This window comes from Dicentrarchus labrax, unplaced genomic scaffold, assembly GCF_905237075.1.
Source record: "Dicentrarchus labrax unplaced genomic scaffold, dlabrax2021, whole genome shotgun sequence".
Classification (NCBI taxonomy): Eukaryota; Metazoa; Chordata; class Actinopteri; family Moronidae; genus Dicentrarchus; species Dicentrarchus labrax.
Window position 1 is genome coordinate 22,336,352 of NW_026136714.1, and position 144,179 is coordinate 22,480,530.

The 144,179-nt window shown below is 39.9% G+C and overlaps 5 protein-coding genes across 10 annotated transcripts; 2 read left to right on the plus strand and 3 right to left on the minus strand.

The window, feature by feature from the left end:
* Positions 1-6,638: 6,638 nt before the first annotated feature.
* Positions 6,639-13,384, minus strand: LOC127376587 (uncharacterized). 6 transcript variants are annotated; one of them, XM_051423609.1, is made up of 4 exons: positions 13,218-13,384; positions 11,623-11,777; positions 10,490-11,428; positions 6,639-9,279 (listed from the first exon to the last, which is right to left on the minus strand). In XM_051423609.1, exons 3-4 carry the CDS (start codon positions 11,239-11,241, stop codon positions 9,033-9,035), a joined length of 999 nt encoding a protein of 332 aa, XP_051279569.1. In that variant the 5' UTR covers positions 11,242-11,428; positions 11,623-11,777; positions 13,218-13,384; the 3' UTR covers positions 6,639-9,032. The 6 variants fall into 6 exon arrangements, with proteins under 6 accessions (XP_051279569.1, XP_051279567.1, XP_051279570.1 ...); XM_051423607.1 differs by lacking the exon at positions 13,218-13,384 and adding an exon at positions 12,147-12,878 and having other exon boundaries at positions 11,623-11,760; XM_051423610.1 differs by lacking the exon at positions 13,218-13,384 and adding an exon at positions 12,147-12,878 and having other exon boundaries at positions 11,667-11,777.
* An 833-nt stretch (positions 13,385-14,217) lies between these two features.
* Positions 14,218-27,264, plus strand: LOC127376157 (GTPase IMAP family member 8-like). The gene is made up of 7 exons (XM_051422800.1): positions 14,218-14,296; positions 14,498-14,546; positions 15,087-15,140; positions 15,385-16,893; positions 23,992-24,024; positions 24,625-24,678; positions 24,938-27,264. The coding sequence occupies exons 2-7, from the start codon at positions 14,504-14,506 to the stop codon at positions 26,461-26,463; spliced, it is 3,219 nt and encodes a 1,072-aa protein (XP_051278760.1). The 5' UTR covers positions 14,218-14,296; positions 14,498-14,503; the 3' UTR covers positions 26,464-27,264.
* Positions 27,265-29,176: 1,912 nt separating this feature from the next.
* piwil2 (piwi-like RNA-mediated gene silencing 2) lies at positions 29,177-45,548 on the minus strand. The gene is made up of 24 exons (XM_051423601.1): positions 45,464-45,548; positions 43,278-43,741; positions 43,066-43,171; positions 42,141-42,255; positions 41,164-41,333; positions 40,878-40,953; positions 40,429-40,539; positions 38,298-38,415; positions 37,902-38,026; positions 37,326-37,406; positions 37,125-37,238; positions 36,153-36,341; positions 35,911-35,995; positions 34,888-34,980; positions 33,956-34,096; positions 33,239-33,352; positions 32,786-32,974; positions 31,926-32,027; positions 31,724-31,840; positions 31,346-31,434; positions 31,078-31,183; positions 30,697-30,950; positions 30,139-30,246; positions 29,177-29,806 (listed from the first exon to the last, which is right to left on the minus strand). Exons 2-24 carry the CDS (start codon positions 43,695-43,697, stop codon positions 29,650-29,652), a joined length of 3,180 nt encoding a protein of 1,059 aa, XP_051279561.1. The 5' UTR covers positions 43,698-43,741; positions 45,464-45,548; the 3' UTR covers positions 29,177-29,649.
* Positions 45,549-51,486: 5,938 nt separating this feature from the next.
* Positions 51,487-76,338, plus strand: htr7c (5-hydroxytryptamine (serotonin) receptor 7c). Its single transcript, XM_051423603.1, has 2 exons — positions 51,487-52,324; positions 74,186-76,338. Exons 1-2 carry the CDS (start codon positions 51,864-51,866, stop codon positions 74,922-74,924), a joined length of 1,200 nt encoding a protein of 399 aa, XP_051279563.1. The 5' UTR covers positions 51,487-51,863; the 3' UTR covers positions 74,925-76,338.
* Positions 76,339-117,414: 41,076 nt separating this feature from the next.
* On the minus strand, positions 117,415-126,300 carry atad1a (ATPase family AAA domain containing 1a). The gene is made up of 10 exons (XM_051423605.1): positions 126,222-126,300; positions 125,169-125,352; positions 124,873-124,971; positions 124,620-124,740; positions 124,039-124,239; positions 123,019-123,125; positions 122,371-122,460; positions 121,696-121,746; positions 121,345-121,517; positions 117,415-120,062 (listed from the first exon to the last, which is right to left on the minus strand). The coding sequence occupies exons 2-10, from the start codon at positions 125,340-125,342 to the stop codon at positions 119,933-119,935; spliced, it is 1,146 nt and encodes a 381-aa protein (XP_051279565.1). The 5' UTR covers positions 125,343-125,352; positions 126,222-126,300; the 3' UTR covers positions 117,415-119,932.
* Between the last annotated feature and the right edge of the window lie 17,879 nt (positions 126,301-144,179).

Below are 144,179 nucleotides of genomic sequence, written 5' to 3' on the forward strand. Positions count from 1 at the left end.
TTGAAAAACAAACAAGTTTGCCATATCAACTTTATCCAGTGATTATATGTTAGTGTTCACAGAATGTTTCTGTTGCCACCAAGTGGCCAAAAAACTTTTCTATGTATGATCTGTTCTTTGTATAAATGCTGCTATTTCTGTCCCTTTAGGACCCTCTGCAGTAAGGAGACATCCAGCTCTGTTCCTCCAGCTCCTCAGTAGATTGATTCAGAGGCAGGAACCTCCACCTCAGCAGACTGCTGGACCAAACCCAGACTACAAAAATGTGTGTTTTTCATCAGAATGCCCAATTTCAAAATAAAGGTTTTAGTCACTTTATTTCTGCTTCTGGTCTGTAGATTTGAAGATAATTACTGCTACAAATACCCCTGGGTGAGCAGTTCCCCACCTCTGTTATGCCTTCAAGAATGGGAGTCGTCACATCAAGAATAGGTGTCATCACACCAGGACTGGCCAGGAGGGGAACCACCAAGCTGCTCTCCATCATTGTTGAGGAGTCATTCCCCACCCCCTATGCAACAGGTGATCTGAATGATCCTCTGATCAACCCAGAGGAACGTTTCCAATTGATTCAAAATGAAATGAGGAAAAGGAAAACCAAATAGCAGCACACAGGAATGAATAAATGAATGAGGGACTGCTACAAATTAGTATAAATCATGTAAGTTATGCGGGTCTTCACAAGAGGAAAAAAGCAAAATATGATTTAAAGTATCTTTATCTGTGTGATTATTGACTGTATGTCAAACGTTACCCTCCTTTCAGTAATGTCTGATTGCTACTGTAAACTCATTATAAAGAGGACACTCAGTGACAGATTAGAGGCACACCAAGCAGTTAAAAATGTGATCATCTGAGCAGTGTGTACAAAATGTTGGGTCAAGCTGAGGCTGAAAGTCAGACTATGGGGCCATTATTGCAGCAAAACTATTTACAAATGCGAGTGGAGAGTTGTGTAACTCAATCCATTTGTATGTACAGTTTGCTGCAGGAAATCCCAGACCGGCAGACAGACACAGGGACAGGATGGGGAAATTCTAAACTCATGAATTCACATGAATTAGTAGCAGATTTGTGCATGTTTAATTTGAGTTATAAGCTTTTAGCTCACATTCTGAATTAAAATTGTTGTTTTTTGAGCAGTTTACGACGCGCAAAGCTCCAGCCCTATCTTTTTCTCTTCATGTTTGAGTTTGTAGCTAAAAACACATTGTGCAGGAGCTGCTAGCTGAATGTGCTGCAAAAAAAAATCCCCCTGTGGCATATCAGTTTACATTATCACATGTCACTCAGAAAGCTGAAAGTCTCGTCCGGTAAGGCGAGGAGTAGAGTTACGGTAACTCTTAGATAATAACAGTGGGTGGGATATCATGGGTTGGAGGTCAAAGCACTCAGACAAAACATTCCTGTGTCCCTGAGGCGATCAGGAGTATAAAAGACGAGCTGGAGAAAGAAAATAAATGTAAAAAAAAAAAAAAAAAAAAGAAGCATTTCAGAGCAGATAAGGTAAATGTGTTGGCGAGACACAACACTCTGTGAGGCTGTATTTTACTCGAATATAAAGCAAAGTATTAACATTAAATGTTGATCCAATGATGACACTATAAGAAAAATTAACGGATCACCAAAGTTATTATCATCCTAGGACTCATTATCTGGGTACCATGTCTGTTGCAAATTTAATGCCAATCAATCCAGTAGTTGAGATATTTCAGTCAGGACGTGAGTGGTGGGCAGACTGACCGTCAGCTGAGTAAGAGCATGGCTAAAAAACAGACTTGTGTGTGTACCTAAATTGCTCCAACTGGTTCTTTGGAATGCACAAGCCTGAGGATCTGCTGCTGGGAATCAAAGACTGTGTTTATAGGGAGGTGAATGGGAACTTTCCCATGTGTTACTTATGTACACAATCAGCACTGACTGTAAAACACACACTGAGTTTACTGAGCAGATGGACTGCTCATTGCATTGTCACTGGACTATACTGGAAAACACAGAAGCTGGTCAGCAGGTGTGTGTGTGTGTGTGTGTGTGTGTGTGTGTGTGTGTGTGTGTGTGTGTTTGATTTTGGGTTTTTCAACAGGAAGTGTGAGAGCCAGCCTGAGAAAGTCCATCTGACACACACACACTTGCACACACACCCGCCTGCACACTCTAACACGCACACACCACGCACACACAAACAAGAATGTGTAAGAGTAAGTAAATAAGAGTGTTATGAGGGTCTGATACATGCATGAATTTCACTTACAAAATCAGCTCTATTTATACATGTGGTTTCAATAAGCTGTGGATCATCTGTTTTTCCTAAGAAAAGTGGTTAACAGTGGGTTAGGGTTCTCAGTCTAACTTACTTACTAAGTTAATGGGGTTGAAGTCGTACGGAGAGCAGCTATCTCCTCTGTGGATCGCCGATCAGCCGCATCAGACCTTTTCTGTCCGAGGAGAATCAGACTAACTGAGCGTCCAATAACAGCATTTATTAAGTTTCAGACTCTCACAGCCCAGTACGTGCCCACGCAGAGGATGGAATCCTGGGAAACTGGCAAAGCATCATGAGACAATGTGGATGTTCTCTGCTGCTTCAACAACAAGCCTTCTATCACACAAACAAAAGGGGTGTGTTTGTGTTGTGTGTGTTTGTGTGTGTGTGTGTGTGTGTGTGTGTGTGTGTGTGTGTGTGTGTGTGTGTGTGTGTGTGTGTGTGTATCCTAGACAGATACATGAAATTGTTCTGAATGAGGTCATAGAACTAAAGGAACCCTCCTCTGTCCTCACTTTCCCTCACTGACTGAAAAAACTTCACTCAGTAAAGTGTTCAGCAGGGTGCAAAAAACTGCTATCTTTTTATTATTTAGATGTTTTTATATTGAACAGGAACAACTTAATACATTTTACACAAAAAATATAGCTTAAAAGAATTTGAGCACAGAAACAGGGGAAGTTCTTCACAGTGTACTGAATCTCTATCAATCCTTTATTTAAAAAAAGATCATTCAAAAGATTTGTTCATTGAATCATTTAGGGCTTGACTTGAGCTCTGCTACTATGAAATTAACGGTTTGCAGGTCTCTTACTTACTCTTACTTATGGATGTCCCATAGCCCATCGCTAACATTTTAGTCCTGTCTCGCCTATGAAACAAAACGTATATTTCTTCATAGTTTTCATTACCATGGATCTATTTTGAGCTCGTCAGTGTAGTAGAGTAGAGAGACATGGCAGACTACAGGCTGGAAACCTGCTGATCTAAATTTGACCCCAAATGACATTGTCCATCCCCTCGACAGCAACACCCAAAAGTTTCCTGCGCGCCTCTATCAGCAGCACAACATCATTTTTCTGTGCCTTTTAAAACAGTTACAAATAACTTGAATTTGTTTGTGAACAGCGGTCTCTGGTGTCTGATATTTTGTTGATCAAACCCTCCCCCTCCCACTGTGGACTTTTGTCCTATAATAACGTCACCTGACTTCCCCCTTCTGCTCTTGTCACAATCCCTAAAGCTGATAGAGAGCTCTGTCACTTGAACATCAACAGATAACATGGGGCGCCGGGAAAGCTCACCTGGCAGAGCGGCCATGGGTTTGACTCTGACCTACGAGTCATCCCCTCTCTTTCCCTCCTTTGCTTTCACTATCAATTAAAGGTCATGTTGGGGCACTTTCTGGAATGACTGATGCTGTTATCCCTTTTGAGAGGACAGTTACAATTCCTCCTTCCTGTGGAGGAAAAGTGATGATGCACTGACTGGTTCAAAGGTTTGAGAGCACACCTCCGTCCACACCTCTCTGTGATGTTTTGTAAATGTTTGTTGAGGCAGCTGTAGTGTTTTTTACTTGGGACCGCACCCGGCTACAATGTAGTGTTGCACTGCTCAGGGTGGGGACAGGGCATGTAGCAGCTGACAGGACAGCAGGATTGTTAGCCTGGGTGTAGTTTACTAAATTGTAGAACTCAACTCACATGTCAGACAGAGCTTCTATCTGAGAATTCAGCAGTGGCTCACATGGCTGGTCTCCATGGGAAAAGGCTTGTTTAATTGTTCTGTGTGTTGTTAAGGTGTGTCCACTGCTATCATACACAAAGGCATCCATTGACATGCCCACGGATACACACACACACACACACACACACACACACACACACACACACACACACACACACGGTGTCATAAAGGATGTACATGAGATATCAGTGTGTGTTTCAGAGTGGGAACTGTGTTAAAACAACCAGCTCTGATAAGACTTCCTCACAAGGATTATTTCTGCTTTCCACGGTTAACAGTTTTCATTGGATCTGCTTTTAATCAGAGAAAAAGGAAAACAGGAGGTTGTTTCCGGAAAAACGCATATTCAAATGTTATTTATTGACGCTTTAAGCAGCAAAGACGCATTTCCGTTCATCTCTGACGTACTGAGATAGCAGCAAATGATTCCGAGATGAATATCTCAAAACCAGAGCAGAGCCACAACTGTAGCCTCTATTATCCAGAGGCAGCATTGGTCAATGCACGTTATGTGTCATATTCTCTTATTTCTTTTTATTCTTGCAATTCTGATCCTTTCAGGCACCTATTCCTACTACTGCTCCAGCATGAACACACGCTTAATGGAAAATCATCCACAGCCTCACACATGCAAGCAAACTTTTAGTTTAGTCATAATGGCCATTCCAGGAAGCTTCTTTCGGCGTTTCTGTCGGACTCCGAGACTGATTCATCAGACTGACTTATACTCACACAGCTTGTCCCGATATATGTGGTTTTAAGTCTTTGTTTGTCCAAATCTTTACAACAGCAGTAGAGAGGACAAAGTTAGCCTGACTCATGGAGCCACAGTAGCCACATTCATGGGAAATACACCAGGTTGAAATAAACCAGAATGATCAGTTAAGTATATTTTACACTTTAGCTTAATGACTTTTGTGATTTTTGTTTTTTTCTACACAGAAGTTTCGCAATATTTTATCTTATCTTAATTCAATTTTATGACGAGCTTCAATCTCAACCGACAACAAAAAAAATACTACTTACAAATTAACAAACCAATAATATAAAACATAATAACACCCACAACTATCTATAAAATAGATAGTTTTTCTTTTTTTAATATTAGTCATTTAACCCTCAGGTGCCGATCTAGAGGGGTGGCACCCTTACAAAATGCCTGGCAACCCCAGTCTGGTGTCAAATGCTTTGAACATTGAACACAACAATTTAAATTCATTTTAAATATTCTGAAATGAATTAAATTATTTATTATAGCCTGATGTGATTAGTTTAAATTCAATTAAATAAAAAATAAATTTGATTTCTAATGCTACCTGTAGATATTTCTATTCAATGCTTACCATTGTGCAACATTATTGTTAATATCTTCATTTGGGGGCTTTTCCAAGCATGTGATTATTTGCGATTAAATCAGCATATTTGTGCAAAATGAATGGCATTCCCATGAGCCTTAGCTGTACTTTGTGTTTAGTGTTAATTAGCAAATTTTGCTAAACCAAGATAGTGACCGTGGTAAACATTTGTGCCTGCTTAACATGAGCATTTTAGCATTAAGTTAGCACCTAGCTAAAAACATGGCTGTGTCCAACTTCACAGAGCTGATAGCATGGCTGTAGACTGTTAGTGTCTTTATAAATCTTCTTTCACTGCTTTTAAAGCATTTTGATTGCTATTTGGAAAAAAATGCTGTGAAATAAACAGTACGAAATCAGTTAATTATTGTGAGTTTCCAGCCTTTATTATGTAGTTCTCTGTAAAAAAAAAAAAAAAAAAAAAGGTAAAAAAGACAGCTATCATACATAGGCCTACATCACATTCCACACACACACACACAATGTTGATGCTACAGCTCCATCTGCTGGCTACCTACAGGTGCAACACAAAGAGGATTATAGATTTTTTTTTTATTGAACACTCAGACAAAAACTACTTTTAAAAAAAAGTTTATATATTAATAAGAATGTTCACATACATAAACAGGTATGATCACCCATGTTAGAACATGTGTGCTTGCTTCAGTCACTGATCCACGTCCTTGTCCTCCAGGCGACTCTCTTTTTGCTCCGTCTTCATTTCTAACCACTCACGTCAGCTACATTCTGCTTCATCCTCTCTAAACATCTCCTTTCTCTTATGTGCACAGAGGAAGTCCAGCATTTAGAAGTAGCTTGACATCGCTTTCTCACTCTCTCCTCCCCCCCCCTTACCATTATTTCTGTTGAGCACTTTTCCCCATAGCTGAATAGACAGTCTACAGCTAGATGGTGTTATATGCTGGGCAGATGTGAAGCTCTTTGATGCAAAGTTCACAACCAGCAGAGGGATACTTTAGTACACCGAACACTTTGGTACACTAACTATAAGTGTAGACTGACTTAAACACGTTTTGGCATTCAGACAGTTGTGAAGCCTGTCAGCACCAGCAGTGGGTTGCAAAAAGTTAGCCTCAATATTTTTTGATTTGGCTCGTGACTGTATTTTAAACAAACTCATGCTTGATCAAGTGTTCAAACAGAACTTCATTTTAAATTATATAATAGACAGCCTGCGATACTCCAACAGTATCGATATATTTGACTGTCTAAATTGAAAATTTAAACATTTCCCCTTTCAAAAAGACACTGAATAATTCATAAAGAAATTTATTCAAGTTTAACATGAGGCAAACATGGTGGTAGTGCAAGCTTTGCTAAAACAGTTCTATAAATATATAAAATTATTTATTTTACATTGCACAGTAAAACAGGTCAGAGCCTTAAAACACAGTACACAGATTCAAAAACAGGAAGACAAACATCAGATTAAAATGTACTTTTCCCTTTAAGTTGCAGATTTGAACCATCACATTTGTAACTTGAGAAAAATAATCCTTTAAAATACACTGTATATATTTGAATGGATGGCTTCTTTCAGTTTGATTTGCAAGTCAAAGTATTTTCGGAAAATAAATTGCTTGTGTGCAGTTCTCGCTTTTCCATCTGAGCACAAGAAAACATTCATGATTGTTTTTAAAGCTAAAAAGTGTCACTGATCTTTTGACTGGTCAGTTACAACATGATTAAGTTTCTAACTGAACAGGATTCAGCGGGATTAAACACAGTCTCTCTGTAGCCAATTCCAGTGCAGCACTCAGGGACTGTCCCACAACTCACAGCCTGCTGCGGTGTGTAACAGACAAGCTGGTAGGCTGAATGCTGTTTAAACCACATACTGAGCCCGAGTTTATTACAGAAACTTGACTGTTCAACCACAGACACGTTTTTGCTTCTTTCAGAATAAAGGGCCACTTCACCAGAACTACAAAAGAATTGTCTCAGAGATTTCTGACTCCACATCACCACAATGGAGGATAATGTGAGCGTGTTCATAAAGGATTTTCTATTGAATAAATAGTCCCTAAAATTATCTGGAGTAATGGGGCGCCATATCTGGTCAGACATTTTGATGCTCTAAACGGCTCAAATGAAATTCCATTCACTTCCATTGTATTGGGGTGGAGGTGGAACGTTCAGAGACATGCATGAAAACAAAACCAAAGCTATGTGCATGGAGAGGAACCTCTAGAGGTTAAGTAGAAAAATATATATATATAATATATATATATTTATCATTTGGGCCAACTAATCTGCAGCTGTAATACATTTGTTGTTATGCTGTCTCGGTAACAAAGCCACTGTCGGTATCTCCCACAATCCACTGACCTTTGCTCTCTGAGCTCACTGCGTCTTTCTGTAACTGTGGTCTCAGGTCATTTGCATGCCTTCTGTTTACAGCATTTGGTTAAGGCTGGAAACAGAACTGCGGCTCCAACAAGAGGAAACAGACTATAATGTAAACAGGCAGTTTTAAAAAAGGCAGGAAAGAAATCCACACAGAAACATGTAACAGTCGGTGGTTTAAAGTGCTGAAAGCTGGCAGTTGAAACAGGAGAATGTGAAGAAGTTGACGCCACCTGGTGAATAGTTTATAATCTCAAGTTTAAAGTGAGGTGAGGAGACCAAAACTACAAGCCTCATTTCAGTAACATGTTTTAATGAAGGCCTAAAAGTGATAAAGTGAAAGATGAATGTTTGTCTCTGGAATCATGTTCAATGTTAAAATTTGGACTTTGATCTGCAGACGCCAGAAGCCAGAAACACCCTGTTAATAAACCTGCTGTCTTGTCTATTGTTTTATAGCTTTATGTTGTTCATTTTATATCATCTCTTACAAAGCATAATTTTCTTATCTTTACTGCTGTCAAAAGACCTTCAGATCAGTCATCTTGTATTCCCTGACTGCCATTTTGTAACCTGAAATTTACGACGTGTTTTTCCCAAGCAATAACTGAATTGTCGAAGTGAGGCCGATTAAATGCTCTGCTGCTTATTTTCCAGTGCTTTCCCACCTCTGCTGTTACCTGGCCACCATTTTGTGACTTGAACCAATAAAACTGAGCAGGAGGTTCTGATGTATTTTTAACAGCTAGTGTATCATTTAAAAATTTTGGCGCAGGTTCAATGCAGTGAAGCTCCACTGATTCTCAATTTTCTAGAGACTGCTGCCAACTACTGCGGCTGGTACACAATTGTCATTTTGTAACTTAATTTTGAGGAATGTACTTTTTTTTTTTAAATGAGTGCGAAGTCTGTATTTTCAGACAGTTGAATGTTTTGAAGCAGATTAAAGTCCACTGCTTCTCAGTTTCTGAGCCACTCTCTCAGCTCAGGTGTGACTTTCCATGACCTCTGAGTCCCAGAGTGTTGATTTAAAAACAACCCCTCCTCTCTGTGTCTTGGCTTTGGATGTCATCAGCAAGTTAAAAGCTGCTTGTTGCACAACAGCCAGGAAAGATGGGTTTCATTGCACATCTGGATCAGTTTTTTGTCCCCCCACCCCACCACAGCAGTGAAACAGATGTTGCTCATTACCTACATTCAGACGTTAAATTCCCTCGAGATGGGGGAATTTTACTGTTCGATTGGTTTCGTGTTTTTACATCACAGAAATGAAAGCAGAAGGAAGACGTACGTGATGTCACTCAGTGTTTGTAGGTGAGGAGGAAGATGATGATGCCCGTCAGCAGCACCATCATCATCACCACTGACGTAAGGAGGAAGGCTCGACACGCCGGCCGCCCTGTCAGTCTGAACAGAGCTCCTCCCATGCCGCCCGCCTCGCTTGGACCCCCAGTAGGAGGGCTGGGAAGCCCCACGTCCAGAGAGCGGTTCACTGATCTCAGAGACGTCAGCGACCTCTGACCCCACCGCTGACGACCTTCAGCTGGCCTTAATGAGAAACAGAACGTCACTGATCAAGGAAAGCAGTGCTGTTCTATTAAAATCATTTGTCACTGTATTTACAAGATTTTTTTCTTCCAATGACTCAAGTAAAACAAAACAATTATGTCCAACAATTGTGATTCTTTTCAGCATATGGATCTTGATCTGTGAATCTATTGTTCCAGCCAAATGTGGCTGTAAAACAAATAAACCAGACTTCTGACATAACAATATGGTGCTACGGCAACATGTCAGCTCAGTACAGAAAACATTTGGACACAGGTCAAGATCATAATGTAGGCCATGAGCTACTATCCCTTGCTGAAATTTCCACCACTGGAAAAAAAATAATAATAAACAGGACCCCTGTCATTCAGCTAATCATTTTATTTAGTTTTAATTTCAGCCCTTTTCTTAAAAGGCTAGATTCCGGATCTCCTTCACATCAGGTCATTCTTGTCCTCAAGCACTAAATAATCAACTAAAATTTTCATAATGCTGACGTCATGAGCATTATAAAAACAGTAGCAAATTTTAATTTAAAATTTTAATTTCTTGAATTTGGTTTGAACAGGAAAGACCTGACAGAGGGGGAAACTGAAGAGGTCGACTCAGGTTGAATTAATCAGATTCATTTGGGATCAAGAAAAAAATGAGTTCTCTGAAGCTAGCCTGTTTTGAAAGTTTAAGGAGAAAAAAGTACAGATATTTGTAAAAATTCAGGGAGTAAAAGTAACGAAAAATAAGTGCTCAAGTTAAGTACAGATACCTATAAAAAAATATTATTTAGTACAGTAAAAAAGTATTTGTACTTTGTTATTCCCCACCTCTGCTTATTTTGGTTTTTTGCATCTAAAAACTTGGTCAAATGTTGTCTTTCACATTTATTTGGGTGAAAGTTATTCTTTCGAGACATCTATCTATAAATATATTTTCGAAGGTTGATCAATTAAAATTAAAAATAAAAATAAAAAAATGTATGGAGGGGGTCACGACAGAAGACATTCAGGAGCCGTAAAATGCCATGACAAACGTTGGTTGCATTTTAAATTTCATTTCACAATGATGTAGAACAGTGTAACTCTAAGGCTTAGAGGATTTAACTCATTAATATGAAGCTTTTGAAAGGCGTGCATAAAAACTGTTAAATCATAATTTCTTTTATAAGCTAAGCAGAAAACTCAGTTCTGATTGCTGATTATTTCAACAGCCTGACCTTTTAACCTGCAGCTTCCCTTTGTTGCGGATGAAGCGGATGCTGTAGACTCTCTGCATGGCGGCCGGCAGGTAAGACAGCACGTCTGAGTCTGTGGCAAGTCTGGGTAGCCCGAGGTTGGGCAGTGGCGTGAAACTGCGGCACAGCGGGCACTGGATAGCGTTGGGCTGAGCTGACTTGACGTTGATGCGTGCCAGGCACTCCAGGCAGAACGTGTGCTTGCACTGAAGCATCTTGGGACAGCGGAAGATGTTGTTGAACTGGCTGAAGCAGATGGAGCACTCCAGGTCCGGGCATGTCTCCTCAGAGCACTGAGACTGGAGAGGAGACGGGCGGAGGTCTGGAGACGGGATGATGATGGACACCTGGCAGGAGGGCGGTGTTGCGGGGGCAGGGTAAGGGTTCAGTCCAGGAGATTGAGCTGGAGACGACGCTGGAGTTGGGCTCGATCTCAGGCTGAAGGCTGGATCTGACGCTGGGAGTGGAGAGGCAGAGTGGTCTGGAGATGGGACCAAGTGCTGACCTCCATCTTGGCCTGATGAGGCCTGATGGGAAGGGGAGTTGTGGTTCAAAACTGTCAGGTAGCTATGTCGTGTCTGAATGACTGGAGGAGCCAGTACGGTGGCTGACAGAGATGGATTATGGGAATTATCATGAGGGTCAGGAGGTAAATATGGAGGCGGTAAAGAGCCAGGAGCATTGACATCCTCATGTGGAAGAGACTTAAAGTGTGTGTCTGCGTAGGGATTCATGACTGCCGGACAGACGGATGGAGGGGTGGTGTTGTGAAAGAAAGGGAGAGTGAAGCTCCGAGGAGATGAACAGATGGAGGTTGTTGAGCCTTCAATAGTCAGCAGGGACAGGAGGCATCAGACACACGGAGTATGGAGGGATCATGAAGAACTGATGACACTCTTTATACAGCCTCAAAACTCAGATCTATGGATGAAAAGACATTATCACACACACACAGCGAACCGTCAGTATTAAATATTCATACAGACCTGGAAACCAAATAGTGGCATTTTATCAGAAAATATGCCCAAAAGTATGTGGACACCCGTGTCTGTTTTTTTTTTTTCCTGAATTGGTCTAGGTCACTTAAATCTAAATGCTACAGATATTGTACACACTTTTTTAGGTGGAAGAATTTGACTGGCCTGCACAGAGCCCTGACCTCAACACCATCCAATGCCTTTGGAACTGGACTGAGTCGGACCTCATCACCCAACGTCAGAGTGGGAGCAAATCCCTGCAGCCAGGTTCCAAATCTGGTGGAAAGACCAGACTGCCGACAAATAAATAACAGGTTTTGGGAAGAGTATATGAAAATCACATTTTCCCCCTTTTCTAGTAATACTCAAACTAAGTAAAGCCTTTCAAAAAAATCTAAGTATTTAAAATGCTCCAAAAAAGCTCCACATAAACCTCTAATCCTGCAAGACCCACTACAGGCTCTGAACTTCACAACCTCATGCAGCTTGTCCATTAATTCATTTTAAATTCTAGAGATCCCAAGGTTCCCAAAGACACTAAAAGTCTGTCTGAAATTTATAAAATGACACAAGACATGGAATATGTTTTCCCCAAAGCCGTAAAAGAAACCTAACAGCAAATCTATAAAAAAAAAAAAATTTAAAAAAGAGACACTACGTACCTCCAGTTACTGAGAACTGCAGTCGTTACAAACACATTGCTCTTGGTTCTGTTTGTGTTAGTGTAGGTAAAAACTGGATGCTGGTCTAAGTCTCTATGAGAAACACTGCACAACACAACTGGATTCATGTTCCTGGCTCGCAGGCGTCAACAGAAATGAGATTTGCATTGTCCGTTTTATTTTAAAAAAAGCAAATAACATGCAAAACAGACTGGCCTTCTGTTGTGACGCTCACAACAGGGATCACCACAACTCTTAACCCAAGTAGACATTTAGAAAGACCATCTGTACTGCAATATTTACCACCTCTCACTCTGTCCTCTTAACAGACACACTGACATTTGCTGTTCAGAGTTTTGCTGAGGTCATGGAGGCAGACGCCATGTTCCCAACTTCACTACAATTAAAGTGAATCAGCCTGTCTGTATTACAGGGACACATACAGTTGAGGATTTCATTTACCATGCATTCAAGTAAAAACCTGAAGCTTAAATCAGAAAATACCAGAGCTGAATCAGGTTACAGATATACAGGATACTGAACATCTCTTTGGCTTTTGTAATGGATCATACACTGTGGGGATTTCTGAATCCACATGGATTAACACAATCCAGTTTGCACAACCAGGCTGACATATCTGTAGTGGGATTTGAATCTGGTAGATTAGATTAGGTTTGATAACACTTTCGTTCCTGAAACAGGTTTTTAGGAGACTTAGGACACTCCCAAACTTCCACAGCTTGTAAATACAGTCACAGAATAGAATCAATCATCAGACTAAACATTGCAATATAGGTGCATCCTCAACTGGAACTACTACAGTCATCATTAGTCTCCCATAGGTAGGCCTAAGGGAGGAGCAGTTGCAGTGTGTACCTTTATCATGGCTTGCCTTTTTGTTAACGTTAAGCGTTGCTTTGTTGGTAACTAATTAAGCCGAATTTACCTTAAGACCCTTTTGATTTGTAATTTGTATTTTACAACTCAGTTGCCTTTGCACATAAACAGGAAACAAAACCATGACATTCATGAATGAAGTTTGGCGCACGACCAGAGAACGACTGCTCTTACTGTTTAATCCACCGCTGACTGGTGTCCTCTCTCTTCCCACACTGCACCACCAGCAGCTGGGCTCCTCACACAGATCCTCCTGGAGCTCAGGTTTATCTGCCCGGGCCGTGTGCTTGTCTTCTGGGCTCGGCTTCTCCCTTTCTCTCTGCCTTGCGGTCCATCGTGACTCGTCAATTTTGAACAGCTGAATGAAAATGAGGAAACGGATTAGTCAAATCAGCTGCAGGCCTCACACTTTCCTGGCTGTGTTTGAAGGTTAACACCTGAAGGAAGTGATGCTGATTGGCTCTCCATTGCTCTGAGACACTGGATGTTGAAGCTGGTGTTAGCCAGATGGGAGAAATGAACTGGGGCACCAGGGCAAGTGACTGAGGTCTGATAGGGGTTCACAAAATACCTGTGTTCTTTAAACAAGCAAATTTATGCTATTGAATCTGTTTATCCCAATTGTCCATTCATGACATTTAACAGAATATTGGTTGCAGTGTTTATTGTTAATCTTTGGAGCATGTTTAGGTCAGTGCTTTGAGCAATTTGTTGTTTTGTGCCATCATTTTGGTAAAAGTAAAATTCAGAGTTATTCCCCATCACTCAGTAGATAAGTGTAGCAGAGCCTTTCCAGTGAACTAATATGCACCGCAGTAACCTGACTCTGTTTGACCTGAATGGAACAGTACATTTTGTTATCATTGGTAAAACGTGATTTTAGCCTACTAGGCCTGTTTCATGTGGAAATGTTCTATTGGACACAATGGATATGGATTAATGGATTTTGGTTCTTGTCGATAAAGGATTTAACACCTCCAGCACATAGGCCTGTGTTCTATGATATATGTTTGTATGATGGAGTTACAGGATTACTGTACCTATGTTAAGTAAGAATGTAAAGTAATCAGCAGTATATGTGTCAGGCTAGGGAGCCTGACACATATTCCTGGTTAATAAGCCTTAGTTAATGTTAAACATTAATTTGTTAACTGTGCAGTGTCCTGCCCACTAGGAAAGGTTGTCCCAGGTGAGTTTGGCATCAGTGCAGTTTGTGATTTCACTGTCTGTGGCAGCAAATAGGATCTTACCGGGTGAGTAGACAGGACTGAAATATATGTTCGAATTCAGAAATTCAAATGTGTTTAATTTTTAGAAAGACAACATTGTCAAACGGAGCAGTAAAAGCTGCTTGTTTCTAATTCTCAGGTGTATGCTGACTATTCAGACCTGGTGAATATAGCTGGATAAGAACTATTTCTAGTTACTGAAAAGGATATCTTTTGTGTTTTCAGAAATCCATGATGGAAGACCTACAACCCTTGACAGCAGCAGCCACCCCAGGTAAGTAATGACATGAAAGTGAATTGTTTGAATAATATGTTTTAACTTTTGGTGAATTATAAAAAAGAAATGAATACCCAATGCAGTACAGTTTGTCACAAAGGTCGTGTCCACTGTTGATACTGAGGAACTTATTAGTTACTGATTGGTCTGATGTTCAGACTAAAGGTGAACAAGGAAGTTATCTTGTGATACAACTATAAAACAAGATTAAAATTGCAAGTTTATAACCATTGATACCACATTAACTTTTCACTATACCATAAGATTAAGATTGCGCGCTTCTGAAAGGAAACCCAAATATCTGTTTTTAGTTCAACTGAATAGTTTTTTGTCTGAGATCAATGCAATGTTCTAATCTAATATCTAAATCCTTCTGCTACAACAGATCTGGGAAATACACACAACGAACCCTCTCGGACTGATTTAGTTTAAAGACAGTACTTTCTAGTTCTTTTTTTTTTATTATTATTATTTATCTGCATCTGCAATTGATTTTGGGTGTGGTGTACCTAAAATGTGGTTTCTGTGCTCTTACAGCTCAAGATGTAGAGCACCTTAAGTCCCGCGACAGCATGAGACTACCACCTGCGAGTGAGTAAAATTAACTGAGACAGAACTGTTCTAATGATTTGTAGGTAGACACAAAGACTAAGATCTGATGAATTTACCCAATTTTGCAAGATCAAAGAGTAGTTTGTGTCTTTCATGGCTACAAGATTTTGACCAATTCTGGTCTTAGACAGCGGACAACAGACTGACCTCAGTCAAGTTTCATACATAGTGTACACAGCCCACAGTGGGCTTTTCTAATTCAGTTTTTTTTTTTTAATTTCAGTGTCTGAGGTAGTTGTTTCATCCATAAGGTCTGGGTCTGACCACGTCAAACCAGCCTTAAACCTGGTTCTGTGTGGAAGGAGAGGAGCAGGGAAGACTTCAGCAGCCAAGGCCATTTTGGGTCTGACAGAGCTTCATTCAGCTGCCAACTCATGTGTTAAAAATCAGGGAGAGGTGTGTGGACGTCGGGTTTCTGTGGTGGAGCTGCCTGCCTTGTATGGAAAACCTCAGGACACAGTGATGAAGGAATCATTAAAGTCTATGACCCTCTGTAAGGGCGTCCATGCCTTCATCCTCGTCCTACCAGTAGGTTCCCTCACTGATGAAGACAAGGGAGAGTTAGAGACCATCAAGAGCACATTCACCACTAAAGTGAATGACTTCACCATGATTCTGTTCACTGTGGAGTCAGATCATACAGATCCAGCTGTTGATACATTTCTGAAGGAAAACAAGGGCATCCAGGAGCTCTGCAAGAGCTGTGGAGGAAGATATGGTGTTCTCAACATCAAGGACAAGCAGCAGATCCCTCAACTGTTGGATTATGTGGAAAAGATGGGCGTTGCCAATTCCAGATGCTTCACAAAGGACTTGTTCACCAGGGCTCAGATGGAGAAACGTGTAGAGCAGGAATACGTTAATGCAAGACTTAAAGCTGAACTGCAGGAAGTTAAACAGAGGAATGAGATTGGAATTGACAAAAATCCAAGCAGAGAGTGTCTCAGGATGGTGCTGATTGGGAAGACTGGCAGCGGGAAGAATTCAACAGCAAACACCATTTTGGGCAAAAAACATTTTAAACCCAGAATTGTCCCAAAGCCAGCAAACACGTCTTGTGAGAAAGCAAAAGGAGAGATTGATGGCCGACCCGTTCTTGTAGTAAACACCCCCGGCTTGTTGGACACACCTCTGACCAATGAAGAAATTCAACAGGAGCTTCTCAAATGCATCAGCATGTTGGCTCCTGGACCTCATGCGTTCATATTAGTGCTGCAAATGGGAAACATAAAAAAAGAAGAAATAGACTCTGTGGAACTGATCAAAAAGGTTTTTGGCAAGAAGTCAGGAGACTTCATCATCGTCATATTCACCAGAGGAGATGCTCTGGACGATCGGTCAGTTGATAGTTACATCGAAGATTGTGACGACTTTGTCAAACAACTCATCAAGGACTGTGGAAACCGATTCCATGTCTTTAATAACAAAGATCACACAGACCGCACACAAGTCAGAGAGCTGGTGAACAAGATCGAGGACATGGTGAAGGAAAATGGTGGCAGCTGCTACGACACTGAGCTGTTGGAAAGGGAAGTTGTGGAAAAGGAACAGATGGAGTCACTGAGTGTCAACACAAGACAACATGAAGAAATGAAACAGGTGATCGGTGAACTAAAGGCAACAATATCTAAATTGGAACAAGGGGAACATAATCGCCTAAAACTGGAGGAATTAAAAAAACGGATAGAAGAAATGGAAGAAAAGAAACAGAAACATGGAGAAAAATCCCAATGCTTCATCCTTTGAGTCCACCTCTTTGAGAAACAAATTTTAATGTTTCTGATTTATTTTACTACTCACATTGTCAGTGTTTTTTTGCCGACTCTGCAAGTTTTACTGCCAGATCACTACCAAAGACATTTAACATTTTAAAAAAAAAGGCCTTTTATATTCTCTGCCAGTTGAACTGGACTCTGGATAAGAGCTGTCTCCAAAGGGGGTAATAATTGATATTTAGCCCTGGTAAAAGACTGCTTTTAGTAGCGCCGTGAATCAAAACATGATGTGATCTTACCTCATGCCACAGAACGTTCCTCAATGAATTTAACTGGGTGGAACCCGGACAATTATTTTATACATTTTCAGATTAAAAGTGTAAAAGTTTTAAATGAATCAAAGTTTTGAGATTTTACTGCTTAATGACTTTTTACACCTGTTATTTAGTCACTGCTTTTTGTTTTTTATTATTTCAGCACACACTTGTAAACTAACACACTGGTAAAATCTATAATCTAATGTTAAAATACAAAATGTCAAAGTGGACTCACAGTACATCAGAGAGACTTGGGCAGATAGAGGTACATTTATTTTACACAAATATTTTCTCCAACTAGGTTTGGCCAGTGTTTAAACGCGGAGGTTATACATGCTGAATTCACCTACCAGAAATTTTGACATTGCTGTTCATGTATCATGTTGAAATTTTCCACCAGGAAATTAACAGAATAAATTTAATGGATCCAATTTAGGCAGGGTGGTTTGATTTCATAGGCTAATCATTTTGCACTGATGTTCTTTAAAGACCATTAAAAACCATAAACTTTGTTGGACTCCTGTCTTTAGTTATTGTGTGTTGCCTTGCCAGCTTATTTTACCCCATCCTACTAGTATTAGTTACCTTTAGTTTATTTACACTTTCTCATTATGTCCTGTCTGCAATTTGGTCCACCTTTTGAACCGTAACATTTTCCTGTAAGAGTGAAGGGTGTTAATCTCAATGGTTTTGAAGTGAGATGTTCAGTCACACATGGGTGTAAGGTTATGGTGTCCAATTAAATTTATAAATATATCAAAAAAAAAAGCACAAATCTATCCATCTATCTATAAAGCAAGGAATCTGTGTGTGTGTGTGGCTCAAATATCTCTGCAGATCAGGATCAGACTGACCTGAGAGTTTCAACATGGCAGCTGTGTGGTTTAAGGGTGTGAAACGTCGGCTTTGTTTGGACTATAAAGATACAGTTAATAAATTATTTCATAAATTATTTGGAATTTCGCTAGCATTACCATAGCGACCATAGCCACGTGCACACCAGAGCCAATCACTGAGAGCCTAATGTGTAGTGATTAAAACCTCCCCCCCCAAAAAAAATTAAAAAAAAAAAAAAAAAAATTTAAACAAAAAAATAAAAATAAACACCAACAATAAACTCAACCCCTCTCTCCCCCCCCCAAAAAAAAAAAAAAAAAAATTTTTAAAAAAAAAAATCGCGGTGATTTTTGGTCACAAACACTCCGTGAGTTTTTCGCCAGTGACAGACGCTGTTTTTCGGGCAGAAATGTGACGAAGAGTCGGTAGGACAGGCAGGAGGACAGGCAGGAGGACAGACGCTTCTCCACATACAGCTGTGGTATTTTTTTTCTCATGTAAGTTTCCAAAGACAGTTAGTTACTGTTGTTTGGTCCTGTAACGTTGCTTTGTGGGACATTTCTCTTTATTAAGTTGAGTGAGAGACCTGTGCAGTTATCAGACTGACAGAGCAGAAAGGTAAAGTATATATTATTTCTAAAAATAAATGTCAAGATTCTGGCCCATGTGTCCTGCAAATGCTATGTCCTCAACTCACCTGAACCATCATAATCGCTCCATAATGTGTTTGAGGAGGAAAAAAAGACTCATGTTTCATAAACCGATTTATAAAGTACAAAATTGTAAATAAAAATCTGTCACAGTGAAAGGGTGTGAACATTAACAGAACTGTAATAAGTATGCCACAGGAACAGCACCCCCAAAACACTGAAAAACATAGTCAAAACTTTACAAACCTTGGGACAGTACTCATCTTAAACTTAACTTTCCACTAGACTTGAAACTAAAATGTGCTTATACTAATATGCCACACGTAATTACTGCAGTAATGCAATACAGTGTTACATTCACAAAAAGCATCAGCCCTTGTGAAGGTGTGACTAGTAGTGATCTATGTGGGAGTCCTGGGTGAAATCTACAGAATATGTTAAAGTTAAAGTGCCACATGTCAATAATCAATCACTCATTAATTCAAATGAGTTGCCTTTCATTCAGCATCGTCTTTCATCACAGCTGCTTGTGCTGTGACCTGAGCAGTTTGCTTGTGGCAGTAACTGGTGCAGCTCAAAGGAAAAAGAGCTTGTCCGACAGCTGGATGGCCGGCTCCGAGTGCAGGTACTGGCCAGACAGGTAAGCCAGTTTGTGGGCATACTTGCACGGTGCTGGAACACGAATGGTGCCTGGCCAGTTCCAGTACAAATGGCACATCTTGAAAGTCAGCCTGTTGTGGGAGCAGAGCAACAATGTTAAATGTGACTCAATAAACATCAACGTTAAAGTATTTTACCATTCTCATTATCCCGAATGCAGGTGGATACAGCGAGGTCCATGTCTGATACCAGATGCTGAATAAATGAATATGGTCTTTTTATGTGTTGTTTTTCACCACTTCAATGAACTTCAATAAAAAAAACTTTAATAAAGTACTGTTCTGCTGAAGAAACGTTTATTAGCTGGTTAAAAAAAACATCACCAATTACTGATAGCATAGAATTAACAACGGTTTTAAATGTGCACCAGTAACCAGAACGATGCTAAGTGGTTATTAATACCTTTGCAAATGGTCTGGTGTGAGGTTTGCTGTGTTGTACAACGAGACGTAGTGGGTAGGGAGTCCACAACCCTGGCGGATGTGATGTGCCATCAGGTAGAAGTCCACCCTGAATAAAAAAAACACCCTTTGGCATTAGAAACTAAGAACCAGTAGCAGTTACACTGAGTCTCTGCTGGTCTACTCATCATCATGTACATATTTACTACTGTTGCCAGGAGATGGTGCTGCAGCCTTTTTGATGTACGCAAGTAAACAAGATAAAAACCAGTGGCCCTCTTCCAGTATCCCTCTGGCCTGCTCATACAGCACTGGAACTATCTACTTCCTTTATTTAAGAATGATATTTTTGTTTTTTTATTTTTTTTTCCCTCTTCCTATATTACACTCAGACTGCACATTAATTGTATCACAAACTGGAAACACCATTGAGACAAAGAGGAAAAATTACTGGTCATTTTCCAGGGTTTTACATTTCTGCCTTTGAAACATTGTGTAACAGACAACAAGCTCAAAAGGAGGTTCTATTGACAACTCATTCACTTGTAGGTAGACTGACCAGTCTCTCTGGGTGAGGGTGTGATCCAGAACAGTTCCAGGTGGAGGTGTGCCAAAGTTGTTTGCATTACAGGAGTAGAGGGTGGTGCTTATGCGCTTCTGGACTACAATGAAGACCAGCTTGGGCTCATAGCTGGGGAAAGTCTCAAAGCATTTGATCAACTGTGGGATCTCATACGCACTTTTTTTGGGGGGTATTGGCTTACAGCACATTTTATGTATTGTATGTTACCTCGTAGTATTTCAGCCAGAAAGCAAACTCTGAAGCCATTGATCAGCTCCTCAGTGGGTGTCTGGAAAGTAACTCTTGTAGGGGATACACTACTTTTTCATTATAAAGGTAATTAATCACTGATGATTAATAATACACTCGTAAATGGGGCACCACCTCCGTTGTTTAGCTACTGGAATAATCCGGAGGAAATTATTCCACAGATCTAATCAATCTCAGATCAATTTACTAAATTTCAAAATCTATATTTAATCTCATATTTCTGAAGTAGTGATTTCTTTTACACGATTCATCGATTTCCCCGCATCAATTCAAACCTGCACCGACAAGGACATACGGTTATATATGTTTATTAACTAAACTAATGCAGAGTAAAGAGCATGAAATGATAAACAACAAGTAACAGAATATGTGGACAATATATGAATTATTACTATTAGGTGATTCAGGAGCGATGGTGGATTTTGCGATGCGGCAGTAAGTTTAATATATTACGAGAGTCAATTTTAGAACTGAGAGGCCCTAATCCAAAATTCTCTTAAACGTAAAAGATGGGAATCAAAGCTTACAGACAGACACCAGCTCTTTTTCATGTGTGTGAATCCGGCTGTGTACTGGAGAGTCAGCCTACTTTGTTTGTAGATGGAACTTGGAAGGATTCCAGGTCCTTGGCTTTCAGCTCAACTGCGGCTTTGCGTCACTGGTCCAACAGGCTGAGGGAAGTTGCGTCTCGTCCCTGGTTCCAGTGGCAATCTCTCCAAAAGGCCCAGCGCGGCGTGTGCGCTAGTGAGCGTTGGGGGCAACAATAATGTCTTTATTCGGCTGGAAACGTTTGTACGTCTTCTTGAGCAGTCAACTACTTGTTTTTGGCGGTGGTTGGTGTTTGACGCAGTTGTTTAAAAATAAGGACGATCCTTCTGGCTGATGATGAATGTCTTAGAGTGGTTGGTCTTCAGCTTTGACTGTAAACTAATTCAGCTTCTTGTTTAAAAATAACTAGAGGATGAAATCTGTTAATTAGGAGGAGTTGAAATTTTACCATAATACTCCAACAGAACTAAATCTATATCTGTGCAACTGTTGTTACTGCTTCCTAGATTGGAATGTCCACTATCAACAGAAAACATCGTAATTTCCACTTTAGAGGAAGGGGTGTCAGAATGCCAGATGTGGATTCCAGAGGAGTTTCTCTCTGGAGGTGGACCGGTCAGACTAAAAGAGATGTAAACACATTTCAGGGATATCTAACCCTGATTTACAATCAAAAAGGCACTTAATTATCACACACGATCCACTTTAGGTGTAGGGTGTCGTTCTGATCTGTGGAGAAGTCAGTGTTCTGTTAAAGAGGATAAAACATATTGACACCTTAGAGATCCCATCTGAGAATCTGAAAAGAACCAGGCTCTCTGTGCAGGAGACTGTCGGCGCCACAGTCTCACCTCCCCTCCTGGGTCAAAAAGGTCAAAGGGAAAGAGGAGGCCTTGAAAACTCTCCTGGTGGAACAAAATCAAAATAATGTGATGATTTTTGAATTAAGAGACAGATAAAGCATCTCTTGTAGAGGAAGACGAGGACAAGGTCCTACACTCTGGAGTACCAGCGGGTCAGTGAGCTGGAAAAGGAAAAAACAAATGCATTTCCATTAAGACTGAAGTACCACAGGTGCTGCATGAGAAAAGGTGAAATACACGGTGGCTCTCTAAAACACAAACAAATAGCTACTGAGAAAATATTAAATCCAAACAACCAAAACTGTGAGGAAAAAAACACTTTACCTGTTCACACTTGCGACAAAGCCCATGACTGACTGATGTGCCTTGCTGGTGTCATGGTGGACATCAACTCCCACCACCATCAAGTGTTTCTATTCAAGTGAGATAGATTCATTATTTCTCCACTGACTGCAGTGATGTTTTAATTTAATATTATTCACATGAATATTTCTGTAATGCTGTTCCAATAATACTGTGGCTTTCATCTGAATGATCATCGTTATCACAAGATACTGTTAAATACTTCATGCTTCATGAACCGTAATGTACCTACAACATTATTGGACAGAAAAATCACAATTAAGATGATATTCCCCACCTCATCCAACTGTCTCGTCCCAATAGATAGACCAGGGAACGACTGCTCTTACTGTTTAATCCAACGCTGACTGGTGTCCTCTCTCTTCCCACACTGCACCACCAGCAGCTGGGCTCCTCACACAGATCCTCCTGGAGCTCAGGTTTATCTGCCCGGGCCATGTGCTTGTCTTCTGGGCTCGGCTTCTCCCTTTCTCTCTGCCTTGCGGTCCATCGTGACTCGTCAATTTTGAACAGCTGAATGAAAATGAGGAAACGGATTAGTCAAATCAGCTGCAGGCCTCACACTTTCCTGGCTGTGTTTGAAGGTTAACACCTGAAGGAAGTGATGCTGATTAGCTCTCCATTCCTCTGAGACGCTGGATGTTGAAGCTGATCCAAAGTAAGGGTGCTAGCCAGATGGGAGAAATGATTTGGGGCACCAGTGAAAGTGACTGAGGTCTAATAGGGGTTCACAAAATACCTGGGTTCTCTAAACACTGACACAAATGCATAATGCTATTGAATCTGTTTATGCCAATTGTCCATTCATGACAATAGAATATTGGTAGGCCTACACATGTGTCTTTGTGCTCTCGTGTTGGTAATTACCCAATATATTTCAGTGTAGCAGTCTTTCCAATGAGCCAACATGCACAGCAGCACCCTGACTCTGTTTGACCTGAATGGAACAGAACTAGTAACACTGATAACACATGCATTTGCCCTACTAGGCCTGTTTCATGTTTGATTGGACTGGCTACACTACCTTGAGTAAACATTGGGCGGCTGTGTCATTTAGGTAAATACAGAATGAGTGATACAAAACTTTGAATTGGAAGTCCAGTCTTTCTCGTCATTAAAGGATTTTATGCCTTCAGCTGACAGTAGGTCTGTGTTCTATGATGGATGTTTGCAAGATGGAGGTACAGGATTATTGTATGTTAAGTAAGAATGTAAAGTACTGAACAGTATATGTATGATGATTCCCAGTTAAAGGTGTTTAATGTTAAACATTAACTTATCTGGTGCAATGCCTGTGTCCTGCCCACTCTGTAATTAATGTTGCACAATGTTTGCACTGGAATGTGAAAGGGAAAGGTGTCTCAAGTGAGTTCAGTGCAGAGTTTGTGATTTCACCAAAGTGCGTGGCAGCAAATCGGATCTTACCTGGTGAGTAGACAGGACTGAAATATACGTTTGAATTCAGAAATTCAAATGTGTTTAATTGTTAGAAAGACAACATTGTCAGACTGAGCAGTAAAAGCAGCTTGTTTCTAATTCTCAGGTGTATGCTGACTTTTCAGACCTGGTGAATATAGCTGGATAAGAACTATTTCTAGTTACTGAAAAGAATATCTTATGTTTTCAAAAATCCATGATGGAAGACCTACAACCCTTGACAGCAGCAGCCACTCCAAGTAAGTAATGACATGGAAGTGAATTTTTTGAATAATATGTTTTTACTTTACTTTTTTAATTTTTGGTGAATTATGAGTTAAATTGTCTTGTGATACAACTATAAAACCCGATTAAAATTGCAAGTTTATCACCATTTATGACACATAAACTTTTCACTATACCATAAGATTAAGATTGCACGCTTCTGAAAGGAAACCCAAATATCTTTTTTTACTTTATATGCAGGACTTTGAAAAAGTTCATAAACTGAGTTCAACTGAATTGAATAGTTTTTGTCTTAGATCAATGCAATGTTTGTGATTACATTATTCTATTATGAACTCAAGAACCTTTTCTAAAATTAAATTAAAAAATCGTGGCAGACCTTGTGTCATAAAAAAGCTGAATTATTCCAATGATTTAGAGTAATTTATATCCAAATCCTTCTGCTACAACAGATCTGGGAAATACACACAACGAACCCACTCGGACTGATTTAGTTTACATACAGTACTTTCTAGTTCTGCACAAAAAATTATGTCTTTTTTAAATAATTTTTCTGCATCTGCAATTGATTTTGGGTGTGGTGTACCTAAAATGTGGTTTCTGTGCTCTTACAGCTGAAGATGTAGAGCACCTGAAGTCTCACGACAGCATGAGACTACCACCTGAGAGTGAGTAAAATTTACTGAGACAGAACTGTTCTAATGATTTGTAGGTAGACACACAGACTAAGATCTGATGATTTTCCCCAATCTGTAAGATCAAAGAGTAGTTTGTGTCTTTCGTGGCTACAAGATTTTGACCAATTCTGGTCTTAGACAGCGGACAACAGACTGACCTCAGTCAAGTTTCATACATAGTGTATTGCTTCTTGGATAAGGGCTGTCCACAGTGGGCTTTCCTAATTCAGTTTTCTTTTTTTAATTTCAGTGTCTGAGGTAGTTGTTTCATCCATAAGGTCTGGGTCTGACCACATCAAACCAGCCTTAAACCTGGTTCTGTGTGGAAGGAGAGGAGCAGGGAAGACTTCAGCAGCCAAGGCCATTTTGAGTCTGACAGAGCTTCATTCAGCTGCCAACTCATGTGTTAAAAATCAGGGAGAGGTGTGTGGACATTGGGTTTCTGTGGTGGAGCTGCCTGCCTTGTATGGAAAACCTCAGGACACAGTGATGAAGGAATCATTAAAGTCTATGACCCTCTGTAAGGGCGTCCATGCCTTCATCCTCGTCCTACCAGTAGGTTCCCTCACTGATGAAGACAAGGGAGAGTTAGAGACCATCAAGAGCACATTCACCACTACAGTGAATGACTTCACTATGATTCTGTTCACTGTGGAGTCAGATCATACAGATCCAGCTGTTGATACATTTCTGAAGGAAAACAAGGGCATCCAGGAGCTCTGCAAGAGCTGTGGAGGAAGATATATTGTTCTCAACATCAAGGACAAGCAGCAGATCCCACAACTGTTGGATTATGTGGAAAAGATGAGCGTTGCCAATTCCAGATGCTTCACAAAGGACTTGTTCACCAGGGCTCAGATGGAGAAACGTGTAGAGCAGGAATACGTTAATGCAAGACTTAAAGCTGAACTGCATGAAGTTAAACAGAGGAATGAGATTGGAATTGACGAAAATCCAAGCAGAGAGTGTCTCAGGATGGTGCTGATTGGGAAGACTGGCAGCGGGAAGAATTCAACAGCAAACACCATTTTGGGCAAAAAACATTTTAAACCCAGAATTGTCCCAAAGCCAGCAAACACGTCTTGTGAGAAAGCAAAAGGAGAGATTGATGGCCGACCCGTTCTTGTAGTAAACACCCCCGGCTTGTTGGACACACCTCTGACCAATGAAGAAATTCAACAGGAGCTTCTCAAATGCATCAGCATGTTGGCTCCTGGACCTCATGCGTTCATATTAGTGCTGCAAATGGGAAACATAAGAAAAGAAGAAACAGACTCTGTGGAACTGATCAAAAAGGTTTTTGGCAAGAAGTCAGGAGACTTCATCATCGTCATATTCACCAGAGGAGATGCTCTGGACGATCGGTCAGTTGATAGTTACATCGAAGATTGTGACGACTTTGTCAAACAACTCATCAAGGACTGTGGAAACCGATTCCATGTCTTTAATAACAAAGATCACACAGACCGCACACAAGTCAGAGAGCTGGTGAACAAGATCGAGGACATGGTGAAGGAAAATGGTGGCAGCTGCTACGACACTGAGCTGTTGGAAAGGGAAGTTATGGAAAAGGAACAGATGGAGTCACTGAGTGTCAACACAAGCCAACATGAAGAAATGAAACAGGTGATTAGTGAACTAAAGGCAACAATATCTAAATTGGAACAAGGGGAACATAATCGCCTAAAACTGGAGGAGGAATTAAAAAAACGGATAGAAGAAATGGAAGAAAAGAAACGGAAACATGGAGAAAAATCCCAATGCTTCATCCTTTGAGTCCACCTCTTTGAGAAACAAATTTTAATGTTTCTGATTTATTTTACTACTCACATTGTCAGTGTTTTAGTTTTACTAAGTTTTACTGCCAGATCACTACCAAAGACATTTAACATTTTTTTAAAAAAAGGCCTTTTATATTCTCTGCCAGTTGAACTGGACTCTGGATAAGAGCTGTCTCCAAAGGGGGTAATAATTGATATTTAGCCCTGGTAAAAGACTGCTTTTAGTAGCGCCGTGAATCAAAACACGATGTGATCTTACCTCATGCCACAGAACGTTCCTCAATGAATTTAACTGGGTGGAACCCGGACAATTATTTTATACATTTTCAGATTAAAAGTGTAAAAGTTTTAAATGAATCAAAGTTTTGAGATTTTACTGCTTAATGACTTTTTACACCTGTTATTTAGTCACTGCTTTTTGTTTTTTATTATTTCAGCACACACTTGTAAACTAACACACTGGTAAAATCTATAATCTAATGTTAAAATACAAAATATCAAAGTGGACTCTCACAGTACATCAGAGAGACTTGGGCAGATAGAGGTACATTTATTTTACACAAATATTTTCTCCAACTAGGTTTGGCCAGTGTTTAAACGCGGAGGTTATACATGCTGAATTCACCTACCAGAAATTTTGACATTGCTGTTCATGTATCATGTTGAAATTTTCCACCAGGAAATTAACAGTATAAATTTAATGTATCCAATTTAGGCAGGGTGGTTTGATTTCATAGGCTAATCATTTTGCACTGATGTTCTTTAAAGACCATTAAAAACCATAAACTTTGTTGGACTCCTGTCTTTAGTTATTGTGTGTTGCCTTGCCAGCTTATTTTACCCCATCCTACTAGTATTAGTTACCTTTAGTTTATTTACACTTTCTCATTATGTCCTGTCTGCAATTTGGTCCATCTTTTGAACCGTAACATTTTCCTATAAGAGTGAAGGGTGTTAATCTCAATGGTTTTGAAGTGAGATGTTCAGTCACACATGGGTGTAAGGCTATGGTGTCCAATTAAATTTATAAATATATTAAATATGTCAGAAAAGCACAAATCTATCAATCTATCTATCTATAAAGCAAGGAATCTCTGTCTGTCTGTCTGTCTGTCTGTCTCTCTCTGTGTGTGTGTGTGTGTGTGGCTCAAATATCTCTGCAGATCAGGATCAGACTGACCTGAGAGTTTCAACATGGCAGCTGTGTGGTTTAAGGGTGTGAAACGTCGGCTTTGTTTGGACTACAAAGATACAGTTAATAAATTATTTCATAAATTATTTGGAATTCCGCTAGCATTACCATAGCGACCATAGCCACGTGCACACCAGAGCCAATCACTGCAGAGCCCTAATGTGTAGTGATTGAGATCCTGACCCACCAAACATCCTGGAAAGTGACAAAGTTACGTATTTCCCTCTAAATTCCATATACACAATCACCAGCAGTAAACTGGACGCTGTCTCACTGCCTCACTCGCAAGACGGAGAATGTTTTCCGGTGGAAAGTAAACTGATGTCTCGGTCCGGAGGGCTGATGGTCGCGGTGATTTTTGGTCACAAACACTCCGTGAGTTTTTCGCCGGTGACAGACGCTGTTTTTCGGGCAGAAATGTGACGAAGAGTCGGTAGGACAGGCAGGAGGACAGACGCTTCTCCACGTACAGCTGTGGTATTTTATTTCCTCATGTAAGTTTCCAAAGACAGTTACAGTTACTACGTTACTGTTGTTTGGTCCTGTAACGTTGCTTTGTGGGACATTTCTCTTTATTAAGTTGAGTGAGAGACCTGTGCAGTTATCAGACTGTCTGACCGACACGCCCTCGCTCCGCGCTGTCGGCTTATCCATTCACACTATTTTGATAGTTTCAAAACAATTTTTTGATGTGGAAACCCTTACTGCCATTGCTCTCTCTCTCTCTCTCTCTAATGTATGCTAGCCTATATTACAGGGCTGAATAATATGTCCTGCCCAGTTCATTTACTAGGCTATGCTACAAGTTAGTCTGTTTATGCTGCCAGGTTTCATCCCATTTCAGATGTAGTTCACTTTGTTCTTTCAGAGTTTATATGCGCTGACCATGAGGTGTGGTACTTTCACATTAGTGGAATGGGCTTCAACTCCCTACAGTGTCCTTGCTAAAAGACAAATTATATGAAAACAATAGTTATCAATCTACACATTTCACAACAAACCGAAATGTCCCTGACGTCCCACCTTCAAACACAACCTCATTTGGCCATCCATGAAAAAGCTACTTAACCTCCCACTTTTCTATAGCAATACATACTTCCTACGGGCACTGCACTAGTATTAATAATACAATAAATGAAGGCTGAATATAAATGCTTTAAAAGAAAGCTTATTGATTGAAGATGATCGCAGGGAACAGAGTGCCTTTAACATTACTGAAACTCTGTTCAGCCACAGGTTTTTTCCCTCAGGTACATAGCTGGGCACAAGTGATGTTAGTGTAAGGCAATCTCCTCTGCCATAAAATGTCTTCATCGCTTTAATTATGGTCCACCTTTGCTTCTTTAATTGACAAATAAAACATATCTAACCAGAGCAGAAAGGTAAAGTATATATTATTTCTAAAAATAAATGTCAAGATTCTGGTCCATGTGTCCTGCAAATGCTATGTCCTCAACTCACCTGAACCATCATAATCGCTCCATAATGTGTTTGAGGAGGAAAAAAAAGACTCATGTTTCATAAACCGATTTATAAAGTACAAAATTGTAAATAAAAATCTGTCACAGTGAAAGGGTGTGAACATTAACAGAACTGTAATAAGTATGCCACAGGAACAGCACCCCCAAAACACTGAAAAACATAGTCAAAACTTTACAAACCTTGGGTCAGTACTCATCTTAAACTTAACTTTCCACTAGACTTGAAACTAAAATGTGCTTATACTAATATGCCACACGTAATTACTGCAGTAATGCAATACAGTGTTACATTCACAAAAAGCATCAGCCCTTGTGAAGGTGTGACTAGTACTGATCTATGTGAGAGTCCTGGGTGAAATCTATAGAATACGTTAAAGTTAAAGTGCCACATGTCAATAATCAATCACTCATTAATTCAAATGAGTTGCCTTTCATTCAGCATCGTCTTTCATCACAGCTGCTTGTGCTGTGACCTGAGCAATTTGCTTGTGGCAGTAACTGGTGCAGCTCAAAGGAAAAAGAGCTTGTCCGACAGCTGGATGGCCGGCTCCGAGTGCAGGTACTGGCCAGACAGGTAAGCCAGTTTGTGGGCATACTTGCACGGTGCTGGAACACGAATGGTGCCTGGCCAGTTCCAGTACAAATGGCACATCTTGAAAGTCAGCCTGTTGTGGGACCAGAGCAACAATGTTAAATGTGACTCAACAAACATCAACGTTAAAGTATTTTACCATTCTCATTATCCCGAATGCAGGTGGATACAGCGAGGTCCATGTCTGACAAATACCAGATGCTGAATAAATGAATATGGTCTTTTTATATGTTGTTTTTCACCACTTCAATGAACTTCAATAAAAACTTTAAGAAAGTACTGTTCTGCTGAAGAAACATTTATTAGCTGGTTAAAAAAAACATCACCAATTACTGATAGCATCGAATTAACGAAGGTTTTAAATGTGCACCAGTAACCAGAACGATGCTAAGTGGTTATTAATACCTTTGCAAATGGTCTGGTGTGAGGTTTGCTGTGTTGTACAACGAGACGTAGTGGGTAGGGAGTCCACAACCCTGGCGGATGTGATGTGCCATCAGGTAGAAGTCCACCCTGAATAAAAAAAAAACACCCTTTGGCATTAGAAACTAAGAACCAGTAGCAGTTACACTGAGTCTCTGCTGGTCTACTCATCATCATGTACATATTTACTACTGTTGCCAGGAGATGGTGCTGCAGCCTTTTTGATGTACGCAAGTAAACAAGATAAAAACCAGTGGCCCTCTTCCAGTATCCCTCTGGCCTGCTCATACAGCACTGGAACTATCTACTTCCTTTATTTAAGAATGATATTTTTGTTTTTTTATTTTTTTTTCTCTTCCTATATTACACTCAGACTGCACATTAATTGTATCACAAACTGGAAACACCATTGAGACAAAGAGGAAAAATTACTGGTCATTTTCCAGGGTTTTACATTTCTGCCTTTGAAACATTGTGTAACAGACAACAAGCTTAAAAGGAGGTTCTATTGACAACTCATTCACTTGTAGGTAGACTGACCAGTCTCTCTGGGTGAGGGTGTGATCCAGAACAGTTCCAGGTGGAGGTGTGCCAAAGTTGTTTGCATTACAGGAGTAGAGGGTGGTGCTTATGCGCTTCTGGACTACAATGAAGACCAGCTTGGGCTCATAGCTGGGGAAAGTCTCAAAGCATTTGATCAACTGTGGGATCTCATACTGCTCCACCATCATCAGCTGACCGTCTGACACACCATCCCGATACACCACAATCTTCTCTGGCAAATTGTGGTTCACCTGCGCAAACAAATACATACACAGTTAGATATGGCTTATTTTATGAAGATGCTGATCCGAGATCACAGAATACAGAAGACAGGGGGGGGGTATTGGCTTACAACACATTTTATGTATTGTATGTTACCTCGTAGTATTTCTGCAGTGCAGCCAGAAAGCAAACTCTGAAGCCATTGATCAGCTCCTCAGTGGGTGTCTGGAAAGTAACTCTGGAGTACCAGCGGGTCAGTGAGCTGGAAAAGGAAAACACGAATACATTTCCATTAAGACTGAAGTACCACAGGTGCTGCATGAGAAAAGGTGAAATACACGGTGGCTCTCAAAAACACAAACAAATAGCTACCGAGAAAATATTAAATCCAAACAACCAAAACTGTGAGGAAAAAACACTTTACCTGTTGACACTTGCGACAAAGCCCATGACTGACTGATGTGCCTTGCTGGTGTCATGGTGGACATCAACTCCCACCACCATCAAGTGTTTCTATTCAAGTGAGATAGATTCATTATTTCTCCACTGACTGCAGTGATGTTTTAACTTAATATTATTCACATGAATATTTCTATAACGCTGTTCCAATAATACTGTGGCTTTCATCTGAATGATCATCGTTATCACAAGGTACTGTTAAATATTTCATGCTTCATGAACCGTAATGTACCCACAACATTATCAGACAGAAAAATCACAATTAAAATGATATTCCCCACCTCATCCAACTGTCTCGTCCCAGTAGATAAGGTGCTCTGCTTTTCTAAGACATGACACTCACCAGAGGGACACTGACAGTCCACAATTCTCCTCCTAACTTGCTGTTCATCTGCAGGAGTATCTTTTGGGCAACACTCTTCAGCTTCTGCTGCTGGGAAATTGTCCGCACATTGATGGCCTGACAACAAATAAGAAAAGACTGAATACTTTAGAAAATAATTCCAAGAAAAGCCATGCACAAACACTTGACAAACACTACAAACCTGGGATGGGATGGGACTTTTGACACAGCAGAGCTTCTTAATGGCACTGTAGAGATCCTCTCTGTTGCCGACCAGGATGCAAACTACGAGCTGCATATTGGGCTGTAAACACATAATGAAAATTTACCCAGGATGGATAGTAAACATTTCAACATGGTCAAACTTGTGCTGCTGTTTAAGTTTCTTTCTAGATATCATAAAGAGATGATCTTTCAGAGAAATATGGATAAAAAGGATATGGTGAATTTAGTCATATTGTGCATGGTATTCCAGCGCGCTGCCTGGAAAACCTATGAGCAGCAATGTCAGTTTGCAGTTAACATGCAAAATCATTCAGGGCTTGACAGTAAATGCTGCTTTGGTTGCCCAAGGCAACCAGAACAACCACTGTTATTTTGCAGTCTTGTTTCTCCAGCAACCACAGCAACACAGAGACAGAACAAAAGTTTTAAGATGCCAGTAACTATACAACTGCTATTCAGCAGTCACGTGGATTTGTTTGTGAATGCAGCGAGGACATTAATACAATGTCAGTAATACTACCTTGTAAGACTGACCTGTTGATTACTCCTGAACTACAACAGCTTGTGCTCTTTTGTACGGAGCAGCACAATAGACGGATATTAATGCACATGTGAAGGGACATATTAACAAGGCTGAAGCACCAAATGCTTAAATCCTGTATTTTCTATGACTGAGCATGGTCGCATATGTGCAGTGATAAACACTCCTATAGCATTAGTTTTTACTTTGAAGTAAAATTACATTATTTGAGTGTTTCCACAGACTCAGCTGAACAATGTCAGCATTAGTTTTTTTAAATAAACTACTTGTTAAGCTACTGATCTAAATGTCGTTACCTCACTGGTGAGCTGAGAGTGGATGGTCTTGACGTAAGTCTCAGTGCGATCATCCCTCAGCTCCACGCGAATGGGTCGCTCCAGTCGCACCCCAATAGGCCCGGCCACCTTTTTAAAGGTGGAAACCAGCTCCTCAGCCTGCTCTGCACAGCGCCGAGGGTAGAAGATGGCCCAGATATTCAGTGGGATCTAAGAGTAAGATGGGTCAGTTGGTGAAGAAATAAATGAATACAGCAGCCATTCCTGAAGCTGAGGCAAAATAACATCTGTAGTTATACGCTGATGCTTGAGGGCGGCAGACACAACACAGATACATACAGAGATTACTAGTATATCTACTGTGAAAGAAATGTCATAAGCAGGAGAGTGCTTCCTCAACTTTGTAAATGTAACAGCTGTATTATGTGAATGGAAAATTGAGGAGGGAGCACCAGAAATTTCTCCAACACTCACACAGCTGATAGAAGCATCCCTGACGATCTCTCTGGACCAAGATAGATCAGCACTGGTTGCAAAGGAGGAAGACTGCAGACAGATGGTTTCAACAGGCAGAGTTCTGCCTTTAATCTACAAGACAGGAAAACAATACACAATAGACTGTCAAAATAGATGGAAGTGTGGTAAAGAGACAAAAATTGACATAGGAAACATACACTGTAAAAACCAGGAGCAAAACAAGAGAGAACACCGACACTAGAGTCTAATGTCTGCTTTACTGCTATCGGACAGTCAATCAGCATTTAAGACAACCTTTAAATAATGTTCCTCAGGATCAGACTTCCTTTGAGTCAGTCCTGTTTAACGACTAGAATTGGCTTCGACCAGGATGATAACCGGTGCTTTTAAAGAAACATGATTTGCAGTGACTTCAAAGATGAAGGACTGTTTCTCTGGTTTTACATTTTGATGTGTTTTGTAGATGGACATAAAAAAAATAATCAATTTAGTCAAAAGTATTGTTGGACTGAAAAGGACTGTGATATTAGACAAACACTGAATTTATTATATTCAAAAAAAAGCCCACAGACACTTTGTATCACTTGCCAAGTGAGAAAACTATGAGCTGCATTGTTTGCAATATATGGACTTCAAAAGTGTTTCTCCTTGGTGACATGTACTCTCAGTATTAAGTATTCAAAGCTGAATCTGAAAATAACAGCAGAGCCTCACCACCAAGATTTCTGAGTCCATCTCCAGTCCCCATCGGCTGAGCTCCTTCAGACTCTCAGGGTTGGTGCTGATGTTCTTCAGAAGCTGTTTTATTGAGTGGGTGTGCTGCTCTCCGCTCACATTGATGTGCATGGTCAGGTCCTACAATATATGGAAAAGACATCTCACTGAGTCCGTTTCCACAAGTGCTTTTATCACCAATTTGTATTCAAACACTTTCAGACCTGTATCCCCTGAGATGACACATAATATTGTTCCACAGTCTCTAATCTTAAGCACCATTTAGACTTTGCATTTCCTGTGTATTAGGGTTTGGGGAGTGGGGGTGGTAGTGTTTACCCTCTGCTGTGGCGGGAGATAACATGGTTGACCTTTTATAGTGAGAAGCTTAAAACAATATGAAATGTGACCAGACTAGTCTGACTGATGTCAATTACCTTACAATTACGCATTATACTGACTTATACTCTGGTATGACTTGGCTAGATGTTAACAACAGTCAGAGCAAAATGTTTACTTCTTTGACCTAGTTATGACAACAAGGCTATAATTAAACCTGGCAGCCCTTGGGGCTTAAACTTAGACTCTTAAAAGTCATTTTGATAAGATGCAATTGTTCAGGCCGAGTGCACATCCAGCCTTAAAGATCAGATTTTATTTTTTTTTATTTGGCCTTTTACACCTTTATTGGGTAGGACAGCTCAAGTGTGACAGGACAGGGGGGAGAGAGAGGGGGGACAATATGCAGCAAAGGGCCCTAGCCTGGACTCAATCCTTAGTACATGGGCTGCACGCACTGCCAGCTGAGCTACAAGCTGATCATAGCATTTCTTATTTCATTTTATATATAGGGACATAATCTTTACTGCTGCTTAATGTACAAGTTTGAAGATATAAGAGCAGCCTATGAGAGGAAAAACTGACAGATGTACCTTCATAGATCTGAAGTCCTTCCTCATTTTGTCAGGGATTCCCGTCATGAAGGAAAGCTCTGGCACTAAAAGGATCTCTCCAGTGATGATTTGCTGCAATAAATCAACATTATATAACTATATCATTAACAATAATTATTATTATTATTATTATTATCATCATTATATATTTAATTTTAATTTATATGTGTTAATTTCCTATTTGTATCATTATGCTTCTGATGGACTAATGAACAACGTACAGTACTCATTTGTACAGTATATATAATTAATAATATAAGTTAATATATTCTTTAAATTAATCATTACACAATGACAACAAAATACAGTTGTAGTATGTGCCAAAAAAGTAAGTAATTGTATTTTTTTTGTATCCAAATGTGATTTTATTAGAGATATTAAACCATACTGCAGTTTACTTGATTCTTTTTATTCTTGTGTGCAGGTCTGAGCTGATGTGCATGACCAACAGTTAGCACCTAGACTATTTTTTATTGTACTGTATCAGATTTTTCTATGCCCCTCTGCCATGGCCTCTTACTCTCCTTATGTGTCTTTGGCCTCTATAAACCATGCTTGCTAATAGCAACACACATCTTTAATAGATGGATAAGGACTGATTGTTAATTAAAGAGCTGTGCAAAGGAGTTTCACACAGGTACATTAGCTGTTAATGAGGTTTTCCTTGTTAAACACAGTTAATCTAATGTGTGAACTAAAGTGTTAGCACAGCAGAAGTCTTTTCTAGCAATGTGTTAAGAGAGCGACAATGAAGATCAAGTGAATCCCAGTATCATTAAGCGTGTCTCAGCAATTAAAGAAAACGTCCTGACATGTCTTGGTTGCAAGACTTATTGTAGCCACACGGTGGCATGCTGATGCAAGAATTCAATTCATGTCAACTGAGTGTTCTAGTGTGAGGAGCTTTACTTTATTATTATTATTATTATTATTATAAGAAATCTAGCCGACTGCGTGTCTTAAGCGTTTATTAAAATAACTGATGCTGAAGAGAGGTTTTACCTTCCCTCCTGGCTTGGACCTCTCCTTCGGCCGATGCATGAGCAGAGGTTGGTCCATCTCTTTGATTGTAATCCCATAGTTCTTGCTGTTAAAAAGTGAAAGCCCATGCAATGCAATGCATGTCATTACATGAAAAAAATAAAATACTAAGACTTTCATTGCTTCTCTGAATTTATTAAACTGTCATGTTGATGCACAAATACTTAAAGGCTCAGTTTGGATGAATTTGTGAACAGTCTTACCTGTAGTATTCCACAAAGGTGGTTTTTGTGCCATCCATCAAAGTGAAGGTGTCTTTGGGGGACTTGTTCCACTCAATGGCATCAATGCGGTATGTGCGGTTGTTGTAGCGAGTAATGACGATGCTGCCAATGAGTTCTTTGGTGCATTCATCTTGGAAGTTCTCTTTGCTCTGTTGGTACAACATGTTCCTGGCAGACAGCAGGGGCCAAAGGTCAGTTTTCCACTTTCTATTTTAACAGATGGCGCAAAGCTAAGGCAAGATTAATTTGGTTTATAAATAATCTATTGACACAATGGGTAGACTGTCTGGCAATTTGCTGTCCTCCAACTCACCTCTTAACCCAACCACATTCCCAGAGGGAAGGGTTATAAGTTGAGGAGGGTTTTCACAGTTCTGCCTCACAGGACAGATGCACTAAGACCATCACATCTTACAAACTGGTATTTAAATATTTATGACTATATCACAGAATATGACATCAATATAGCTCTGTGTGGCTTGCTCGTGGCATATTCAGTGTTTAAACTTGTATGAGCATGTCAGAGTACCCATATAGAAGACATTCAGAAGGAATAGAATAAGACGCACTGGATTTTATTATAGCAATATCGGCAGATTTCCGCCCAGCTCATGGTTGATGTTTAGTGAGTTTGAATTGTGTGCTTTCAAATTACCAACAGAAAGCTGGGAAGACTTTTTGGAGCACAACTGGGCCCAATGACAAAGGAAAAGTAAACAAAAGCTAAAAAAAGATTATTTAATATACACAACAACAAAAAGTGATCCTTTCCCTTTAGCACTGTAGAAACTGAGTATGTTATGTTTTATGAAAACTAAATATTTTACAACGTATACCAGTTTTGGTTGAAAATACAAATTTACAAAACTAAACACTTCACTTATGATTATAAATGGATCTGTGAATTTGTTACTATTTGTATGCTACTGTTGATTTGCTGTGTGAACTCACATGACATCCAACACAGAGTCATTCCTCAAGACTTTGTGAGACACATCCACGCACAGGTACAGGCCTCCATCTGTACGTTTGATACCAGTTGAATAGCCTGGCCACACTTGCAGCCTACAAAAACAGACAAACAGGATAATGAATGGAGTTGCCATGATATTAGCTGGTGTCTGCCACCTGATGTTACAACTCAATACTTACCGGTGTTTTCCAAGAATGACCGCGCTTTCTGGATCGTAATGATTTCGACCCACCAGCTTCAGTCCAATGATCTTCATTACCCTTGAGAAACACGAACACTGCATCAAGTCCAGTCAATTGAACATTCTAATAGTAACATATTACAGTAGAATAATTCCTACAGTCATTATCTCTGCTTAGGTTATTTCATTAAAGGGGTTTTATGAATACAAGTAAAAAGACTAAAGCAGCCGTACTTTGAGTCAAACAGATTAGAAATCATTTTACGGCTCTTTAGTGGCTACATGCATGAGACAGTTAAAGTTAATACAATTGGTAGTTAGACTAACTACCAATTGTATTAACTTTAACTGTGTTTAAACCACGCCATTGTTTGTGAATGGAGCAATTACAAATTTTGTCATTATAAATTCTTAACCTGACAGGTTAAGTAGATGATGACTGCCATTATCTGCTATGGGAGTTTTGTTAAAGCCTACATATTACATTTTCACAAAGTGCTTCAATCTCATAACTTAAGTGCAATCCAAAACTATACTGGTCAAACTCTGACCCATGGGTGTAGGAGCCTTATACCTTCTGAGCACCACATTGTAGAACGGGATGCATAGATCCGAGTTGGGTGGCAAAATCTTCGTCATCTGGATTTTGATCTGTATTTCCTCGTTATCGGTCCGTCTCAAACTCTTGAGAAAAACCACCTGCATGTCATAAAAATATAATGCAAAAGAAGAGGAAGAAAGGAGAAGGTATTGAGTCCAGCACTGTGACTTGCATACAAACGTTGCACTGTATGGTTCTGCACTAAAAAAACTCTATACATTTAAACTGCCAAACCTTTTATCAGTAGTTTTAGACCTTCGTAGGAACTCCATCGTCTACATACACAACAATTTGAATCAACAATAATTAAAAATTAACTATAAGACAATCCATTTCGTTGCTTTCCAAGTTAGTATCTGTGATACCTACGTCATTCAGCTTAACAGGCAGGTAGAGTATGGAGCCATCAAAAGCTACTACTTCCCCTGTGGTCGAGCGGTGATCTTTCATCATGCCAAAACGCATTGCCATCGATTCAACATTTGGACTGAAAGATAATGTTGAAAATACAAAACTTATAAGAACCCACACACAGTACTTTCAGTCCCAATTACCAGAGTCAACTAACAATATCCAGTCAACAAACTGGTGCTTTGGAATAGCCTTGTAGCACTAAGCATGTCTCCTCTGGGATTTAATTAACAGTGCTTCAATGTAATTTTAGCTTTGGTTGTCCACGTCCATTTTTGGTTCATCATTCAAAAATGGATTCATTTTGGTATTTTGAGAGAGAGAGCGAGAGAGAGACACAGACAGACAGCGCGCTCGCAAGCTCGAGCTGTTATTAGAAGTGTCTGACTACATGACCATACAGAGAAATTAAACATTTTCTGTACCTTTTGCCTGATCTGCTGTGTGTCTAAACACGCTCACGGAGAAGTCTAATTCTGAAATCTCAGGAGAAGTGAGGTGACTTGAGGTGAGAGTACAGAAAATGTAGCTCAGGGTTATGTATACGATTTTTAATGTCATGGCTAATTAGGGTTGCAAAATTCCGGAAATTTTCAAAGTGGGAAACTTTTCATGGGAATTAACGGGAATAAACTGGATATTTTTAATATTGCTTGTTATAATACTGTTAGTCTGTAACAGGGAACTTACATGTAGTTGAAAAGAAACATCTTGCAGGATAATCTTGCTTAAAACAACCTGATTTAATGCAACTTCAGTTGAATGTCCTCCCTATATATTCATCAATGACATGCACACACGCAGTAATCAGCATAGGCTACTACATACTTGCCAACATTTATTTTGTAAAATAAGGGAGATTTTTTTCTTTTTTTTGGGGGGGTGAATACATAACCCTTGGCTATTAACTTATTTGGGTTAATTGTATTGTACGCATATAACCATAAACATAGTCATAGTAAATCAAAGGCAGCATGCTAGCTACCATTATATGTTAAGCTAAAGGTCAATGGTTTGGCCTACTACTTATGGTGCTATCCATTTGTCTCGGGAGGGGGATTTACTTGTACCACTTATAGCGTTCCATTTGTCTTTGGGCATTACGAGTCGGAAAGAACATGGACGCCACCGGTGCAGCAGCTGTGTTGTTATTGTTTGTGGGTCATCTAAACAAGCTCAATGTGAAATAATAATGTTTTTCTACAGAAACACTAACATTTCAAGTTATTCTGTTATTGCAAGTCTTACATTTCAATAATATTTTGCCATTTTCGCCTATTTCAATGTTTCCAAAATTCCCCAGCTTATCTTTTCATGGAAAGTTTTCCGGAAAGTTTCCAGAAATTTACCGGAAAATTTTCGCCCCTTTGCAACCCTATGGCTAATATATACACAATTTAGCTGATTTAAAAAATGTGGATTCATGTGAGCACGAGTAGGTGAATGCAGATGAAGGGGAAAGAGTGAGAGGACAGGCAGAGGACGGTGAACCAGGTGCTGGAAGGATGTGACGCTCAGGAGACTGGTGGTGGTCCTGTAGGTGATGTGGCCCTATGGCAAAGTCCATCGAACAGAAACTAACTCATTCATACACATTCACACACAATTTGGGGTTCAGTATCTTGCTCAAGGATGCTTCGACATGTGGCACCAGGAGCCGGGGATCGAACCCACAACCTTCCGATTAAGGAACGACCCGCTCTGCCTGAGTCACAGCTGCCCTCAGAGATTTCAAAACCAGAGTTCTCCTTGAGAGAGACTTAACACAGACCAGATCAAGGGAGCGTTCAAAAGACATTTCATTTCCCTGTAGGTTCCTTTTCACAGTTGGGTCATGCAACACAACTGCTCTCAAGGATTGCGTGACAGCCTGTTTTGTGGCTGCAGGCTACACCGCCCTCACTCAATACTGGACCAAATTCAGAACTTGCCTCAATTAGTCACCCTGATACAAAAACACGTGAAAGAAATTGGCCTTTAACTATCAACATTAGAACAAATTCTTTCAGTCTGAACTTGAACACATGTTCCATTTTGTTTTCATTTCCACCAGCATATGGGAAACACATTAATGACACATGATACTTACGTGAATGTAACATGGTACTGATAAACAGCTTCATTCTTGCAACAGATCGGGATGTGGTTTGAGCCAATAGTTATAGGAGATCCTTTTGTTCCAGCCTTATTAAGCGGCTCACTGAGCAGAGGACAATATACATGCACAAAAAGATCATTTGAGTACAAGACACACAGTCAGTTATTTTGTGGTAAGGAGTTTAAGTGAATAATGGGCCTGACACAGCAAGTTGATCTCAAAGAACCAGCACTGATAAGACCTGACTGGTCAAATGTGTTGTCACCTCACATATTTAAAATGTTGCACATGAACATGCCACGAAGACCACAGTCAACAGCCTGCTGACAGCCAACCTGCACATACTGTACACTCTGTGAATCTTTATTTATGATTAATAAAAGTCAGCTTGCTGTGTCAAAGCTCTAAGAGGTAAATGCAAAGTATATCGGTGTACTTACTGGACAGCCTCCATTTTCAGCACCATCTCTGATGGGGCAACAGCAGAAAGCTCCAGCACCTCTTGAGTGTCGGGCACTGGGGACATGGTTTCTTCACATTAATTGAATTTTAAAATCTGTTACTTTTTCAGAAGTCTCTTACATTAACATATAAGTACTTCTATGTAAGAAATCATGAACTGCAGAAGACAATCTGAACAAAAAAAAAGGGGTCAATGCATTTTTGTGGTGAATATTTATTTTTAGAACACTGGATTGTCAGAAACTTTTTTCAAAGTATCCCTACCTCTGGGAGAAGTCTGAGCGTGTAGGGCTGCTTGCTGCTCAGAAAAGGTCTCAACACGACCTGCAGAAAAAGGAGAGAGTAGAGGTCGTCCTCTTCCTACTCCAAGCTGAGGCATCGCTGCTCTTCCAAGCCCCACCATCGTCTTTTGGGACAAACCTTGGCCATGGAAACTGTAACAGACCAGGGTTGCATATCAGTTTATACATAATACTAATAATGGCTGGAATAAGTCTGTATCAATGATAGTTCTGAAACAATGTGCTTACTATGGAAAACAAGTTAATTGTTTTTGATAAATATTTGTATGTGCTACACATCTTAGAAGTGATCACTGTTCTGTTGATTCTATTGCAAATATTTTTGTAACTAGCAAGAAACTTATGATGCCCTTAAACGGAAGTTACAAGTAATATTTACTGTGGGAAACTCAAGGGTAGCCATTATGAGGAACTGTGCGTATCCAAATATCTGTGCACTTGAGTCGAAAGCTGCTGACATTTACAAAAACAGAAGTGACCCAGAAACTAGTACACCACTTCAGTTACACAGACACCTTTCTTACACAGTAAAAGCAGCACCTCACAGCCCAACACCTATTATATGTAGTAGGATGCATAAAGCAGAAGACATGATATATCAGAATATAAAAAGGTTGCTTCAGATCACAGCTGCACACTTTTAGTGCAAGTGAGGCATTCAGGAGGGGTAGATAGTAGCACGATTAAAATCCCTGCACACAGGTCTGTTTAATAGGCATTTAACTCAAACTAATGCACTCAAATACAACAGAGCCCTGCAATAATTTCAGCCTTCATAAGTGCTACAATGTTCACTTTTTGTTGAGACTTGCTTTAGAGACTGTCATTTTTGCAGAATGTATTGTAGTTGTAGATGCTGTATTGCACTGCACTGGGCTGACAGGTGTTTCTAGGTGTTTTCAGCTATACACTGGATCTTGTCACTCCTCTGCCACCTACCTGCTGCCTCTGCCCATCACCTCTTCAGGTTGGCCGAAGCCCTCTGGGCTGCTGATGACACCTACTGGAGCATGTTGTGGCTTCACATCTCCCATATCTCCAGCTGCTCCTCTTCCTGTTACAAAATGTAACAACTCAGTTGTTATGGTTCTTCTGCACGTAACATACCGACAGCATAGCACAGGAACATGGATTAAACCTGCACTCTCAGCTAATCTGAATGGATCAACGTCTGTCCATTTAGATTTACTCATGTCCTCCCGACCTTGGGTCAACAGGGGTCACTCACTGCCTGCCCTTTGACAGAGAAACTTAATTTAATGTTATTGATTATTTTTCTTTTAATGAACAACCCAAATAGAGAGAGAAAATGAGAAAGCAAAGCATCCACAGGTCAAGAGGTCAGAGAAAGCATCAACTATACACAAATGGCTCTAACACAATCAAATCAACTGGGGCTGTTTTGTACTGAAGAAACTGTTTTACGAGCACACACAACATATAACATTTGATTTGATATTCTTTATTGACAAGAACCACGATATTCCTTTTAACTGAGTAAAATCACTCTTAATCTTATATTTTCTCCCTGTTTATAAATGTTTATTGAATGAATAGACAATTTTATAACTCTTGACAATGTATTTTTTAATCAAATCAAACATATATAATTTCAGGAATTGATGCATTGAATATATGCATGCAGTTTCTTTGTGCCATGAGAGGGTGCCAAAGCCTTTGACCATTTTACATTAGTGATGTACTAAGGGTTGATAATTCTCCAAAAGAATGTTTATGATAATGTTTTCTATCTATATCTAAACTATCTGTAAGCCATAATTAGACATTGTATGTATAGTTGCTCACAATAACTATCAATAAATCAATAACTGGTCCCAGTCCTGTTTTGGTTTTGAATACAGACCCACTGGTAGTGCTCCTCTTCCCCATGAGGTTAATGAGGGCTCAATGCCTATTCCTCGAAACATTGAGACCAGGACTGATGTTTGACCACGGGTAGGCACGTCAACCTGCAAAAAAAAAAAGAAAAAAAGAAAAAAAGTAGAACAATGATAATTATAAAATTAAAAACATGCTAAAGTTATACATAACCAAAGACACATTTCTACTTCCAACCTCTTTAGTTGCAGAGGTCTCTTCTGGGAGGTCTCGCGTCATGGTTTCACAGGGAGGTTTGTGTCTGCGCTGTGGCTCCAGACTAGGCAGGATTGCACCTCTTGCCACCCCTACCTTTGGTTCAGGTTCTGGGAAGAGAAGCGCTCTGGCTCGGCCAACTCCTCCATCATCAGGCTGCAGCAGCAGCCCTCTAGCTCGTCCAAGCACAGGTTCAGTAATGGGTAGAGATACTCCTCGTCCCTGTGGGGTATCGCCAGGAGTGGGAAACCCTCTGGCTCGTCCTACACCAGGCCCTTCTGTAGAAAGCAGCAGCCCTCTACTACGTCCTACAGCCAGCTCCTGAGGCTGCAGTACTCTTCCGCGTCCCAACCACGGAACGCCCGTCATACCACTGAGGTCAGGAGGCGTTTTTGGATCCATTCAGTCAACTTCTGATATTACCAGCTGACACAACAATGGGTTAACTGCAGGATGAAACCCGTGAGATACAAGTCTCATTAGCTGTATTGTACCATTGACAGCATGTATAATGGACAGAGCTTCTGGGTCTGTGAAGTGAAGCCAACGTGATAGTATCTTAAACCTGCATTCTATGTAAAGGCCAGCAGGGGGAGCTCCACAGTAAAAACCGATACCATGCAGTCTTAAGGAGAAATTACCTGGCTTGTCACTTAATTTATTAGCTCAGTAAACAGTTTCCTAATGAGTTCATTCAGTAAACTATGGTCCTTTTCAGTGACACACAAAACTTAGATCAAACTAGGCAATGCTGATCAAATACAAATCAAGATTGTTTTCTGTCTTTTCCAATTTCTCACCTAAAAACGTTTCAAGTTATATTCAGAAGTGTGGATTAAAATCAGCTGTAGAAAGCACTACCTTCTTACTAACTCTTAGATATTCTGAGCGATACAGATTCCTAATCCCTCAACAGTACATCATTGTTTTGTGTTTGCGTTGCCATGGGAAGCTGAACATCAACCACTGAATAAAGAAAGTCATTTTTTTCCTGTTTACGTCAGGTAATATTAACACTTTAACTGTTACACAGCATATTAACACTAACACACTAAAAGAATGATAAAGGCACAGCCACCACATACCAGTGGATGACCATTTTATGCTTGGACTCACTATTCACTGCTTTTTACACTGCAGGCGTGATTATTAAAACATGTATTCTTCTGTAAGTATTTATTGCAGATAATATTAAAAATCAACTCTATTATGTGAACTTGTTAGAAATAAACAGAGGCACTGAGAGTGCATGGAGTCGACCAGCAATTGTCTCCGCAGCCAGCATTCATCTCCTGCCTAATGTTCTTGTTGCTTTTTGCTGTAATGGTTTTTGTTATATTCTCCATAACTTTCCTATAACGAGCTGTTCATATATATGTGTGTGTATATATATATATATATATATATATATATATATACACTGTCAGTGGGCTGATGGGCAGCACGCAGTTGGTCCGTTGTATTCAAATGACGCGCCAAACCTCGGTTAACAGAGGAAGATGATGAACACCATGGTGACATCCATTATCTCTGATTGGGATTTATGGGTTCGTCGAGGCAGCTAACGCGAAGAGGAGCCAGTAGAGATACACAACTCAAGCTAACCTAACAGACACTGTATGTAGGACCCTTCAGTTTATTAAGAGACTGTGTTGTTCACTAAGTCAACATAAAAAGACCACTTTAAGCCACTTTATGTGTCTAATTTACCAACATGTTTGACTTTGACCAAAGAGCCAGCTATGTTTCATTCTTTTATAAGTTTACTAACAGCTGCCGTAAAAAGGGAAACATGAAGGTATGGGAAATAAACTAGCTTATTAGACTTAATGTCAAATAAATGTAGTTATTTATTTGTCTGACTTCAAAGCTAAGTTAATTAGCTAGACATTATGGCGCCAGCATGCCTTCACCATTAAAATACATAATATAACTAACAGGAAACATCACGCTTCACCACTGCGTCGTTAACCGGGCACCACCGTGAACACAGCTAACGTTACAATACACAGTATGTTAGCTAGCTCTCTCAAACACGTGTTGAAGGAAATTACACAGAGGACGGTGACAACCACTAGAAATTCAATTTAAATACAAGCTAATTACTTCCAGAAAACTGAGCAATATGTGTCATATGTAGGTTATATTGTTAGAGCAGGAGAACTCACATACAGCCGAGGGATATGTCTCCAACCGGGCACAGTACGTCAAACCCGAGCTAAAATAATCCCACAGAAAGGGTTTATAGTCGGCGTCTTCCCTCCAACACCCGTATTGGATAATCAGCAGATTCTGCAGCAAGGCATTGGTTTACTCATCCTGTCAATCTTTTATTGTTCGTTTAAATGAGGATGGGGGGAAATTGCTTTGTCGCCCTCTGGTGGTCGTCACCTGTGTACTTCAGGTGTAACCTACAGACCTGAGCACTTTGATTCACTCGTGTTTGACGTTGTACATCATGTGCACAGTGACAGCAGCAGTGTATTCATGTCAGTGAACTACCATGTTCTGTAATTCACTTTGTATGCAAGCTCAGGAGGTGCAGTCAGTCCAGGTTGGCTTCTTTGGATTAATTAGCCTATATAATGATAAAATTATTCAATCTTGATTTTATCCAAGTAATGCAATCAAGCTGATGTAATTTGCGACTCCAGATGACCTGATTATAAAACTCATGTAAAGCAGAATGCTGTCAAATGAAATTGTATATCTAAGTCAGTTAAAATTGCATTTGGGCTTTTTGCTTCTTTATTCACAAATTGTTTATCGTCACACTTTTAACCAATCATGCAACTGATAAAGAGAGAGATAGAAACTCCCAAATCATTTTCAGTCACCATTGAGTATTCAGATATCTGTGTGGAATACCTGCACAGGAATACTGATTGGTACAAAGTTTGCCCTAGATGTTTCTTTTTCAATGCAGGCTGTGACTCTGATAAATCATGAACAACGTCTATATTGAATGCTTGACTCAAATCTGAATATTGTGTGATTAAACAGGCGGTCTATTTTCAGAAATTAGGCTACCCAGATTCTGTATTTGCTGTGTGTATTGCAGCCATTTATTGCAAGTCTTGCAAATCTTGGCCTTGACTAATAGTCTCACTCCACAACTATGGACATTTACTTTGGATACTAAACGGCACAACTGAAAGGATAATCATGACGAAAGGATGCTTCACCTCCTACTCTAGGTCAGCTGCTAACATGCACATAGATTTGTGTCTCTTTGCTATTTGAAAATATTTTTCAAATAAGAAAGCTGAAAGAAGGAAATTAACATTCTTAAAAGTCCAAAGGCCCACAGAGCTTTGGTTTTCAGGTCACCAGTCAGGCATATTGGCAATTAGTCTTAGACTCTTTTTAAATAATCACAAAACTGCCCCCCTGAGGTATGGAGGTGATGACTTTGTTCTTACACCTGGTCTCTGCTGGAATAAATGAATCACAGATCCAGAAAGAAACCATTCTTTTGGTCCTTTTATATTAGCTACTGTTTTTTGGAGAGTGACCGGGTGGGATAATACATTTCATTAGATTAGATTCATGGCCATACCTTATGTCTTTAATTTATAGAGCGTATATCCCATTTCATGCCTGGTGCTTGAAGGACAACATCACACAATCAGCAAAAACTAAAAGGGAACCTGATGAGATTTGTGAATGATTTTAGTTTGAAGGGACGTAATGCCATCTACTGACCCATACAGGTAACTGAGAATCATTTTAACCTTCCATAATGAATGTAAACACGGCCCCCCGAAGACCAATCACCAACGTATGTGTGATGCTACAGTAATTGTGTTGGTGTAGGGACATTCATTTATGTTCACTGTGTGTGAGCACGTGTATAATCAGCCATCAGTAATGGTTTACCTGTTACTGTTTCAGAGCAGCAAGCTCAGCGGCCAACGGCAGAGATGTGTGACAGTTTGTAGGTGTGACATGAATCAGGCTCAGCTCAGCAAACCCAGCTCTGTTGAAAATAAAGCTTAAGGAAATTTGAAAAGCTTGTTTCCCTTTGTCAGTCTTGCCCACATCCTTGAAATTGACAAACTGTCATGTTTTCCTCTTTCTAATGTGCATACTCCTACTTTCTGTTTACTTTGACACATAAAAAAACATAGAACATAAAAATATCCTCAAAGCATTATAATTTGTTTCTGAAACGACTCAAATGAAATGCACTGTGGGCGTTACATTCATTTGGTACACGGTTAAATTTCACCCACATATGCAAAAGCACTGGGAGCGACTTTAGGTTTCAGCGTCCACCTTTCAATATGTGGACAAGAAAACGACAAACTTGCTCTGCCACTTGGATTGAAGCCACCCACGGATGCTACTAACTATAAATAAGTATACCGTGTTTATGATGAGAGCTCTACATTAGAAATTAAGCATTCCACATACACACATATTAATTTTTTTGTATGTATATTGTTTATTTAACATGGACAATGCACAATACATTGCCCCAGATATAGCTGATCCCTTGACCGAGATCGCTGCTGATGGCGGAACAAGATACCTACATGGAGAGAAAAAGATTGGGTATGTATTATTGTGAGCTGGTAGACAAAAGAGAACGTATATCATTAAAGCTTTATATCATTTAGGTCTGTCCACTGGACTCATTACAACATAGCATGTGACTGATTCAGTTTTTAAAAGCTAAGAGTGAAGACCAGGGTGCAACCCTTGCTGTAAGATCCCCTCCAGACATGTTATATACAAATAGTCTGATTGGAACAATAATGTGTATCAGATCTGTTTTTCCACATTTCAACCCTTAAGTAGGCCTCTACTCCTTCCACGTCATTAACGTCCAGAATCTATGAATATGCAGATGTTGTTCATTTCTTAAGTTTTCCTGCTGGACACAAGATGTCTCCTACTTCACTGTAAAGTCCATTCTCAGTGGATGTGCACTGGCTGCCTTTGGACTTTCAAACTATTTGTGATGCTGTCACGCTCGTAGGCCCCACCCCTTAAAATCCAATTTTCAGTGAGCACAGAGAAACTTTCCACTTTCAGCAGATGAATGTGAAAACATCCTTCTAGTGTCAAACTCTGCACATACAGCATTCGGCACAGTGAAGATCAAACATCCAACAGTAGGAACAAGAAGAAAAGCATCAAAAATCAATCACTGGGGAAGCAGCTAATAGCAGCAGAGAGTAAAGCCTGTGTTAAGCAGAGTAGGAGTTTCTGGCACAACAACCACTTCCAAGGTACATGGAGAAGGGGAATAAAGTCTAAAGGGGTCAAAACTCCAGCAACACTAGTATATAGAACAATTTTATTGTTAGACCAGCACGTTTTGGCTTGTGGCCTACCCTGATGAAGGCCTCTAAAGACCTTAAAAGTCTGTCTTGCACTGCGTTATGTGTTTCGAATACTTATTTTCACGGTCAAAGCCTTTTAAAATGTGTTTTTCTGCACTGGAAAAAAACAATCACACGCATGCTGCTTTTTACTAATTTTAGACATTACTCTCAGATCATTCTTTTCCTCAACATCACTGATATTTACATTTAGATTTAACACTTTACATACACTTGATTTTGAAGTGTGACCAGAAGAAATAATGGTTTACCTAAAAAGGTTGGTGGCCAGTTGTCTATGGTTTGATACTGAAATGATTAATCTGTGGCCCTGAGTAAACAAAGGTTGATACATGCCTTGAATGTTATTGAGATAAAGGGGTTTAAGATAACACAAGCAACTGCTTGGCTTGTTTTAGGAAGTAGAATAACACTCATTTAAGTTACATATATTATATGAATAAAGCTTAGATTGATACTTCCATTTTGTTTGTTTGTCATTTGAAAGTGATCATCCCTTTGAGTTCAGAACGAACTCACAGACAAACACTGTCATAATGAAATTACCTGTTTGTTGCCTAGCGCCTGCTCCGTGCCTGACTGTGTCACATCATTAAGGTCATGTTCACAACTCTTCAATTTGCTGCCAGGAAAACAAGATAAACAATGTTTATCTCCCCCCTGGCCTCAGAGGAGGGACAATCTCCACCTGTCTGACTTCAGCTGCAATCTACATCTGAAGAACAGACATTTGACTTCAACGGACTGACTGCTAACATTATGCCAGTTCATGTCAGTGGCACAGATGGGCTCCAAGCCGACATAGTCAGTACCATTACCTGTCATGTCTAATGCAGCATGTTTGGATAAGACCTGAAGGGTTGCTTTTGGCAGTGTGCTCTGACATTTAAACATCAGAAAACGACTGACATGTTGGTGTAATTATTGGTCAAAATGTAAAACTTGATGGCAACCTGCATTATTCCTATGAAAGGACATTATTACTTAATCTGGCAGCAAGAGGGATCAAAACAAGTTTTTGCATTTTAAGATAATTTCCCTATAATTGGTTCAAATTACACTTTTACTTCTGACAAACCACACCGCTATGGATTACTGAGGGTCAAACTAAGCACTGGCCCAGGACCTGAACCTCTTTGTAAAGTTACTGTTAACAGTTATTGTTGGATGATCAATCAAACAACTATAAAGAGAGGCAAAATGACTACAAAGCCATGCATAACAGCTATTAAGAGAGGCAAAACCGCAGCAAAGAGATACAAAATGATGACACGAAATTACCACAGAGGGATGCAAAACAACCACACAAAGACACAACATGACTATAAGGAAATGCATAACCTCCAAGAGACGCAAAACAAACACACAGAGATGCAAAATGAACACAGAGACAGAAAACAACAACAAAATTCTAAATGACCACAAAGAGGCACCACATGAACACAGAGACAAAAAATGACTACAATAGGATACAAAACAACCACACAGGGACACAACATGACAACAACCAGACACAAACCGACGATGCCTGAATGCCTGCCTGTGCGGTTGCTTCCACAGAGAACAAACAGCTCATTTATTGTTAACAATCTCCATTTTAAAGTTCTCCTAACCATCTCTCACCATTGCTCCCAAAGCACGTGTAATCCATGCCTGTTTAACCCCTCTTATTACAAGACCCTTAGACAGGCTGAAAAGAGACACTGACGTAGTGACAGGTTGCTTTGCATAAGCCCCGAGTACTCGCCTTAGAGGCTTTCCACCCTGGAAACTTGTGACCCATCTCCACTGATATCCACGGATCTGTAATATCCTTGGTATAAATGGGCCAAATTTCGCTGACAGCAGGAGAAGCTGGCCATGGTGTCACTGGTTAATCTGACGTGACAATCACTACTGACCTGTCTGTCAGACTGAGCAGTAGGTAATAGTGAGTAAAAGGCCATGGCTGTGGAGCCTCGCATGTGATGGGGTTGCGATGACAGGCTGAGGGAATTGTGGGAAAGAGCACTGGCCCCTCCAGAGCCAGGGGGGACAAACACACCACAGCTGTCGCTGCCTGGACGATGATGCAAGTAGCCAAAGTCCTGGGAAGCTTTCCCATATGTCCACGCTGTCTTCCAGCATCATCAGCAGCAGACTTTCTCTTTTGATTTGTCTTCAGTGCTTAAATCTGAGGAGCCAAGGCCACCAAGAAAAGCATCAGCACAATAGCAGAGCGTGTTGTTCACTAAAAGAGAAAGTGTACTTTTTGTTAAATGGTTTTGCTTTTGAGTGTTTGAGTTGCTCTATTTATAAATAGATGCTTGCTTGTTGGAGGCACTGGCAAAATGCCATGAGATTCAGTTCCTGTCAAATTCCAGAGGCATGTGGGAAAAGTGGGGATTTTTTAAAGCTTTTTGCTGCACAATGAGATTTTTTTTTTTTCCTCTAAAAAAGGCTTGACTCTCTTTGAGGGCTTTAAAAACATCTGTCACACGTGTGCCAACCAGCTCATCATAACAATACATATAGATGTGTTCTGAGGAGTGTTGATATTATGTGGGATTTTTGTTGTATTAACCCACAGCCAGACATAAGAGACAGACGTTAAATTCTATGAATACATCTTCATCTTTATTTTGTGACCAGTAGGCTATACTCTACATTAACTGTTACAGTCTAGTTTGGAGAGGGGACCCTGTGCCCTAATGTACAAATAGCCACTAAACTATTCATGGTTTTGGAGCTCGCTGAATCCACACTGAAAGCGCTGCCCTATCCTTTATGTCCTGTATTCATTTAGTAGGCTGCTTGTGCGTCTCAAACGATGCGTCACATGAATAGGCGCGGTTTAGTGCGCAGCGCAACTCCCCAAATAGTCCACATTTATCCGTCAGTGCACTGAGAAACAAGCACTTGGGGAGCAGCAATGTTTATATTTTATAACTTTTTTTTTTTTTACATTTGATAGTTTTGGAGTAGAAGTTTTTTTAGCCTCCGGCGATGCAGCACGCATCTATAGCTCTTCCTCAGCGGATCATTCTTAAACAGCAACCAGTCAAGAGCCCCAGTGAGTTGTTGGCAGCTCTGATGTGGTGCAGCTGCAACAGCCTCGATCTAAAACCGCTGGACAGAAGCCGAGCGCAGGTTACACATATCCAAATATGCGCGTAATTGGAGTGCACTGGCGAGGCGTCCCTTGCACCCCCAACGTTACCGAGTTAACGTTGTCGTGATGTTTAATACTTCGGGAATTGAGCTCACTTTTAACAAGAAAGAGGATATTTCCGAAGTTATCAATGGCACTCTGCAGTTTTGGTACACCGTCACCACCAGTCCCACAACCATGGGGAACGAGTCGTGCGGGGAGCAGCTGCTGGATTTCGGGCGCCCGGAGAAGATCATTATCGGGGTGATGTTGGCGATCATCACGGCGGTCACCGTCATGGGAAACACGCTGGTGGTGATCGCAGTGTGCGTGGTGAAGAAACTGAGGCAACCTTCAAACTACCTACTGGTATCCCTGGCAGTGGCTGACCTCTCGGTGGCAATAGTTGTGATGCCGTTTGTGATAGTGACAGACCTCACCGGGGGCAAGTGGCTTTTTGGAGACGTGTTCTGCAACATCTTCGTCGGCATGGATGTAATGTGCTGCACTGCCTCCATCATGACCCTGTGCGTGATCAGCGTCGATAGGTAAGTTTCCAAAGTTAGCAACTACAGCTGCTCTGACATTGAAGCCTGTAAATTAGTAATGGCACGAAAATTACGCACGCTTTGCGCCCTGCGTTTAAAATGAGGTGGGGAAGACACACGTATGGCCTTTTATAAGCTGCTCTAAACTACTTCAGTGCAGTGAGGGCAGAAACAGATCAAATGTCACACGAAGTAATGGAGGCATGAAGTAACTGGGTGCTATTTAATGGCATTTAAACTAATCACAGATCAACCATTCTTCTGATTATCTGTGCGGTTGAAACCACTGAACCAGAAAATTAATACGCAGACTGTGATTAATTTATAGTACGCTTAATTAATTAGCTTGACCGGACAATGGGCAGTGTTCCCTGTAATTACACGCATTTAGGATCAGTTCAGCTGCTATGACTTTGATACATGATTTACCATCGTCCTTCATCTCTGTTAAGGGCACATAGGTCGCACCTGCGCTCTATTATTACGCCTCCCTAACTATAAAATCTGGATATAAAAGCTGCTGGAATACAATTAATACAGAGAGTGCAGAAGGTAAAGTTCACTTCTGAGAAAACTGAGCTACAAATGCTGCTTTTCTGTCTCACTGCATACATAAATATGAGGTCTACTGGTGTTTTGCAACAACATTATTCCAAAATTATTCATGAAAGTTAGCTCCCAAATACCCCACTGTGAGTTGCTTTAAATTCAACATTAGAAATGGAGAAAGAGAAGCCTGAGCACTCATCTCCATCCAACCCATCAAGATCCACTCACAGGTAAACTGCAGCTCCTTGGAGTCACTGCTCCTGATGCCAGAGCTGAGCCTGATAGCTTGTGACATGTCCACTGCTCCCACTATGATCCACAATGAAATAAAAGACAAGTGATCAGTGCCACTGTTCTGCCTCAGTAACCATAATAAAGACAGAAGCTCATTGTGGTATTTATGATTTGATTATTTCTTCCTGCTCGCCTATCAGGCGTTATTACCTCAGTGCATTACACCCAGAATTACACGTTCCTTTTTGTGGATGCGCTGAGCACAAGGAAATTAAGTACGCATGAAGAGCTAATGATATTATGGGAGAAACTGGATCACAGATATCAGGCTGTGATATAGTGTGATTGCTCCAGCCAGCTGTGGTGAAGCAGACAGATGTATCAATGTGTTTTTGGGCTGGTTGGAGGGTAACACGATTAGTTGGATACAGCAGGGATGTGCAGAGGATGTTAGAGGGGCAGGAGCCCAAATTCATGAAAGTACAAACAATTAAATAAATATATGCCTTCTGAGACACTGTTAAAGGGATAATGCACCCTAAAGTAAGCCAACAGACGAAATGGTATAATCATCATCACACACACACACACACACACACACTTACACACATACCCACACTCACAGTAACTACAGAAAATGAGCTGATGGTGACATGGACACTGTTTATTTTTTAATAACAATTTATCCTAGCAATACCCTACACAACAATCCAGTAGCATGAATGGTTATTAAGTAAGAAACCTAAAATAAAAAAAATTGCAGTTACTATTTAAGTCCATTAGCCTGTATGAACATGCAAGCATATGCAAACATTATCGCGTTCTGTCACCGTAATAAGGCTCGAACACAGCGCTCGCTGCTGCGGCAGGAAACCAGGAGGGAGGAAGAGTAGAGGGCATCAGACCAATCTCCGGATCTGATATTTTGATTCAATCAATATATTTGTTTGGCAGGGCAGGCTGTGTGCAAAAATAAAAACAACAAATAATGGGCTCTTTCTTTCTAAAAGGCCTAATGGCAGGTGCCCAAGCCCCCCTGGGAGGTCTATCTTTGCAGTTGTATGGGGTAGAGGCTGACATCAAGAGCATGCATCAAGAGGTTAGGTTAGAGGTCAGAGAGGTCACAGTAGTTATTGAAGACGGACAGAGTGTAGTTTCATCATCTGTGGCTCACTCCCCAGTCAGCACCAACACATGGTTCTGCCACATCCGCCTTTAGAGATATCATGACTTCAGCAGATATACAAGGAGGAAATCATCTACATTAAATAGAACTAACCTGAAATAAACAGTGTCAATGTATTAAACCAGACCTCTCTTTATATTCCAGTGGAGGATAAGAAGTATAGTGGCAAACCAGCGCTGTCGGGTCTGATGGGCGTTGCTGTGAATTGCTCATACCATATACTCAGAAAGGACAAATGGACCCACTTGTGAGCGAGCATGTGTGAAAAGACTGGGTGATTGAATCTGCTACCATGAAATCAAAGTGGGAACAACCACCAGATCACAATGTCTAAAGGATCTCTTCCTGCCTGTTGTCAACCGGTATACTAACTGAGGATTTCCATTTCAATCGGATGTCAGTTAAGGATTATTTTCTTCTCCACACAGAATGTTCAGACAGTTCTGTAAACAGTTTTCGCTGATCTCCATGAAAACAGTCTTGTTGTCATGGAACAATGCAGTGTGTGTTTGGCATAGAATTCGCAATGGGAATCATAGAGATAATTCATTAGGATGGGGATTGCCAATTAGGCACATGATTAGCTCTAATTAGACCCCATTTAGGATTCCCTTACAACGCCATGCATTGCAAAATAAAGCTCTTTGCTGCGAGTGAGGCTCAGCGTTGAACAACTTTTCTTTGTGGGGGTCATACAGTTCCTGAAGACTATAGGTGCCCTATTGCACAGAGGGATATTGATTTTCTCTCAGAGCTCCTTGAGGTTTGCAGGGAAGATGCTGCACTGTATATGCCAATATGGACAATGTGGTGCTATAGGAGAGTGGTCCCTAGTGTATGGGGCCAATGAATTTATGATCCTGCAGGGACCTGACAGGCTTTGTTCGATGCTCTCAGAGAGGTAGTTGTTATCCTGGTGGAATACTGCACCTCTGACACTCACCATTCACTCGAACATGACAATCAGTGGCAGATTTAAACCACATGGGGTTTTGAGGCAAGAATTTAAATGATGAAGATTTAAAACTACTTTTTGATACAGGACCCTTGTATTTTAAAAGTCAGGGTCTTAGTGACAGAGTTACTCTAGTGATGTAGTATTATATACACCCTAACCTCTATAAAGGTGGGAGACAAGAGATACATTTTAAAAAGAATGATTGAAATCAGTGCAGTAGAGCGTGATCTATCCTGACTTTTAGTCTTAAGCATTAAGACAAAACACTAAATCCTCATATTGCAAGTCAGTCGTGTCTTTTGTCAGAGCCTCCCTGCCTGGTAAATGTCTTTTAAACTCTACGCCTTCAGAAAGCTCCCTGAAGACTAAAGAAGACTTTTCTTTTCACAGACTAAGTAAATACTTACTGTTACAAGTGCCCCTTTAATAATGCAGGACCTGTTTAAAGATGATTGTAGATGTGAATTTAGTGTTGAGATATATACAGTTAAATAAATCACCACAACTTCTTCTTGTGTTGTGCCTTCAGCTGCATATTTTTCAAATTTTGTACCTTTTAACGATATTTTAAATATTTATACTAATGTTTAAATACTTTTTAAAGGACTGTTTATATTTTCTGAGCAGACCATCTAAACAGGTAATGATGGTTATGCAACAAAAGCATTTGCAGTCGCAGCAACATTTTGGGGGAAATGTTTGTCGCTGTGGTTAGGGGGTTTGAAGCAGTTTCTTCTCATGTTAGCATTTGGGACTTTTCACTCAACCCTACTTAATGTGTATTGTATATGTGTATGCGTATTATGAATCTAAAAGAGATAAACTCTCTTTTCATTTTCACTAATAAACAATTAATCCTACATTATTTCCAAATCTTAATGTCCATCTACTGCCTCTTTTTGCAATATGCACTATGCTTAAAATAAATGCAAGCTAGTGACAGACCTGAAACAAAAGGTTACCTGTCATGTAGCCTAGGTTACATGGAAATGACTCATCAGTGGTATTGACTTTGTACCGTATGTGCAAATGCTGATTTATGGCTGTGAAAGCCATTCTTATGGTTGAGTACCCATTCATCACCTCCAGCCTCTTTAAGTGGAGTTCCAGCACTGCAAATTGAACCTAACACACCACAGCATTGACCCAGTCACAGCAGCCGAGTCCAGTCTGAGTGTTGTGAAGTGAATAAGTTATATACCCAAGGCCTCCTGTCTAACTGAATGTAGGTCTGCTTTTTCACAAGACATCCCAGTATGCACTTTCAGCAGATGCTTAGCTGCTTTCATGCCCACTTCCCTAAAAAGTTAGTATCCCTTTTGGCTACAGTCAGTTTTTACCTTCACTGAGAGTAATATGTTGTATGTTCAATAATTCAAATATCAAATATAAATGATTTATTCACAAGTGGGAGGAGAGGGTCGTCCTTTTTTTTCTTAGTTCCTCAGACGTCTAAGAAAAGACAGCACTAGAGGAACGGAGGAGGAATGGTATAGCAAGAGACAGATGCTAGTTAAATTTGCACAAAATCAAATGGAGCCTGGCTTAACTATCAGTGAACTTGTGGAAGAGGGATGGGATGTAGGTCAAGAAAAAAATATCATGTAACTGCAGTAAAGTAAACTTTTCCGCCAAGGTTCAGACTAAAGAAAACACAGTGTAGGTGTGATCACACCCGTAAGCTTCTGCAAGGGATTTGAGGCAGGAAATCACGCTAGCTAGGGCCCTTAGATGGCAGCAGGATTAGCCACAGCCTTCACATCCTTTCTGCCAACTGGTGTGTCAATGATGAGCCGAGTTCACACACAGCTCCCACGTCGGCCCGCCCTCCACATCTGATAATATTTTTGTGAGGTTGGCGCGTAAGTTTGTCCCAGGAGAGACGGCGCTTTCTTAGTGCAGCTGGGGAACATCAACCCACAGCAGCAGACACAGATGACTTGACCTAGCTGACGCATCCTCAGGTAATGTGATGTGACGCCTAAGCTCCACTCTCTCAGGCACTATTCACTTCCCACTTGTCGGCCACCTCGCCGAAATGTGGAGGATTGGACATCTCCTGCTAGGGCAGTGCGATCAGATCAAAGCCAGTTCATGCTTATAAAGGAATTCTAAATGAGGACAGAAAGTGTGCTTCGGTACTAAATAGGATTTTAGGCTGAAATCTTAAATCCTGTGATCACAACCAGTGTACAGAGAGTGCTACATTTTAGAGGCTTTAGATGCCACAAAAGACACATTTAATGTTACAAGCTACTACAACTGTTTCATATGGAGAAGACAAACCACTCTCATCTTTAAAGATGAAACAATATTTAAATTTAAAATCCATCACTGCCCATATCCTGTAAACAAGCACTTCTTCCAGAGCAAAACTGCTGTCAATGAAAATATTTCAGAGCACCATGAAATAAAAATGCTGGTAGAAGGCAAGTTAATCATTGATAAGTGCTGCTTGTACTATCAACCGCAGCTCAGTTTCTGTCCTGTTTGACTGTCTGCCTGACTTACAGAAGCACGTGAAGTGAAAGACAAATTGTCGCAGATCATGTGATCGGATAGGGTGGTGTGTGTGGGAATGGACCCGAAGGGGTTTGAGATGTCTGAGAACAGAAAATCAAAGGAAGAGAGCAGAATTGTGGCACTGGCTTGTTGTTTGTCTCTTGACTTTGTGATTGTTCTTTCACCAGAGTATTGTCTCTGAGAGTTATAAGGTCACTGCAAAGGCTTTTAGGTGACTGCACACTAGAGATCTAGCTCTATAGCTGATTTCAACAATTTCCAGGTTTTTAGATTTTGTGTTTATGCACTGCTTCGTGCATTGCAATGGACGAGGGGCTTGGGCTCTGTCTACCTCCTGAAGACATGTGGAATGAAAAGAACAAAAAGAAAACATTACCAAGCATATATGCATATGCCATATGTTTGTGCAAGCGCTTACTATTCCAGGACTCTTATTTTAAAACAATCTACGATATACAATGTCTTCTAAAACATACAGAAAGAAAAGCAAACATGGATGGTTTATGACTGCTCAAGTCAATCATTCAAGCTAACTAAACACTAATAAGGGTACAATAAATTATAGAGGGGCCTGTATTTATTCAAAATGTAAATTACACTCTTTATCACTGTCTTGTGATGTCAAATGACATACATGCTTGCATGTTGTGACCAAATATTTCCCATACCTACTTGCCGCAAGACATATTTGCATAGCCATCAGCAGTTTGGTTTTGATCCTACCAGCTGGCAGATAAGTGATAACAGAAAGTGAAGTGCCTTACTAGAGGTAAACCATAGAGCACGGTGTGGCTATCATGCATCCCATTTTTTTCCACCCTTGTAATTGCATTCTCACTGTTCTCTGTGAAAGGATCCTCAGTGAAGGGCAGAAATGCAACATTAAACTGAATGTGAGCCGATAAACAGAACAAGAAGAAGAGAAAAAAGGATCCAAGACAGGTGTCTACAGGCACGCTAGCAACTCTGTGAAGCTTTTTTACTTAAAGCAGTGAGCTAAACGCTAATGTCTGCATGCTAAAATGCTCACAGTGGGGTGCCCTGGGTAGAGCTGGCACCCCAGGTACCAAGACTGAGTCCTTACTGCAGCGGCCATGGGTTTGAATCCGACCTGTGGCCCTTTGCTGAATGTCATTACTCTCTCTCTCTCTCTCTCTCTCTCTCTCTCTCTCTCTCTCTCTCCCCCTTTCCTGTCGTCAGCTGTCCTATCCAATAAAGGCAAAAAGCCCCAAAAACAAATTTAAAATGCCCACAATGACAAAGTAACAAGCCTAGAAGTTAAATGTTGGTCATCTTACTTACTTACGCTTTAGCATGCTTACATTAGCTATGGTTATAATTATAGCAGCAGTTTTTTATATAGATATTTCAGTTTGGGTGACTTTTGCCCTGCCTTTGGCCCTTTGAAGCTATGTGGAGAGCTTCGGAGGGACTTTATGGAAGAGAAAAATAACATTTGAAAGTGCTACGTGTGTCTAAACCACACAGAGATTCATGTGTCACTGACACATAGTCTGTCATTTGATTTATTTTGTTGATTTATTACTTGTCTCTGGAGGAAGCCACTCAAATCAGATTTGCCTACGTAACTAATCAGTGAGCTCTTGAACCAGATCCAGTACCGCATCATATTTGAATTGTAGCAGTGGTATTGGTGGATCAAAGACTAAAATGAAAATATGCAGCCAAAGTGCTTTCAGAAATGAAAATTAGGTTATGAAGGGAGTTGTTTTGGGTTGATTTTTTTAGTCATTTGCATGTCCCTGGGAAAACACCATCTGACCTCAATTTGATGTTTCTGTTTCACTTCACTGAACTGAAATAATAGACAGTTCTTGATGTTTTGAGGGAGTTTTTACGAACTTACGGTTAGAAACCCTAAATTCCTGAAAAGCTGGGGATAACCAACTTTTATACGTCAGCAGCAATATTGGTATGTCGCACTTTGCCGTACAATTTGACACTGAGGATGATGGATTAGTAACCAGTACACAGATAAAGATCTGAGTTTTATTTTGCGATTCCCAGCTTGTCAACCTATTTACCCAGCAATCTCCAGGGGCAGGAAGAGGAAAAGGGCAAAGTGCTGAGTGACTTTATTGTGGCATAAATCATGCTTTGTGTTTGGCATAATAAAGGTGGGGTCCATTATTCATCAAGATAGTACAAAGGGCCAATGAGCATTTACCAAGCAGTGAGATAATGGGTTTCCTGTTGATGGAGCTGAGAGAAAACACACACACACACGCGCATGCTGTGGATTGTAGATAACATACTTTGAAACATTTAGCATATTGCTGCTACTGCGGAATAACTATGCAACTCAAGTTTTGGCATTCGGTTCATCTGTGCACATGAACTGAATATTTATACGGTTCCTTAAACCCGGCAGCGTGAATGATCTTATAAACAATTCCTGACAAGGTAAAGGTCCAGTGTGTAACATTTAGGAGCATCTGTTGGCAGAAATGGAATATAATATTCAAAGGTATGTTTTCATTTGTGTATAATCACCTGAATATAGGAAGCGTTGTGTTTTCATTACCTTAGAATGAGCTGTTTTTATCTACAGACACATCAGGTCACCTTTCATGTCCACTGTGTAGAGTTCATTATTTTCCCACAGTAACCCAGAACGGACAAACCAAACACTGGCTATAGATTGGTCCTTTTCCGTTTTTTGTGAGTTTTTCGGCCACCGTAGTTTCTCCTACACAGCCTGTTCTCATTCCCAGCTCGTCAAATACAGACACCGGCGATGTTCAGTTGGTTGCAATCTGACCAATCTTGTGCATCTATGTGTATTTATGTTTAGAGGGAGCAAAGTGTCTACATTCGAGCAAATGCTGTAATGTTGCCAAAGGCAACAGCTTTTCAAGGCAATCTCTTCAAACATGCAGACATTAATCAATTGCCTCATATTTCTCTGCCTTCATCGCTCTGCATCAATTGTAGTTGTCAGTTAATTCTAAACTCATTATCCAAGAGTATTATATGATGAAAATGTTCATTGGAGTTCAATGTGACTTTGTGGCTAAAATTCTTCTGCTTACCCAGGTCAGGTAGACTTGGTGATTTAACCCCCAGCACAGTTTGGAGTTTGTATTCCAGCTGGGAAATAGAAAAAAATTAGTTATGGCAACCCATTGCTGCCAAACTGCCCTTGAGCAAGACACATGAACCTCAGAGCTGACCACTAACTGGGTCACTGCACTGTTGGCAGCCCTACACAATTTGAAATGCCTGTGTTTGTTCATGTGACATACTGGGAGTAGGAACATTCCAGTCACCAGCAACATCAAATGTAATCCAGTGCATTAACATTTGAAGTTCATTCTTGACCAAAGGAAAACAGCAGTTGACCAAAACAATTTCATCACAAGGTCTATTAGTTGCTGTTTTTGAGCTTTCAATTAAATTATGCTTGATTAGGAAGCTCCAGAAGAGCCACCAATGGACCTTGTAATGAGACAAGTGTAGCAGCATCTTTGATGACCACTTTCATACTATGCTGACAACCGAAACCAAGTTTTTTAGGGAGACTCGCATGTTGGTCAGTTTACCTGTCTAAATGAAAATACGGACACCCATATGATCTAACTGTTCTAATGATCTAATCTAGATTTTTGCCTTCAAAGCTCCATTGTAACACATTGGCATATAGTTTCTATATGTAGAGTAGGAAACTTACATTATTCAAAGTGTAAAGACTTTGAAAATATATTAACTTGCAAGTGCTCAGAATGTCAGAGTGTATTTACTGTTATATGCAACTCCAACTTTAAATCTGTGTGTAAGTTTGTGTAAATTTCAGTGACCACTTGAAGCACTACTCTAACATAACTTGCCTCTGACCCATGTCTCACTTTTGAGTTAGTTGTGAATGTGCAAAGATCTAGCAGGCACACATTGATGATTTTGGTGTCAATCTCCCAACAAGATTAAGAGTCTACAGCTATGCTAACTGCTCTGTGAGGCTGTACTTAAGCACAGTAGTTTTTGAGCTAAATGCTAACATCAGCATGCAAATACGCTTGGAATAACCATGCTAACTTGCTGATGTTTTGCAGGTATAACGTTTATGTTCACATTTGTTTAGCCTATCTACATTTTTAATTAGTAATAGCATAAAGTACAGCTGATAGGAACGTCATTCGCAGGTACTGTCTGGCCATAAACCAGAGTAATGGACACATTGAAATTTTGACCTGATGATTGCATTAGATGAATGATGATGAGTAAAAGTCAGGGGTCAAAATATTGTGCCAATTCATCCTGTAGATGTGGAGACATTTCACTGGATAAGTGGAAATGTTGGCCTGATGGTGGTGCTAAAGCAAAGATCAGGGATTTATTAGTCATTAGGGTTCACCCTATGGGGACCATGAATAATATTACAAAATGTAATGGCAATCCATTCAGTAGTTGTTGACATATTTCAGTCTGGACCAAAGGGGTGGAACAACAAACAGTGCCATCCCTAGAACCAAGCTTGCAGGCTAAAACATGTGCACTATATTTACCACTGCAAAGTCAAAACTGTAGTTTTTTGTAACTGTAAGACACCTCTTCAAAAGAACCACAAGTTCTTCGGCTCCACTGATAAACCTCAACATATTGTAGTGTATGGTAATGTGGAGCCAATGATCTGGCAGGAACAGATGAATAATTTTAGTGCAACTTAATCACTCCCAAATCTCGTGTACAGATCCTCAGATGAATTTAAAGCCACTAGGCTAGTGATATTTAGTCCATAGTATACAGAATATACTGTAGCTATTGAGAATTATGCACCTGAATTTCTTTAGCTCATATCAAGGTCATTGTGCTGTTTAGCATTATTACTAGATTGATCTTTCCCATCATTATGTGCACTGTTCTGTGACCTTTATTTCACCGGATCAGTAATATCAGTATTATTACTTTGTTGGTACAGCTGTGTTTACTCACCTGTAATGGTATTGTTTCTGTCTGTCTTTCTAATTAGCCTGTGTGAAGATGAATCCTGAAAATGTACAAATTTGATACTGTACATTTAAATGTGCTTTGCCGGTAGAAAGTGGCTCAATAACTTAGAATGATTGTCTCCCTCTTACTGCTTGTAGGCAAGATAAACAGCAGTAAAATTGCTCTTGTAATGAATATTCCTGTCATCAGTCATAGTTTTGTCTGGTTAGTGTGCTATGTGCTCAGACAGGAACATAGATTCCATCTCCATATCTTATGTTCTGATCTTGTCATCTGGTGCAAAATCAAATTATATTCAATTTACATGGTCCACCTGAAAAACATTAATATTATATATTATGAAAGCAGTAGCTGCTATCAACCCTTTTCGCTTGAATTCTTAAGTCTGGAATGGCAGAAAATACAATGTTCCCTTTGTGCAATTTTCTCATTTGTTTTATCTAAATGTTTCTATATAGAATACTAGTTAATTGATTGATTTATACGTATACGTTGCATATTTTCTATTAAAATGAAACCACCAGCATCTGGCTAAAGACTGAAGACATATATATAATAGATGCAATTAAACCTTTGAAGATCACAAAAGTCCTCAAATCTCCTGTGTTTTACTATTTAGGTTGGGAAAGCTGGAGCGCTAGTGTCATTGCCATACTAATTCCCCGACGCATCTGCCAGAGCAAAATTAAGCATCATGAGCTCAGATATATACGCCTGGTTCCCAGGCTACTGGAGAACACTTAATATGAATGTGAGTCTTGCATTTTTTGTTCATATTAAGTGAAAATGCCTTGGCAAAGAGTGCCTGAGTGCCTGTGGAGCGGAGCTGCATGCACAACCAGGCCAACATACAGCCACACACACAACAAACTGTGATGCACTGTGTTGTGACACCTTTCTATCAGAACCAGCATTAACTGTTTCAGCAGTCTGAGCTACAGTAGCTCGTCTGTTGGATTGGACCGCACAGGCCAGCCTTCACTCCCCACGTACATCAGTGACCCTTTCTCTGGTTTACCACTTCTCCTTCCTTGGAGCACGTTTGATAGGTACTGACCACTGCAGACCGGAAACACCCCACAAGAGGTGCAGTTTTGGAGATGCTCTAACCCAGTCGTCTAGCCATCACAATTAGGCCCTTGTCAAAGTCGCTCAGATCCTCACCCTGCCCATTTTTCCTGCTTCTAACACATCAACTTTGAGGACAAAATGTTCACTTGCTGCCTGATATATCCCACTCACTGACAGGAGCCATGATAACCTGATAATCAGTGTTATTCACTTCACCTGTCAGTGCTCACGATGTTATGGCTGATCAGTGTATATGGTCATTTATAAAAGTGGTTTCAAGCAGACCTATTTACCTGCATAGTAAACAGGAAAACCCCTAAGGCAGATTTATTTATAGCACACTTAAACAACAAGGCAATACAGAGTACTTTACATAAGACATAAAAAGGCATTATGAAAAGATATGTCAAGGATGTGGGGCAGTGTCTAAATTTCTTGTATTGTCTTGTCAAGTTGTATCAGCCTTTGAAGAGAGGTTCAAAAGATGTGTTGTGCAATAATACTTGGTGCTGGGTGAAAAAGAAACAAACGCTTATATCATTACATCTGTTAGTTATTATTTTGCAAAGCTTTATTATCTGGGCTTCTGGAGTGAATTCTTCGAATGCCAATTAATTTAGGAAGTTTTTTTCTTCTTCTATTTTTGGAAATATACATTGTAATCAGGAATATTGGCACTAAAGACATTTGAAGGGGTTCACTGTGCCCTAAAGAGATTAATGTTTCAACCTTAAAGAGTATCAGAACTACATCACAAAGATTCATATTTTCTGTGTGCACAAGATGAATTCATTAGAATTTGGAATAATACCAGTATCAGTTGCATTGTCTTGTTATCAGAGTATTTTTTTAACATTTCCACATCCCAAAAATAAAAGGTCAGTAAGAGAATATAAAGTGGAAAAAAGAACAGCCCTCAACATTTTCCTTTATGTTACATGGTAGTGTCTAGTGACTCAGGAACAAGTTGGATACTCCTCCTCACTGTCCTTTTTCATTTGCAGAGCCACGAAATGATGACATATAATAGTCCGTGCAGCTACTTCAGCTATACTAACTGCTGGCTAGATGCCAAATTGGAAAAGGGGAGCTGCCTGTGGTATCCTTGGTAACTAAAACTGTTCGACATTTTTTTCTAAAAGGTCAGAAGTAAAACGGGAGGAAGTGGAGAATTAGATTCCTCCCCCACATCTGAGACTTCGTCTAGGCTTATTTAGTCTTGGAGGTGTCCTTTGAGAGAGCGAGTGCACTCGGTGACAGAACCAAAGGGAAGGTGACAAAGATGGAGGGGCTCTTCACACTCACTCTCTCACATCATCATGACAGGAAAAAGAGAGGAAGATGGACTCGCTGGCACTTATTCACCTTCCACCAACTGACTTCAGTCATTGTATAATAATGAAGCGCGAGTTAGCACACTCATTAATATTTGAGAGGGCGTTTTGGGATCTCACAAAATGAGTTTTCAGATTTGGGGCTGTTAGTAGGATGCTGACCACAGTGAATGTACATATTGGTGGGCAGTTATAGCACATCACAAGATTCTTTCTAAGCACATTCCTCTGAGGCAGTGGCATACATGTACATATACATACTTAATTTTCTTGGAAGAAAGAGAGGTCTATAGAGGCTTTGTAGCTGCCATCATAATGGAAGTCCATTAAGCAATTGACAGGGAGCAAAAATGGCTAAATGCATAATAAGCAGGAACAAAATCCATTCAGAAAGCAACAGTTAATGGTACGAAGACTCTGTCTTGTTTATCTTAGCTTACTGAAAAACATTCTGGCCTAGATTCAGGGAAACAGTGCACACCACATGCTACACCACCCAAAAGACCAGAGACACAAGGTATGACTAAAGGCTTCTGTTGACTGATGAGCTTCCTAACAGGGCTGGTTAAAAAAATGAAGACTCTTTGTTGTTATGCATATGCAAATGTTGTGTTAATCTCATTATTTTCTTACATAAAAGTTATTTATATGAGGCCTTGAAAATTAGAGTTGTGACCAATTTGCTTCTGCTCCAGAACATTAACTACAATATGACCTAATCTTCTACAAATGTATGAAAGGAGACTAAATAACTAATGGGAATCTGCGCCCTCTGAAAGAAACAGGTAGTTCAACCAGGAGCGAACAACTGGAGAAAAAGAGATACTGGCAAACCCAGATACTGGCTGAAACATTTTAAGTTAATTAATAATTAACGCAGTGACGCTTGATGCTGACTTTTGCTTTCACTTCAACTTGCTCAGTTTGCAACAGCAAATACCCATTGGAGGAAACTTATCTGGCAAGGCGCAAAACGTTCATACTTTGTATTTCATTTCTTTATTATCAAAATATCTGATCTGGTTTCTTAAATGTAGAAGTCCTTTGAAAGCCTGATCTCCGCACCAACCCGATCCTGTGACTCTTCATCAATGTAGCATAATTGGGAGAACAATTTTGTAATATATACACACAATTTATAGGAAATATTGTAGTCCAGAGAGACAAGGAAATACTTGATGACTTGGAGTATGCACACTTAAAGAGAAGTGTGTCTCCAGTCTCTTTAATACCTCCTTAGTACACCATAGTGTGTAGATTTAGCCTGCAGCTGCAATCTTTTTTGGTGACACTGCCAGTCTGAAATGAGCATCTAACCCACACAAATGGATTTTGATGATCCTGCACATCCACTCGTGTTTTCTGTCCTTGCTGATTGCACCTCTGCTTAGGCTAAAGATGGATCGGCAAAACACTTTTTATTTACTATATCTATTTACATTTCTTAGACATTATTGTCATGATGTACTGTGTATTACGGAAAATATATTTGGATGTCTCTGTTCTGTCAAGTCTATTCCAAGCAGCTTTCCCAACTAATCACAAAATCCATATCATGCTGGGGAAGGAAAGGAAACAAGAAAACACTTATCTTATTACTTGTTGCATTTATAATATACTGACAGATCAAGAGATGTATGAGTGCTCCGAAGTATCTTGAGGACTGAAAGAGCTGAGAGTAGCTGGCTGAGGCTGCCATTATCAGAATGAAGAGGTCAAAACACCAGTGAAATATCACGGCCGGATGATCCACTGGGACAGGGTGTTAGAAGAGTGGAACTAAAAGAGAAGAGAACAATGTTAAATAATGTGTGTGATGGGATTTGCAAGTGTTTTTTTTTCCCTTAAACCTAAAATGAAATGCACATGCTGTTCTGCAGTAGAGTAATATATAGACAGATCAATGCAGGATATCCGTTGTGTGTTTCAGCTTGTAATGAAACCATGACTGCTGTGCTAACCAGAGACAGCAATAGAGAATAGCAGCAGTGGTTTAAATAAAGAAACGTTGTGAAAGTTGGTGTGGTTTCTGGTGTATCCTCACTTTGTAACCCCCATGTTTCTACAGTAGCCCAGAAGGGACAAAAGGGTTTTTTGCACATTTTGTGACCACTGTACTTTCTCCTTCACAGGAGGGTGAAGTGACTTTTGACCAAAAGATGTTTTACTTAAAGAAATAGTTTGACATTCTGGGCTTAGATGTTAGATGATAAGATCAACAGCACTCTAATCTCTCCTAAACATGAAGCTACTGCCAGCAGTCAGTAAGCTTAGCTTAGACTGGAAACACACAGAGGCAGGCTAACTGTTTCCTCCTGCCTATGAGCAGTAAACCGCTGTGTAAAAACAACACTTTATGGCTTTACAGGGGTTAAGTATAGGACTACAGGTGCACTGAGTCTCCATTAGTATGATGACAAGACTCCAGAACTACACAATGTGATAAACGATTTAAATGGATGTAGCATGTTAATCAGTGAGCCCTGTTTCTTGTCTTACACAAAATCAAGCTTTGTGGGGATTAGTGCAGGGTTGCAGTGCGGGGGTGTGGGTGTGTAACTACTGTGAAAAAATCTGAAGATATCATTTGTTTCTCTGATTCACCGGCTTCCTCACTACCACTGCTCCCTCTCCAGCTTCATAGCCCACTCGACCCCCGCTTCTCCCTCTCTCTCCGCTACTGGGTACTTCATGTTTAGTATTTAGACACAAATATAGTAACAATCCTCTCATCTAATTGTCCACAAGAAATCAAATAAGTGCCTTTTACAAAATGTCAGATTATCTCTTAAATGATTTTTTCCCCCAGATCCCCAGAAGATAATGTAGTGTCAAATTCACACAGCTTAATCAATTGCTGAGTTTGTGGTGGCGGAACATTCACATTCAACAGCGAAGGCTTGCACTGATGATGATTTGACATTGAAGTCATCAGGTTTCTAATCTACTACCATGAAGAAAAAACTGAACAGGTATTTGAAATTTCCATCATTATGTTGTTAGACATTAGTGTGTTTTATGGCACGATGCACCACTTTGCCTTTAGTGCAGTGGTTGCATCTTTGGTTGCCTTTTTAATCTGAGGATTATGTTTGTACACAAATGGTGTCAACAGTGTGTAATCTGCAGTTCAGTGTGTGTGCCCATTTCACAAAACTGCATGAGTGTTGCTTTATTTGTTCTTTGGTCAGTTGGTAATGAGGCTATTTCTAATTCGTGGACAACCAATTCCACTTCAGGCAGCAGCCAGGCGGGTGGAGAAGAGTTAATTAATCAGGTTTTCAGTTGCCATATCCCTTCTATTCTACACTATTCTCCACCCTTCTCTACTCTATTTTGCAGAGCCTGCAGGGTATTTGCTTTTGTTGTCCAAGGACACTCAGCTCTGATAGGGATGGACACGCTGACTGTTGAAAGGGGAATCCATTTATCACCGTGGCACTAATAGCTGCCCATCATCTCTATTGCTGTGAGAGCCAGTAAACCACCGACAGGGACAGGTGGTGTGCTGTGCGGCAAAGGCCAAAAAACATGTAAACACTGCTGCTTTACAACAATTAGGAGGAAATAAAACAGACATTGTAAAGGCATCAGGCCTTAAAGTCAGAAGGGGTGGAAGCGTCATTTCTGGGTGTACCTTTCAAGTGTACACAATGATTCTGTAAATAGCTCACCATTTAGAAAAGCTTACAACGGCAACATAACAGTATAAAGCAAAGCTTAATAGTTTTTAAATGGTAGTCAGAGGTGCCATCTGTGAGGGACTGAAAAACCAGAATATTTTTTTAGGGAGCCCACAGCTGGCCAGAGATCCTAAATCATGCTAAGGGTGATTATATATATTATCATTTTTGTGCCCCCCAAACACTTAAGATGAAAAGGGGAAGTATGAGAGACCCAGAACTGTCTACCATATAACAAAACTTACAGTCTACAGCCATTCAGTGCTTTGGGCTAAATGCTTATATGATCATATAAATGCTTATATAATGCTCACAATGACATTGCTAACATGCTGATGTTTAGCAAGTACAAAGTTTACTATGTTTGCCATCTTAGTTTAGGATGTTAGTATGCTAGCATTGGGCATTAGATATCAACACAAAGTACAGCTAAGGTTTGATGGGAATGTTTGGTCTGTAATTCACCTGGACCTGCTCTGGACCAAAGTGCTGACCAGGTGAATGACCGACATTGCCATCCCTAGAGCCATGTGGCTAAAAAATAATAAGGTTGAGTGCCTACAATTCACTAAAACCAAAAATGAATGAAATATACACCCAAACCTTGCATACAGCAGCCAACACAGCAGTATGTCTCTTCATTGGCGTGATACTAAAGTAATTAAAGAGTAGTTAGATAATTAGCTAACTCTATCTAATCTATGGCTAGATTTCACTAGGGGCAAGTGTGAACATAATGATAAGTCGGGAAATATGTGTTTTTGTAATTTGGGTGAATTGACCTGTTATGCTAAATGTCATAGTCGACTCAGGCAAGTGCAGTCCAACTCTCAAAATCTGAAAATGATTATTATTATATTATTTATTTTATCAAAAAGATATATTGAATGTTTAACAAGTCCTTAGTCATCTTGAAAGTATACACAATCTTCTTCTTTAAACCTTCTGGTAAACCTCTCTTTTGTTTAAGGTTCCAAGTAACTTCTTCTACTTGTAGGCTAAAATAAGTGCCAACAGTTATTCACACTTTATTTGACACAAGTCTGACCTAAGCTGAGAGTCCTGTGGCTGGAGTACATCTGTCCTGGGATGACTCAGTTTTGGCTTATGTAAGAGTCTAAATGAGATTTAAAAAATATTCCATCCTAACCTCATCCTGAGCAGAAGTCATAGGACAAAACAGAACCTGACCTAAACAGGTTGTAAGAAAAAAAAAAAAGTAAGGCTGAATTCTGTGCCAAGAAACAGATGGATTGCTCCATTGCTTCCTTGTTCAGGAGGAAATCTCAGCTCTGCTCATTTTGTGCAGTGTGCTATGTGAGAGATGCAGCTCAATTTCTGTCCTACAGAGGTTCCTCAAATAGAATAGGAGAGCTGAAGCATTCCTTGAGGACTGAGGTTGTTGTCTGATGTCGGAAAAATCCCAGAACTCTCACTAGACAGATTTGGTGCTCTTCAGTTGAGGGCATCTGAGAGTAAATACTTTTGTTGAATAAAACACAGTTTCATTTTTGTTTTCATTTATTTTTCACTTAAAGAGAAAACTAGGGTACAGAATACTGTACCCACCACCAAAAATCAATAAAAACAACAAGCTTTCATTTCAAATATTTTACATGTATCTGATATCCCTCCAACAACAAGAGTTTGCAATGAGCACAGTGAAAAATGAGCTGGCTGTTTTCAGATTTTCTCCTTTTTCAGCACTCTCATTCACTTTATGTAAAGCAAACCAAGCATGATGGCAGTGAATACACACTACTGACTGCTGGATAAAAAGCAGAGAAGCTGCACAATCTCAGCTTTCGAAGAGACAGTTCTTCAACAAAAATGCTTTGATTTCAGACGACGTCTGCATCTCTGTGCCCACTTCACTCACACAGATAGACAAAAAAAAAAGATATTCTCCAGAAATGGGCAGCACTACGCTTTTTCACAGGCTCATCTTGGATTGTCCTCAAGTGCAATGACATAGGAATTTTAAATGCCTGCAGTGAGATGAATGAGTGAGGATTCTCCAGTGGAAAGTTGCAGAAAAAAGTAATTTGACAGACTTTCTTTTTAGGAGAACCTGTTCTAAATTTATCACTCCTCCACCCAAAACCAACTGCAGCCTGGTAAATATTTCACCGTGTGTCCCCTCTCCCACATAAAAGGTTTGAGAGGTGCTCCTGGAGATGACTGACGATTGTTGCACACCAGGGCCCGTTACTGTGTTTCAGCATAGAAAATAGTTCACTTTACTGTGCCCTAGCTGGTAGCCTAGCGGAAGTAATGGAATTCTCCATTAGCTCAGGCACACTGTTTGTCTATGGCTGGGTAATCCCTGAGGACTGCTGCGACTGTGGATATGTCCCAAATCCTCCAGAGATATGAAAAAAAACCTTTAAACTCCCTGTGTGCGTCAGTGTTACTGTTTAGTGCATGGTGTTTTCTGGGATGTGATTATATTCTATTGCCACTGTTTGTTTTTTTTACCATTATTATGTGCTTCTCTAGAGGTGTGAGGTATCCCATGTTGTTTTAAATATGTTATGCATTTTATATAACATGATACAGTTTCGGATATTTTTGCATTCCACTCACATATTGCAGATACCATACTGAAAAATAGAGCCCCTTAAAGCTGCTATAATAAATATTTTTATATTGAAAATGGATAAAATGATTGCATGTAATGTGAGAGGTGTCACTCACCCACAGGAAATTATAACCTGATTTTGCCCAGTACAAAGACAACTAGCTGGTGAACATAGTGGAGCATTTAGTAGCTAAAAAACAGATATTTCCCCTCCAAATGAATGCTAATGTTTCACTGTGTCGGCTGGATATGTACATTTAACAACTGTTTGCTAACAACTTTCAGCTGTATCAATTTAAAATTTGATGTCAATCTTGTGAATATAGCTTGTTTCTGCTGCCCCCAAGTGGCCAAAAAAATCTGTTTGTCTGTTGTTTGCAGTTTTGATAATTCTTGCCCAATTTACGTTGCGTTTTACATTTACAATGCATTATTGACATACTTTACTGCATCGATTTATGTGTTTACTTCGTACATTGTAGTGCTGTCATTACTGGTTATGTATGTCACATTTTGCAGTGCTCTTTCATGTATGCTGTATCCTATTACTGGCTCATGGGGGTCAGTAAAGTTTAATCCCTTTGTATCAAAATGCACTAGATAAAACCAACTAGAGGTCCCACAGATGTTAGCATCAGCTCATCCTGCTAAAATACATGCTGGAAGCCGTGTACTGAAGAGTTAAAATGTGTTCTATCTTATCCAACTTGGCAGTTGTTTGTCTCCACAAGAATGGTGAGAGGATTTTGTATCATCTGAAAACAGCTCTGCCTTCTAAAGGGCCAAAGATGAGTCATAGTTTTGTAAAGAAGTGCCCTCCACTGTCCCACAAACACACAAATGTCCACCCAAATAAGCACCACAACCACCTTTCTCATTATTAAATAATGCATTCCGGGAGGAGTGTTGCATTACTGAGTTTTCATTATAAATTCCTAAGAATTCCCACAGCATGGAGTGTACCCATCTCAGGATCTGTCTTGTATCTATTTGACATTGCTCGCCTGGATGTGTTCAGTCCCTCCTGTAAAGCTTAAGTACATTTTAAGTGAGGGTTGTAAGCTTGGCAGAGCAGTGGTTGGAGGGATTGGTGGTTGAATAAACAGTAGTTCTTATGTAATATTCAGTTAGCACAACTAGCCTGAGCCAAGGGATCTTTAAGAAGGACATTGTATTAATGTGTTGCACTTGAATTTAGTTGGGAACCACAAAGTTATTGCCTAGGCTTCTGATATGTGATTTTTTTTTTCAGGAATGGTATTTATTCATATTCCCTTATATGCCATACCACATGTAACTTCCAGCAAACGTTTTTAATAAAAGGTTTTATTAGTTTATTTTTGACTGAAATGAGGTGTGTTGACCTTTCTTTCAGTTCTTGTGTCTATGCCACCATCCGTCCACCTGAACTGCCATGGACAACAAAATAATGACACCTGTCTCAGATGAATGATAGATGTTTCACCTGCTGTCATGGCAATGCTGACAAATTCTGATATGAGTCACATGCAAGTCAATTTTCTAAGGTGCCTATCAAATTTTGCATGTGGTGATTTAAGCTTTTTAAGATGATTAAAACCGATTTGTGTAATCTGTGTGTGTATGTGTGTCTAGGGGAACATAATCAAGTGCTTTATTGTCCTTTCAAAGTGATTCTGATCTAGATCAATACCACTGTGTGTTGTCACTTGTTACCAAGCTATAGTGTGCAGCAGAGATGCTGGACTAACAGCCCCCCTATTTTGTAAATCCAGTTAGCTTGTTAAAGTAAGAACTAAAAACGACTTGGATTAGTACTTTGTATTTGCACAATGTTGTTTCTGTACTGTGTGCCAGTAAAGTTTTTAAAAGAACTGGAATGGATTTCAGAGTCATTTTGGCATTAAGCGTGTTTGAAAACCAAGTTGTTTAATTAATGCCTGTATGTAGCAGAATATGAGATTCTACACAGCCACACGGCACTTGTAACAAGCACAAAACTGTGCTTTAAAAACATTGATGCGTAAAGATCAAGTAGCACTTTTAGACCTGACTTGTACCTAAAAGCCGATGATGAATTAAAGAATCCCGCCCAGGCTGACTGAGCTGAATTTGATGTTCACAGCGCTGATAGCATCACTGGTGGACGACGAGGCGAATTGGCCAGTGCTCCCTGAAGCTTTTTATCTTGATGAACAATAGAGTGGAAACCAGAAAAACAGCCGGGAGTGTCAAATATACAGCTTTTATCAGTGACGCATTTGATGCTGAGGAAGGCTGTGGGCATACAGCCAAAACACATACTGAGATGTGCACAAAGATTTATCATTTTGTGAGAATAGTGGCTATTTTCACAGTTTTGTACAAATTCCAGTCTTTCACACCTCACTTTATCTTTATTTTTCTGACACCTCCAGCTGCTATTTGAAACCACTGAGCTGCCTGTTTGATTGATAGTTCCCTCGTTACCCGCTAAGCTCCTCCGAAGCCAAAGAAAAGCAGCTAAAGACCCCCCCAGGCAATGACAGAGCTCATAACCTCTCATTGAGATGTCTGTCTTTGAAATTAGTGGATATGTACTTGATGCTTCACTGCTGTTTTATCTCAATGAAGACAGGCATTATATGTGATGGGTGAATAGCCATCCTTGTTTGCTATGATAAAGCTACTGTACTGGACAAGGTATTAAAGGGTTTCAGAACAAATATCAAGGTAGCTTCAACTGCCTTTAGTCATTTGTTGAAAACCTGCTTGGGAGTTAGTACTGATACTTCTTTTGTCTCCTTTCCTTGCAGATATCTGGGAATCACACGGCCCCTCACCTACCCAGCCCGCCAGAACGGTCAGTTGATGGCGAAGATGATCTTGGGAGTGTGGTTGGTGTCAGCTTCCATCACCCTCCCACCTTTCTGCGGCTGGGCTAAAAATGTCCACACAGCCAATGTGTGCCTCATTAGCCAAGACTTTGGCTACACCATCTATTCCACAGCTGTAGCCTTCTACATTCCTATGCTGGTCATGCTGGTCATGTACTACAAGATCTTCAAGGCAGCTCGCAAGAGCGGCGCCAAGCACCGCTTCACTGACTTTTCACGACGCGAGCGCCTCGAAACAGTGGCTAATGAGACGCTGCGAATGCAGGGCCTGAAACCGCCCGGTGTGGCAGAGGAGTGTGTAGCCTTGTCCCGCCTGCTGAACCGTGAACGCAGAAACATCTCCATCTTCAAGCGGGAGCAGAAAGCAGCGACAACTCTGGGGGTGATCGTGGGGGTCTTTGCTGTGTGCTGGCTGCCATTCTTCATCCTGTCCACTGCCAGGCCCTTTATCTGTGGAGTGGAGTGTAGCTGCGTGCCCATCTGGCTGGAGCGCACTCTGCTCTGGTTAGGCTACGCCAACTCGTTAATGAACCCCTTCATCTACGCCTTCTTCAACCGAGATCTGCGATCCACTTATCGCGACCTTCTCCGCTGTCGTTATCGCAACATCAACCGTCGACTGTCTGCCGTGGGAGTGCATGAGGCTCTAAAGGTTTAAAGCAGCAGCTTATATTTACTCTCCAGTAGTGTGGTATGATGGCCCTGTGCTTGTACACTTGGTGCTTAAAGGGCGACGTGTACTGTACACAGCAGGCCTGTAGATAAGACAAAGACTGACAGAATGGGAGTCACTGTTGGTGGCTCTATGGCACCGTCGCAAAGGCAGAAAGACAGCACGATCACTCTAGTGTGTGTGTGACTCAGTCATTCTATTTTGGGAAAGAAAATCATAGAGCGTACTTGATGGGCTATTCAAGTCGACACTGCTTTTGTGCATATGCCACAATTCTGTCCTGGCTCCGGATTTATGGTAGGATAATGTAGTGACAAAGGAAATGACATGTAAACACAATAAATCATCCTAGGGCTTTCAAACGGAACAGAAGGCAAACAGATTTCTGTATAATAACAAAATTGATGTTTGAAACATTTGTTTTGTTTTCATTGTCTTCTGAACATCTTCATCTAAACATGCATTTGAGCACATCCCAGATTCATTTCAACCAGAAAGTGAACACTTGGAGGTGTATTGTGCTTTGTGCCAAGATTAAATATAATTTATATCACTTTACCTTTAGTCATATCTTTCAATTTGGACCTCTGACTAAATTTAACAGGAGCACCTTAAATATGTCACAAATGTTTAATATGTGGTGATGCCAAGGGAATGGAGGTGTGTGGAAAATGGTGTTAAAATGCATCTTCCATTCATTAAATCTGAGTGTTTGTTGCTATAAAAAGAAACGGAAAGTGGTTTGTTTAGTGTCTGCATGAAACATATTTGTCTTACATGCCACTGTATACATAGATCATAAGAGATTTTGAGTAGTAAGTGACAGCTTGGCAGAAGTGTTTCCATGTTTAACTTTATCGCACACTTGAACTCAAAATGAACTAAATAGTGTATGTGTCAGAAACCATGATACTGTGGACTTTTTTCACTTGTTATTTTGCCTTCATTCCACATTCGGCTGCTGACCTTATTGGAACCTATTGAACTCTGCAGTTTCACTTTCGGAATTTACATGTTCTTGAGACTCTTTTGCTCCACTGGTTGTCAACAATGTTTCTATCTCCCTTTTGAACCAGGATGTGGTCACTGCCCTCCTGACCACACCTGAACTCTTTGGTGACCTGTATAAACCTGTGTCAAATCAGTCATCAGTCGAGCAGTGTGTGCTTTTTCTACCTCGATTTTTGAGAACACTGTACATTTCCTCCAAACAGATGTTCCGCTGTATTGCATCATTTTGTAATTAACTACTATTTTATATTGTGGAAGATCGATCTGTCGACAACTGCTCTGTGATTGCTCTGTCTGACCGCTTTGTCGTTACCTTCAGAAAGAAGCTGGGGAAGCGGCAAAACATTTCAACACTTTGTAAATAAAAAATCACTTGGTTAAAATGTCACCATGGCCTACATTGGTAACCTCAGATGAAAACCATTCATGAACTGGTTCGGTGATGGAGATGTAGTTCTTTAGACTGATATGCAAAGGATCTTTTTTCTCTCATTTTCAAACAGGAGACAATCCACATAGGCCTCCTTGCTCTCTTGCCCCACAGATCATATACTCATCAAAAGCCTGATGCACTCAGTTTGTCGTGCAAAATTCAACATCCTTGCCGACTAGATTGATAGGTCTATCATTAGGAATAAAGACAAACCTTAAGGCCTGCTATACGCCTTTGAAACATCCATGGCATTTCTTAAGAATTAGCACCAAGGCTGTTGTGCTACAGCAAGGACTCTGGAGACATGTTTAAGGATGATGACCCAAAAAAGATGCCTTTATTCTCTGTCTGCTCGGAGCAAAATCTTTTATTCAGAGTCTGGGTGACAGCTGTCTGCTTCCTTTCATGACTGAAACTGTCCTGTCCTATAGAGACGCAGGAGAGAGGTAGAGTCTGACGTGTGTGATGTGTCGTGTCTTGCGATCAGGAGTAGTTAGTAGTTCAAATACTCAAACCAGTATGGAACAAATTACACTTGGAGGTTTGAGGAAGCGGTCAGGTGTAAGAGTGCTAATGTATTTAACCATCTTAGTACAGACTAATTCAAGCTGAGTTTGTATGTACAGGATAAATCACCAGTTTAAAGGTCCAGTGTGTAACATTTAGGAGGATCTATTGGCAAAATACTCTATTGAAAATAAGAATCATTGTGTTTTTGTTACCTTAGAATGAGCTGTTTATGTCTACAGAGGTATTAGATCCTCTTTCCATGTAGTCCACCATTTTGAAAAGCCATGTTTCTACAGTAGCCCAGAATAGACAAAGCAAACACTGGTTCTAGTTTCTCTTCGCGCTAGAAAAGAGAAGGTGAAGCGAGTGAGTTTGCTTGTGGGTACATCACTGTGAGGGATGCAACCCGGTATCAAGTGTGTAATACGTACACCAGTCCACCATGACAGTGTCGCGTTTTTAACACATTCTCATTCCTTGGTCAAATTAGGGAAAATAAGTATGCCGAATACACTTCTGGTTACAATTTTCAAAATAAAGCGTCTTTTGTGTTTAAGTTCTGTGTTTGTTTGACCCATCCATCCACCCCGTCCTCCTCCCTACGCACACTTTCTTTATTTATACTTTTCACGTCTAGACAAGGCAAGTCGTGACACTCATCTTCTTATGTAGGGGTCAGCAACCTTGGGCACGCATGCCAGCTTTGGCATGCAATACCTCAACCAATGACAGCCCCTCATGGCTGTACATACATTTAAACTCAGATGTGGATATATTTGATTTTCAAGGATAGCAGCCTTCTTGTATAGAGCTCTTGTATATAATTATGATGTCTTGATTATGGAAGAATTTTTTCTTGTTGCTAGGCACGTTGCCTATGAGAATGGAATAAAATTACAGATCCATTGGAGATTTAAATTTTGATGTGGTGTCAGAATTACAATGTTGATATGGCAAACTGAATAACAAGAATATTTGAAAATGGCATCTCATGTCTGATCCCTTTGTACATGAATATTATAAGAATAATTATAACATCTTTAACATGCTGATTTGTAGTATTTACAGAGTTCACCATCTCAGTTTAGCCTTTCAGCTTGCTAACATTTAGTAATTAGCCCTAAACACAGTACATCTGAGGGTGATGTCATTAGTTTTGCCAGTATTTGGTCATCGACTAAAATCTAATTTTGCTAGCCATGCAGGTAGCATCAAGGCCACTGCAAGCAAGCGAAATAAGGTTAATTTTATTGTAATGAATAAAGTGGAAACAGGCATTTTGTTGTTGAACTGAAGTGGATGGTTTGTATCATTGAACACCTGTGTGCCAACAAAAAGTGCTGCTCTCCGCATTAGCTCGTTAAATCCGGGCCAAAATATCTTTCTGGTATCAGTTCAAATTTCCAAAGCTGTGTTAATATTCTTTACTATGTCATCACATTATATTCCAAAAATCATCTGCTTGTTTGGGTTGGCAGTACATTTGGCCAATTCCTGCATGTTGCCGTCTGTCAAATGATTTGGTTCCCAATTAGAGCATATGGACTTTTCTAATTATACTTTTCATTGTCACCATGAGTATCTCTCCAAGTTCACTGAACACACTGTTACATAACTCAGCACTAATTCAACAATAACAAAAACCCATATCAGAATCCAAGGGATAAGGTTCATTTAAATAGGGCTTTGTGGCCTATGTGTGTCTATTTGGGGCACAGTGGCATAAAAATGTTTGAAACTCCCTGAAGTAAAGAGCAGGAACATGGCCTTGGCCAACATGTTGACATTTTGTTTTAGCACATGAAATAGCAGGCAGCCCTTGTGGACTTTGTGCGTCTCCCCTAAGATGTCCAGTCTCCCAGAAGCCATGTCAACAGGCGTTACTCTCGGGGAATGAGCACCATTGTGCCTGAGAGGAGTGCCTGCTCTCTCAGTTTGTGTGGCTTGCCTCCTGAGCTCCCTCCTGATGTGTGTCATCACTATCTGTGAACGGGAGAAGAGGGTGAAATGTTTACGTGTGATGTAGTAAATTCATTAAAGGGAGAAAAGATAGCAGCAGATGAGTCTTTCACATATGCTGCCCACAGGCTCAGTTGCCAGCTCTGACAGGCTGTGGGGGCTGACAGGGGAACATACACTGTGGCTTTGCTATTTTTAATCTGCCCCAGTAATTAAGGGGGGACGCTTTGATTAAGCATGGGGAAAGAGATCTGAAGCGCTACAATTTTACTTTCTTGCAATGTGTCCCTTACACCCCAATATGTATACACTCTGTGATTAGGAGCCTTTGTTTGATGGTTCCCAGCAGTTAAACTACGATGACCAGCAAGAGATAGAGGTAATTATTTGCCACATTTTATTTGGATATTGTGCCTACAGATTCGTATCCATTTGTAACATTTCAACAGCTTATGAGTTGAGATTCGAGAATCGTTTCATTCAAGTTTATACTTGTGTGTGTTGCATATGACACAGACAACACATATGGACTGTATGTTTTATATTTGATGTTATATTATATTCATGTCATGTTCAGATACCATATACAAACCATTTTACATAGTGTAAAACCTTTATAGAATCTGTAGGAAAGAGTGTGTCCATCAACATTCAAGCCTCTAAAAATCAAGTCAAACAGTCTGAGAGGGGAAAATCACTCACATATGTTCACAACATATGGGCATGCAAACCATGACAAGAGGTTGAAATAAATGTTGCTTCATATTCAGAGGTCACAACCAATTAAAGGTACAGTGTGTATGGTTGAGTGGCATCTAACTGTGTAGATTATAACTCAGTCGCTTTCCAAGCTGAGGGAGAAACTATACGGTGGCCACAAATAAACTGATCTTTTTAGAGAAGACCTACAGTGTCTGTGGATAAAAATGGCTCGTTCCAAGGTAACAAAAACACAACAATTCTTATGGTGATTATATAGTAATGGAAAGATTCCTATGAATATTGTATTCTATTTCTGCCAATAGATCCTCCTAAATGTTACACACTGGACCTTTAGGTTTGGAACCACTGGCACACCTTATACAAATTTGTGTGGAGCTTTCTAGTAAATATATAAAAGTTTATGTTCAGTACGTCAAAAATAAAAAAAATAATGTTTTCTTAATTTTTTTACTCTATATTTAATAGCTAGCATACCAGCTGTTGGTCAGTGGAATAACATGAAACTAATGACAAGAAGTACATGCTAGCGGTGTGTGTATATAAACAAAATACCCACCAATAAAAACATTGCTCCATAGCACTGCTAGTGGTGAAAAATCTTTACAAGATTTCACAACAGCAAATAAAACTTTTTTATTTGTTATGCACGAGGGTTCCTCTGAATTATGTGGAAGAAGCAGAACTGGATGGTTAGCACAAACACAAAGACAACAGTTACACATGCAACAAGACAAACTTTCACCACAAACAGAAAATCCAAGCAAAACGACATCACTGCCCACCCATCTTCCACTGTGACCGCTACAGTAGGAAGTGCAGCACGGAAGCAACAATACCTTAGCAACAAAGATATCACCAAAACTCAGACATCTGCTATCTTTAAATGGCAGAGACAGGTAGCTGTTTTGAACATAGATATCACATACGGTGATGGCAGTAAAGTAAACACAGAGTGCTCCTGTTTTCCACAAAGCTGGACTTTGTACCAGAGAGATGACACAGGTTGAAGACAACTAAAAGGCCTAACGACCTATTTTAGCTTGTATTTCACAGTGAGGTTTTGATTGGTTACTTCCTGTGGGCACTGACACAAAAACATATATTTTAGGCAAATATGACACACCAACAGTCTCAAATTATTATTATTATTTGCATTAAATGCTCTTCATGTAGCCCCACTATGTGTCAGCTATAAGAGGGTTGTATATTTACATAAGGTTGTTGTATTAGTTTAAAATGTTATGCTGTTTTTACATTACATTAACGCGGCCATTCATTTAACCGAAGCTGTGGGAAATATTGCAATTACCTATGCCTTTTCAAGGTCACCCTCACTTAATTTCAAGCACAGAGCAAAGGAAATCAGATTTGTAAGGTAGCGTGGGCACATGTGTACCCAGCAGTTATATCCTCAAATGTAATTGGACCGTGCTTTTAGCCTTGTTCCCTACTTTCCAATCAAATGGAGGCTATAAATACCCCAGTAAACATGTCAATTATGTGTTAATCCGATTTATGTAGAGTGTCCTGAAATATCAACTTCCTCCCACGGCCACCACCAGCGGCCAATCACAGCACGAGAGTCTGCTTTTAGTCTGTGCCACTTCCTGCGGGGATGGGCCGGTAGCAAATTAACATGCAGAGAAGTTTATCTGCAAAGTGTCAAAGTGACAGCCAAAATAGTTTCTTTCCCCTCATTTTATTTTCTGGAGGCAGCTTTCTGTAATTAGGTTTTGTCATACTGCTGGAAGGTAAATGCATGCTTTTTAAGGTTGCCAGCATCAAAGGAACTGTACATGAGGGAACCCTTCCCCTGTACACTTCAAAGTGAACACTGTAGATATCTGCCTGCTTGCGTTTTATTGATTTTACTGCCATGTATGTTTTCTTTTACTCTAGCTGTGGAGTATCTTTAGTGTTGACTCACCGCCTTGTATTTTCACACATGTTCACAACGCAGACTGCCAAGAATCAGAGCCCTCCTACACGACGTGTATGGGATGAGTCTGTCCATTGTTTTGCACTGCATCTGTGATACAGATCTGTAAGTGTGTGTTTGTGTGTGTATGTGTGGTTGAAAGCCACCCATATAGTGCTGTCTCCATTTAGTATGTTTAGCATAACAAAGTAGTTGGACTCCCTATATCATCCCTTGTTTTCAGGGAGCTCATTGTGCGTTAATTAAAAACATTTAATGATGCACTGCTGGGAAGTTCTGGGCAGATACCGATATTTAAAATAACAATTTGGCCAGTGGCCGACGCTAATTTTTCTCCTTTTTGTGCCAGGGAGACAAAATGAGTCAACAAAGATAAGCATCTCTGCTTTATTGAGTTCAGCCTCGGAGGTGATCATTTCAGTAGTATCCAAGTTGAAAATAATCAACTCAACATTTAGCCAATGTGAAACTTATGCAACACATAAACATTGGGCACTGAAATTGGTGAATGCCATCTTTTTTGATGATAGGCTAATGTCAGTCAACAAGGCAAATATCGGCTGATACCGATGTTTGGCCGATATATCGGTGCATCCCTCGAAACACTGTAACCAATGCACAAGTCCATATGCACATCAGTGTTGGAAGTTACTGTCCCAGTTCTGTTTTCCATATTTCTATTAAAATCTGACTTTTCTTAACTGGAAACTTTAAAGAAGTTTATATCTTTAAAATACCCTCCAGACATGTATCAATATATACAATTGATCTGTTCAGAGCAATTATCTGTCTGATATGTTTTCTTAATTAAATCTTAATTAAAAATTATTTCCACATTATAATCCTTGAAAATACACCTACTCTATCTACCTGACTAAAAATTACAGAATCTATGAAAATGCAAAATCTAAAACTTTTCCTGCTGGATACAAGATGTCTCCTAATTCACTGTAAAGTCCATTCTTAGTGTATGTGCACTGGCTGCTTCAAGTTTCTGCATCATAGTTGCATAAGTTGCATACTTGATCAGGATTGGCTTCCCAACTATTTGTGATGTCACAAATCATGCTCGTAGGCCCCGCCCCTTACAATAATCCTTCTAGTGTCAAACTCTGCACATACATAATTCTGCACAGTGAAGATCAAACATCAAACTGTAGGAACGAGAAGAAAAACAGATTTTTGAGTGGAGAAATTTGCCGCAGTGTCCCTCCACTCAAAAATCTGGAGATGTGGCGTGTGAAGCATCTTGTAAACCAGATTTTTCAGACAGAACTATAATAAGTTCCTGCTGTTAGATTTTCCAGAAATTAAAACACCCACTTGATGTAACCGCCTGGCTCAAAAATTGGAAGGTTGCATAATCTTCCACATATTATGATGTTTAAAAATACTGTATAATTAATGGTGTGATCCACTGCACCCACAGCCAGAAACCTACATTAGATACTCCACACTCCCTACATACATTATCTAAATCATGAAAGTGAGCTAAAAACAGTTACTTAGTCTTCAGTGTAAAATGATTATAATTTACAGATATTATGAGAAAGATATCCATATCAAGAATATTCTCAATTCAAATAGCATTTTCTGAATTGTTGTTTTCTTTCCTCAAGCCGACTTAAAAGTGTACTCTAGCAATTACACTTCTATAAAGACGGTGCACTCACAAGAAACAGATTATAAAAAAGATTGGTCAAAATGAAAGTAATAGAGGTTGCAGCATCTGGAGTTTTATTCCCTACTGTGAGTAAAAAATATAAGGTATCAAACCCAAGCTGATGACATCATCAGACATTATTTGTCAGTTATGGTCAATTACTTGTTATTTTCTCAACTACTTAGATTGCCTTTTCTCTGTCTTTTGAGGACAGTGAAAGAAAACAGCAGTTTGGTGAGATTGAGGATAATGCACTGCCATTTGCACCCAGCAGCCTCATACGCTGCTTATAAAATGACAGTAAATGGCTTGACCTGTAAAGAACATTATTTGTCGTGATTTAATTTTTTGTCAGTAATTGTCTGCTAGACTCTAAATTTAAATTCAGTAGCACTTATCATGCTGCGGGACATTAAGTAGCAGAGATAACAATGTACAAAACATTAGCTGTGTTGAAGTCACTCTGCGTAGAATTATTATGTGATTGTTGGATCTTTCAAACTTATTTGAATTTCAAATTTTTATACACTGTGGCTTTTAGATTCACTTTAGTTGATGGTATTAAACGTAGAGTAGTCACTTTATGCAGTTGACAAGACAGTTTGTACTTTGCTGTTAAGTTTGAATAAGTCAGTTCCTGATTTATATTATTTTGATATGACCAGTGCAGCTTTAACTTTATTTGTAATATGGTTATTGAGCAGCAACCTTTACCTCTTCTTGCATAATCTTTTTCCCTAAAACGCAAAAAAGTCTCACAGACCACTCTCTGCAGGCTACCTCAGTTAATTTATGTAAAGAGAGCACAGTGTACTATGCACTGATCAACATTATGTAAACCTTTTTATCATATCTATCCAGGACACTGACCATATTTTTATATTCTGACTCAGTCAATACTGACTGAAAATCCACAGAAAATCTTTAACTGCCACTAATTGCACAAAAATGTATTCTGTGTGTGTGTGTGTGTGTGTGTGTGTGTGTGTGTGTGTGTGTGTGTGTGTGGGAACTAAATTGCACACCTTGCCTATGTCAGTTTGTTAAGGCTCTGGTGGTGCAGCTGGGTGAAGAGTGCGGACTGACAGCAGTTGGTCTGTGAGTGTAGACTCAAGGTACACTCAGGTGTTCCTTTGCTGTCTAAGCCAGTTAGAGCAGCAGTCAATCTGCTGCTGCCTCTCGTCACTGCACATTGTTGCTGATCTGTGGGGACAAGCCGGTGCAAGGATTTGTCATCCTGACACCTTGTCTGACTGCTCTCAAATCTCAGCTATGTTCGCGCCTGTCGCCTTCCACTGTGCACTCAGGTTTGCTGCCTGTGATGAGGAGCAGGAGCACGACAAGATGAAGGTCTTCCTCTAAGGACTTTCTCTCTATGAAATGTCTGATTATGTGCTGGACAGCAAAAAAGAAGCTTGAAGACGTAATCTCATATGTTTTTAACTTAATTGGTCTGTTTTGTTTCTCTTGATTGCCACCTAGTAAATCATAATTATGACTGTAGTATTGAATGTGTCTATGAAACATATAAACATTACTCACAATTTACTTTTAGTTTACTTAAATCCCAAAGGATCGACCAATTGGCTGATGTGGCCATCAACCGAGGCACCCCATTAGCATGGCATAAGAAGTAGGTATTTGACAGCTGGGGAGACAAAAAAAAAATAGAACCATCCATAGAAATTGCCATTGACTCTGTTTGGTAAGTGATACTGTATAGGTAAAGTCCACTCCAAGTATCCTGCACCCAAAACTGATATAAAATAATACTTTAATTTGTGGATTAGTGCTTTAAAATTGTCTCTCTTAGATCACAGATGTCATTTAATACAATATCTTTTCCCCATATTGATTTCCTTGACACTATGTGAACCTTCTCCACGCTTAGATACTGACGATGACACCCTGGAGTTATGGTATTTGTATAGCATTTATGACCTTTGCGTGGGCAGCAGTGCTTTGCAGAGGCTGAACACAACTCATGCAGCCTAAATGACCTTCAGGACGCTAGCTTCAAAGGACAGCATCGCTTCCATCTTGAGATTTCAATGCTCACTGACATCAGATGCAGGTCCTCCTGGATTCAGCCTTCATGTGGTATCTCACACAAGTCAGCTGGTCTATGATTATTGATTAGAAAGCATGAAGGAGCAGCTCCAATCATAGTAATGAGTGGGATTTATGGTATGGTTTGGTTTGTTAGAAAATAAAAATCTCTTATAACACTGTCTACCTGCCGCTAGTTTTTTCTTTTTCTTGTTTAAAAAATGACTTAGATGCACACAGATTCCCAAGCCATGACCAAAAATAACTGACCGCCTCCTCATTTAGATGCATCACACAACCTGCAAGGTGACAGCGGATTTTACACAGAATGCCTAGTCTTTCTCAAAATCAATAGAGCTGTAGCCTATTATCAGCAATAGAGCCCGAGTGTTTCTTTTTCACTGTGAAGCCTTTTTACTTTGCAGTTTTATTAATCATAATCCTTTACAGTAAGCCAGACATACATCGTATAATATTCAATATAAGATACCGCAGCAACACAGTCTCGGGCTGATCTAGAGGGGTGGTGTAAAAGTTGCCTGGCCACCCCAGCTTATTGTCAGATACAATCCCATTTTACACAATTATTTAATTTTAAAAAAAGTGAAATGATGATGAAGAAATTAAGTGCAAGGGGAAAAAAAAGTATTTGGAAAAAAAGTTATTGATTGCTAATGCCACCTTTACATATTTATATTCAATGCTTTACTAATGTTCCACAATAATGTAAAGATTTTGAGTTCAGATATGTTAATTTGGGTAAGAAATTGATGTATGTGATTGTTTGCGATTAAATCAACATATATTTCCCACAACACATTAAAGTCTCCACGCTACCCAGAAAGCATGTGGGCCACTTCTGGCATGGATGCAGCACTTTTGATACTGGATAATCTGGATGTAAACCCACATAGAATATGGCAAATATGGCCCAAATATTTTAACAGGTTTGGACAACTTTTAGCAAATATACAGTACAGTCGGCACTGCCTAATCTGGAACACCATTGAAATTAACAAAGCCCAAATATCCCTGAACAGTATTGGGCCATTTTTAGCAAGGTTTCAACACTCTTGGCACTCGCCAAACTGGATGTGAGTCTGAAGAGGTCTACATGTGATATCAATTGTGGATTGGCCTGCTCTCAAGATTTATTTAGGCTCATAAGTCTATTCAGGAACTTTATTGTGAAAAACTTTCCTGATGCTAAATGGAGAAATGTTATGAAATGGGTCCCGGCCAAGCTGCTGTGGCTAAATTAGTCTCAAATAGTACATGGAACCCATACTCATATTAGCCACCAGTATGCCCTTAGAACATACAACATTATGCTGGCATCTCCTATATCTTGTGGTGCAGACCCTTCTCTCCGGCAGTGGAAATGAAGATCATCAGTATCCGACATTTGCTTTGGGATTCCGCCAGGTCTTTATTTGCAAAATGCTAGATTGTTAATTGCCTTGCTGAGCTCCTCAATAGACACTTCTTCATGAATTGTTTCTCTGACTGGGTGCTCCACAGCATCAGTGCAGCATTGGCACATCTTAAGGGTTTTTTCCTATGCAAATAAAGATGGGGTCCCTTACCTGGTGGACTGCATAACAAGTTTCAAAGCCAAGTCTTTACCACAGCGGCCTGGGGTTTGACTACAAGTGAATGAGCTTCACAGGCTGTGCTGGAAATACCGTATGTTAAAAGGATAATGTTCAGATCCAAACATTGTTGCTGTCAGGTCCAGCCAATAATTACTTGTGCATGTGTGTGCCCCCAATACTTTGTGCTGTCTTTGAAAAGAGAGTTTGCGAAGCATAGATTCACTGCACTGTAATGTTCTGGGAATGTTCATAGCAGTTTTCTTATCTAATGCTCAAATGACCTGGGCAGGTTGGTCATGAGTTTTGGTCTGACCCAGCCCTGGCATTGTAGTTCTGAGGAAGTACAGGCTGTCCTTCCTTGACACATGATTTAATGTGGTGCTAAGTTAATCATAAAATTTTAAAGGTGAATCTCATCTCAAGATGCATACACACTGACAAGGTGACTGGAAAGGTAACATTCACTCTGAGCAAAAGCCAACAGAGTATCCCGATGCCAATGGTTTCATTTGGTCAGCCAGTCCAGGAATATTGTAATTTACACATCCGTAATTACTATCATTTTTATTAATAATAACCTTTCTAAGAGATAATCAGCACACTACTTGCAATGGTAAAACAGTTGCATTGCTATGCTGCATTTAGTGGGAACTCAGACATCCCACTTTTACACTAGAAAAACCTTATGAAAAGAAACAATTTTATTTTTTATACTATTATTTTTTTAAATTTAGATCAATTCAAATACTGTGATGGTCTCTAGACCGATTTTATTTGTAGTTTCATCCTCTTTCTGTCTTGTGGTCATGTATCTGTGGGAGTACACTTAAGTTCATGTGGGAGTTTTTTTATTTCCAGGGCCTTTTGAATGCAGCATAACCATCTTCCAGCCAGCACGAAAAAGGTGCCAAAAAAGACCACTCTCCTAACCACACCATGAGTATTTCTCTAGATCCGCGACTGAACACATTGATTGTCCTGAAACAAAACAGAACATTTATACTACTCCGCATGCACACACTTCCACATTACAAACATCATACACTGCTTCAATTGTAATTTTTGTGTGTAAAACTACCGTGGTAACTTTCAGTATGACAAATAGTAGAGCCTTATTGCAGGTAGAAAATGCACAGTTCCATTATTGCATATTGCTGCATTTTCATTTACACAAAGCTTAGGTGCAAATACAACAATGTGAGCAGGGTGGTGAAAGTACAAATGTTCCTTTATTCCAATGCACAAAACAAAACCAACCCCCTTTGCTAATGAATCATGTTCTCCATCCGGGCAGTCTCTTCATTCAGTGATGTACCATATTCTTTCCATTAAACCTGGTAAGCTTAAGGTGGAATTGTCCACATCCATTACCCATGATATCATCAGAAGTGAGGGCTACCTGCCTCAGTCAGCGGTGGGGACTATTATTTTGGTCAAGGTTATTGGGCGTACTAGGAAGTCAGAAAGCCTGGACGTGCCGTGTTCTGCAATCTGGATTTATTTGGGTTGGAGTCGTCTCCATTTGTGACCCCGTCTGCATGCAAGAGGGGAGGGCGGGAGAGCAGATTTAGTAGCTGAGATTTTCTCTGCTGATAGCTCAGCTTGTATTACTCACCCCCCAAAGGACAGCACGGCACTGCTTGAATGGGTCAGCTGACTTGCACATATAATGCATATTTGATAGACACCAGTGCTCTAAAATCAGCTAATGTGCATGCTGTTATGTGGGAGGAATTAAATACAGACACCATGGATACCACTATCCATCACTTGTATTTGATGTCATACATTCATTTGTTCTTCCTCCTACAAAAAACATGATTTATTGTGATTAGCTTCTATGCTAAAGAAGATAGAACAGGCCCCAAATTCCTCTCTCCTTGGTTTGGTTTTATTTTCTAATTAAACAATAAGTAAATAACACACTTCCATAAACATACTATACAGTAATCCTGATTCTTGACAACAACAAAGACTATTCTGTAAATGCTACAACATACTTAAATCCAACTTTATGTTAAACTAGGTATTACATGTTACAGCATTGACAATTCAAACATCACAATTATTTGGTGATCTTGTTTAAGATAAGTACGTTTTTACACCTAAACATTGTGTGTAATGTTCATTATAATGTTTTTATTAATATTTATTCTATTATTATTATCATTATAATGAAGTTTTTTATTTCTTTATTTTCATTTAGGTAGTCAGTGTTTTCAGTTAATTTCACTCAATATGAAACTTGCACTGGAACATGCTTGTCGCATCACAGTAAGAAATTCATCACATTCATTTCTGTGTAAAGTTACATTATTTCCTGCTAAACTAGACTTGCTCTCTCAAGCAAGTCTAGTTTAGCTTCAGAAATGGAAAAAAATAAATACATGAAAAACATTTTTTTCAGACTTGTTTAATTATGTAGCTAGATTAAACATGAAACATCTATATAATATTATTACCCAAATAACAAAAATATTTATGATTGTTCTGTTAATGGACTGGTAGATCTTTACAAAATACATTCATAACCAAAGTACATTTGATGAAATTTTACTGCTACTTTATGGAAAATACTTCTCACTTTCTGCCTCATACAGTCAGTGCAGGGCTGGGTTTTATTCACAGCAATAACCAGATGTCTATATTACTAGTTTATTTCTGCATCCAAAGGTGGAGGAGCTCATGGTCTATGAGCACTTGTCTGCACTGTTACTAGGACAACCAGTCTCTAAAGTCTACAATGTCTAAAAGCACAAATGGGATCTGGTCACTTGTAAATTAGAATGAGGGTGGTAGTTGCGTATCTTCATTATAATCCTCTCCTGAACATGCACAGATGCTAGCTGTCTGCACAGGTATGACCACAGATTAGCTTCAGAAGGTTTGAGAAGCAGCTGCTCTTTGCCAAGCAGCACTGAAAAGGGGTGGGACTGGCTCGTCCCCCAACTCAGATTACATTTTAGTCGCCAATGCCTGATCAGCCCAAATGATAGACTGATGGATGCTTGTAGCCTTTCTTGGCCTCTCTATCTCTGACATACTGCGAGATGCTCCTCCTACCAGTAGTCCTGCACTATTTATCTAATATATATGACAACAAGGGGAAGTAATGCCTCAGGGTCTGAGACGGTAAGCGGTTCGGAAAGTCTCTGCTGCCTCATTTCTGTGAGCATACTATAATTGCCTATTCATGTGAAATCAAGGATAAAGAAAGGACTGAAATAAATAAAGCTGACTCCCAGTTCCAGTAATCGTGATTGTTTAGGACTGTAATAACTTTAGCTACAGCAACAGCTGATGCTACACATCCAGCTGTGTGTCATGGGACTATACGGCATCTGGACTTTTCTGTGTATTATTTTTATTCAAACAGAGCTGTTTTAGATGAGAGTGTTTGTGTGTCAGCCCTCCACATTTTGTACCAAATTAATCCCCAGAACAAATAGATACACATATAAATAAACTCTGTGAGTTAACTGCTTTAAGTTCTGATGATCTCTGTATGCTGCAATTTATTGTAGAATAATTAAACAAATATTGTCAGACTGTAGAGAGTGATAAGAGACCACAGAGTTCCTGGTGAGCTTTGAAGTCATTCATTGCTGCTTTCTGTCACAGCAGACGTCAGTCAGGGAGCTCCTTTATTGACTGCTTGTGGCCAAAGGTCACATAATGAAAAGAAAAACGTTCACATACAGCATCAAACCGAGGCATAAATCCATGTCACTTTTTATCTGAATGCTGCTTGCTCGTTATCTTGAAGTCACAGAGAACACGGATGCTCTGACATTGAAAACACCACTCTATGGTGCTCCGCTGCCACATGGTAAGATTGCCAATGAGATAAAAAAAAATGTAGCTCCATAATGGATTTGTATTGCAAATATCATGCCATTATATTTTGTTACACCTATTGTAACAGTGGACTCTTAGCCCTTTGTATACATACATCAGTTGCCCAATGAAGCAGGACAGGCCGATCAACCACAGAGTTTTTTTCTAACCAAATGGAAGCATGTTCTTGAGTGGCCAAGTCAGTTAAATTACTTCAATCCAACTGAGCAAGTGTTTCACACACTTAAGACCAGACTGAAAAGCAAAAATAGATAGATTTAGTGCATGGCTGCAGGGCACAGCATCAACAGGGGAGATAGCAAGTGGGCTACAGTTCCTGAATTGTTTCATTATAATGCACATGGAAATGATTTGAATCCAATTTGTACAAAGCCAGCACAACAAAAAAAGTTTCACCCTCTAAATACTTACAGACTACACAATTAAGCTGACTGTATAATTCAAAATGAGAGAAAATGTGCATCAGTGCATTCATGGTATTGTTCTTTGCTTTCAGCTCTTCACAGAAACACTTGACAACAGGGCAGCAATAAAACACCGGCAGCAGCTCGGTTGAGAGATCCTCATCTATTGATGGAATGACACAACAGAGCTCGAATGTTTGGACATGTTTGGGTTACATCATGAAGAGATGGACGGAGTCAAGTCCGTCTGTGTTTAGCAAAACAGAGACATTGTGTATTCTATATGATCTAAGAATGGACTTGCAGTCATTGCATTGTGATAACTTAAGATTGTAGATATTTTTATACTTTTTAAGGTTTCAAATTTGGATCATTAAGTGTATTTTGGCTTATGTGTCCAGTGCTTGCCAGCATGATGAGCCACGAGGCTGGCAATTGACTCAAGTGAGGTCAATCTACAGCACTTGAAGAACTGTGTTACGCGGAGTAACACTCGAAAAATTACAGTTTTCTTTTGTATTTTGTCCTCGCTGTCAATACAGACAACATATTGAACATCCACTTCATTCAACAACAGAAGATGTAAACTGCCTGTTGCAACACACTCAGAAAAAGATCCTCAAAATCAGCTCACTAAACTGTAAACTCCCTCTACTCAACCTGCAACAGTATTACTGTTCTGAGGTTAAAAAAGCATGGTGTCTTGATGTTTTAACTTTTAACCAAACCGGCTCCTGTAACAGTTTATTGATTGATCTGATTGGTTGAAGTTTGCTAATGCGAGACATTGATAGACAGATGGTTAGTCCAATCCCCTGCAGAGTATTTTTTAAAAGTGCCAGCCCTTTCCCCGACAGTTTCCAAAGACAACTTGCCAGAGGGTTCTGTTGAAGAGTTGGAACTAGTTTGCATGGTGTGTTATTAAACCTTGTCAGAAATCAAAAGTGTTTATAGCAGTTTTAAACACAGCAGTTAGTCACACTTAAAAAGAGGTGCAAAATGACATATAATATACTTTCACAGCAGCCATTTCAAAATAGCTGAGTAAACAGGTGTTACTAAATAACGTTCCATTACATTCAGGTTAATCAGTCAGGGTGCTGCAGTTGTGTATGTATGCTCATTGTAAAAGGCTTTGCTACTGTAAATGGAACAGAACTTTTGTTAGTATCACTGGTAAGACCTGTGTTTACCCTACAATTTCATGTCAAAATAGCTGCTATGACAAAGGTCAATCACAGCATGAGGTCTGTGTGAATGTTGCAAAGTCGGACAAAGCCCCCCGGTTCTGATGTCAGAAAGGTGTGGGGAAGAGTGGATTTCCAAAGCCATGCTCCCATCTGATGACCACTTCTGATGAAGCCTACTGGCAAGCTATCACACTCTCCTTCTCCATGTATGTGCACAACCAATCAGTAGGATTAACTAGTGTAGTGGCAAAGATTACCCTTACCAGCTTCCCACACATAAACAATGCTGTGCATTCAACTTCTGTTTATGCATTGCCCTAACATCAGTACACTAAGGGGAGACTGTGTCCTATAATTCTATTGGCTTCTTCTACACATTCAAAACACATGCTGTTGTTGACTGTGATACAAATTCCCCATTCAACAGAGGATTTTTCTATGGATAAGCCAGCCCAGTATTCTATGAATCATGTCCATATTGAATGGTTCCACACCTCACGATTTACGTCCAGTCCCAATGTGAGTGAGGTAGCGGTGTACTGGTATATCTGGCGAGGAGCAAGGTATGGGTGTGGATGTAGGATGAAGATGAGCTTGTAGCACATGAAACCTGCTATGAATGTTCACCTTTTATGAACTGTAGTCATGACCTTTCCCTAACCTCATTCAGCTGTTTAAGTTCAGTAAATTAACAAAAGCTCCCCATACATTAATCATAGTTTATTTGCCATACCATGGTCTTTCGATAACATTAACCATACTTTAATTTTCAGGCACAGATATTGTAGTAAGTGAGATTTGAAAATAGTTGATGGATGTAAAAAAAAATGTTGGCATTGAGCTTAATTTGGGGGTGCTCCAGAATTGTCCAATATTGTTGTTATGGTTTGGTGATAGGGTTGGACTAAAGAGCTCCCTTTATACTGTTCAAACTGCAAATAAAAAATCCTTAGTTGGCTAATAAATTTAATAAATCTTAAATTATATCATGGGTGAAACGGAGTAGCAACGGACATTTATTCATAAAAAAAGACTTGCATATTATCACTTTAAAGAAAGGTGCTACAAACCATGATCTCTCACTACCGACTGACTGATCCTGCATCCACTGATATGGAGCAGAGTGCTGAAATGCTAAAGAGGATGAATCACACAATTACACAAAAAAATAACACCTCTCTGTTTGACACCTTCAGCTTTCACACTTTGTTGTCGCAAGAATTAAAAGTACCATGAAATCCTCACAGTTTGCTTTCTGGTATGCGCATGAAAATGTTGCTCCCTTTCAGGTCCAACAGTTCTGGACAGAGAAATTAGACAAAGACTCTCAAGGCAGATGAGAAAGTCATCAGCAGGGAAAGCAATTGCACTTGCAACAGATAGTGAGTGTAGAAGAGGAGGAAATTGAATAGCAGCAAACGGTTTCTTCTGAAGGTTAGAAAATGCAAATGGCCATGGAAATGAAGAGAGAAGGAATACGGAAAACAATACTGCTGGCACTAAATATGACTTAGTGCTCATATGATAAATAAAAAGAAAGAAGAAGTCACTTCCTATAAATGCAATAGCTACAACCAGATAGGCTTTGTCCTAATAAAAATATTTCTAATAAGAATATTTCACAGGTCTTGAAATGATAAACTACGTGAATGTATTGCTCTGGATTTTTAAATGCATTACTGGTTTCTGTAAAAACTTCTTCTTTACGCCCTGAATGAACCAAATAATGGAAGGTTGGCTATTAAGGCTGAAAGGTTATACTGATGGTGAAAAGATTTATGTTTTTCATTCAGTCCTGATGCATTACAGAAAGCCTCTCCTGCATAACAAAGAAATATAATAGATGTTATGCACTGGCATTACTTTTAAAGCCTCTGCACTAACACCATTTCTGTATTGTGCTACTGCCTCCCCAGCACTCAAGAGCTTAGCTGGAAGGTTTGTATTTGGCAGTTTACTGTATTGGCAAAGTGAGTTGTTGGAAAATACCTAACATACCGATCAATGCTGGAGAAGTGGACTACGCACCAAACATGGTCTGAGAACCAAGTCCTCCAAACAAAACAACAAAAAATGCTAAAGACACAAATGTTCTGCAGACCCTTCAGGTACTGCAGAGTGGGCAGATAGGCACATAGGATGATGAGATGATGAAGATGAAACTCAACCCATTGTTTTACTGCAGATTATTCTCTACATGTATGTAAATGTGATTTGTTTTGCCCAGGGATGTCTGGGTTCAAAGGCTGAACTGAAACTGAACAATTTTAAAGATGAAATTATATAAAACTGATGAAGCTCATGATATCAAAGGCTTCTATGGCTCCTGCAGACAAACCCTGCAGCTGTTTATTTTTAAGTAGCCCAAACCTTTCCCTCTCTTTCTGCTGGTTTGAACAATAATTCTGCTGTCTGTAAGAAAGACAACAGGCCTAAAACTCTGCAGCCCGCTGCCCTTAGAGGCTGCATTATGAAAACATAAACGTACACACATTTTGATAATCCTAGAACCTAGCTGCTAGTGGTTTAAATTATACAGGTTTGTCCTAAGGGTGGCCTTAGAGGAAATTAGTTTAACATTTTTTAATTGTACCTCCTTTGGGGTGCATGATGTACTTCCCAAATGGCAGTTAGCCTGTTACACTATGCAGTATCTTGTGTGCAAGTTAAACATTTAGTATAAGGCTAAGGGGAAGGCCATGAAATGTGTGGGACCATGAATATTCACAGCAATTTTCACGGATTGCTGGCCATTAATTATGTTGAGTACATAGTGTATGATTCTGCCTAAACAATTGTACTACGGGGGGCTTTTTCAATTGTAAGTATTTTAGCTCATAAAAACATTCAAAACGAACCACACTAACCAGGCAAACGCACTAGAGTTGACTGAACCAAACCAGGTTAGGTTTAAGAAAGTGGATAGACAGTCACCCTCTTGGGAACATTCAGAAAATTTGTGGAAATTTTCTTCTTATGTTGGTGCTTGAGGAAAAGTCAAGAGGCGTCCAATTCACCATCCAGGCACCATTAATGTCCAAAGCAATTTTTATGGATATGAACCTATTAGTTATCAAAATATTTCAGATCGCTCAATGGTTTTAACAACCAACATTCCTATCCAGTGTTGTTCTGAAAACTGACACCGGAGAAGAGTTTGTCAGCTAAGCCTCTCTAGATATATAAAGCTTACAAAAGCCATCGTTTGTATTGTTGACAATGTGTTGACAGGAATTGTGGGATTCAGACACTTGTTGTGGGTTGATGCTGCGAATGTGAGCGGTCAACTCGATCCACTTCATGCACTTCACATCAGGACAAATTTAAATCTGTGTCCAGCACTGAGCAGGTGAAGAGTTTTGTTCAAAAATGAGGCAGCCTCTACTACAACATTTAGAGCACAAGATTAAAATAAATTACTTTTCTTTTGAAAGTCTTTAGACTTTATATGGGGTATTTCCTGCTTCTTAAAGAAATACTGAACATTGAACTTCAGAAGCCAAAATGGATATGCAGTAAAATGTTTCAGAAATGAACTTGTCAGTTCAATTTCCAGAGAGAAAGTCTCTTAGTAGCTTTGGTGCTCTTGTCTTCATCCTTAGCACTGACACTAATTCACATTTACATCTTAGTCATTTGGCAAGACTCTTATGCAAAGCGACTTATAATCAGTGCTACTCAACTAGGAGAGCAGCTGTAATCACAATCACTGTAAGCCTTCATTAAAAGATGGGGCCAGAAAAATAATAAAATAACAGCATGGTTAGTGGTAATGACACTCCAATAGCAGCAACAGCTGATAGAGCACACACGTCAAAATGCAAAGCAGGATCACATATTAAACAGATACTATGGTGCTGAATCCCTCTTGGGTCCATGTGTCTTTGTTGAAATAATTCCTGTTATTTCCTGACTCAATAAGGGTTAACATCTGAGTGGCAAGATATGCAAATCTTTCTCCCAATTGTCCCATTCATTTCCCAACCATGATTATATTCAACATATACATGAATATTCTGCTGAAGTCCCGAAGCCTAATAAGAAAACAGGATTGAGGTGCCCAGGCAAGGTGGCATGAGTGACTGGAGGAATAGATTTTCTGTCACCAATTCCATCCTCTAATCACTGCTGGATGCCGAATTTCAATACCTCAGGTATCAACTGCTGTAGACAGAGAATGTCGAAGGGTGTGTGCCCAATCTAGTCATGGATTAGGTTTCATTTCATAAAATACAAATATTAATGCACTAGATCTCTGTATGTTTTAGAAACTCAGCTGATTTGTATTCAGTCACTAACTCATATCAAGACAGCTTTTGAAGGATTTTCCTATCAAATATTCCTTTTTTTTTCTCATTATAGTTCCATAAATTAGATATTAAAAGTACAGTTCCTAAAAATCAGCCTTCCTCTGATGTATAGGAAAGTAGCCCAAGGCATAGGTGGTATAAGCTTTACATGTTACTAAACTGCTTTGCCTAATATATTTTGGAGGAATTCATATTTGCTGCATGGATTCTTCTGGTCTTTGCTATGAATAAGTGCTATATGACGGGAATAGTTTTGCAAGATGAAAATAAGAGCTAGAGTTTAAATCCTTCTTACTTTCTCATCTCCACACACCTGGCCAATCACAGCGTGGACTGCAAAAATTGTTGGACATCGTCGACGTACTAAAAAATCTATACATGTAGTTGCTGCTTGCTGCTTGCATTGCGGTGGTTTATACTGTTGGTATACTCTCTAAATAGTGGTTTATTTGTGTAAAAGAGGACACATTCTGTTTCAGCACAGGAAAACACTGGATTTGCAGGATAAAATCTGTTAGCGATGTATTCGAAATATTTAGCTGAAGTAAAGGAAGGCAGTCATGTCACCTATATGTGTAATGCACTGTTTTCATAGTTCCCTTTTCTTTTACATAACCAAGACAACAATCTTTCCCCAGCCTTGGTGGGCGTATATAGGCTTATAAAACCAAAACACTGCACAGCAGTTTCTAATACAATGAGACCTGATTTACAACTCTGGAAAGTTATCACAGAGTTAATCATTTTATCAATTGTTGCAATGATGTCAAGGTAAACAGTAAAAAATACAGTGGCGCAAAGTAAACTACCAGGAATGAAGGTTGCGCAAGTGGTCTGAGTTGCCTAAACTTAACCATGAAAAACATTTATCATGCTGCTCCGTCTTCACTTGTGAGCATGACTGAGTTGCACGACTTAAACAATTCTTCATATGGGAAAGAAACGGTGAGTGACATTAAAGGGGGCAAAATGGTCTCGGACATGAAGGAGCCGATTCAGATCTTTTTAATTACAATCACAAATTGGCTGCTTTTGTTATAAATCGTATGGTGACATTGTAGACACTGGTAACCTGCCTCAGGCTAGATGCTGCAGGGTGGTTAGCTCATCAAGATGAGTGACAAGTGTTGAGACATTGGAGCATATTATAGCTTTCAAATGGAAAGAAATATTCCTCTGGGGTGTAAAGACAACACAGCAGAGCTCCACAAGTCATTGGCACCACTGCCACTTTTTCAGTGATTTCTGCAGCACGACACTATGTACACCATTTTATACCTTGGGGTTTACTTTCACTGTCACTGCAGAGATGATGATACAACAAAGCATAACTGTCGGGCTTTGGTGTATCCGCTCGAAAAGGAAGTGAGCAAAACTTTAGAAGGGGGGTTGCAGATTTTACTCAATTTACCCTCTGATCAGTGCACAGTATTCATCATGCAAATCAACTGAGGCATAGATGATGTATACAATTAACATCTGTGTATTCCCAAAAGGTGATGCTTAAACACACTCCATTAACAACATAAGGATCACAAAGCTCACACTGTACATTAATTATCAAATGTGCATGAGTAAACACAGTCGCAGACGGCACGAAGGTTCCCCTGAATTGGCTGTAGACTGTAGTAGTAAGCAGGGAGCTGTAAGAACAGATTAAAACTCCTCCATGCCATAGTATAGTCCCACCCTGGTGACCCTGCGCAAACAAGTGTCTCGGAGGCGTGTGAGTGTTTGATTTGTGTACTGCTGCTCCTGCTCCTTAACCTTGCTATGCTCATAAGGAGAATGGAGTGGAGGAGTGTTGCAGAACAGCAGAGATAGTCAGGATGCGGGGAGGAGAAGGATGTATAGCTGTGTGGGATGCTACTGGGATGTTTCCTAGATATAAATTCGTAAATAATATCTTGAATTCAGTTGTGATGCGACTTGAATTTTATTACTTTACTACTGAGCTTTACTGCTATGCATTATATTAGTCACATGTGTTGCATGCCAGCTGCTGCTTTGTGTTGCAAGTTTTCTCTGTCTAGATTCATACTTTCCCATCTGCTGTATTGTCTTCTACTATTGGCCACTGAACAGCTGCGCTGGAGAGGTTGGTGGTGGACTGCTTTGTTATAGGAGTTGTTGAAGGAGGGGAGAGTGTTACTCATGTCCTTTTCCCACGCAGATTTTCTCAGCTGGTCTGATAATTCAAACTTGGACTTTGCCAGCTCAGTTAAAAAGCAGTAGGGATATACAATCACGGCCCATGTGAGTAACTGATGAATGTATCATTCTTTTCTAAAAATGGATGATAGGAGAAAAATAAAGTTAAGGCTCACTTGCTTAGATGAGAATATCAATACCAATCTCATCTTCTCATCTTTCCATATGAAGTTACAGTTAACAAGAGACGGTTATCTTATATTAGCATGAATACTGGAAGTAGGAGGAAAACAGCAGCCTGGCATTGTCAATAGTCAAAGAGAATAAAATAAATGAATACTTTATATCTAAATTATTCAATCCATACAAAAAAAGATGTATAAAAACATCACCTTGTACCTTCAGACAGAGCCAGGGTGACTTTCCTTTTCTTCCAGTCTTCAGGCTAAGCTAAGCTAACTATGTCCTAGCTGTAGCTTCATATTTACAGTATACATACATGAGAGTGGTATCAGTCCTTTCATCTATCTAACTAACATCAATTTATTCTTTGATTAATCTGTCAGTAATTTTCTCAATTAATTGTTTGGTCTTTAGGATGTCAGAATCACAGCCTAATCACAATTTTCTGAACTTCAGGATGATGCTTCGTATAGCTTTATTTGTCCAAACAACGGTCCAAAAACCAAGTACTCTATATTAAGTCACAATGATCCGATGATATGAAACAGAGAGACCAAAATTGAGAATCTGGGATTAGGTACGATTTAGCATTTTTTTGCTTGAAAAATAACTTAAAGGACTGGTATGTATGATTAGATATAAAGTGTTTATTTGCGAATTGTAGAGGTGCTTTTTGTTTACTATTGACAATGCCAGGCTGCTGTAGTGGTATCTAGCAGTGAAGTTGCAGATTGCAACTAAATAAATAACATCTTGCCTTCCAAGAGTGTAAGAGAAACTATGGTTTGATCCATCCATTCTGGGCAACTGTAGAAACGTGGTAGACTCCATGGAAAAAGAACCAGCTCCTTCTGTAGATAAAAACAGCTCCTTCTAAGGTAACGGAAACCCAACAATTCTTATTGCCAAGTGATTATACACTAATAAAAACATGAATATTACACTCAGTTTCTGCCAATAGATCCTCCTAAATGTTACACACTCCACCTTAAACCCATTAATCAAATATCCGAATAGTTGCAGATGAATCTTTGTTTTATAATTGGATAAAAATTCAGCTCAAATTAAGTGTTTTTTGTCTTATTTAAAATTCAGAGTAAGAGATGGCAAAATAAAACATGACCAGACTTGGTTTAAATGAGAAGTGTGCCAAATCACATAGAAACAAGCACTAAACGTCATCAAGTCCCATGATGCACCTGTGCTGAGACTCTAGATACATGTATGTAGGCTCTGCCTCCGTTGTTAAGTTGAACATATGGTAAGTTCCAGCTGTGCCTCCTCTGTGTACTCACAGACTGTCACTGTTGAACCAAGAGGTTGGCTGAACTTCAGTTGAACTTTATTTGCATAAATTCACACAATTAGACAAGGCAGTGCCACTACTGAAGAAACCAATTGGATAAGCGCTTATCGTAGTTGCCATACAAGCACATGACTGGACAAGCATTAACTGTCCACCTAGCAGCTATGAGTGAGCAGTAGACGGAAATTTACAACTGAAAGCCTGGGGCAGCAGTCTGCAGAACCATGGGAAAAATAAAAAGTATGTTCAAACATATTTAAACATTAGTTTGAATTCTGTGGTACATTGAAGATAACACTGTTGGCACAGAGTCCCTTTTATTACATCCTGTTTATAAATAAAAGTAAAGAAGAACCAGAACTTAATAAGTTCTGGTTCTTCTTTACTTTTATTGTATGTGTTTATTGTAAATCACTATACAACTTTTTTTGAAAGGCGCTATGTAAATAATAATATTATTCATTGCAACTTACTATGTCATTCTCTTGTTTGGCCACCAACGGTTGGATGTATTGATTCTCTCTCTCTTTCTGTACTATTTCCTGCTTATTGGGTGTGATGAATCTGAAAAAACTCTGCAAAATGCAAAACATCTTGAAAGCACCTCTTCATGCCATCTGCCTAACATTAATATGTTGAAGGAAGAAATATATAATAGTTGGAATGTGAGGAATGCATTTGCATTTTAAGTTTCTTGAAACATGAAAATGTAATTGTGTGCTCACCTGGACTCCTCACAGGGAAGTGGCTTTTATTTAAAAGGTCATCTCTGCAGTGGCACGACCCTCCAGCCACACCTCTCTCCAAGGGGCCTCGCCTCAGGCTTTATCTGGGCTGCCAGCCCCACTCTCCACACACTTACTGTACAAACAAGCACAAGCACATACACACGCATACACTCACTGTGTAATTACTGTCAAGGCAGGCTGTACAGGGAAAGTAGGCTGCAGCCAAGTTGCTCCACAGTCCTTCCAGCTGGCTCAGTGTCCGTATAGATTCACTTTATTCTGACTATTGAGAACAACGGGAGTCTGAGTGATCAGAGACAGTCTCGAGGACTGTATGGTAATTGCAGAGAAACCTGTTATGATGTTTATTTGGGCCATTTTGTATTCTATTATTAACAGCTGTTGTTTTGCGACAGCCATGCTATTATCACATCTCCAACCTCTACAGTTATCACACTTCCATATATTTTCACTGTATGCTGAATGACTGTGCATAGTGATTGATGGGAGTGGACTGAAACTGTTGCTAATAGCTACGAGATGAAGTCTGGAAAAGGTCCCATAATACAGAAACTCAACATCATCTGTTAACATGAAAGTAAAAGACAGTACTGACAAGCATTAAGACAGAGATTACACAACGTGTGTGTGTGTGTGTGTGTGTGTGTGTGTGGGTGTGTGTGTGTGAGTATGCATTTTTGTTACCTAGTGGGGACCTTTCTGGTATAAACACTGACCTCGTCAGGACCAGTTGTCCTCATGGGGACTAAAGACTGGTCCTAATTGGAAAAAATACATTTTCTGAGGTCCTGGTCAGGTATAGGGGTAAGGTGTGAATTGTGGTTAGGTTAAGGTGAGGGTTAGGTATGAATTGGTTATGGTTATCGTTAGGGTAAAGGGTTGGGTTAGGCTTTCCACAATGAATAAAATCTCTGGAATGTCCTAAGGATAGCTGCACAAACTTTTCACTGTTGTGTAAAGTAGGGTGGCATAAGGACAGACCAAGTGTGCTGCAAGACATAATTCCTCTTTTTCTTTCAGGCATGTTTTTTAGACTATAAGTATATTTTTATGTTATGTCTTTGGTTGTCATAGGAACGCAACACACAAGGTGCACAGCAGTTATAAATATGTCCCTGTAAACAGAGTTCAATGAAATGCCCAACACAGTCTGAGACAACTGAACATTAGCCAAGCAAAGAAATGATATCAGACTGAATCTACTTGGCTTATGGCTTCACAATATAATGTCTGATCTACATGGAAAAACTAGGTCTGTCTCTGAAATCTTGTATATTCATTCCCTTTTCCCTTTAAATTATAAGTAAATTGACATTTCTGACACATCATTGTTATTTCGAGTCATCACTGACAGGTGTAGCATCACGCAACTGCTAATTTTCACATCTGTAAAATGTGTCACATTGCATTGTGGGAGATCATTCTATTGTCGGAATTTTTGAGGGAATTATATAGCACATGCAAATCATATCTGAAATCTGAATACTCACACAACAATAAAATGGCTGAAGCCAAATGTTAGTGCACTACAGCAAATAGAGAGTGATAGCCATAAGTCAAAGTAAGCTCAATGAACATCTCAAGACTCTTGCACCAGAAAAGATATTGAACACTTAAAAAAAGAGAGTTAAAAGAAAAAAAGAATAAATGCATGAAGTTAAGAGTGTTAGTCTGTTATCCTTCTGCACAGCAAATGCCTTTTTGACTGGTGTCAGATCAGATCAGACAATGCTTCGATGTGTCATTGTGGAGGGCATGGACAAATGACAAGGACTTGTTGGGGGGTAGGGTGCACATAAGTGTACCATGAAAAACACTATAAATGGGTGTCTCTTTGCCTTATAGTGACAGGTGAGAAAGTGGGGTATGACATGCAACAAAGGAGTCCGCTGGAGTCAAACCAACGACAGTTGCAGTTATACAACCATGTGACATACACCGGAACCATTTGGCTACCAAGACACTCCTACAGTTTGAGTGTCAGTGACACCATGAATAATGAGTCATTTGGTTGATTAGCTAATATTTCAGGGTGTTTTTACAAGAAAAGAAGAAGAAAAGAGCTTTTCATAGATAATGAATCAGGATTCAAAGCTTTTACCTTTGTGTAACATACAGTAAACCAAACATGGCAATGGAAAAGGACTGTGTTTTCATATGTGGACGTACACTTATAGGTGCAAGCTATTTCTTTTAACACTGCCTTTGAACTGACTGACTGACTCTACTACATGAGTTGTGTGAAGTAATTGTGTGATCATGTTTTGCCCTTTAAAACACTGAAAAACAAGGCTATAACCACTCCATTAGTTTAGATTACAGAGTCAGCTTTATTGAAAATTTCTAACTTCGCTTTACAGCACTGGTTGAAGACAGCATCTTATCTCTAACCTGAAACATCTAGCAATCAAGGTTCAAATAAAATAAAAAATAAAAAATGTGAGCTAATAAATCCAGTAACTCATTGCTGATATTACACAGTGGGTTTGAACTTCATGTATAAGTATCCAATAGGATAAGTATGTGACTCTGCACTGTACAGTAGGTTATATCTCTACTAAGCTGAACAACCTTCCCTTGACAGCTATTCGGAGCTGCAGGGTAGCAGACTAAACCAATCAAAGTAATAACAAGAAAGACAGGGAGGATGCAAGAGGGAAGGAGGAAAAGAGATAGATACAAACAACTTTTGCTGATGAGGGCGAGCCAGTGGGCCGCTGGCTGTTTGTTCCACATCAGAATAAACAGGGCAGCAGCAGTCTGCGCTGAGTCACAGAGGTGAAAATAATGTCAGGCGCTGGTGAAGACGAGTCACCAGACTCCAGGACCCAAAAGTCAACACAACTCAAAAGCAGTGCAGACAAGGCTGGATACTACCCACACTGCATAGTCACAGGCTTGAATTTACTCCTCCAGGAGACGTGTGTGTGCTTAGTTGGAATATACCTCAAGAAAACGTGACTTTTTGTTTGTTGATTCGTGCAGTTGTTGCTTGTGCTGAATGTACGTGTAGCACATTAGGCAGAGAGCAAAAGATGTCTTCACACCACAAACCAGGAGGAACTAGCTCCCACGTGGGATTTCGACATGCTTACCTCGTTTCTCTGGTTGGCAGCGTGGGAACGTTGTAAAAGTGAACTTTCAGCTGAGCAGCCAGTAGCAGCAAACCATATATCTGTGTTTACTGCATGTCTTAGCTATCACTGCACCACCACTGGCAGTACAGCTGGCTCAACACAGCCATCCAACAGCATGCGATGATGTGGTTGTGGGCGGTGTGAATGTTGTCACTCCTCAGCAAGTCCAGAGACCTGAAGATTTTTCTTCTTCTCGGTCAGAACAACATAGAGACTCTCTGTAGGCAATGACAGGAGTGCTTCATCAGTCAGTCTCAACTTGGATTGATCCTGCTTTTGTGCCGTTGCTCACAATAACAATGAGTGGAGGGAGGGGCGACAAAGTGCGAGAGTCTGAATTTGTTGACATTTCTGTTGAGATTTGAGTGCAGTGTCAAGGTCCTGCTGCTGGCTCCCACAGGGTCAGATCAATGACAGTCTAAATCAGTATATGTCCCCTGACACCAGGCCAGGATAGAAAAGAATTTCTCCCAGATATGGCATCTTGCATGAAACAGGCTTTTAAATGTTTCATTTTTCTTAAAATAATTGTCACTTATGTTTTAACAATTTAAAAATGTGTTTTAGCTGGAAAGACAGCCATGTTAGCAGCTATTTTAGGCTGTACTTTGGCAGTGCCTTGAGCTAAATTTTAACATCAATATGTTCACAAAGACAGTGTGGATGTTAAGCAGGTATAATGTTTACCATCTTAATTCTGCATGGTAGCATGCAAACATTTACAGGTATTTTGTTATAAATAGAAGTACTGGACAAATTGGACAAACATTTTGACCTGATGATTACAGTAGATGAACAATTAAGGGGGTAATCAATGTTATTACAGTTCGTCCTAAAGGGCAATCCATTTTATAGCAATCCATTCAACAGTTGTTGAAATCATTTTACTTAAAAAATTCACCCCATGGTGTTCTAGAGTTTAAGTCAGAGGACCACCAAAGTCAGATTTCTTATCTGGAGACCATGCAGATCTATACAAAATTGTATGACAATGCACCCTTTAGTTGTTCAAGTCTGGACCAAAGCAGTGGACAGACAGACAGACTGACCGACAGACTGGCATTGCCATCCCTAGTTACGAGCATGGCTAAAAACTAAATGTGGAAAAGAAAAGACAGAATTTGCTAATATGCCAAAAAGAAAAAATAAGACAAGAAATTTATAACCAAAATAAATAACAATTAAGGAGAACAGAGTTCAGGAAATGAAATCACAAAGAGAAACACATTTCTGTGGTCAGTCAGCCATAACTATGCATTAACTGTACCCCAAAATGTATTACTGCTTAGCCTCCTTAATCCTCAAACAGGGGTTTGAAAGGATGAGCATGATTATTTAACTGACAGGAAATTAATTGTGAGGGTCTTACGCTCTCTGCTCGTCACATCATGGCACCTTAAATGTGTGTGCTTGGCACAGATTTTCTGGAGGAAAGCTTTTGGTTTTCATTCACTTTCCAGCCCTGAGCTTAGCAGTTCACAAAGTGCCACCTCAGCAAAGGGCATGATTAATTCTAATAAGACTTGAAGATATTTTTTTTTCTGCTATATGATTCTGTTACTTCAAAGGACAGATTTCCAATAGTAAGGCAAAATGTGGACCTTTTGAAAACAAAACGTACCGCGCTGTTAATGGATCTTTGTTATTTATGTGTTTTTATCCAACCTAAAAGCAATACAAATATAGTTGTGAATGCACGCTCAGGTTTTTATGATAGAAGCTATTCAAAATCTGCTTGATGTTTTGATGCTGGTAAAAACAGAGCAGCAGCACCAGGGTCACATTCTGATGATATGATGAAAATGAATTGTATGGGACTCCATAACCTAGTTTACATTTAATTACATTTATTTTGATCTTTGTCAGCAGAACTGACTGTACTGAGGATTTTGTGCCAAAGCAGAGCCCTCACTGAATTATAATGATTGTGTCCATGAAAGCTGTGTCCTCTGCTGTTCTCAATTCTGGGTTTCCTTGGAAAAACCTATTTTAAGGAACATATTTTATAGATTATTGTATTCAATGTATAACAATAGCAATAACAACACAGAATCACTAATAAACTGTTAAATTAACTGTAGGAAGTTTGTGTAAAAGTGAAGGTTCTGTGACTATATCTTAATTTTTTTTTTTAGATTAGATCATATAAAAATAAAGTTTTCTTTCACCTCTTAAAATCAAGAAGGCCTTGTGACCCCCTGTGAAGCTATGGTGACCCCTAGTGGGGTTTGGGACCCCGAGGTTGGGAACCAGTGCTTTGGAACAAAGGATGTATGTTATGTTTCTTTTATATGTGGAATAAACAATAGAAGAACTGGGTTGTGACCATGACCAACAACAAACATCTGCTTTATGCTTAGCAAATGTTAGCATGCTAACAGGTTTATATAAGATGGTGAACATTATGCCTTGTGAGTTTGTTAGCATGTTGACGATAGCATTTAGCTCAAAGCACCCAAGTACTAGCCAGGCTGTAATTTCTAAATCTGCCGTGACTTTTGCAAAAGATAGTTGATTGCATTCCCAGGTCCCAGAGCATCAGGATTTGATGACTTGGGAATGAGACTAGAAAATAAACTATCTTTCTTGGTACTGTTGTTTTCATTCTGATGCGGTGAATTCTTGTAAATGCCATTAGGAGCACTAGGTAGACCCAGAGTTTTTTTTCCCACAGATACTGTCAGTATGAAAGTTTCTACAGATATAACAAAAAGCTACTTTACAAAATGTTACCTACTGCAGCTTTAATCTTGATTAAAAAGTCAACAAAGCAGCTCTAGCTGTTGCTTGCCAGTTTGCACATAAAACTTCCAGCTTGCAGATTTGCTCATATCCACAATTACTACTAACACAATAGTTGAGGCTACAGGCCTGATGGGGGGCTATAGGCTAATGTATGGGAATAATTTCAGAAAATAAGGGATATAAAAGTCAGCAGGTGCTGAGTGTTTTAATTCATATAAATTCTTTCTTATTAGCTCTGAAGCTGCAGAAGTCTGTTCCCTTTTGCTGTATAATTATAAATGAAAGCTAATGAAGCATAGTGCCAGATGTTGTGGTTTTATCTGACAACCCAAATGAAAGCCTTTACTTTAATAACCCACAAAACACAGACCTTCTTTAAAACCACAAACATGTTCCAATATTTACATCATAGCTGTATAATAGCAAAACATTTGCTAATGATGGAGAATACATATTCAGCAACCAGTGTCATAAACAACTGGAGCTGCGCTTACAGCCCATCCACTAAAATCCCTTTCAAGTGCCTATCTGAATATTCATTAGTGAACCTTTCCACTTGAAGTTGTTCAAGAATCCCCCTTCTTATGGAGCAGTTGTAGTCATCCGGTTAAATAACTGCATCAAAGTGTAACCAACTGCACCTTTGAATGTTAATGTTAAAGACGGGATAAGTTGCGAAACAGCTTTGATATGCATGATGGGATACTTCTCCTGACGGCTCATTCTTACACTCTGGCCACAAGGCCTTGATTATTAAAAGCTGCAGAGGATCCAGACTCGGCTTGTTGTCATTACATAAAGCTTTTGCCATAATTTATCTTTGACTGCAGTGCTGTTGCCTCAAAACGTTGTGATTTGCATGGCCAACCAGTCCTGTCTATTTTAAAGTCTATTTCTATCCTACTATTTCCTATTTCATTCCAGCTATTTTACTGGTGAAGGTGTGGACCAGTCAGCCAACCACAGAGCCTGTCAAACTGTCAATAGTTATGAAAGCCACTCACAGCAATCGCATGTCATGTTACCAGTCGGGTAGCAGAGAGGGAGAAGAAAAACAAAAAAGAAAAGAAAAGGTAATTACAGTGCTGAGCAATACAATATAAAACATTTTATACATTATGCCATGAGCAAACCTTTTCTTTTTAGCTTTGTTGCTATTTTGTGCATCAAAATGTGCACAAAAACATCTAAGCTCATATTAACAGCAGACTATATACAATACCTCATACCTCAGGAATATGTCTCATAAGACACCAAGGCCAGACAGGCCAGGTTTGCATCGATGCAGAGATTACCAAACTAACCTACTCTAGTATACAGATGAGAGACAATTTAAAGTTAAAACCAACACAAACCCTCTGGAGTCTCTGGAACCCTCTCCACTCTCCCGCAGGTGTTCAGTTGATTCACAAAATGTTCATTCTCATCAAATCATTCAATGAGCCTCTGTGTCCTGTATGAAGGCATCTGCTTTTGTCATATTTCTCCTCTCATTCATTCAGGGTTTTTCCATTAATTTGGAAGGCGAGTTGAAATTCACAACTAACTTATATTGAACTGCTCATGTAAAGCTCTTCAAAAGCACACTCAAAGTGAAAGTCGAGGTGTAAAGGATCTATTGAAGCATGTAGTATTTCTCAAACATACACTACTAAACATTACTCCAACATTATGACCAACACATAGAAGTACTGTAGGCCGACCATATTCAGCTATGGACAGTTCACACATTAGGTATTATTATTCCTAATGAGAAGATTATTTATTATTTAACTCCCACATGAAGCAGACCTCTAGGACTGCCTTCTTTCATTTACGTAATATTACAAAAATTAGACACATCCTATCACAGACAGATGCAGAAAAACTAATCCATGCATTTGTTACTTCAAGGCTGGATTACTGCAACTCTTTATTATCAGGTTGCCCCAATAAGTCCATTAAAACGCTCCAATTAATTCAGAACGCTGCAGCACAAGTACTGACAGAAACTAGAAAAAGAGATCACATCTCTCCTGTACTAGCTTCTCTGCACTGGCTCCCTGTAAAATGTAGAATAGAATTTAAAATCCTACTCCTCACCTATAAAGCTCTTCATGGTCAGGCCCCTTCATATCTTAAAGAGCTCATAGTACCCTATTACCCCACTAGAACACTACGTTCTCTGAATGCTGGGCGACTTGTGGTTCCTGTAGTCTCTAAAAGTAGAACAGGAGCCAGAGCCTTCAGTTACCAAGCTCCTCTCCTGTGGAACCAGCTTCCAGTTGTGGTTTGGGAGGCAGACACCCTCACCACATTCAAGAGTAGGCTTAAGACGTTCCTCTTTGATAAAGCTTATAGTTAGGGCTGGCAGGTGAGTCCTGAACCATCCCTTAGTTATGCTGCTATAGGCCTAGGCTATCGGGGGATTTCCCATGGTGCACTGAGCTCCTCTCTTCCTTTCTCTTTCTGCACTCATTCATGTTCCATTAATGCATGTTACTAACTTCACTTCTTCCCCGGAGTTCTTGTGCTTTCTTGTCTCGCATGTTCTTATCGATCCTGGTGGAGCCTCCTGCCATGGTCCTGCTAGATTGCCATTGCCAATATTGTTGTTGCTGTGCACCTGTCTGTCTGTCTCTCTGTCTCTCTCTCTCTCTCTGTGTCTCTCTCTCTCTGTCTCTCTCTCTCTCTCTCTCTCACCCCAACTGGTCGAGGCAGACGACCACCCACCTAGAGCCGAAGGATCTGTCCTAGGTTTCTGCCTTTTGACAGGCAGTTTTTCCTTGCCCTTGTCGCCAAGTGCTTGCTCATGGTGGTACTGTTGGGTCTCTGTAAATAATGTTTTAAAGAGTTCGGTCTAGACCTGCTCTATTTGAAAAGTGTCCTGAGATAACTTCTGTTATGAATTGGCGCTATACAAATAAAATGGAATTGATCATCACCATCACATTTTAGCTCTTAACTCATTGATACACGTGCGCTACGTGCATGAATGTGACTACATTACGTAGCAGCAGCATTTGAAATTACATTTCAGTGTCATAGTTTGAATTTTGTAGTACTAATATGTTTTTAAATTGTCTCAGACCTCTGCTTACCACTAGAGAGAGTTCAAATACCACCAGTTTAATGCTACAGTGGTAATTTGTCACTTCCACTTTTTAGTGTGTGGCTTTATGCTTGAGGTGTTTTACTACTCTGCAAAGTGTGAACTTCTGTGAGAGATAAACATGTAACGCAAGAACAGACATTTTGTTAAATATACACATGTGTTAATTAATAAATTATTGGACATGCATAAATAACCATTTTTATTCCCAGTGCAGCTCACACATTTGGAATACTGGCTGAGACTAATAAAAGGCGTCTTGCTGAGATACCCATGTCTCACTTCATTCAGCTGCCTCCTATGTGGAGCCTTCAGCAGGAAGTGAGTCATTCCCTCCTGCTCCTGTGTCGGTGGTGAAGAGATGAGCCGCATGACCCCAGTGCATGATTAATTAGTGATCATTATCCCATCTCCGCTCTCCTCAGTGGCTTTGTCCTTGCCTTTATTAGCATTGCTAGCTGCACCACCAGCCGCCTTTTGACGTGACTCTGGAACATGGGAATGTGTGAGTAGTCACAGAGGTCTGGCAGAGGCTGTCCGATATTCTGATTGGTGTTATTCTAATGTTCCTCTCTTTGCCATGAGACGAAGACGAAGAAGGGAAGCAAGCAAGGAAGGAAGGAAATGTTCAACGGGTGATAGTAAGGGTGTCATTAGACGTCTTTCAGAGGGGCGTGAGCGCCTGTGTTATTGTGCCTCGGTTAAAAAGAAGCTCATTCATGGAAAAACACAAGTAAACAAAGTTTTAAATTAACAGTCATTCATCAAAAAGTGTGCAATATGCTGGTTTTCATGGACTGGTAGTGTACATGTATCTGTGACTGGCTTGGACATGTAGAGGAAATAGTGCAGTATAGATACTTATGCAGAATGTTTTCAGTAGCAGACCTTTGTTGAGTCAGAGCAGCTACTAGATGAAAGTGTAATCAGTTAGGAAGAGAAATCAACCAGCGCCCTGTTCTTTGTGTGCTGATCACAACTTTAGTCCAGGGTGATGTCAGTCTAGCCAGCTAAAGGTTTCTATTATTTCACCCAGTTTGCTTATTTAAATACAAGGCTAATACTGCATGACATTGCCTAAGATTACTGTGCACTACTATTTTGAAATTTGGGGAAAATAAGAGACACCACAATCAGTGTTGAAATGATTGGCTGACCTTATACCATGGTTTAAAAAGACAGCACCGTGTTATTAGCTGAGCAAGAGTTCATTTAAAACTATTATGAGCATAATCTAAAAACACATCTGAAAATGAAATGCAACCCTGCCAAAAACTGTAATGAAATGGGAGATTCAAGAGACTCTAACACATGGCATCAAATAAAATGTGTGGGACTAATTATGATTTCATCTGTAGCACATGATGCATCTCTGTAATGGCTTGGATTGAAAAAGTGTTTCTAAGGTTTAAATCTTTCAATTGTTTGACACTTTTTTTAGAAAATGAAAGATCTTGGATTATGCAGTGTAAGTGATTCAAATAGAATTCAAATTATATTGCTCCCTTCAATTTACTGCTTTTCCTGTATACTGTCAATTCACTGATGGAGTAACTTTATGATCCAGCCAACAAGCTGGCACTTTTCCATCCATGAAAATGACTTACTGCAGTTTTTAATGTGACTTCCTTTTAGCCTCATAATCAGACTCAACTGTTTTATTTCACTTCATCACTGAGCCTGATATGATGCTCACGTCAGCCAATTTCTGTTTGGAATGGATGGCTAGCTTTTGCCCTAACCAAGTGGGTGACATAGCGGCATGTCGGTCCCACCAATATCACTGTAGCGGTAGTGGTTGCTACAAACTGTTAACCTGATCTAAGAATATGCAGATTTAAGTGCTCTATTTATCTCATCCATTGCCTATGTAGGATGGTGAAGCTCTGATTGCTGGCTTGTTTCCCAAACTGTTGGAATAGTCTGGAGGTACTTACTTTACTTTATTATCAGAATTAACAAGCATATTCAATATTTTATGATAAGCTGTGCGTAAGTTTGTGATTTACCAACTGAGCTAAAATCAAAGCGTCTTCATAGATGTGTCACATGCACAACTTTTTTGACAGATTGACCATCTGACATGGATCTTCACATATGCAGAAACCGTTATATGATATAGATATTATTGCACGTATACACAATAAATACATCTCAGTCTGTAACTGCAGTGTCACAATTCATCCTTGAGTGACTCTCACACCACTTCCTTAACAATTTCGCTGTACTCACTCATGGAAAAGATGAGCTGTGCCTCTGATTTTGGAGTGCTCTCAGTCCAAGGAGGGATGCTCAATAACAGCATCAGTGAGCCCTAAGAGCTGACCCGTCTCTTAACACCTACTCAGCCACACACCTTCTGATTACCTTTCATCTGGTGTGCTGCGGACATCAGACACCCCAATTACATCTGCTAATGGAGCTCCAACCTGGCCTTCTATCTAGTTCTGTGTGTGGCAGCAGAGGTGAGAGAAAAACTGGATTTAAAAAAAGGTAGATAGAAGTCGGGAGAGTGGTACTTGTTGCTTTTAACTCCTGCATGCCAAAAAGAGGGAAAAAAAGAGAAACAGCAAATATTAATTAGTCATTTGGGATAATTAGTCATTTAGTATAACCATCAGTGACTCATGCACAGCCACAGCTAAGTGCCTAGAATCAACACTGAAATCACACAGGGCAGGAATCTGCTGCCGCTGCACAGGGTTGGCGCTACATGTATTTGCGCAGAGGCCTCAATAATGAGGCTGCAGCTACATCTCCAATATGCTTTAAAGTTTCAGCCCTATATAGTCCAACAGGATGACATGACACTTCCCTGAACTGTCAGACAATATTTACTATACTGAACACTTATTTACATTTTTTGTAAATAATGTAAGTTACATTAAGTTTCAGCATGCAACCCAGGAGTCTGTTGTGCAAAACTGATCAAAGTGGAGTATATAGAACTATATTTAAATGCAAATTTTTAACAAACATCTGGGCTTGAACCCATTGTATTAGATCTATTTTAATCTGGTAAATATTATGTCTTCTTTTCATTTAGGAAAATTCAAACTCCGGGATGGACGATACATTTTAACAGACTTTACCCTTTTAATATTGTCACATAGTGTTCTTATAAGACAAGTCACAACAAGAGAATCAAAGTGACTTTTACTGAAGAGTTCTGCTGTGACAGGCACTTGCTGCAGTTACCAAATTCAAGTTGTTAACTGCAGCAAGTTATGGCTTATGATTCAGTCTGATCTGATCTGTCCTGGTTGCCTGGCCTTGGCACAGACGGTGGATAACTCCACTCCAGAAGTAACTCTGAGGGGGGTCTGGCCACTCGTGTATCTCACTGTCTTATCGTGCATCATTATGCCTGGGAGTCTATCACACTGCCTGCAGCCTGAGTAAACATTAAGTTAGGCCATAATATCAATATAAAGTCCACAATAACATGAAGTGTGATGATGAAGCATAAAGCACCAAAAGGCACCATGATGCGTGATAATGGAATCCAAATGAATACTTACACAAAACTATAAGGATTTTGCATCACATAGACGGAAAAGGTGCCCAAAATATCATTTATGGCCTGCTGTTTCCACGTTTGTCCTTTAGGGATAAAGGGATGAATGTTTTATTTGCCTTGTAACAATCACCACATGGCGTTTTTACAATACGCCTGTCTCCTAGACTTTGAGAATGAACACAGGCTGCGTAATCATCACTGAGGCTTTTCTCTTGAAACTTCAATAAAACCCTGTGGGCCATAAAGTCTACAGTGATTACGGAAAGCTCAGCTGATTTGTCAGGACATTTTAACGTGATGTCAACACTTGAATCGCACCATTTGCTGCCACTGTTTTACAGCCTCCTGGTTAATGGCGAGCGAGGCTCCTCTCTGGATCATGTCAGTAGCTTTTACTGTGATACTGTGGCAGCACTCACACAAATAATGACACCCAAGCATCACCAAAGTGTTCCCTTCAGACCCAGCTCCTGCAGATTGTTCTGGGAGGTTAATGTAGGACAAGACCTCTTCAGACAATGCAGGCTGCAGGACCTCAACATGGGAGAGGGAAACAGCACAAAGACATACACATGGATAGAACTATCATTTTAAATACAACCTGAAGGACAGTCACGACATATATTGCTATTGTCATTGTAAAAAAAAACTTACAGATTGGGGATTTTTCACATACTCATTTGGTCTCTTGGGTTTCAGAAAATTCTACCATCATTGGCTTGAAAACAGAGGGAAAACCTTTTTGGATAACTGCCAAAACACATAGTGGTTAAAGCCAAGTTAAAATGGAGCTGCTTAGCTCCTGAATGGTTGCTCCTTTTTAGAGATTGAAAACTGTCATGTGACTAATGATTTGTCTCTACAGCTGCGACTGCATGAGGACTTGCTATTTATAAATAACAGACCAAAAATGAATTATACAGTTTCTCCTTAAATCAAGCAACATCCTTTTTTTTCACCCTATTCTTTTACTAACATGGGCCTGAAATACAATCTCTCCCTATCTCTCTCTCTCACACACACACACACACCCACACACACACACACACACACACACACACACACACACACACACACACACACACACAGACGCACACACACACCCACACTTGCACACTGTTAAAACTCCTCCATACATTTTCTTGCAGTCTTGATGTCACTGTAAGGTTCCTGGATAACCAACGGATAATCCACTCACTAAGCTAAGCTAACCGACTGCTGCCTATAACTCGTAAGTATGAGCCAATTTACATGTAGGCACAAATAAATGAATATATTATACTCTACATACTGATGAGGAAAGTGCATTATAAACCTTTGTTAGAGTAACGTGCACCTACAAGCCTGTTTAAAACCTCAGCTCGAAGTATTTTCATTTAAGCACAAAGTGTTAGTGGTTACTCTGACCCATTGTTGCACATCTCTACCTTTTAATGATGCAAATAAAACACAAAATAATCTCAAAATAACATAAATCAATACTGTCCTCTCACTCAACAGCTTCTTTTCTAAAATTCCTTGAATCCTATTTGCTAGTGTGGAGCTGTTCAGTCCTTCATTTGCTTATGGCTTTGTGAGTTACTGCAATAAACCCTGAATACCAGCAGGCAACAGGATATCCTGCTGAGAAATGTGGCAGGGATAACAGCTGCCGCTGATTTCTCTGAGCTCGCTCGATCATGTCCGATGGCACTAAAGCTTATAGAGGACTGTCACAGAGCAGAGTGGGGCCATTTTACACTCCTATCTGATGGGAAAAAGGTTGAGACCATCAGAGCAGCGCTGAGAGCTGCTGTACTGACAGACCGTGGCCAGACAAAAGTGAATCTATCTGCGCCTGAGCTCTCCTCTCAATGGGAAGTCTTTGACATCTCCAGCCAGCTGTGCTGCGGGGGAGAGCTTCTTCCATCATGTTTATCGACTGGGAACTGTCCCGTAATTGAAAAGAGCTGGAATGGAGACTTTCACTTTGACTCCCTCTTCATGAATAACTCATCAATAGCTTTATGAATAACTAATCAATGATTCTAAGTCAAAGATCAGACACGCATCCTTGCAGAATTTAGTTGGAGGAAAACACTGCAGACTTTGCCTCTTAAAGACTGAAAATATGACTGACTGTAAATATCGCCTTATCATCTGTCCACACTACGGACGGAAACATACAGTATCCGCATGTAATGGCATCACATGAGGTAGCGAGTGCCTTTGTGGGGGAAACCCAAACCACAGCTAGGCTTTATGACTTAGATGAGCTCAGAATGACCTTGCGCTAAATACTACTTTGTCATCATAAAATCATAAAGGCTGGTGAGTGTGCAGAGCAGAGAAACAACAGACTGATAGTGATGCTTAATTACTTTTAGGAAAGTGGACCATTTCTGCATGGTAAATAATTGGCACACCACACACATACACACACAGACGCACGTTGAATAGATTAGCATTACAATAATAGTTATACAGAGTATTTCCCTGGTGTGAATGTGTGTCTTGAATGTTAAGCAGAGGTACTGTCATAAAAGGAGCGTATCCCAAAAATCCCTCCAAATCCTTCCTGCATAAATAAAAGACAGAATGGTTTCACTCTTTAATAAAGTATACTTTGAGAACGTATTCATGCTTTATTAAAGACATTAATAAAGACAATGTTTGATTAGAATCAATTAAGATGTTTACATTCATGATTATATCCATATAACTTGGCTCTGTGAAAGTTCTACAGTACATGGGTGCAGGGAAACTTCAACAAATCTATTTATTAATGAAATAAATGGATAAAGTATTAATAAATGAATGATTGAGGTTCCCTGATAGCTCACCTGGTAGAGCTGACTCATCCTATGTAGTCCTTGCTCCAGCAGCCATGGGTATGAGTCTGAGCTGTGGCCCTCTGCTGCATGTAATCTCCTTTCTCTCTTTCTCTTCCCTTTCCTGTCTATCTTGAGCTGTCCAGCCCCCCCCCCACATTTTTTTAAAAAATAAATAAAGGAATTATTAACTCAACTAAGACTGAATGTGAGCAGCTCTGTGAGGTTGTTGTAGTGCTTTGAGCTGAACGCTAACATTCTAACATTATTAACACGCTGATGTTCAGTGTCTTGATAGCATTTAGTTTAGGCAGCTAGGATTCTAACATTTGCTAATTAACAGTAAACTCGACCAATGTGCAGCTGAGAGTGTTAGTTTTGCAGCTATTAGGTCATAAATCAATGTATTGGACAAACTGAAATGTGGTGGTGAAGGTGTGCAGTGTACTCTGAGCCTGGATGGCAGCCAGGATGAGCCATTATCATTACCAAACAGCTGCTGTCCCATGAAAACCTTGCAAATCCAGTCAGTTTCTTTGTGATCATTTGACATGATTTTGCATATCCCATGAGCAGGTAATTCAGATGTCATGACCTTTGAAAACTTGGTGAGACATCCATTAAAAATTTACGGGCGCAATTTTGAAATTGTTTGGCTGTCAGCAAGTCCTGAAAAGCGGACTTATTAGAGATGCGCGGCTTTTGTATGAAACGTAGAGCTGGAGCAAAGCGCAACACAGTGGAAAGAGTCAAGAGTTTGATTATGGCAAACAATGACTTATTAATGCATGCCTAAAGGCTGCGGGATCTGACTGCAACATCCGCAGAATTTACGAACAGTTTATGATGATTCAGAAAGGAGCAGACTCCCACAGCTACGCTTTGTGGAGGCCAAATAAAAATCAACATGTTCATCACTGTATAGGAAAGTTATTGCTAAAATTGCCATTGGCCTACATATGCCAATAAAGCCAATATACACAAATAAGTTTGCAATAATACATATAAAATTTGACATTTTCACAGGTTGGACTTTTGGGAAGGAGGACATTTATTACATTTAACACACTTAAACACGGACAGGACAAAAGACAAACAATCCATGCAGAAATAACTCAGGTAACATTTTGCTGGTTGAATATTTTCTTCAGTGGCATTTAATAAATATACTTTACAGTACATAGGTAACATATATTCAGCACGTACACGTAGTTAAAGGTATCATTAACAGTAACTGCATATGGACACTCTGGATCCATAGAATAAGTCTCTTGCCACATTACAGATGAATGAGTCCTGTTGCATTTACACAGTCGTTACCTTTGTCCAAGAAAGGATACTAAGACCGGTGAGCTGCAGTGACACAATTATTGGTTTACATGGCAACATTTTGACCTTTAACTGTCACCTGAGGTACTCTAATGAAGAGCAACAATGAAAAAACCAATAGGGCAGGAACAATCCAGTTAGCAGGGTTCTCTATTTCATTGTCTCACCATAATGCCATAAAACTGATCTACATGTGAGCAGTCCATATCTCAGCACGCCTCAGTAAGAAGCTACAGTGCCACCACGTGGTCATGGTTCAATGAAAGATATGCCCTGCCTTGCTCATACTGCGTGGGAGAAAGGTCTGTACGAGACAGATACTGAACAGATCCATGAATACATGCTGTGACCATGTGGCAAATAATGACAACTTCAGACTGACAGCTGATTGAAAGGGTTAGAATTTTAAAGCCATGCTCTCCCTAAAGTGAGAATAAAAGTGAACTGACACAGAAACGATGTGTGTTGCAGCGACAGACGCTGCTGTCAGTCGTTGATCGATTCTCAGAAAATGGCATGAAAAGATCATTATAAAAACGTTCAAAGTAAAACAATAGAGACTCACTAATAATGGTAATGACACAATAAATGTGACACTAAAACAAATTGTGGAAAAACACTGGGGAGGTTTAAACATTGAGAAGTAACAGCTATTGTTGTTTTGGGTGCAAAAGTGCAAAAAGACTTTGCGTTACAAAGTAGCATTAAATGAAGACCATCTTCAGGTCTTGGCCTCAACTCAAACCCAGCGTTGTGCTTCCACATTTACAGACATGCACACAGCACAATTCCTATGATACAACCAGTGATACAACAAGTAAGTACAGTTTTACAGCCATTGAGCAGAAGGATCATGATTATTGAGATAATGGGTTATAAGGGTGTCTTTTATTGCTGCCCCTGGCTGTGACCATTAAAGCTGTAGTTCCTATTACAGGGCTTCAATAATGATCCCATCTCTACTTGACACTTGAGTGTTTGTTCTGTTATCTGCCTATACGTATTAACTGACAGCTCCGGAAAGGGGTGCCTTGCTTTAGGAACGTCCCAATTAAAGCTTACACTGTGGTTTTTATCAGTAATTGAAATAATCTGAAGTCCTAAAAAGTGATGAAGTTTGAACCTGTGCCATCGGGTCTCAAACTATTTCCAGTGAGTTTGCCCTGCTCTTCCTCATCATTGTCACATACATATTGTGCAGCTACAGCAGTGCTCACTTCATTACTACAAACATACATTTACCTGTTACATGTTGCCATAATTTCAAAAGAAATATTTATATATACATACATTTGTACTCCTTGGGAGCAGTAACTCGCTGAGTATCACATTACTACAGTTATTCTGTTACAACCCCACGCTGGCTAAATGCATAAAGCAGATATGCAATCAAACAAACACACATGTTGTTGATCAACTATGTGAATAATCATGGAAAGAAAATAGTGGTGACATCCAATGTTCCTTTCAGCTTTTTAAAAAGACTTTGATCTAAGTGGGTTAGGGGTAGGAGATGGAGGTTGTTTCTCAATAATTCAACTTAAAACTGACATTTAAAAAGGCATACAATAAATACTTCACCTGGATACTGATATTCCCGAAAATTGAAAATAAATTTCTTTCCCTTGTTATTTAAAAAAGTGATATTAGTGAAATAAATGAATAAGTAATTTGCTATCACATAACATTTACAGAGAATATAGTGTATAGTGTATGTACTGATCTCAGCTGATACCACTTTAAAGTCTTTGTTATTCAAACATGTATTTTCCCAAAAAAGAAATATATTTGATTAAAAGGATTACTGGATGGAGTCTAGACTTTGAATAACTCTTTGAATCATGAGTCATCATCCTGCTTCATCCCTGCTGGTCTCAATTATGTGTATGTCCGTGGTAGGACGGTATATGGATCTTATAGTGGTGTAGTAGAGTAGTTTGTAGTATTACTAGCACTAACCTAACAGACAGATCCATACAGTTTATGAAAAATGCTTTCTCCTCATGCTAACAAACTTTTAAGTCACCCTTGAGCAAGACATGAACTCTAAATCTCTCCACTAGAGCCGGTCAGTGGCTTGCAGGAGATATTAGATTTCTGAATGTATTATAACTGTACACATGTAGCAGGGTTGTGCTGAAAATAAGCATGCTCAGAACAACCCTTGCCTGGACTAATACACTTTAAAAAAAAAGTCAAACTGCTTGTTGGCTTTCCCAGCTGCACCTCTGACGTGTAGGAGGAGCCTCTGCTTGAGGAGTTGGAGCACGCTGCAAACAATGCATGGCGAGAAGAAAACATTTCCCTTCGGTGGTGCTGTGTTGGGGGTTAGTCCAGGGGAACCTCCAACACAGTGGGTAACATGAAGGCTGTGGCCTGCTTAGATTCCTTCATCTTGTCCAGGCCGAAGAGGAGGTCCAGCTGGGTGACCGGCCGCAACCGCTCCTCGTCCACAGGTCTACAGAGGTCAGACACAGGCAAAAAAAATAGCTGTGTCCCAATTCCACACTGTTTTTCAGTATTAACTATGACAACTCCCACCCTTGGATTCATAATGTACAATTGTACACCTGTTCTAGGCTGACTATACATGTGTTTGCTGTACGTCCTGGTCCATTTTATGATGAAAAGAGACTGGTAAAAGAAGTAAAGGCTGCAAATCAGTCAGTGTTTTTGTTTCCCTTAGAAGGAAATTAAACACTTGTGCTGTTGGACATTAATCCAATTTTAGAACGCCACTGCCACTTAAACTTTACAAAGAAACGGCAAAATCCTTTTCCAACACATCTTATATTTTGGGTTGTTGTTTTCACCTCCACTCAAGAGTTCAATTTTTTTCCCATCTGTGAGCAGCTCCTTCATTTCCTGCACTGCATTATGGGAGAAAAGTGTATATCAGCAGCCCACCAGATAATCAAGTTAATTGTAGTGTGCATATGGCTTTGAGTAAACTTAAATTTGTCACTTTTGGAGTGTGAACACACTACACACTCAGCTTAGCTTCAAATTATTTTCTTCTGTTTATTTCAGCAGCTTTACTTTAATGACTCTGCTGCTGGAATGAAGTGCACTGATTACAGAGAACTACAGTACGGCTGCATGTTTATAGAGCCTTTAGCAATGTTTTCTGCTTCCTTATAATCATTTGAAACAACATGCTGATGCCTGGAATCATAACTGTGGAAAGCTTAGCTATGAGTTTAGGGTTTAGAGTGCTGAAAAGTTCAAAATATTTCTTCTTTTAGCAATAATGCCCTCCTCTGAGAGGGGTTTCAATAGTCGCTTAGCAACAGCTGAAGCATGGGTTACACAGATCAGATATTTAGCCTTTTATAAAATATAAGATGTTTTTAAAATCAACCAGATCCAGCTCTGATACGGTCCAGTTTAATGACATACAGGACTTTGTGAAGCTCATCATCACTCCAGTGGTCAATGGACCATGCCGCATTGCCTAAATACTGCTTCAAAATAAAGTTGGATTGGATTGGATTGGATTCAAAAGCTTGAATGTTTTGTAAAGAAAACTGAAAAGAATGGTTACTTTGTGGGAGTATTTAGTAAAATATAAAGTTAGAAAGACAACCAGTACATCACTCAAAATAATACTGCCATCGGCTTTCACAAACCCACAGTGATCTAACCTCAAACTGTTTCGGGCAGGTGCTGTAGTTAAACAAAGAGATGCTCGGGGGACAAAAGGCTATGAAATCTTGTGGGTGTTTGTATGTGAGTCATACTTTTCCTCCTCCTGGCAGTCCTGTAGCTGCTGAGCGATCTGCCTCATCTGCTCCTTGCGGACGTAGTCCCGGACTCGGTACATGGCAGCATCACGGCAAAGCTCCCGGAGGTCACTGCCAGAGTAACCCTCTGTCTTCTCAGCAATCTCCTTCAGATTAATGGCATTGCTCAGCTGAGAGGAAAAGCAGGACAGTAATAAGTGACAATTAGATAGGATTAATCTGTTTGCTGTCAGTGCTCTTTGGCTGTTCACTTTAATGGGATTTGACAGTGAAAATACAGGTGTGAAACAACAAAAGAGAGCATTGTTCAGAATACATCACAGACAATTAACAGAAATCACATCTTACGTTTTCTCCAGCTAAAATCAGCCTTAAGATGTCCTGTCTTTGTCTTGTGCTCTGAAAAGATAGAAGGACAGATGTTCTTATTTGAAATATATAGCTTATTATAGTGCAACTTATGAATACAAAAAAAATGTGTCCATCAATCAGCAACTAATCACTCGTTTATATATATATAGTTTAAATCAAGTGCCATTTTAACTGCCTGAACAAATTATACATAATCAATATGTGTAAATACATTTACATCTTGTACTGTTTTCGCTGTTAAGCATCCACAGCTCACATACATTTATATGTGACATGATGAAAGTGAATGTTTATTGTACTGGATAATAAAAATATAGCCCATGCTTTTTGTGGTTTGGCCAGCAGTCATCAGACAATCTGAGAAACACAGTTCAGTGTGTTTATGCTGTGCTCCTTTACTTCATGTGTAGTTAAATGCACTCAGTAAGACGCACCATTTCAATTACTCAATACACATTAGCTGAGTTCATAGAGTTCATTATCTGTAAATACAAGCTTATTCTGTTTTTCACTCTGTAAATGTACGTACATTTAAGATTTATTATGTATTCCAACATATTACATACTGTATCTATTAATGTGTATTCATTTAAGTCTGAAATTAAGTTTTTACATTGATAAAAACTGTTTGTGTTGGTGTATGTGTCTTACTGGCAGGCCAACATGAAAAGTGGTGGGCATCCTGCGCAGAATGGCTGGATCCACATCCTGCGGCCTGTTAGTTGCTCCCATCACCATCACCTACAATAATAAGAATCACAATGTGAACAACCACCCACTGCATTTACAATAAAAAAAACAAATAAAAGGCACCACATGGAACAAGCACTATGTCTTAGAGGCAATGATAGGTGCATTCCCAAATACTTTTCTCAATGACAGCTCTTGGTACAGTAAGTAGGATTAAGTGGCATCTAGCAGTGTAGTTGCAGATTGCAAACTACAGGGGCTGAAACTTATTGAAAACCATTAAAGGCCCTATCAAGAGCCACTGTTTGGTTTGTCTGTTCTGTAGAAACACGGCTGTTCAACATGGTGGACTCTGTAGAAAGGGACCAATCCCCTATGTAGATAAAAATGTCTCATTCTAAGGTAACGAAAACACAATGATTCTTATTTTTAGGTGATTATACACTAATGAAAACATAACAAATATTATATTCCATTTCTGCCAATAGCTCCTCCTAAATGTTACACACTGGACCTTTAAGAGCCAGGAGAGGTTGTACCCAGGGTTTACCAGTCTGACGTAACCTAGTAGGTACATTACAGTGTCAGAAAGTGTGCAGGTTGTTGTACCTGTGTGGTTGAGGAAGTATCCAGGCCGTCCCACAGGCTCATGAACTGGGCCTTCATCATGGCTGTGGCCTCATGGTCCAGACTGGAGCGGTTCCTCAGAAATGACTCTAACACACAAGAGACAAGGATCAAAAACTCATCTGCATGATAGACTGAGAACAACAGGTCGAAATCAGTTTGGGCAATTTCATGAGGATGAAATAGGATTAGGCTGATTATTGGCCTGATATTTCCCCTTTAATAAAGAATGGATTTCAGCCTGTTGAGTTTGTTCTACCTCAAAGGTGGTCTGTGAAGCACTTTGAACAGCACTAAACTGTATGAAAGGTGCTATGTAAATTAAGTTTGACTGACTGATTAATTGATCAAAGCTATACTTTTTTTGTAAGTATTATTCAGTATCAAAGTAATCCAGTGATAGTTTTCTGTATTTCCACAGACATATTGCAAACAGGAATTGCTAACAAGTCATTTGGCATACTTTTAATGGTGCCAATTTGCCAATATGTAAACAAATATAGGCTAAGTAAAAACGGGGCTCAGGTTATAGTCTATAATGTAACACTAAATCCATAAGAACATTATACTTCCTGTTAACAACCCACAAAGCATCATAGGAACTGTAGTTTGGATACTCAGACATTACTAAAGGCGCTGGAGAGACGGGGGGGTTGGAGGGAGGAAAGGGTGGGCTCAGTGCCAGGGCCTGAACCCTCCTGTTCCACTGATAGAGAGGACATTATGACTGAACTTGACAGTTTCAGTGATAGCCTGTAGAGTCTGTAGTGTTATGAAACCTGACTCACTACCCTTTTAGGAGCTGCCATCCTATAAAAGAAAATGTCATTATTCTGGTTTTCAATGCTGCTTCAGGTCCTTCTCTGATTTTGTTTTTGTATGAAAACAGTGAGAACATCAAAACAATAGCAGTATCAGCTTTTGCAAATAATCACAACAGCGCAGTAATACCATCATTAACAAGTAACCATTCTTGACATGAATCCTTTTAGAGAAGCTCACCAATCTCATCGATGAAGACGATGCAGGGTTGAAGTTTGACAGCCAATGAGAAGACGGCAGCAGTTAGCTTCTGTGATTCACCGTACCACATGTCTGTCAGCGTGGAGGCCTGAAGGTTGATAAACTTGCAGCCCGAGGCTTTGGCTGTTGCCTTAGCGATCATTGTCTTCCCACATCCCGGAGGACCAAACAATAAAACACCTGCAAAGACAAAATATGAACAGAAACTAGCCATTATTGTTTCCTGTTATGATAAAACTTCTTTTAAATTCCTGCAAATATTCCCCGTTTAAGATTTATTTATTTTTTAATTTATACAAAATAGAAATTATAGTGTGTTTAAAAAACTGCAACAGTTGGGAATTTGGCATTTACCTTTAATTAGGTATCATAAACAGCAGCCAATCAGAAACTGTTAGAAATTTGACATTCAAACTTCAGTTAAACAGCAGCCTATCAGACATGCCAAACTATAAGATAAGCAGTATTATTACTTGTTCCAGGGGAAACTATTTTGTTTGCATGTACCAGTGAGTAAAATCAAACCGTTACAGTTCTGTTTAGATGACACGCTGTGGTACCTTTGGGAGGCTGAAAGAGTTTGGATCCAGTCAAAAGGTGTCTTTTCTGAAAGGGTAGGATGACCGTGTCTTGCAGCTCATTTATAACTTCATCCAGACCGGCTATATCTCTCCAGGACACCTGCAGAAAGGTAGAGTACTGTAAACAATTCTGTCTGGGAAAATGCAATAATAAAAAAAGGGTTAAAAAGTGTCATGACACATAATGACATAAATTCAACGTCATGGATGGGCTGAGGATTACAAATGTTACCTTCATAGTTTGCGGATCAACTAGCTGAGATGCAATGTTCATCTCATACTCTGTTAGCTTGACCCCCTCAACACCAATCCTCTTCATCAGCTGTTCAGCCTGAAGACATAAGACACACATCTCAGCTGAACACACAAGAGGATAACAGATAGTGTGTAAAATGCTGCTCCGGTCATTCTTTTCATTTCCTAATCATATCCGTCACACTGACAGCAGATAACCTGGATAAATAGCTACAGTACATCCACCATGAGCTTAGATAATATAACAATAACATAAGCTTATGTTCTATATACCCTTTTCTTGGCTTGGTTTTTCTGTTTGGAGGTAGGGTCCATCGCTTCTAAAACCCATTTGATGCTGTAGTAGGTCGCTGCACCAAAGATGGTCAACCTAAGCAACATGCCCACCACTTCATTCCTGGACAAGGGCCGCATCAGGGCCTCTCTGGGGAGATCTTTCAGCAGCATCTTTGCTGGCCTACGTAAAGAAAGAAAGAGATGAATAAAGAACGAAGGCAGACAGATACAGGAAGAAAATAATGTAGTTACAGTATAATGAGTACAGTTATACTTCATGCAGGTCACCAGAGTTTGAAGATCAAGTTTGCAATTGAATTCTGTTTAGCTTTGCTCCACTCTGTGGTGTGAACTATAATAATATAACAATCACACACTGCAAATCTATTTGATTTTACTTGGCAGTACATTCCTGCATTTAAAGCAATATTTAAAGCCTGTAAATTACATTTTACCTACACCTATTGCTCCTGGCTGACCACCAAAATACACCGTGAATGGCAGTGAGTAGGTTGAACCGAAACATGAAGTTACCATTTTATTACCATAACATAGCGCATGTTGGATAAAACCTATGCCGAATTGAATAGTGGCCGGGGGAGATTATCCATAGACAGAAAATGAAGTTTTGGAGTATAAACCTTCACATCTGTACAGCAAACCATTACTTTATTACATATTCTGAATGGAGGTTTGGCGTTAAATAGCAGTTCTCCCACCCAGATGCTAACCCGTCAGTCACTTGTTCATTACACTTGCTGCTAACGGTATTTGAGCAGGTCGTTCACATACCAACACAAGGTCGCTATTTTACAGTGACAGCTGTTAGCAGCATCCACTGTTCAACACCTAACGTAGTAAGAAACCCCTTTAATTCACAGGTTAGCATCTCCAGACAGGCTAAAGCTAACACAGCTGCGACTAGGCACCAAACTGTCACTTTCCCAAAGTAGCATTTAGAAATAAACCTACGGGCTGAATTAAACATTTTACCCATAAACAAACATGTAACATCCCTCGTACGATAAAAGACAAAATAGTCCAACCTACCAGAAACGGGAAGCTACAGTAATGTCACGAAAATTCCAAAACAGCTAGCATTGAAGGTGCACCACGCTTTGTGACTCGGGTAGGAACAAACAACGTAGTTCCGGGCCCCACTTAGTCACTGAGCACGCATGTGTCATACAGCCAGCCACTGGGTGGCAGAGCTTGCACACAGATGATACACATCAGCACCATGGACAGCATCTACATCACTACAGCAGGTGGACAGGACTGGGAAGGAAGGCTGGGATGGTGAAGATGCACTTAACAGAATTTGGACTAGCAACCATTTATTGGTTTGCTGGTGATTCAGTATCCATGTGGTATCCATGTGGTACTGCAGTAAAGGTTTTAAGGGAAAGTGAGTATTCGACTGCTGGAGGTTTGTTGAAAATATTGAATACATGTTGTTTGTTTGTTTTTTTGTTTACTGTAAGAGGATAAATGCTTTGATGAAGTAAATCTCTGCCATTCTAAAATTTAGATTTAAATGTATTTTACAGCAAACAATGGATATGTGTGTGCAGCATGTAATATTGAATATACATGTAATGAATTCTTATTTTATAATGTTTTAGTATGTTTCCAAAATATGCTGAAAGTTAGACTGAATTTATGCAGATTTTTGCTTATCATGCCACAAAGTGTAAGACACACCAATATCTTTTGGAGCAGAATATCTTGCTGGGGAGGGCTGTGGATCTGTCGATTCAACTGTGATCAGGCAACAAACATCCAAGCATGTCCTGGGGTAGGTTACATGCAAATGTGGCCCAGTCTAGATGGTTCAAATCTGAAGCCCTAATCTTTGTTTCGTTTCCACTCATTTCCAGTGCGGTCCGATAATAGATAATTCAGTCTTCTCATCAGCAGCCTCAAAGATAAGGCTGGAACAAATGGACTTCTCCTGCAAGCAATTTATCACACATGGGCCAAAGGGATTGTTAATTGTCACAGATTGTGAGCTAAATTTGAAAATGCTGTTACAGCTTGTATCCAGACTGGTCTCTGCTTCAGGATTTCACCAGTGAAATACAGAGCAGCTCTGCTGAGAAGAAACAGAAGTGTAGAAGTATAAAAGAATCTACTATTCCATTTGCAGCCTTTTCCATAAGATGATTTAACGGGTTTTGGTATTTTCCCCAAGACTCTGAGCTCTTGCATCAACCTGAATGCTGCACCTCAAGCAACAATAAACAATAACATTTTCATTGTAACATTCACATCAGAGTCCACAGTAGCTGTAGCACAATCTGGCCCAGTTTACCACACTTTTCTGTGAGCATAATAATTAACTGGATTTTGAACAATGTGCTAGAAACGGGGGATTGTCTTTTCATCATTTTTTTCTTTTTTGCTGTGCAATTGCTGTTTTGGTTAAAAAGCTCCAAAGCCTTTCCCCCCTTTGTAGTCCAATTAGTTGTCAAAATTGGATGCAAAATTCAAATCCTGCACATTTCCAGCTTTAACCGTCCAGCAAAGTCCACCCTTGTTGAGGAAAATGGCACACAGACTGCTACTGTATTGCGCACACCTTTGGCTGTGAAAATGCTTCATAAAAAGCTTTAATCCTCCTGTACTGCAGCAGCGAGTCCCAGGAGATAGCAGCCTGACAGGGCCATTTTGATGGGTCTGGGCATGAAAGCGCAGGCTTGTGTATCTGCAAAGTGCAGCCGGGGCTCCCACAACGCCTTGCACCTCACCCAAACATCCACTCTCAAGCGGTGGGACCAAAAAAACACATTCAGCTCCCATGGCTGTCAACCTCAACCACGCCATAGCTGAAATAAAACTTGAAGCTATTGGTTCACAGATTTCACATGCCAAAGCTGAACTCTTTTGAGAAAACAGACTGCCAACTGATTGTTTTGCAGCAAGAGAAACAAATCCCTGTTGGTGGGTAATGCTATGTGCCATTATGTCTTATTCTATGTACTAGTCAGGTTATAACTTGGCATTTTTTGAGTGTGACTATTGAACTGTGAATATACATCTAACTTTTAACTGCATAAGTTAAACCGTTTAACACTACAATAAATGTTGGTCAAACACAGCAGTAAATTACCCTTTCAATCTCCCTACTAAGAGATATTATCTCCAGCAGGATAAGGAATGATTTGGGAGTGGATTATTTATTTGGCTGTCACCCAGAGGAACTGAGAGGATTTATTTTTGAAATTGCTGGAAGTGGACGCTCACCTGTGTATATGCACTTCTCATAATAAGTGGACTGTATTTCTGGTCCATTCTGTTGTGGTCAGGTTTTCTCTTATGCAAGAAAGACAGAGACTTATTTGAGGCTTAAAATATATGGTCCCACTTTCCAATAATAAGAAGAGGGTTTGTAAGTATATACAATAAATTATTTTAGTAATGCTGAAATGTATCAGTGAGATCTTCTAATGGACTATTTATGGTTACCAGGCAACATGACTTATGTTTTCATGAATGGTTTGTAACAGATCTATAAAGCAATTGTAAGAATGTTATTTACTGTATATTACAGATATGGCGGTCGATAGAGTGAATTTTTGAGCTGGAATGAAAATAAACCTTTTCTATGTGGATTGTACACAAATTCTGCACCATAATGACAAGCAAAGGTAGACAGAAGGCTGATTTCTTAAGCAAAGAACTTTGTAAAAGAATATTTAAACCTACTGCATGGAGTTTTTACTGGTTATGAAACAGTCAGTTCATTACTGATGTCTCTATATGACCTGGCTATCTGTCTTCGCCCAGGTCCGATCTGAAATCAATGAAGCGAGGCGGTAGTAACACTACCACTTTTGTCCACAGAGGCCACCAGATTCAACACAAAACGAAAAAGGTCCTTGTTGCTGCTGTAAGTTAAATATTCATTAACAGGGATAGCGTTTAAACAAGCGGCAACCTCTGTGGCTAGCAAATGAAGCAAACACGGAAGTAACAAAAAACTGCGCTTCCTAAATCGGCCACTTGAGGCTGGCTAAAGTGACCAGTCTTCATACAGCCCGCCCTCAGCTCCACCAACTCTCCATGTATTTGCTCGACAAACTACACGATGACACCAATTTTACAAAACCCCAAGCATCATTTTTTGCATTGTATGAAATATAATGCAAAAAATGTCAGAAAGTGGAACCAAAAATATCAGTCATAGCGTTATATTCAAAAAGAAATAAAAGTAACAGCAGGCACTAAAAACATTCAACCATTGCCCTTCCTCTAGTTTGCCACTTTGATTCCTGGTTGCCCTTTTTGGCACCTCTCAGCTGCCACATGTTCAGGGACGTAATATTAATGATTCATGTCTATTATCTGACAAATAAGCCTATCGTTGTCATTTGGCATGGACAAAAAGACAGAGGAATGAGCAGACGAGAGATGCATGAAAGAAGCGGTGTCTGGGTGAGAGTCGAAACTGCTCCACAAAGGGATTTCACATGGTGCTGAGGCTTCCTCGGGCATCCCACGCTCTTTGTTCATTCTGCCAAGGTAACTCACGCAAGTCGACAACCCGCCGACATCACCAGAGAAAGATGATTACAGCTGTAGTTACAGATTGACAGCTTTCTCCAGTCTGCTCGACTCCGCAAGCCTCACCATGGTTACAGAGACACTGACAACAGAAGAAAAAACTGCTTAAAAAAGAGAAATAATTTGTTTTCTCCTTCTCCTCCATCACATGAGACAGGTGAGGAGGCTATGCATTCTCAATAGCATATCTATCCATGCATATAGATTAGGCTGATTTCAGGCTTCTTGTTCTGAAGAGGGACTCTCTCAATGAGATGGGAATTTGTGGATGAATACAAATGTTATGAAATATTTCATGTCATTAAAACTGAATATATGATTTTTTTAATACTTATTACCACAACACATTTTTTATTGTTTTGCTGTCAAGTAGGGTCCATTGGTAATGATGTCAGCTGTAGAATTTTGTATCCGTCGTCAACATCTGCAAGGTCGACAATGGGAGCCCAATTATCCACTGAAACTAGGATTACATTGTTAAACATAATAACAGCAGCAAGAGGAAGGAAGACAAATTACAATAGTGTTGCATAATAAAACATATGATTACATTAACAGTTGTGTGAAATCAAGACACAGTCTCACATTAGAAGCAGCTGAGGTTTCCCTGAGACAACCAGTATAGAAACTCTCAGTTACTGTCATGGGGTAAAAGTTGATAAAAAAAAAAAAAAGTGAACAGAATGTAATAATAAAAGTGTTAATTTCTGGAGACTTGTCACTTTGGATGGATTGTAAACATGTTGTTCTTGGCTACATATAGCATGAAAGTCTGTTATCACCTGTCATCAGTGACAGGCGGTTGGCCCTCCTTTAAATGACATGTTTGGCTAGTGTGTTGTTGTTCGGCTCATATACGCTCAGACTTGCTGTGCAGATCTTCAGCTGAATGTCATAATCACTCAGACATGAAAAGGGTAACGCTCATGCAACATGGTTTTTGACATTTAATTGGCTCAGCTTACAGTGATTGACTGGACAGATTTATTGAATGTTCACTGTTTTTAGTGTTTTCTGAGGCAATTCAGCCTGCATCATATGTACAAAAGGTCAGAGGTCAGTTGTTCCACGTATACTTCCTGTCATTACCCTGGCATAGTAAGTGATATTTGTAACTATCGTCATTAAATGCAACAGCATTATAGTGACAGCTTGAAATGATCAACATGCTGAAATACAATCTGACATTTGTGAACTTTCAACTCAACATTCAACTCACTTTTCAAACTCTCTGCTCCTTGTTTCACCTCTGACAGCGGTGATATATTCATTTAAATGACTCCAGGTCTTCAGTCTGACTATAGATTCAGTTGAATGTGAGAGGAGAGCATTTGCATGTGTATTTCTGAGTATTTTGCTGTTTTGATGAGGCCCATGATTTAAAATCATTGTGACTTTGTACACTGTTCATTCTACTGTTATTGATATTTCAACCATGAGGGAGAAATTTTCGAGTTAAAGAATTTGCTTTGTTGTCGAGAGTTAAATGAAAGGATCGATACCACTCTCATACCTGTACCATATCAAGCTAGAGCTTAGCTTAGCATAAAGACTGATAGTAGGGGGAAACAGCTAGCCTGGCTCCGTCCAAAGGTAAAAATATTCACCTACCAACTGCCCTAAAGCTAACCAATTAACATGTCATGTTTTGTTTGTGTAATACATACAGAAACAACACATTTGCTTCTCCCTCCCTCATTACCACCCCTGTGGTGCCCTTGAGCAAGGCCCTTATCCCCAGCCACTCCAGTTGAGCTGCTCAGTGGCCAGCAGATCACACTGTGATTGTACTGGGCAGCTTCCAGGTATGAATGTGAATGTGATAATGGCGTTCCTGCAAAAAAGACAGGCTTCCTCTCAGTGAACCTTCCCTGAATGATTTTTTTAAAAAAGCACAGTACAAAATATAATCACAAATAGTGGGAACTTTAATTTAATACTTGGCTTAAGAAGCACTTCATATGAAAAATGTGACGTTGGCAAAATATGCTTCACTGATACAAACCAGCTTCAGCTTAACTTGCTCTCTCACAGCTGTCAAAAGGGCAACCAAGACAACAGGGGCAGCGCCAATGCCTCGCCACACCACCTCCACACATCTGCCATGGTTACCCCCTCACCACTCACCTGGGAAGCTGGAGATGACGCCATAATCTCCTCCTGGCATGAAGAATTCTGAGCTGTGGAGATAAAATTGAAGCCAACAGCCCCAATTCCTCAGGTAGATTCTAATAAGCAAAGCCCCAGGGATGTCAGGTGGGGGGGCTGGTGTCTGTGTACGTGTGAGAACGTTGGCAGCGGTATACCTCTAAAAAGCACAGGAATGGCAGAGCTCCTCTGACAAGGAGGACGTTTAAGTTCAGAGCGTGTGAGACTTGTCCCGTCGAGTGAAAACAATTGGCCAGTTCCAGCTCCCATTCATCAAAGTGACAGCACTTGGCCACGTGGAAATGAATGAATAAATAAAGGAGAACGCATTCAGTGTGCAGATGAAGTGGAGCCTGCTGGGTAGACGCTGTCAGAGAGGACTGTCAGTATGTATACTATTCAGCCCTTGTTGGCAAAATGACATGACAGAAGCGCTCCCTGCATATAGCTCTCTTCTCTCCACCACAGTATACATCACATACAAATGATTTCTGACAGTGAAAGTAAAATTTCATCTTTACAATTCCCCCTTTACCCCCCATCTACTGATACTGTAGCCCCTACTGGGCTGCTGTCATGGTTGGCCTGTTGTCTGCGCACTGACAAAACAGGAGCAGTTGACCTCAGAGAACTCAAGCATATCAACATCCTTTTCTTGACTTTGACTGCAAAAAGAAGAGTATTTGTATGCACCCCATGTGGATACAGAAAACTATGCTTCACCCCTCACTAGCCCGCTCTTGAGCTATGACCTGCCACATATTCATTATTGATCACCGCTTTCTGTTGCCTGGTTACCTATAGAGATCCATGCTGGTCTACAAGCCCCCTTCCATGTGCAATTCACAAGATATACGAACGTCTTTGATAAGGAGGCAGTCTGTGCTACAGAGGTTGTAATGTAGACACATTGGGGTCATCTCACTGGATCCTTTGTCTCTTTTATCTTTAGAGCAAGGAAAGTTTCTTTCTGCAGCACATTAATGCTATTTAAGCAATTAGGTTGCAGTTACATGTCCAGTGTATTTTTATAAAGCGGGTCGCCTTCCATGAAGACCGCCATGTTGAACCACTATGCTTCTACAGTAGGCCAGAACAGACAAATAAAACACTGACTCTAGATGGGCCCTTTTGTGTTTGTTGCATAGTTTCTCCTACACACTTCACAGCCCGTTCTCATTCCCAGGTCGTCAAATATAGATGCAAGTTAGTTTCAAACTGCAACTTCACTGCTAGATGCCACTAAATCCAACACACTGGTCCTTTAATGCCAGTAAATGCAGATGTTCTATCTTAGTACTTTTAGCATACTCTTCATTTTTCAATTTCAATGTATACATGGTAAAAACATGAACTGAATCAAATGTAATACAGATGTAATGGTAAATGGACTGTATGCATTGGTGTATTCATATACATTCAGGACTTTGGGGTTCAGAATCTCCAGCGGGAGGAGCCAGGGATCGAACTGCCAACCTTCTGATCAGTGGACAACCCACTCTGCCCATGTATATGTATGCTTCAGTGGGTACTGAAGTGTCCATAATCTGTATTTGCCCTCTGACCGCCTCTCCCTTTTTTAAGAAAGGGAAAAGTGAGACATTTCAGGAAATATCCTTATTCACTTTCTTGCTGAGAGTTAGACAAGAAGACTGACACCACTTTCATGTCTGTACACTGAATATGAAGGTAGAGTGAGCAGCTGGTAGCTTAACTTAGCATAGAGACTGGAAACAGCTAGCCTGTCTCTGTCCAAAGATAAGAAAATCTACCAACCAGCACCTCTAAAGCTCACCAATGAACACAATACATCTCATTTGTTTAATCCATACAAAAACCAAAGTGTAAAATAAAAAAGGTTTTACAGGAGCTTATGTGCCGGGCTATTTCAGGCCTGCTGTATCCCTGTTTCCAGTCTTTAAGCTAAGCTAAGCTAACCAGCCCATGGATGCAGCTTCACATTTAGCATACAGATGAGATGACATTGGTATTTATCTTCTCGTCTTGGCAAGAAAGCAAACAAAAGTATTTCCAAAAGTGTTAAACTATTTACCCTTTTAAATAAAAGTTGTAAGTTTGCATGAAAACCCCTTTTTGCAACAGAAGCCTGGGAGCATTTCATCTGTTTCATTTGTCATTCAAAGCCACTTTAAATGCATCACTTAGTTCTAACTTTTTATGGGATGCTTTGGATCAATCCATCATCACATGAATGAAACAGAATTGAACAAGCAACTTTTTTTTCCCTTTGTGAGGACAAAACACTCTTATTTTGCCTCATGAGCTGGGCTCACTCAGCTGTGGCATATCATTCTGAGAGTGACACCTTCATCATAAATTACATACAGGCAGCATGATGGCACCCAACTTTAGCCTGGGGTAAGCAGTGGGTGGTGCAGAGACTCTTGTGTTGCTTGGCTGCACAGGGAACCATATTGATTACCACTCATGTTTCTTTTGAATCAATCTCCATCACCCATTGGCCATTTTCAACATTATATTTCATTTGGGAAGACGGATGATGGGGATGGCTGGCTGCGTGTATGCAGCCTATCTGTGGCACCGCAGAGATCCCATCAGGAGATTTAGCATTGTCTCCATCACACCAGGATTGGCTAATGGAAGACGGCACATCACTGTCACTGCCTTCACCCTCCATCCTCCCCCATCCTCCCTCACTGCACCCCCTGGGGATCCAGAGACAACATTTACTTTGGTTGATTAAAACTCCTGCCAAATAACACCTTGGGTTCAGTCTTGTCACACCCTCAGTGACAAGTGATATGTGATTTTGTCTATATACATGACCATACATATTGGACATGTTACACTGTACATGTATATTTGTAGTGAAAGAACGATTTCTAGTTTGATGTTCCTGTTTCTGCAAACCATAAATAAAATGCCTGATATTTGTGCTTCACTGTGGATTTTTTATTTCATGCATCAAATATTTCCTGAGGCACATCTGAAATAATAAATCATAATAAAAAATGTTCCATGTCAATCAATGTCCAAAAACAATGAATATCCTTCCATATTTCTTTATTTATACTTTGACAGGAAATTAACTCAGAAGCCATATTATACCCCCGTGATCGGAGACATTCCTCAGCATGACAGCGACCACACATGGAATATTTATCCTCAAACACAATCTAACTTTTGATTGTCTCTCGATAAGCCAGGGTTGTTGGATGGAGGCTCTGTGTGGAGCGGATCTCACTCAGCTGGTGTCAGCCAGATTTATTTTTCCTCCCAGCACTGGAGCTCGGTCAGTGCTCAGCTCAGCCCAAACCCCCTGGTGCTCTCACCAATCTATCAAGTCCATCAGTGTTTCATGTAGCCTGGGGGACACTGGCTGGCAGCCCGAATGAGATCGCTCTTCCTCTTCCTCTACCTCCTACTGCCATTGCCTCCTCTCCCTGTGCAATGTGTCGGAGACATAGAGGCCTGTCGATGTTCACTGGCTGTTTGGATTTCTAGGTAGACTGCAGGATATTTTCTCACTAAAAATGTTCGATACCCTCAGATATCCTCAGGGAAGGTACCAAGTAAACTAAATAAACTATTGCACTGCCCGCATTTTTTAAAAGGAAAATAAATGGTAAAGAGGGGGTGTCTTGGTGGTCTAGTGGTTAAAATATGTACCATATATGTAACTGCAATGACTCTCTGGTCCAAGTGTAGCCATGGATCTTTGTTGCATATTATCTGTCCCCATGTTTCCTGTCTGTACCCATACTGTCAACTAAAAAATATGCTGTAAAGAGAGAATGAAATAGAGTAAAATACCTGGTTACATCGATGCATTTATTAATAATTAGTCAAATATCTCCACAGATACCAGGAAGCAGTGCTCATTGGTGGCTGTAAAAGGTAATTGAGTGAAAAAGTTCAATTGAATCAAACCTGCAATGACTGATATTTGGACCACCTGGGGGGCAGCAGAAACAACTTTAAACACAACACTGATATACCAGCACCCTTTAGAGCAACACTATGCTGGTTTTTGTGTGATTTGGCGCCCCCAGTTGTGATACAGCTGTCCTAAATATGGACAGCTGTACGCATGCATTTGTTAAGATTTAATTTCTTATGATCAAAGACTGGCAAGGCGCCAACTTTGCTAACACAGCCAAGTATTAAGCAAGTGCAACAACACAACACAGAGCAAGCCAGCTAGATTACTTACTGGTCCAACAGCAAGAAGGCCAGCTCGCCATCTGTCTGCAGCCTTTCATTTCACCACGCTCTCGCTAACAACTAAAAGCCAGTATGAGATTTACTCTTGTCCGGCATGTTTCTCTCGCCTTCTCTCATCTTAGCTTCCTCCGTTAACTCCCTCTTATGTCTCTTTGCCTCTGCCATTAGCTATGTATGCCTGCATAAGCTGTGACATACTTCCACTGCAGCTTTTCAACCTGCCAAGATAGTTAATGCTTAAAAACTACATCTGAACATAACATGAAATAATGCAGCATGCCTGCAATGACTACTTTTGCTGTTAAAATGGAATATTAAAATGTATGTATGTAACAAGCCTACGACTGAGATTGGTTCAAACACACCCACGTGACAGTTATTTAATGATACATGCAAAGAAATTAAGTGTATTTCAGTAAATTGTTAATGTTAACCAGCCCAACTCTTACCTAGCCCCTCTGATTGACTGATGATGTATGGCTTAGATACTATTACTATGTGCAAACAAATTAGTTTAATATAATCCACATATCATAATACTGAGGCTTGGAAGACATCATGCATTTATACGACAGAAAAGACACTTTTTCTCTTGGAGGCCAAATGGCAGGTTCTCAAGCCACCTTTGAAGTCTATCTATGCCAGTCTCTGGCCTAGAAAGATTGCTAGTCCTGTTGGCACCATGGTGTAGCCCTGCAAAGGAGAAAAGGAAGAGAGCTATCTTTCTGCTCCAATTTCTGTCTGCTGTAAACCTTCAGGTGCGGCAAGACAAGTTAGGTTAAACTTAGAAGACATTTGGTTGAAGATATATTCTGTTTCAACATCTTGGACCAATTTTTTGTGGTGTGTGATATTTAAAAGAAACTTGTGTGTCTGTGTTGATGCCCTTTTTAGCAGAATGGAAGGCCTTTTTAACAGTGATTTATCTTTCAGCACTCATGATCTTTGGCCAGCTGCTGAGCTCTAAAGGAACACATTTACACAGACAGTGATTATGCTCTCAAAAGGTCACCACAGTGAAAAGTGCTTGTAATCATGTATCTAGTCTAAAATCAGTGAGAAGTGGATTAGGACTACTTCATGAGGTCCTGGCTCTCGCTCTCATTTTCTTGTTGCTTAGTGACGGGGTTCACATGGAGTTTTAGAAGGAATATGTGGACCTCTCACACTGTCATGCCAAACAATTCATGCATTTATTTTTGGTGACCCTTCAAGGGCATATAAGAAATTGTTTGCTGAGACTAGAGGCCTAAGGATTAAACTGTTTTGTGTTTGTGAGTGTGTTCTTTATGCCCTCGGTTTGAGTAAAGATAAAGACAAGATGAATGCAGTTTGTTCATTTCCACAGACCCACAAGCTTCTCAGTCCCTGAGGGTGCATAAACTTTAGATACATTACTAACAAGTTTGAAGTTTGGTAGAATTTGTCTGAAAAAACAAGCATGAATTGAACAGGAGGCCAGCTGAATAATTTCGCACACAAACAGATGTCATTTGGGATCAGCACTAGAATTACAAGGAAGCCCAAGGCTACTTCACTGCTCAGCCGTCTGGAGCACATCTTCAAACCAAAACCACCAAGGACCTTATTTAACAATATTTCATTTTGAGTAAAATGTTAGACAGATGCTGAGATTTTTAGCTGAAACTTGTGTGATAAAATAAATATTATTCTTGGTAGTACTGTAAATGCACAGTTAATTTATTCTGTAAAGCTACTGTATACATTGGCTGTGCTGTATACTTTCATCCTGTGTGAAATCCTGGCATTATTGTTCATGCCTAATGTATATATAGTAGGAATGGTTTGACATTTTGGAAACTATGCATATTCCCTTCCTTGCAAAGAGTTAGGAGATTGGGACCACTCCAGGTTTGTATGGTAAATATGAAGCTACAGCCAGTAGCAAGTTAGCTCAGCTGAGCATAAAGACTGGACACAGTGGGAAAACAAAGGTTCTCCTCATTTACAAAGGGCACCTAAATATGTAAACATGCATTTTTATTGTTTAGTTTTGAATTGTGTCTTGATTGGAGCAACACATTCAGACTCAGAGCAGTTTGTGCATTTGTTTGAAATTACATATTGAAGTATTATTCCTATTAAGTACATGACTCAAAGTGAAAAGGTCTATTTCAGCTACATAGTATGTGAATTTTATGTGAGAAATTACCAGAGGTATACTAGACAATAGACAGTATTCAGTACATACTGACTGAGTATTTAGTAGGCAGTACATTTCTATGTCATTTCAAGCACATTAGAAAAATCTCAATCTCCACACTCACGGAATCACAGACTTTGAGGCACGTTCTTGGTAACTTCCCAAGGGCTTATTGTCATTAGTGCCATTAGTGCGCTCCAGCAGACATTTCGAGCTCTTAATCCACACCTTCCGTAAGACTGCATTTCTACAGATTTTGCCTGAGGGAGTTACCCAAGGTTAATGCCGTTGTGACATTAAACACAGGGCCCTGAATTGTAAAAAACAAAAAATGCTACAGAAGGAGTTACAAGATAAAAGAAGTTTATCTTTTTAGAAGAAGTGTGTGATCACAATCAGAATCAGAATCAGATTTATTGCCAGGTAGGTTTTTACACATATGAGGAATTTGTCTTGGTGCAATGGTGCTTAAAATATACAACCACACAAAAATATACAAATCACACAAAAAATCTTTTAAAATATAAATAAATAAAGAAAAGAAAGATAAGAAAAGATAAGAAGACTGTACAGAAGACGGGAGTGCATTAATGTAATGCATATATACAGGGTGGGTATGAGAGTCAGTGTAAGGAGTCAGTGTCAGATGCAAGTCCTAAACCCAAAATTATAGGCTACATAACATGTTTTGACGTTCGTAAGGTAACCTGATTTAATTATACTAGTGCAGTGCCCGTAGGAAGTATGTATTGCTATAGAAAAGTGGGAGGTTAAGTAGCTTTTTCATGGATGGCCAAATGAGGTTGTGTTTGAAGGTGGGACGTCAGGGACATTTAGGTCTGTTGTGAAATGTGTAGATTGATAACTATTGTGTTTTCATATAATTTGTCTTTTAGCAAGGACACTGTAGGGAGTTGAAGCCCATTCCACTAATGTGAAAGTACCACACCTCATGGTCAGCGCATATAAACTCTGAAAGAACAAAGTGAACTACATCTGAAATGGGATGAAACCTGGCAGCATAAACAGACTAACTTGTAGCATAGCCTAGTAAATGAACTGGGCAGGACATATTATTCAGCCCTGTAATATAGGCTAGCATACATCAGAGAGAGAGAGAGAGAGAGAGAGAGAGAGAGAGAGAGAGAGAGAGAGCAATGGCAGTAAGGGTTTCCACATCAAAAAATTGTTTTGAAACTACCAAAATAGTGTGAATGGATAAGCCGACAGCGCGGAGCGAGGGCGTGTCGGTCAGACAGTCTGATAACTGCACAGGTCTCTCACTCAACTTAATAAAGAGAAATGTCCCACAAAGCAATGTTACAGGATCAAACAACAGTAACGTAGTAACTGTAACTGTCTTTGGAAACTTACATGAGGAAATAAAATACCACAGCTGTACGTGGAGAAGCATCTGTCCTCCTGCCTGTCCTACCGACTCTTCGTCACATTTCTGCCCGAAAAACAGCGTCTGTCACCGGCGAAAAACTCACGGAGTGTTTGTGATCAAAAATCACCGCGACCGTCAGCCCTCCGGACCGAGACATCAGTTTACTTTCCACCGGAAAACATTCTCCGTCTTGCGAGTGAGGCAGTGAGACAGCGTCCAGTTTACTGCTGGTGATTGTGTATAATTATGGAATTTAGAGGGAAAAACGTAACTTCGTCACTTTCCAGGATGTTTGGTGGGTCAGGATCTCAATCACTACACATTAGGGCTCTGCAGTGATTGGCTCTGGTGTGCACGTGGCTATGGTCGCTATGGTAATGCTAGCGAAATTCCAAATAATTTATGAAATTATTTATTAACTGTATCTTTGTAGTCCAAACAAAGCCAACGTTTCACACCCTTAAACCACACAGCTGCCATGTTGAAACTCTCAGGTCAGTCTGATCCTGATCTGCAGAGATATTTGAGCCACACACACACACACACACACACACACACACACACACACACAGACAGACAGAGATTCCTTGCTTTATAAGATTCCTTGCTTTGTAGATAGATAATATGATAATAACTATTTATACAGCATTTTTTAGAAACAAAGTTACGAAGTGCTTTACATGGTTGAACCAAGGTTAAAACACTTCAGGACTGAGGCAAATAAATCAGGCAATTAAAATAATACAGAACTAAAATGTAGTTAAACCCCAAATATTAAAGATAAATACTACTAATAAATACAGAATTGGGATGCGAACAGGCTCAGCACCGGGAGTTTTAAAGCCTCCATGTTCTTTTACCTCGCTGTTTTTCGTAAACTTTTTTAAAAAATGAAGTCCAGAGAACAGAGGAAGAATCTTTTGGCCTCAAACTTCTTCTCACTCAACATGTCAACCCTTCATTTCTGACAAGAGCCCTGCTGCTAGCTCCACAACTAAACCAAGCAAGTGTGAATGTTAAGTTGGAGCACAGCTGGCTCCATGCAGGTAGCTGAAAGCAACAGTGATGAAGACGATGGTGGTGTTTGGCATCTTCAAATGCGTTGCAGTTTGAGGATATTGGACATTTCATGTAGGCTACAGAGGATTCGTGGCATTTGGATTGGATTCAGACTGACAGCTGATGGATGAAAACATCATTGGTAAGTTGTTTCACGGTCATTATTTGAGATGACAGTCATAGATGGTGGCTCTGTGGCCCTTTTAAAGGACCCAGGTGTCGGATTCAGTGGCATCTAGCCGCCGAGGTCCCCGACTGCAACCAACTGAATAAACTCACAGCAAACGTGTAAGGCCCTATCTGGAGCCAGTGTTTGGTTTGTCCATACTGGGCTACTGTAGAAACATACTGGTTCAACATGGCAGATGACGAGGACCTCTGTAGATAAAAAAGGCTCATTCTAGGGTAACGAAAACAGACCAATTCTTATTTACAATTTATTGAAATCTGAATAATGAATAAAAAAAGATATAATTTAATATGATTTTATACCAATAGATCCTCCTTATTGTTACACACTGGACCTTTTTAAAAACCTTCAGAAAATAACGTTGTTTGTTGCTGCTTGTGTTGTAGACCGCCCTGTCTGCTTTGTTATTGCAGTAAAGGCAGGCCACACATTGCTCCCCCACTTGTGTGAGTTTATTATGTGGCTTTGTTATATAGGCTGTATGGCCTTGTGGCAGTATGGGCGTCCAACATCCTTGGTTTCCTGTTTAGTTGGTCCTAACTCTTTATCCTCACTGATCACTATGGTTCTGAAATAGCCTATCAGTAGTTCAGCTGCTTAAATATCAGCAGCTATTTAATGATAAATCCATGGACAGTGCTGAAATAGCACAATTTATTCTAAACTGCATTTCTCTTTCTGCTTTTTGAAACCAAATGGAGTCAACCTCTTCTGGCCATTAGAAAGACTGCAGGTTTAAGGCACTTGGCATTGCTTTCTTTTTTCAGACCCAGAAGGTCTGTCCATTGTTACACTGTTAATGGTACGCATGAGAGCGGTATCAATCTTCTCAACGCTTGTCAAGAAAGTGAATACAAAGTAGTATTTCTCTAAATCTTCCTGTATTGCTTGCTACAATAAAGTGCTAACTTTGTGCCACACACTTTCTTTAGTCATTATAAAAACACTAATGGACCAGTTCATCATTAAATTTGTACCATCATGAAAGACATCAAAACTCCATAAGTAAGGAACTAAATGGTTCTCCCCTGGGTTATTTTTGATAATACTCAACCCTCCCATGGGCGGAAATTAAACAAAAGCTATTAATCTCTTGTAAATAGCTACAGATATGGGATGCACGCTGTGCCTTGATAGTAGAGAGAGAGAGAAAGCTGCAGTGTAGTATTCTAATCTAAATCTAGTGCTGGAGTGCTACAGAGGAAAAATAGGAGAAACAAGTCAGTATCATTGCTTTAGCATCATGTTTTAGCTGAAATATATATATATATATATATATATATATATATATATGTGTGTGTGTGTGTGTGCCACAAATACTGTATATTATTTTCTAAAGAGTGACATCTGACTGCTGTAATTAGTCTTTTCTCAAGCATGTGTCTCTGAAGGCTCACTGTGTGTTTACTGTATTGACAAATGTTTGGTCACGTTGGGGCAGCGGAAACAAACTGTGAACACAAAACTGACTTTATATATCCTTTAAGGTGATATAACAAACTTGTTATCAGTTGCTTATTTACACCTCCATCAGATACGAAGTTCAGCTAGATGCTACCTATGTGTCTCTGTGATTTGGTGCTGGGCAGGTACAGTGTGGGGTGGGATTATTGTAGCTTTGTCTCTGAAAACAGTTGCCTGCAAATACCACATCCACGTTCTGACCACCCAAGTCAGAAGATGATCCCTGTTGAATGGATCTGAGAGCTGAGATGGGATGCTAACTTAAAATGGTGAGTGTTCCTCTTCTCAGGCAGTTTCTTTTACCCGTTTTCCTGTATAAATGGTGAATGTTCTCTCCATCCATCAAGGGCATCTTTTTAGAACAAAGACAGTTACACAGCCAGGCAATGTAACCGTGACGGTGTAAAGGCTCAATAAAAGCAGGTTTGAACCCAAAAGCACTACTGTGAGACCAGGTCTGTAAAATAAAGTTTACTCAATGTCAGAAACAGGCAACGGTTAAAACCAGGCAGGCAGGGAAGATGAAGTAAACTAATCAAGTGGAGGATCAGACTAGAGAGCAGGAGTCCAGGCTGGTGGGGGGTCATAACGGGCAAAACTCAGGCAGGCAGAGAAAAATGGCTGAACCACTTAAGGCAGAAGCACAAGACGATCTGGCAGGGAATTAATGGTAGTGGGCCAGTATATATGCTGCTGGGCAGAAAGTGGGAAACAGGTGCGCAGGTAGGAGGGGAAGAACAGGTGATGGGGAGCGGTGGGAACACAGGGTTTACCACAGGACGAGTGGGAGAAGCAGAATCTGAAACGGGAGTATTATTATAGTACTTGGCACTGGGAAAAGCAGACAATAAAAATGTGAGAATAGGAATTGGCTGGCATTGTGGAAGACCAGAACATGTTTTCACAAAAAAAAAAAAAAAAAAGTTTCTAAGACATTCTGTATTTGAGGGTTGATTGTTATTGTGCAAAGAAAAAATCATCATAGTTTATTGACAAGAACAAATAAGCTCTGGGTCAGTAAGGACAAGCAATCAATGTTATCAAACTCTATTCTGAACAACTTTCTCTCTCTGACTACTCTCCTCTTGTTCACTTTAAATGTACATATAGCTCTGGGTATATCTATCAGGAATTAAAAAGTAAAGCCGAAAATTTTATTTTGTTTAATCACTATTCTTCTAATTTCATTTTCATCTTCAGTGTTTTCCCAACAGTAGTGAAGGATAAATGATGGCACTGAAGTTTTCATTATCTTTGTTAAGTTGGCTAATGATAATTCAACTCTCTTTAAACTCCTCTGATTCAACTCCTTTGACTTCTCCACACTCTAAAGCAGGGGTCACCAACCTTTTTGAAACTGAGAGCTACTTCATGGGTACTGAGTCATACGAAGGGCTACCAGTTTGATACACTCTTCAGAAATAACAAAATTGCTCAGTTTGCCTTTAGTTATAATATCAATATTATATTTTCATTTTTAGAACAGGCCTGCGGGCTACTCATGTGGTCCTTGGGGGTGACCTGGTGCCCATGGGCACCGTGATGGTGAACCCTGCTCTAAAGGCTTCCAGCATATTTACTGGAATGAAATCAAAGTGCACTAAACAGTTGTCTGTCTGGCTGCATCAATCAAAGCATTATAGGCAGCACACAATCTGTATTGCATGCTTTGACATGACATGGCAGATGTTTTACTGCTCTACACTAACAGCAAAATGTGTGTTTTTCGCCAACTATTTCAGTTGGAATTCTCCTCCCCTTTCACTATCATCTGACACCATCTTGCAAGGGCACCGTCGCTGCATCCTGGGCTCAGTGCCG

Bases quoted from the DNA above. Each gene is read 5' to 3' on its own strand.
- piwil2 (XM_051423601.1), bottom strand. From the start codon at position 43,697: ATGGATCCAAAAACGCCTCCTGACCTCAGTGGTATGACGGGCGTTCCG. The intron at 41,334-42,140 runs GTAGGTGGCAGA...GGTCTGTTACAG, and splicing joins GTGATGGGCAGAGGCAGCAG to TTTCCATGGCCAAGGTTTGT. The intron at 33,353-33,955 runs GTGAGGCTCTGC...CCTGTCTTGTAG, and splicing joins TGGACTCAGAAATCTTGGTG to ATTAAAGGCAGAACTCTGCC.
- htr7c (XM_051423603.1), top strand. From the start codon at position 51,864: ATGTTTAATACTTCGGGAATTGAGCTCACTTTTAACAAGAAAGAGGAT. The intron at 52,325-74,185 runs GTAAGTTTCCAA...CTTTCCTTGCAG, and splicing joins TGCGTGATCAGCGTCGATAG to ATATCTGGGAATCACACGGC.
- atad1a (XM_051423605.1), bottom strand. From the start codon at position 125,342: ATGCTGCTGAAAGATCTCCCCAGAGAGGCCCTGATGCGGCCCTTGTCC. The intron at 124,240-124,619 runs GTACCACAGCGT...TTGTCTTTGCAG, and splicing joins ACTCTTTCAGCCTCCCAAAG to GTGTTTTATTGTTTGGTCCT. The intron at 121,518-121,695 runs GTAAGATGTGAT...TTTTCCTCTCAG, and splicing joins TGATTTTAGCTGGAGAAAAC to CTGAGCAATGCCATTAATCT.
- LOC127376157 (XM_051422800.1), top strand. From the start codon at position 14,504: ATGATGGAAGACCTACAACCCTTGACAGCAGCAGCCACCCCAG. The intron at 14,547-15,086 runs GTAAGTAATGAC...GTGCTCTTACAG, and splicing joins GACAGCAGCAGCCACCCCAG to CTCAAGATGTAGAGCACCTT. The intron at 15,141-15,384 runs GTGAGTAAAATT...TTTTAATTTCAG, and splicing joins CATGAGACTACCACCTGCGA to TGTCTGAGGTAGTTGTTTCA.
- LOC127376587 (XM_051423608.1), bottom strand. From the start codon at position 11,241: ATGAATCCCTACGCAGACACACACTTTAAGTCTCTTCCACATGAGGAT. The intron at 9,280-10,489 runs GTCAGGCTGTTG...TTTCTCATTAAG, and splicing joins GGGAAGCTGCAGGTTAAAAG to GCCAGCTGAAGGTCGTCAGC.